Genomic DNA, 138,922 nt, shown 5'->3' on the forward strand with positions numbered 1-138,922 from the left:
TAGAGACCATCCATCTGTATCTCTGCTCTGTATTCAACTATAACCACGTGGACCCATGGTAGTGGCTCCTGCCCGGCTGCCCCTCTGGTCTTGGGATCTTGAGGAGATGTGCGTGGGGTAAACACAGCTGTGTCCCGAAAAGACCAAACCCACTCTGCATGTCTGTGTGCTTCAGTGATGCATGAAAAGCAACCGTCTGGCCTCCCTTATTTCCCTCTCTTCTCTTTTTCACACTTCCCTGGCTGTAGCAATCCCTGTTTTTCTCACCAGGGTCATATTCACTAGGCACAAATAGAAGCCATCAGACTGAAATCCGATGCAACACATTTAGCTATATTTTGCACTAATGTATATGACCCAGCTGTGGGAGCCTGAGATTGGAATATCTGTCTCTAAATGAACCTCAACCAAATACTGTCGTTGACAGCACTAGGCCTTTGTACATTTCTAAAATGATAGAGGCCTAGTGCCAAAAATTTGTTTTTTTACACTTGCCCTGGCACTAGGAAGTTAGCAGCAGTCATGGGGAGCAGGTCGATTCGCATTCCAGTGCTGGTTTTTGAGTTATATCCTGGGCTCCCCCCACGGCGTTGAGAGAGTAGCCTAGCTAGCCTATAGTGTGAGTAACCTAAACGGGCTACTAATGTGGCGTGACTTCGTAGGCTATACCTGACCCCTTTGAAATTTAAAGATGTACTCAATGTACTCATAGAGAGCAGAGAGAAGATGAGGAGTGAGAATAATTACTCTTCTTATTTTTTATTTTACCTTTATTTAACCAGGTAGACCAGTTGAGACCAAGTTCTCATTTACAACTGCAACCTGGCCAAGATAAAGCAAAGCAGTGAGACAAAAACAACAACACAGAGTTGGGATGGGATAAAGTGCAGTCAATAACACAATAGAAAATCTGTATACAGTGTGTGCAAATTAAGTAAGGAGGTAAGGCAAAAAAAAATAGGCGGGCGGGCGGGTGTGGGCAATGATAGGTTGAAGAGCATGCATTTAGTTTTACCAGCATTTAAGAGCAGTTGGAGGCCACGGAAGGAGTGTGGAGGTTTGTTAACACAGTGTCCAAAGAAGGGCCAGAAGTATACAGAATGGTGTTGTCTGCGTAGAGGTGGATCAAAGAATCACCCTCAGCAAGAGCGACATCATTGATATATACAGAGAAAAGAGTCAGCCCCGAGAATTGAACCCTGTGGCACCCACATAGAGACTGCCAGAGGTCCGGACAACAGGCCCTCCGATTTGACACACTGACCTCTATCTGATAAGTTCAGTGATTTATTCAGAAGTTCTCTTGAGGCATCAGAGAGAGAGGGAGAGAGAGAGCGAGGGAGATTGTGGCTTTCAGTCACCCGTGTCATAGAAACTCTCCTCTGTAGAACCCTGTGGCTTACTTTTTTCAGAGTTGATTTTCTCCCTCAGGACCTCACTGGAGTATCAAAAGCTCACTACACACAAGCAGATGAAGAAAACCATCAACTCTCTTTCCCTTACTCCTAATATACAATCACAATGAGTTCCTGAAACCATCAGGTTATTACTTCAGAAAACTTTTTGTGAATATTAATTGTTGATGGTGTGTGTGTAACCCTTAAAGGGGCATTTTACTCAAAATAAAAATATATATACAGTACCAGTCAAAGGTTTGGACACACCTACTCATTCCAAGATTTTTCTTTATTTTCACTATTTTCTACATTGTATAATATTAGTGAAGATATCAAAACTATGAAATAACACATATGGAATAAAAAAAAAGTGTTAAATAAATCAAAATATATTTTATATTTGAGATTCTTCAAAGTAGCCATTTGCCTTGATGACAGCTTTGCACACTCTTGCATTCTCTCAACCAGCTTCACGAGGAATGCTTTTCCAACAGTCATGACGGAGTTCCCACATATGCTGAGCATTTGTTGTCAGCTTTTCCTTCACTCTGCGGTCTAACTTATCCCAAACCATCTCAATTGGGTTGAGGTCAGATGATTTTGGAGGCCAGGTCATCTGATGCAGCACTCCATCCCCCTCATTGGCAAATAGCCCTTACACAGCCTGGAAGTGTGTTTTGGGTCATTGTCCTGTTGAAAAACAAATGATAGTCCCACTAAACGCAAACCAGATGGGATGGCGTATTGCTGCAGAATGCTGTGGTAGCCATGCTGATAAAGTGTGCCTTGAATTCAAAATAAATCACAGATAGTGTCACCAGCAAAGCACACCCACACCATCACACCTCCTCCTCCATGCTTCACAGTTGGAACCAACAACAACAACATGGTCCACCCACACAGATAGTGTGGTGAGGAAGGCGCAAGCTTCAGGAGGCTGAAGAAATTTGTCTTGGCACCTAAAACCCTCACAAAACGTCCACATTTGAGTGCATCCTGTCACCGCCTGGTACGGAAACTGCACCTCCCGCAACAGCAGGGCTCTCCAGAGGGTGGTGCGGTCTGCACAACGCATCACTGGGGACAAGCTACCTGCCCTCCAGGACACCTACATCACCCAATGTCACAGGAAGGCCAAAAAGATTATCAAGGACAACAACCACCCAAGCCACTGCCTGTTCACCCCGCTATCATCCAGTATAGGTGCATCAAAGCTGGGACCGAGAGACTGAAACACAGCTTCTATCTCAAGGCCATCAGACTGTTAAACTTGCACATTAGAGGCTGCTGCCTATATACATAGACTTGAAATCACTGGCCACTTTAATAAATGGAACACTAGTCACTTCAATAATGTTTATACATTTTGCATTACTAATCTCATATGTATATACTGTATTCTATTCTACTGTATCTTAGTCTATGCTGCTCTGACATTACTCATCCATATATTTATGTATTCTAAAATCAATTCCTTTTGTTAGATTTGTGTTACTTTGATATTACTGCACTTTCGGAGCTAGAAAGACAAGTATTCCGCTACACCTGCAATAACATCTGCTAAACACATGTATATGACCAATAAAATGTGATTTGGTTTGATTTGACGTGCGGAGATCATCCCGTTCACCTACTCTGCGTCTCACAAAGATAAGGCGGTTGGTACCAAAAATCTCCAATTTGGGCTCACCAGAGCAAAGGACAGATTTCCACCGGTCTAATGTCCATTAGTCGTGTTTCTTGGCCCAAGCAAGTCTCTTCTTATTATTGGTGTCCTTTAGTAGTGGTTTCTTTGCAGTAATTCGACCATGAAGGCCTGATTCACACAGTCTCCTCTGAACAGTTGATGTTGAGATGTGTTTGTTACTTGAACACTGTGAAGCATTTATTTGAGCTGCAATCTGAGATGAAGTTAACTCTAATGAACTTATCCTCTGCAGCAGAGGTAAATCTGGGTCTTCCTTTCCTGTGGAGGTTCTCAGGAGAGCTAGGTTCATCATAGCGCTTGATGGTTTTTGCGACTGCACTTGAAGAAACTTTCAAAGTTCTTGAAATTTTCCTGGATTGACTGACCATGTTTTAAAGAAATTATGGACTGTTATTTCTCTTTGCTTATTTGAGCTGTTCTTGAACTTGGTCTTTTACCATATAGGGCTATCTTCTGAATACCACCCCTACTTTGTCAGAACACAACTGATTGGCTCAAACGTATTAACAAGGAAAGAAATTCCACAAATTAACTTTTATCAAGGCACACCTGTTAATTGACTACCTCATGAAGCTGGTTGAGAAAATGCCAAGAGTGTGCAAAGCTGTCATCAAGGCAAAGGGTGGATACTTTGAAGAATCTCAAATTTAAATAGAAACACTTTTTTGGTTATCACATCATGTGTTATTAGTTTGGATGTCTTCACTATTATTCTGCAATGTAGGAAATAGTAAAAAAATAAAGAAAACCCCTCGAATGAGTAGGTGTGTCCAAACTTTTGACTGGTACTGTATATTTTTCATTAGTACACTTTTGATACAGTCCAACATGTCATCGTTCAAGTTTTTAAGATATTACTTTCATCCTACTGGACCCAGTTTTTTAAAACATTTAATCCATACCAAAAATAATTGTGTGTTGTCTAAATCCTGATCCCCCAATAAATTCACTTCCCCCGATTTTTTTGGACACAGAAATCAAAATATTTTGTCTACATGTCATGAGATTATACGACAGCCAAGCCAACACCTTACACCAAGAGGTCCAAACCTGAAAGAGGTTGCAAGGTTTTGGGTTAAGGTCGTTACATTACCCCCATTATTTCTGGAGCGCGTGTTCATACGCTCCTCTATAACAAGTTCCTCCTGTGTACATGCCTCTCTGCAGGGAAACTCAGGTCGCTGGCGTAAAAGGTAAACACCCTATGTTTTGCGCCGACAGGGTTAACCCACAGGGTTAACCCACTTGACAGGGTTAACGTGGATCATATAGCAAGGATCGCTACGATATCTAGAATATATAAAGACATTCTCAACCTTACCTTAAACATGGATTCTTCTTATTTTACACCCTATTGGCTTCTGCTAGTTTTTGTCAGCCCTTTGAACAGTCAGCTTAATCTTCACTGGCTGGAGGCAAAAACGCACCTGTGTCGTGACGTGACTATCTTTAATGTGACGACTTCAATTGATCAAATAATGACCTACAACGTTTAATTATTACTCGATTAAATTAATCATGTAACAATTAACTCATTTGGAATTTGGGGCACCACTGGAAGAGTTGTTTACAGAGTTACTATCTCCCGACTTAAACTCTAAAGATGATCTAAATATCTCTTACATCAATAACAGTCCATTATTAATTATTACCTCATCTGTTTCATTCTGAACGTCTCATAATTGTTGGGTATCTGCATGAACCCTAACCTAAGTGATGAAGGCCAGCCTCCTGGAGTCCCCTCTTCACTGTTGACGATTTAATAAAGTTGCCAGTTGAGGACTTGTGATGTGTCTGTTTCTCAAACTAGACACTCTAATGTACTTGTCATGTTGCTGAGTTGTGCACCAGGGCCTCCCACTCCTCTTTCTATTCTTGTTAGGGCCAGTTTACGCTGTTCTGTGAAGGGAGTAGTACACAGCGTTGTACAAGATCTTCAGTTTCTTGGCAATTTCTCGCATGGAATAGCCTTCATTTCTCAGAACAAAAATAGACTAACGAGATTCAGAAGAAAGGTATTTTCATCTGGCCATTTTGAGCCTGGAATCCAACCCACAAATGCTGATGCTCCAGATACTCAACTAGTCTAAAGAAGGCCCGTTTTATTGCTTTAAACAGAACAACAGTTTTCAGCTGTGCTAACATAATTACAAAAGGGTTTTCTAATGATCAATTAGCCTTTTAAAATGATAAACTTGGATTTTTATTTTTTATTTTTTTTATTTCACCTTTATTTAAACAGGTAGGCTAGTTGAGAACAAGTTCTCATTTGCAACTGTGACCTGGCCAAGATAAAGCGTAGCAATTCGACACATACAACAACACAGAGTTACACATGGAATAAACAAAACATACAGTCAATAATACAGTAGAACAAAAGAAAACAAAAAGTCTATATACAGTGAGTGCAAATGAGGTAAGTTAAGGAAATAAATAGGCCATGGTGGCGAAGTAATTACAATATAGCAATTAAACACTGGAATGGTAGATCGGCAGAAGATGAATGTGCAGGTAGAGATACTGGGGTGCAAAGGAGCAAAATAAATAAATAAATACCAGTATGGGGATGAGGTAGGTAGATAGATGGGCTGTTTACAGATAGGCTAAGTACAGGTGCAGTGATCTGTAAACTGCTCTGACAGAGATGTGAGTCTCCAGCTTCAGAGATTTTTGCAATTCGTTCTAGTCATGGGCAGCAGAGAACTGGAAGGAATGACGACCAAAGGAGGAATTGTCTTTGGGGGTGACCAGTGATATATACCTGCTGGAGTGCGTGCTACGAGTGGGTGCTGCTATGGTGACCAGTGAGCTGAGATAAGGCGGGGCTTTACCTAGCAGAGACTTGTAGATAACCTGTAGCCAGTGGGTTTGGCGACGAGTATGAAGCGAGGGCCAGCCAACGAGAGTGTACAATGGTGGGTAGTGTATGGGGCTTTGGTGACAAAACGGATGGCACTGTGATAGACTGCATCCAGTTTGTTGAGTAGAGTGTTGGAGGCTATTTTATAGATGACATCACCGAAGTCGAGGATCAATAGGATGGTCAGTTTTACGAGGGTATGTTTGGCAGCATGACGAAGGATGAAGGATGCGATATAGGAAGCCGATTCTAGATTTAATTTTGGATTGGAGATGCTTAATAATGTGAGTCTGGAAGGAGAGTTCACAGTCTAACCAGACACCCAGGTATTTGTAGTTGTCCACGTATTCTAAGTCAGAGCCGTCCAGAGTAGTGATCCTGGGCGGGCAGCGATCGATTGAAAAGCATGCATTTAGTTTTACTTGCGTTTAAGAGCAGTTGGAGGCCACGGAAGGAGAGTTGTATGGCATTGAAGCTAGTCTGGAGGTTAGTTAACAACGGTGTCCAAGGAGGGGCCAGAAGTATACAGAATGGTGTCGTCTGTGTAGAAGTGGATCAGAGAATCACCAGCAGCAAGAGCATTGATGTATACAGAAAAGAGAGTCGGTCCGAGAATTGAACCCTATAGCACACCCATAGACTGTCAGAGGTCCAGACAACAGGCCCTCCGATTTGACACACTGAACCCTATCAGAGAAGTAGTTGGTAAACCAGGCGAGGCAATCATTTGAGAAATGATGTCGAGTCTGCCAATAAGGCTGTCGAGTCTGCCAATAAGAATGTTGTGATTGACAGAGTCAAAAGCCTTGGCCAGGTCGATGAATACGGCTGCACAGTAATGTCTCTTATCGATGGCGGTTATGATGTCGTTTAGAACCTTGAGCGTGGCTGAGGTGCACCCATGACCAGCTCTGAAACCAGATTGCATAGCGGAGAAGGTATGGTGGGATTCAAAATGGTCAGTTTGGTCAATCTGTTTGTTAACTTGGCTTTCGAAGACCTTAGAAAGACAAGGTAGGATAGATATAGGTCTGTAGCAGTTTGGGTCTAGAGTGTCACCCCCTTTGAAGAGGGGGATGACCGCGGCAGCTTTCCAATCTTTGGGAATCTCAAACGATACGAAAGAGAGGTTGAACAGGCTAGTAATAGGGGTTGCAACAATTTCGGCAGATCATTTTAAAAAGAGAGGGTCTAGATTGTCTAGCCCGGCTGACTTGTAGGGGTTCTGGGGACTTTACAGTGTCCCAGAACTTTTTTGAGTTAGTACTACAGGATGCAAATTTCTGTTTGAAAAATCTTGCCTTAGCTTTTCTAACTGCCTGTGTATATTTGTTCCTAACTTCCCTGAAAAGTTGCATATCACGGGGGCTATTCGATGCTAATGCAGAAGGCCACAGGATGTTTTTGTGCTGGTCAAGGGCAGACAGGTCTGGCGTGAACCAAGGACTATATCTATTCCTAGTTCTACATTTTTTGAGAGGGGCATGCTTATTTAAGATGGTGAGGAAGGCACTTTTAAAGAATAGCCAGGCATCATCTACTGACGGGATGATGTCAATGTCATTCCAGGATACCCCGGCCAGGTCGATTAGAAAGGCCTGCTCGCAGAATTGTTTCAGGGAGCGTTTGACAGTGATGAGGGGTGGTCGTTTGGTCGCAGACCCATTATGGATGCAGGCAATGAGGCAGTGATCGCTGAGATCTTGATTGAAAACAGCAGAGGTGTATTTGGAGGGCAAATTAGTTAGGATGACATCTATGAGGGTGCCCGTGTTTACTGATTTGGGGTTGTACCTGGTAGGTTCATTGATAATTTGTGTGAGATTGAGGGCCTCAAGCTTAGTTTGTAGGATGGCCGGGGTGTTAAGCATGTCCCAGTTTAGGTCACCTAGTAGCACGAGCTCAGAAGATAGATGGGGGGCAAAAGGTGAATTTTTAGAAGTAGAAGCTAAAATTGTTTGGGTACAGACTTAGACTGCAGAGTTCTGTATTACTTTCTATCTTTGCAGTAGATTGCAACACCGCCCCCTTTGGCAGTTCTATCTTGGCGGAAAACGTTATAGTTAGCAATGGAGATTTCAGGGTTTTTGGTGGTTTTCCTAAGCCAGGATTCAGACACGGCTAAGACATCTGGATTGGCAGAGTGTGCTAAAGCAGTGAGTAAAACAAACTTAGGGAGTAGGCTTCTAACGTTAACATGCATGAAACCAAGGCTTTTACGTTTACAGAAGTCAACAAATGAGAGCACCTTGGGGGTGGGAGTGGAGCTATGCACTACAGGACCTGGATTAACCTCCACATCACCAGAGGAACAGAGGAGAAGTAGGATAAGGGTACGGCTAAAGACTTTACGAACTGGCCGTCTAGCACGTTCAGAACAGAGAGTAAAAGGAGCAGGTTTCTGGGCACGATAGCATAGATTCAAGGCATAGTGTACAGACAAAGGTAAGGTAGGATGTGAGTACATTGGGGGTAAACCTAGGCATTGAGTAATGAAGAGAGAGATATAGTCTCTAGAGATGTTTAAACCAGGTGATGTCATCGCATATGTAGGAGGTGGAACAACATGGTTGGTTAAGGCATATTGAGCAGGGCTAGAGGCTCTACAGTGAAATAAGACAGTAATCACTAACCAGGACAGTAAAGGACAAGGCATATTGATATTAGAGAGAGGCATGCGTAGCCAAGTGAACATATGGGTCCAGTGAGTGGTTGGGCTGGCTGGGGACACGGCGATTCAGACAGTTAGCAGGCTAACAAGCTAACAGTTAGTAGGTCGGAGCTAAACAAGCTAGCAGCTAATAGACCAGGGCAAGCTAGCAGTTAGTAGACCGGGTTAGCAAGCAAGCAGTTAGCAGACCGGGCAGGCAAGCTAGCAGTTAGTAGACCTGGTTAGCAAGCAAGCAGTTAGCAAGGGCTAGCAGTTAGCAGTCCGGGCAGGCAAGCTAGCAGTCAGCAGACCAGGGCCCGGCAGTTTAGCAGTTAGCAGACCGGGTTAGCAAGCAAGCAGATAGCAGGGGCTGAAAAGTTAGCCTTTGGGGGGGGGGGGCGTCACGATGGGGGTAAGTCTGTTTTTGCCTCTTCGTGCGGTGACGTCGATAGACCAGTCGTGGAATTAGTAGGGTTCCAAGTAGCTCTAGGTAGCTAGCAGGCCGATATTGTAGCCCAGGAGTATGCTTCGGTGGTAGCACAGGAGCCAGGCCGGGCTAGCTTCATGCTAAATTGGTGCTTGCTCTGGGATGGAAACGCTAGCCAGGAGTAGTCATCCGGGATTGCGGTTAGCTAATTGTGAAGATCCAGATGAAAATGTTCAGTTTGCGGTAGGAATCCGGGGATAAAAATAACAGGTCCGTTATGCTCTGGTTAGAGTCACGTTGTTCAAACTGGCGAGAGCTTTCCGAGCTGAAGGTTTGCTGATGACCGCTGGCAATGGTTTGCTAACTATCTGGTAGTTAGCTGGCTAGCTTCAGTTGAGGGATTCCAGATCCAAAGTAAATATAAATACTTTAGGAAAAAAAAGCATATCCACGCCACATTGGGTGAGGCGGGTTGCAGGAGAGTATTTAGATGATGAGGTTTAGCAAAATATTTTAAAGGATATGCGACGAAAAATATGTAAAACGATATATACAAGGGACACGACAGGACAAGGACGTCTGACTGCTACGCCATCTTGGTAGCCATCTTGGTAGCTAACACAACGTGCCATTGGAACACAGGAGTGATGGTTGCTGATAATGGGCCTCAGAAATTCCATAAACAATCCGCAGTTTCCAGCTACAATAGTCATGTACAACAATAACAATGTCTACACTGTATTTCTGATCATTTTGATGTTATTTTAATGGACAAAAAATGTGCTTTTCTTTCAAAAACAAGGACATTTCTAAGTGACCCCAAACTTTTGAACGGTAGTGTATATTGGGAGTAGTGCCTTTTCTTAGCCTACATTGTGTTATATGTGCAAAAGTAGTATCGCACAACTCAATGAAACCTTCACTCTTGTGCAGACATTTAGAAACAAAACATGCCAATTTGAAAAATAAGCAACGGGAGATTTTTGAGCAAGAATTAAGACGACTTTCGAGTAGTAAGACATGTATAAAAGCAACAGATACCATTACTAAGAAGGGGCTAGAAGCATCTTATATGGTGAGCTACCGAGTGGCTAGGACAGGCAAGCCCAATACTATTATGGAGGACTTAATTCTTCCTGCTGCCACGGATATGGCTGGGACAATGCTAGGGGAGAAGGCCAAAAAAACTATACAGACACTCTCTCCATCAAACATCACTGTTTCACGATGCATCAGTGACATGGCAGGAGATGTTTTGAAACAATTACTGCTTCGCATACAAGCCAGTCAATTCTATGCATTACAGTAGGATGAGTCAACAGACGTGGCACAGGCCTGGCACAGCTCCTGGTATATGTCCGTTAGGTTTTTGGGGGGGAAACTACTGGAAACCAGGACACCAGGAGAGGATATTTTTAACGTACTGGATAGCTTTGTGACATCAAATGGACTTTGGTGGTCAAGATGTGTTGGTATCTGTACTGATGACGCAAAAGCCATGACAGGGAGACTTAGTGGAGTGGTAACGTGCATGCAAGCAGTTGTTCCCGACGCCACTTGGGTACACTGCAGCATCCACCGAGAGACTCTTGCTGCCAAGGGAATGCCTGACAGCTTGAAAGATGCTTTGGACACAGTGAAAATGGTTAACTTTGTGCATGCACGCAGTCACCAGTTGTATGGTGTTTCTTCCGACACATTGGTGCGGCTGGCTTCCGGGTTAAGGGGGCAGTGTCAAAAAGCAGTGCGGCTTGGCAGGGTCGCGTTTCGGAGGACGCATGGCTCTCGACCTTCGCCTCTCCCGAGTCTGTACGGGAGTTGCAGCGATGGGACAAGACTGTACCTATTGGATATCATGAAAAAGGGGTAAAAAGTACAACAATATATGATTATGATTTATTTTCAGGGTCGTGGTCATTAGGCACCAAACAGAAGACAATGGACTGAAACAGGCAGGGAATAGCTGATGAGCACATCCCTGATGTCTTTTATCTTTGAGTCCCCCCTCCCCCACTTCAGGCAGTGGAGCAAGGACATTAATACTTGGGGTAAAACATACTCCTCTGACCTACTTCAGCCTACCCCAGGATAACTCGTAACTTGTGATCAGAGTGTTATCAGGCCATATCTCAACCCTGTCAAATGGCAGCATGCAGATTCGAAGCAGTCTTCTATGTCCTGCCAATGCCCCTGTAAATAAATAAACATGTGTCTTCACTGCAATGGAGAACGACTTCTCCTTCTTATTGAAGCCACAGAAGTGCAAGGCCGACCGTGGTACTGCAGGCATTGTTAGCAGATGACAGGATCCTCATTATAGTGAATGGAAAAATTGCAATATTCGTGTAAATAATATATTTTCTTAAGACAGTCATGGTACAATAGTTACCAATATTTGCTTCTGATACACCAGATGTATGTCCTTGAACCAATTATTTAAAAATAACACAGAAGACGTTAATTTATAATATATATAGTTGCTAATAGCAGGCTGCAGTACCCCGGTCGGCCTTCTACTTGAGTTACTCAAACTCCCTCTTCCTAGAGGCGTACGTAACATAGCCACACTTTACCCAATTCAATGTACAGTGAGCCATAGGAGTTGGCTCTTCAGCACAAACAGCAACTTGTGCTGATATCGGATCAGATCTCCCTTGTCATTGTAGTCTTATTATTTATAATCTAAAATGCAAAACTGATCCTAAATCAAAGCTCCTACTCTGAGACGCTTGTTTCATACCACCCCAGGCTCGTAGGCTGAGAAAAGGGGCTTAAAAAATTGTACTAACGACTAAGGTTTGAAGGCTGTACACCATGTCCCTGGAACCCTAACACCATGTCTTAGTTTTACACAGGTCCCTGCAGAGTTTTGCAGTATTGCTTAACGAGCTAACACCAGAGCCTCAGCCAGCTCTGAGGTCATTAGCCAAGCAAGATCAATAGGGAGCTACTGAAAATAAAAAATATATAACAGCAGGGAAAGTGTGGCTCTCCATGTTTGCCCTCATCACTTCAGCAGACCTGTGTGCATTCCAAATGTCACCCTGTTCCCTGCATAGTGCACTATTTTTGACCATAGACCTATGAACCCTGGTCAAAACTAGTGAAAAGGGTGCCATTTGGGACACAATGTTGGTATTGATCTCTTACTGGTCCGCTGTATATCACTCTCCTAATGAACTCACCCATGTACCAGAGGTCACAGATAAATACTAGGCCATGAGGACTACATTTTACATCCCCAGTCCATGTGACCAATCCTCTCAGAGGAAGACGGAAGATGTCTCTGTTATTGTGATAAATTGTGTTGGACTTCAGAGACGGGAGTCCAGAAAAAGTATGTTTGGCTGGCTGTAGTGTTTTAAACTTTAAAGGGTGTTCCACTTGTCTGAAGTCTTATCCCTGATGCAGATATATTTCACTTACTTAGGTATTTGATAATATTGTGTTTTGTCAGAATCATAGTATGACACTATGTATACTACAATATGTGCACTATAATCACACTATAATCACACTATGATGATACCCTATTCATTCTGAAAATATGTCTGAACCAGTGTTCACCCTAATCCAATTCATATGACAAAAATGATATTATGTTATATAACAACAAAATTAAACTGACCAAAATTAACTAACTTTTCATAAATCTAATCAAATATAATATACAGCAAATTACAGTAATCATAGACATGTTGTTGCAAATGATTGTCTAATAATGATGAGAATGGTTTCAAATATACAGCTACAGACATTTTGTGAATAATACTGCTATACATAAATGTTATCTACCCAGATTCATACAGCTGGGCAGTTTAATGCCTCAGAATGTGAAAATCAACTGTAATTTCATGAGATTAGATTTGATTAGTCACGTGCACAGGGTCGCAGATTTAGTTGCAAGGTACAGGGAAATTCTTAACCTCAGAGCTCTATGTGAATGAAACAATAAAGAAAAATATATAAAAATTAATAAATTGTATTTTTAAATACATATTTACAACTGTAACAATGATAAATGTCCATTGGGGTGGGGGCAGGATAAATGTCTGTTACTATTAGTAATAGCTGTAACATGAAAGTGGTGGCCATTAGAATGGTTCCCCCAGGTCTAATCGATTTTCCCTGTCCATAAATTTTATCTCAATGGCGTTTGAGGCCTCTGTTAGTAAGCCTTTGTGTGCTTACCTTGGTAAATGTGTGTGTGTGTGTGTGTGTGTGTGTGTGTGTGTGTGTGTGTGTGTGTGTGTGTGTGTGTGTGTGTGTGTGTGTGTGTGTGTGTGTGTGTGTGTGTGTGTGTGTGTGTGTGTTAGTCCTTCTGTGTGGGTGTGCGTGTGTATCAGGACAGCTCCGGGCCTTGACATTTCTCGGTATGATTCAATCATCCTCACTTGCCCAGGTCAGGCTCCTATCACATGACATGGGCACAGGGCTTCCTAGCGCCCCAGGCCACTCAGAGACAGGAAAACATGTGAACCGAGTCAGCACTGTGTGAAATGGCTTTCATTACAGTTCAAATCTGTATTTTCCACCACAGAATGGCCTGTGAAAACACCCTGTTCCTGGGTATGTTCCCTAGTCCAAGGAGGAAACTGACATCGGCGAAGGTCAACCAGAGGGCACTGATACTAGTTTTTTTTGCTTTGGACACATAATGTGATGTTACTGATGTGTTCCAAGGGTAGGATGATGGGGTATATTGATATGATCACTGATTGGTGTTTTTTGACAGTTGTGTTGCCGTGTGATCTTTGGGTGCAATGTTGAACTTGTTTATGACCATATATGGGCTTACAGTGCATTTTGTTACATTACAGCCTTATTCTGAAATGAATGGAGAAAAAAAATGTCCTCATCAATCTACACACAATAATCCATAATGACAAAGCAAAAACAGGCTTTTTGAAATGTATGCAAATTTGTAAAAAAAAATAAAAACCTGAAATATCACATTTACATAAGTATTCATACCCTTACTCAGTACTTTGTTGAAGCACCTTTGGAAGCAATTACAGCCTTGAGTCTCCTTGGGTGTGACGCTACAAGCTTGGCACAACTGTATTTGGGGAGTTTCTCCCATTCTTTTCTGCAGATCCTCTCAAGCTCTGTCAGGTTGGATGGGGAGCGTCGCTGCTCAGGTATTTTTAGGTCTCTCGCTCGGGTTCAAGTTCGGGCTCTGGTTGGTCCACTCAAGGACATTGTGACTTGTCCCGAAGCAACTCCTGCGTTGTCTTGGCTGTGTGCTTAGGGTTGTTGTCATATTGAAAGGTGAACCTTCGCCGCAGACTGAGATCCTGAGCGCTCTGGAGCAGGTTTTCATCAATGATCTCTCTGTACTTTGCTCCGTTCATCTTTCCCTTGACACTGACGAGTCTCCCAGTTCCTGCCTCTGAAAAACATCCCCACAGCATGCTTCACCGTAGGGATGGTTTTGGCCAGGTGATGAGCGGTGCCTAGTTTCCTCCAGACGTGACCCTTGGCCTTCTCCCATCTCCATAGAGGAACTCTGGAGCTCTGTCAGAGTGACCATCGGGTTCTTGGTCACCTCCCTGACCAAGGCCTTTCTCCCCCAATTGCTCAGTTTGGCCGGGCGGCCAGCTCTAGGAAGAGTATTCCATTTAAGAATGATGGAGGTGGTCTCCCGGGGGGCGCAGTGGTTAAGGTCGCTGTACTGTAGTGCCAGCTTTGCCATCAGAGACTCTGGGTTCGCGCCCAGGCTCTGTCGTAACCGGCCGTGCCCGGGAGGGCCGTGGGGCGACGCACAATTGGCCTAGCGTCGTCCGGGTTAGGGAGGGCTTGGCCGGTAGGGATGTCCTTGTCTCATCGCGCACCAGCGACTCCTGTGGCGGGCCGAGCACAGTGCGCGCTAACCACGGTGTTTCCTCTGACACATTGGTGCGGCTGGCTTCCGGGTTGGATGCGCGCTGTGTTAAGAAGCAGTGCGGCTTGGTTGGGTTGTATATCGGAGGACGCATGACTTTCAACCTTCGTCTCTCCCGAGCCCGTATGGGAGTTGTAGCGATGAGACAAGATAGTAGCTACTAAAAAACAATTGGATACCACGAAATTGGGGAGAAAAAGGGGTAAAAAAAAAGAATGATGGAGGTCACTGCAGATATTTTTTGGTACCCTTCCCAAGATCGGTGCCTCGACACCTTCCTGTCTCGGAGCTCTACGGACAATTCCCTCAACCTCATGACTTGGTTTTTGGTCTGACATGCACTGTCAACTGTGGGACCTTATATAGACAGGTGTGTGCCTTTCCAAATCATGTCCAATCAATTGAATGTACCACAGGTGGACTCCAATCAAGTTGGAGAAACATCTCAAGGATGATCAATTGAAACAGGACGCACCTAAGCTCAATTTCGAGTTTCATAGCAAAGGGTCTGAATACTTACATAAGTTAGGTATTTCTGTTTTTTCCCTTCACATTTGCACAACATGATGCTGCCTCCCCCGTGCTTCACGGTTGGGATGGTGTTTTTCGGCTTGCAAGCCTCCCCCTTTTTCCTCCAAACATAACGATGGTCATTATGGTCAAACAGTTCTATTTTTGTTTCATCAGACCAGAGGACATTTCTCAAAAAAGTATGATCTTTGTCCCCCTGTGCAGTTGCAAACTGTAGTCTGGCTTTTTTTAATGGCAGTTTTGGATATAACCTGAAAGGCTGCTCTTCCTTGCTGAGCGGCCTTTCAGGTTATGTCGATATAGGACTCATTTTACTGTGGATGTAGATACTTTTGTACCTGTTTCCTCCAGCATCTTCACAAGGTCCTTTGCTGTTGTTCTGGGATTGATTTGCACTTTTCACACCAAAGTACATTCATCTCTAGGAGACAGAACGCGTCTCCTTCCTGAGTGGTATGATGGCTGCGCGGTTCCATGGTGTTTATACTTGCGTACTATTGTTTGCACAGATGAACGTGGTACCTTCAGGTGTTTGGAAATTGCTCCCAAGGATGAACCAGACTTGTGACGGTCTACATTTTTTTTCTGGGGTCTTGGCTGATTTCTTTGATTTTCCCATGATGTCAAGCAAAGCGGCAGTGAGTTTGAAGGTAGGCCTTGAAATACATCCACAGGTACACCTCCAATTTGACTCAAATGATGTCAATTAGCCTATCGGAATCTTCTAATGCCATGGCATCATTTTCTTGAATATTCCAAGCTGTTTAAAGGCACAGTCAACTTAGTGTATGTAAACTTCTGACCCACTGGAATAGTGATACAGTGAATTATAAGTGAAATAATCTGTCTGTAAACAATTGTTGGAAAAATTACTTGTGTCGTGCAAAAAGTAGATGCCCTAACCGACTTGCCAAAACTATAGTTTGTTAACAATATAATTGCAGAGTGGTTGAAAAATTAGTTTTAATGACTCCAACCTAAGTGTATGTAAACTTCTGACTTCAATTCTTAAAGCTCTTTAACTATTTGTTATTTTTATTTATTTTGTGGGGGGGTATTTTTCTTAAAACTGCAATGTTGATTAAGGGCTTTTTTGTTATTATTTCACTGTAAGGTCTACTACACCTGTTATATTCAACGCATGTGACAAATACAATTTGATTTGATTTGAAGAGAGAGGCCAGAGTTGTGTAGCCGATGAACCAAAATATTTGCTAGATATCAAATCAAATTAATTTATATAGCCCTTTGTACATCAGCTGATATCTCAAAGTGCTGTACAGAAACCCAGCCTAAAAACCCAAACAGCAAGCAATGCAGGTGTAGAAGCACGGTGGCTAGGAAAAACTCCCTAGAAAGGTCAAAACCTAGGAAGAAACCTAGACAGGAACCAGGCTGTGTGGGGTGGCCAGTCCTCTTCTGGCTGTGCCGGGTGGAGATTATAACAGAACATGGCCAAGATATTCAAATGTTCATGAATGATCAGCATGTTCAAATAATAATAATCACAGGCAGAACAGTTGAAACTGGAGCAGCAGCACGGCCAGGTGGACTGGGGACAGCAAGGAGTCATCATGTCAGGTAGTCCTGAGGCATGGTCCTAGGGCTCAGGTCCTCCGAGAGAGAGAGAGAGAAAGAGAGAATTAGAGAGAGCATACTTAAATTCACACAGGACACCGGATAGGACAGGAGAAGTACTCCAGATATAACAAACTGACCCTAGCCCCCCGGCACATAAACTACTGCAGCATAAATACTGGAGGCTGAGAGAGGAGGGGTCAGGAGACACTGTGGCCCCATCCGATGACACCCCCGGACAGAGCCAAACAGGAAGGATATAACCCCACCCACTTTGCCAAAGCACAGCCCCCACACCACTAGAGGGATATCTTCAACCACAAACTTACCATCCTGAGACAAGCCTGAGTATAGCCCACAAAGATCTCCGCCACGGCACAACCCAAGAGGGGGCGCCAACCCAGACAGGAAGATCACATCAGTGACTCAACCCACTCAAGTGACACACCCCTCCTAGGGACGGTATGAAAGAGCCCTAGTAAGCCAGTGACTCAGCCCCTGTAATAGGGTTGGAGGCAGAGAATCCCAGTGGAAAGAGGGGCACCGGCCAGGCAGAGACAGCAAGGGCGGTTCGTTGCTCCAGAGCCTTTCCGTTCACCTTCACACTCCTGGACCAGACTACACTCAATCATATGACCCACTGAAGAGATGGGTCTTCAGTAAAGACTTAAAGGTTGAGACCGAGTTTGCGTCTCTCACATGGGTAGGCAGACCATTCCATAAAAATGGAGCTCAATAGGAGAAAGCCCTGCCTGCAGCTGTTTGCTTAGAAATTCTAGGGACAATTAGGAGGCCTGCGTCTTGTGACCATAGCGTACGTGTAGATATGTACGGCAGGAACAAATCAGAGAGATAGGTAGGAGCAAGCCCGTGTAATGCTTTGTAGGTTAGCAGTAAAACCTTGAAATCAGCCCTTGCCTTGACAGGAAGCCAGTGTAGGGAGGCTAGCACGGGAGTAATATGATCACATTTTTGGGGGGCTCTAGTTAGGATTCTAGCAGCCGTATTTAGCAATAACTGAAGTTTATTTAGTGCTTTATCCGGGTAGCCGGAAAGTAGAGCATTGCAGTAGTCTAACCTATAAGTGACAAAAGCATGGATTAATTTTTCTACATCATTTTTGGACAGAAAGTTTCTGATTTTTGCAATGTTACGTAGATGGAAAAAAGCTGTCCTTGAAACAGTCTTGATATGTTCTTCAAAAGAGAGATCAGGGTCCAGAGTAACGCCGAGGTCCTTCACAGTTTTATTTGAGACGACTGTACAACCATTAAGATTAATTGTCAGATTCAACAGAAGATCTCTTTGTTTCTTGGGACCTAGAACAAGCATCTCTGTTTTGTCCGAGTTTAAAAGTAGAAAGTTTGCAGCCATCCACTTCCTTATGTCTGAAACACATGCTTCTAGCGAAGACAATTTTGGGGCTTCACCATGTTTTATTGAAATGTACAGCTGTGTGTCATCCGCATAGCAGTGAAAGTTAACATTATGTTTTCGAATGACATCCCCAAGAGGTAATATATATAGTGAAAACAATAGTGGTCCTAAAACGGAACCTTGAGAAACACTGAAATTTACAGTTGATTTGTCAGAGGACAAACCATTCATAGAGACAAACTGATATATTAAGCCACTCATTAGCTAAATATTACAGGCTATAAATATTTACCTATCAAAGTGCAAGAAAAAAAGTTGGATCTGAGCAGTCCTCTAAGCTGCGCTCTGCTGCAGAAGGGCACGCAAAGCTCCACTATTGATTAGCCTACGTTTTTAGACAGTAACATTTTCTACCTAGGCTACAACAACACAGTGCAATGAGGAAAGTATTATTACTATCAAGTGAGTAATATATATATATATATATATATATTACATTTATAATGTATACTGTATATATTCAATTCTTTTACACTTTTTTTGCTGTCTCTTGGGCCCCCACGGGCCTGAGCCTAGGGGCTTCCTATATCACTTTTTTTTTTTTACTGCAACCGCCAACCACAGGAGGATTCAGGAGACAGCTTTTCGTCAGATGAAGGGAGCACAGGAGGTAGGGTGCACACGTGGGTAACTGGGGAGCCCTGCCTTGATTGGGTAACTGATTAATAAAAAAAGTACAAATAAAAACTGTATAATACATAAATTGTGTGAGTCAGGGGCTGGGCCCAAGCCCTCTGAGCAGTTGATGTTGAGATGTGTCTGTTACTTGAACTCTGTGAAGAATTTATTTGGGTGGCAATTTCTGAGGCTGATAACTCTGATGAACTTATCCTCTGCAGCAGAGGTAACTCTGGGTCTCCCTTTCCTGTGGTGGTCCTCATGAGAGCCTGTTTCAAATCAAATCAAATCAAATCAAATTTTATTTGTCACATACACATGGTTAGCAGATGTTAATGCGAGTGTAGCGAAATGCTTGTGCTTCTAGTTCCGACAATGCAGTAATAACGAGCAAGTAATCTAACTAACAATTCCAAAAAAACTACTGTCATACACAGTGTAAGGGGATAAAGAATATGTACATAAGGATATATGAATGAGTGATGGTACAGAGCAGCATAGGCAAGATACAGTAGATGATATCGAGTACAGTATATACATATGAGATAAGTATGTAAACCAAGTGGCATAGTTAAAGTGGCTAGTGATACATGTATTACATAAGGATGCAGTCGATGATATAGAGTACAGTATCAACGTATGCATATGAGATGAACAATGTAGGGTAAGTAACATTATATAAGGTAGCATTGTTTAAAGTGGCTAGTGATATATTTACATCATTTCCCATCGATTCCCATGATTAAAGTGGCTGGAGTAGAGTCAGTGTCATTGACAGTGTGTTGGCAGTAGCCACTCAATGTTAGTGGTGGCTGTTTAACAGTCTGATGGCCTTGAGATAGAAGCTGTTTTTCAGTCTCTCGGTCCCAGCTTTGATGCACCTGTACTGACCTCGCCTTCTGGATGGCAGCGGGGTGAACAGGCAGTGGCTCGGTGGTTGATGTCCTTGATGATCTTTATGGCCTTCCTGTAGCATCGGGTGGTGTAGGTGTCCTGGAGGGCAGGTAGTTTGCCCCGGTGATGCGTTGTGCAGACCTCACTACCCTCTGGAGAGCCTTACGGTTGAGGGCGGTGCAGTTGCCATACCAGGCGGTGATACAGCCCGCCAGGATGCTCTCGATTGTGCATCTGTAGAAGTTTGTGAGTGCTTTTGGTGACAAGCCGAATTTCTTCAGCCTCCTGAGGTTGAAGAGGCGCTGCTGCGCCTTCCTCACGATGCTGTCTGTGTGAGTGGACCAATTCAGTTTGTCTGTGATGTGTATGCCGAGGAACTTAAAACTTGCTACCCTCTCCACTACTGTTCCATCGATGTGGATGGGGGTGTTCCCTCTGCTGTTTCCTGAAGTCCACAATCATCTCCTTAGTTTTGTTGACGTTGAGTGTGAGGTTATTTTCCTGACACCACACTCCGAGGGCCCTCACCTCCTCCCTGTAGGCCGTCTCGTCGTTGTTGGTAATCAAGCCTACCACTGTTGTGTCGTCCGCAAACTTGATGATTGAGTTGGAGGCGTGCATGGCCACGCAGTCGTGGGTGAACAGGGAGTACAGGAGAGGGCTCAGAACGCACCCTTGTGGGGCCCCAGTGTTGAGGATCAGCGGGGAGGAGATGTTGTTGCCTACCCTCACCACCTGGGGCGGCCCGTCAGGAAGTCCAGCACCCAGTTGCACAGGGCGGGGTCGAGACCCAGGGTCTCGAGCTTGATGACGAGCTTGGAGGGTACTATGGTGTTGAATGCCGAGCTGTAGTCGATGAACAGCATTCTCACATAGGTATTCCTCTTGTCCAGATGGGTTAGGGCAGTGTGCAGTGTGGTTGAGATTGCATCGTCTGTGGACCTATTTGGGCGGTAAGCAAATTGGAGTGGGTCAAGGGTGTCAGGTAGGGTGGAGGTGATATGGTCCTTGACTAGTCTCTCAAAGCACTTCATGATGACGGATGTGAGTGCTACGGGCGGTAGTCGTTTAGCTCAGTTACCTTAGCTTTCTTGGGAACAGGAACAATGGTGGCCCTCTTGAAGCATGTGGGAACAGCAGACTGGTATAGGGATTGATTGAATATGTCCGTAAACACACCGGCCAGCTGGTCTGCGCATGCTCTGAGGGCGCGGCTGGGGATGCCGTCTGGGCCTGCAGCCTTGCGAGGGTTAACACGTTTAAATGTCTTACTCACTTCGGCTGCAGTGAAGGAGAGACCGCATGTTTCCGTTGCAGGCCGTGTCAGTGGCACTGTATTGTCCTCAAAGCGGGCAAAAAGTTATTTAGTCTGCCTGGGAGCAAGACATCCTGGTCCGTGACTGGGCTGGGTTTCTTCCTGTAGTCCGTGATTGACTGTAGACCCTGCCACATACCTCTTGTGTCTGAGCCGTTGAATTGAGATTCTACTTTGTCTCTGTACTGGCGCTTAGCTTGTTTGATAGCCTTGCGGAGGGAATAGCTGCACTGTTTGTATTCAGCCATGTTACCAGACACCTTGCCCTGATTAAAAGCAGTGGTTCGTCCCTTCAGTTTCACACGAATGCTGCCATCAATCCACGGTTTCTGGTTAGGGAATGTTTTAATCGTTGCTATGGGAACGACATCTTCAACGCACGTTCTAATGAACTCGCACACCGTATCAGCGTATTCGTCAATGTTGTTGTCTGACGCAATACGAAACATCTCCCAGTCCACGTGATGGAAGCAGTCTTGGAGTGTGGAGTCAGCTTGGTCGGACCAGCGTTGGACAGACCTCAGCGTGGGAGCTTCTTGTTTTAGTTTCTGTCTGTAGGCAGGGATCAACAAAATGGAGTCGTGGTCAGCTTTTCCGAAAGGGGGCGGGGCAGGGCCTTATATGCGTCGCGGAAGTTAGAGTAACAATGATCCAGGGTCTTTCCACCCCTGGTTGCGCAATCGATATGCTGATAAAATTTAGGGAGTCTTGTTTTCAGATTAGCCTTGTTAAAATCCCCAGCTACAATGAATGCAGCCTCCGGATAAATCGTTTCCAGTTTGCAGAGAGTTAAATAAAGTTCGTTCAGAGCCATCGATGTGTCTGCTTGGGGGGATATATACGGCTGTGATTATAATCGAAGAGAATTCTCTTGGTAGATAATGCGGTCTACATTTGATTGTGAGGAATTCTAAATCAGGTGAACAGAAGGATTTGAGTTCCTGTATGTTTCTTTCATCACACCATGTCACGTTGGCCATAAGACATACGCCCCCGCCCCTCTTCTTACCAGAAAGATGTTTGTTTCTGTCGGCGCGATGCGTGGAGAAACCCGCTGGCTGCACCGCTTCGGATTGCGTCTCTCCAGTTAGCCATGTTTCCGTGAAGCAGAGAACGTTACAGTCTCTGATGTCCCTCTGGAAAGCTACCCTTGCTCGGATTTCATCAACCTTGTTGTCAAGAGACTGGACATTGGCAAGAAGAATGCTAGGGAGTGGTGCACGATGTGCCCGTCTCCGGAGTCTGACCAGAAGACCGCTTCGTTTCCCTCTTTTTCTGAGTCGTTTTTTTTTTTTTTTGGTCGCTGCATGTGATCCACTCGGTTACACTGGTTGTAAGGCAGAACACAGGATCCGCGTCGCGAAAAACATATTCTTGGTCGTACTGATGGTGAGTTGACGCTGATCTTATATTCAGTAGTTCTTGTCGGCTGTATGTAAAGAAACCTAAGATGACCTGGGGTACTAGTGTAAGAAATAACACGTAAAAAAAAAAAAACTGCATAGTTTCCTAGGAACGCGAAGCGAGGCGGCCATCTCTGTCAGCGCCGGAATGCTCTTCACCATAGCGTTTGATGGTTTTTGCAACTGCACTTGAAGAAACTTGAAAAGTTTTCCGTATTGACTGACCTTCATGTCTAAAGTAATGATGGACTGTTGTTTCTCTTTGCTTATTTGAGCTGTTATTACTATAATATGGACTTGGTATTTTACCAAATAGGGCCATCTTCTGTATACCACCCCTGTATACCATCTTCTGTATACCACAACACAACTGATTGGCTCAAACGCATAAGAAGGCACACCTGTTAATTGAAATGAATTCCAGGTGACTACCTCATGAAACTGATTGAGAGAATGCCAAGAGTGTGCAAAGCTGTCATCATGGCAAAGGATGATAAAATATATTTTGATTCGTTTAACACTTTTTTGGTTACTACATGATATGTGTTATTTTATAGTTGCGATGTCTTCCCTATTATTCTACAATGTAGAAAATAGTAAAAATAAAACTTTTGACCGGTAGTATACACTGCTCAAAAAAATAAAGGGAACACTTAAACAACACAATGTAACTCCAAGTCAATCACACTTCTGTGAAATCAAATTGTCCACTTAGGAAGCAACACTGATTGACAATAAATTTCACATGCTGTTGTGCAAATGGAATAGACAACAGGTGGAAATTATAGGCAATTAGCAAGACACCCCCAATAAAGGAGTGGTTCTGCAGGTGGTGACCACAGACCACTTCTCAGTTCCTATGCTTCCTGGCTGATGTTTTGGTCACTTTTGAATGCTGGCGGTGCTTTCACTCTAGTGGTAGCATGAGACGGAGTCTACAACCCACACAAATGGCTCAGGTAGTGCAGCTCATCCAGGATGGCACATCAATGCGAGCTGTGGCAAGAAGGTTTGCTGTGTCTGTCAGCGTAGTGTCCAAAGCATGGAGGCGCTACCAGGAGACAGGTCAGTACATCAGGAGACGTGGAGGAGGCCGTAGGAGGGCAACAACCCAGCAGCAGGACCGCTACCTCCACCTTTGTGCAAGGAGGAGCAGGAGGAGCACTGCCAGAGCCCTGCAAAATGACCTCCAGCAGGCCACAAATGTGCATGTGTCTGCTCAAACGGTCAGAAACAGACTCCATGAGGGTGGTATGAGGGCCCGACGTCCACAGGTGGGGGTTGTGCTTACAGACCAACACCGTGCAGGATGTTTGGCATTTGCCAGAGAACACCAAGATTAGCAAATTCGCCACTGGCGTCCTGTGCTCTTCACAGATGAAAGCAGGTTCACACTGAGCACATGTGACAGACGTGACAGAGTCTGGAGACGCCGTGGAGAACGTTCTGCTGCCTGCAACATCCTCCAGCATGACCGGTTTGGCGGTGGGTCAGTCATGGTGTGGGGTGGCATTTCTTTGGGGGGCCGCACAGCCCTCCATGTGCTCGGCAGAGGTAGCCTGACTGCCATTAGGTACCGAGATGAGATCCTCAGACCCCTTGTGAGACCATGTGCTGGTGCGGTTGGCCCTGGGTTCCTCCTAATGCAAGACAATGCTAGGCCTCATGTGGCTGGAGTGTGTCAGCAGTTCCTGCAAGAGGAAGGCATTGATGCTATGGCCTGGCCCGCCTGTTCCCCAGACCTGAATCCAATTGAGCACATCTGGGACATCATGTCTCGCTCCATCCACCAACGCCACATTGCACCACAGACTGTCCAGGAGTTGGCGGATGCTTTAGTCCAGGTCTGGGAAGAGATCCCTCAGGAGACCATCCGCCTCTTCATCAGGAGCATGCCCAGGCGTTGTAGGGAGGTCATACAGGCATGTGGAGGCCACAGTCACTACTTGAGCCTCATTTAGACTTGTTTTAAGGACATTACATCAAAGTTGGATCAGCCTGTAGTGTGGTTTTCCACTTTAATTTTGAGTGTGACTCCAAATCCAGACCTACATGGGTTGATAAATTTGATTTCCATTGATAATTTTTGTGTGATTTTGTTGTCAGCACATTCAACTATGTAAAGAAAAAAGTATTTAATAAGAATATTTCATTCATTCAGATCTAGGATGTGTTATTTTAATGTTCCCTTTATTTTTGAGCAGTGTATATCCATTGATCTTTAAGAATATAACTTATAAATGATAAATGTCTCATGAGCTTAGTTCAACAGTCACTCCATGAGAACCCAAAATATAAGCTTGTTTTACTCCAATGTTTTACTCCAGAGACTGCAAGAAACCCTTTAATTATTGTGAAGATTATTGTTTCCTGAGTTCTTAGCTGTCTTGAAAGCACTGAAGTCGGAAGTCAGAGGTTTCAGAGTTCCCAGTTGTTTTGAACGCAGCATTTATGTTTTGCGCTAACTCCAGACTTCATCACAACAAGCGTTATTTTATTGCCAGATACTCTACATGCCCATGTGCTGGATAGGCCAAGTGCTAAGAGGGACTGTTCGAACAGCCAATGGAAATATGCACAATTGAAATACCCGCCCAGCCAGGCCCATCAAAGAGAAAGAATGAGCGAGAGAGCGAGGTTGTACACCACAGTTACACATAGTTAAATGCAATACGACATTCCAAAATGCTGACAAATGCTGACATTTTAATCGATTACAAATTGCACGACCCTCACATGGATGAAAAAAAAAATACTAAACCATTCCCCTGAGTGAAACTGAAAAAGAACGACCCTCCCCCATTTTCCTGTGACCATATTTTTACGAAGACCATTTGATTCTGAGCTCGTACATATACAGTGTGTATGTGAAAACTATTTATAAGATGCATACTTTCAGTTTTTCCGAACTTTCGCATACAGTGGGAAACTTGCGCTACCCGCTGTTGGCACATGCGCATATTAAACACCCCGCTGGAACACAGATTAAACTGTTTACATGTTCTAATAATTCGAAAGATTTCTCAGAAAACCAGGTGTTCCAAATATTAGTGTGTATGTAAATGTACTAATTGACTTCAATATAAAAGGTCTGAGTGCTTTGATAGTGAACTGGCCAGTGCATTTGCAAGGACTTTTCCTACCACCACTTATTTGCATCACGTGGCATGCTCCATTTAGCTCGTACCACAAACTAACAAGGGTCCAGGAAGATGCACGTTTGACTTTGTTTGGGACTGGAAAACATGTTTGTAGGCTTTAATCATTTAATCAATGACAAAAAAAAGGATAGAGAACATGTTGGATCAATATGGGAAGACCACTGAGTCAATCTTTACTTCATTGACTGTTTTAAGGTGTCCACTCAGTGAAGCGTGAAACATAATATTAAAATCTCCTGAATGCTTTGCTTTATGTACCACAGTTAAGGGGGTGAAGATGAATGTAGCCTAGTTATATAAATATGATGCTTTAGGTTGTTATATTGGTTCACATGTGCATTCACTTGTTTTGATGGCTAATAATGGATTATACTGAGCTGGGCCTATTTCTCTTTCAGTGCAACTGTGGAGTTGGTGATAACTGACGTGGAGTTGAAATATTTCAGTATATTTTTATTTTACGTTCGTAGTCTGCCCATATATTTTGTGGGGGAAAAAAATTGTCATCATTTTGTTCTAACCATTTACAAAAATTATACAATCTACATGGTTCAGTTTTTTATTTTATTTTATTTATTTCTCCTTTATTTAACCAGGTAGGCTAGTTGAGAACAAGTTCTCATTTACAACTGTGACCTGGCCAAGATAAAGCATAGCAGTGTGAACAGACAACACAGAGTTACACATGGAGTAAACAATTAACAAGTCAATAACACAGTAGGAAAAAAAAGAGTCTATATACATTGTGTGCAAAAGGCAGGAGAAGGTAGGCAAATAATTACAATTTGCAGATTAACACTGGAGTGATAAATGATCAGATGGTCATGTACAGGTAGAGATACTGGTGTGCAAAAGAGCAGAAAAGTAAATAAATATAAACAGTATGGGGATGAGGTAGGTAAATTGGGTGGGCTATTTACCGATAGACTATGTACAGCTGCAGCGATCGGTTAGCTGCTCAGATAGCAGATGTTTGAAGTTGGTGAGGGAGATAAAAGTCTCCAACTTCAGCGATTTTTGCAATTCGTTCCAGTCACAGGCAGCACAGAACTGGAACGAAAGGCGGCCAAATGAGGTGTTGGCTTTAGGGATGATCAGTGAGATACACCTGCTGGAGTGCATGCTACGGGTGGGTGTTGCCATCGTGACCAGTGAACTGCGATAAGGCTGAGCTTTACCTAGCATGGACTTGTAGATGACCTGGAGCCAGTGGGTCTGGCGACTAATATGTAGCGAGGGCCAACCCAGTAACTGGAACATCAACTGAAAAATGCATAAACTTCACATGGACAACTCAACCCTATATCTCTAACTATCAAATAGAACATACAATATGATGTTCATTAAAGATGTTGAATAAATTCAACGTATTTTCAGACAAAATATTATTTTGGTATTTGTGTGTGTGTATCTGCATGGCAAGAACAATGCCCAGTATCAGACCATAATAATCCAAACAAAAATCAGTCAGAAGGTTGAGGCTTTCAATCAAAGTACAAACAATGCTCCTACATCTGCCATTAATTCATGTAGGACCCTGCGGAAAATCCACATAGTCTGAACTCGATAGAGACAAGAGGAGGGGTTTGGGGTTTTTACGTCAGCTGAATTTGATTATTTTGAACGGGTCAAGATGGCGGAGAAGAGCGGGTTGAAGCATCGGAATCACTCTCAGCAAAATAGCGAAAACAGCATTTTCGACGAAGGTATTATTTACCCTTAGTTTGCAAATTATATCTAAACATAAATATAATTAGGTTGTTTTGTGGGATTGACGATAATATCCCTGTTTCATTCTGAGCTAACGTTATCACGGACGAGGGAACGCTATCGAGTTCCAGTGCAGAGCATCCATCCCATTATTCGTTTCCTACTCACTTTTCAATTTTGGGAAGAAAATGTTGAATTAAAATGAACGTCTTGATTGGGTCTGACTGAAACTAAATATTATGACAACCCAAATGTTTCAGTCCACAAAGTCAAAGCCTACCTAGCCGGGAATAATAAGTTAGCACTACACAAACTGGCTACTGACTGTTCCTTTTTGTAATTCTAGCTAGCTAATTTATGTTATCTGGCTGACATTTACGTCTTACTTGCTAGTTTTAGAAAATCCAGATAATCTTCGTTTTTTTTGCCATCTAGCGAACTACCAGTATGTCTTGCCCCATTAGCCAACGCTGGTACCGTATGTGAAGGCATGGACCACCTAATGTCAAAGCTAATGGTAATCTTCAAGTGTCAATGTCATTGTTCGGTAGCTAGCTAGCGTGAGCTTGTAAACTGCTAGCTAGCTAGTATTTTTGGCTAGTTTTAAATGAATGATCTGACTAAGTACATGATGACCTGAATGACATGTGTTTTGTGTAACTAGCTAGCTATTTTAGTTGGCTAGCTGTCTAAACAGTTAGAGGTTTGTTAGAAGGTAACGCTCTAACATTAGTCTACTGCAAACAGAATAGCTAACTAGCTAGTAGCCTTGCCTACTTGGAATTAATTTGGCCAGCTAGACGTTAGCTGCTGTAGTAGCTGGTCTTATCTACTCTCTTACACAACCTCTCAAAAGGATTAACTAGCTAGTTTGCCTAGGCAGTTGACCATTAATGTTGGAATACTGTGCATACTTGATACCTTAGCTTTACTATATCATTAACTGTTTCAATACTGACTGCATGAAAGTAGGCCATTGCACTTTAACTGCTTCCACTATAAGCCCTAGAGATCAAGTTTGTTTACTTGCAGCAGTTGTTCCTGTAACCTTACCTAGCCCTGCTGCATTGATGCACAAGTTTAGGGTAATCTCTCATGGTGTGTTTTTGAACATTGCCAGCATTGGGGTTTGTAGGAATGGCTTGAGTTGAAGGGGATGTGAGCTTGAGCTCATGTTTTAAATGGATACTTTGGGATTTTGGCAATGAGGCCCTTTATCTACTTCCGCAGAGTCCAATGACCTTCTGGATACCATTTTTATGTGTCCAGTACGAAGAAGTTAGAGGTTGTTTCCTTCAAACGAATATAAAATTGCATTAAAATATATGGTATCCACAAGTTTCTTACTCTGGGGAAGTAGATAAAGGGCCTCATTGCTGCAATCCTGAAGTATTCCTTTAAGTTGGTTCTGCTAATGTGGACATAATTTGGACTTCTTGAAATGAGGCAAGGTCAGAGGTGTAGGAATTAAAACTTCTTGGAATTGTTAGGAATAAAAAAAATGTTTCCATACAAGGAGAGAACTGCGTCTGACCATCCATCCAAGCATGGGAGATTAAGAGGATGGCACATTTGTAAAAGGAAAGCTATTATTGGGATAGGGCAGGAGGCCATCTCCTGTTTCTAAAGTGTGAGGCTACTGTCTGGCTATCCAATTAAATGTTTTCTTATCCAATTTTCTCCCCATTTCCACCCTTAAGACCTAGGCCAAGCTTTTGCACCTCTTGGCTAACATTTTATGTGCTAGCTAGCTTAGTTGGAGCAGCCATTTAGCATAGCTTGCTCTCTCAACCAACATGCATCCCCTGCAGTAATGACGACCTGAGTATGCTTTAATTTATACTTAGACTGCCTACTGACTAGCAATACACTGAGTTCCAGTGAGTCCAGGTATCATCCTAACATGGCATTATCTGTGACACAACTGTCTCAGTGGACAACTGCTGATGGAAGAGATCTCTGGCTATAGGATGGTGACTAGGATCAGCTTCCCCTCTCGCAATCCTGACCTTAACGATTAGTAGGAGAAATACCAAACTGACTCGAGAGCAATGTCTATGCAACTTCAGCCTACACTGATATCTGCGCATGCATCTGAACAGAGTGCTGATAAGTGAGCAAGAGAACATTGGCCTAAGTGAACAACATTGCAGGGCCTAGGTTATAAAAAGCCTAGGTTAGCTCTATTTGACCTATGGCATGATTTTAACAGATTAGCGTCCCTACCCCATTGACGTTTACATTTAAAAATGGTAAGGTTAGTGTTTAGGGATGTCCCAAGAATCCCGCATAGCACTAACCTATTAAGAATGGTTGATTCCTCTAGAGTCTAGACTGTAGGCAGGGAGGCATGCCAGCACGTCTGAAATGCCATTGAACTCTAGCCTCGATTATTATTATTTTTCTGATGTCATGCAGGTTATAGATCACATCTTGCCCAATATCTTGCTTCATATTCATGGCATTTCAGTATCGATTTCTCAGATTTGTCACGACTGCTGTTCACTTCACGCAGCAGCCTAGAGTTTACTGCCACCACTGTATCTCTCCTGTCATTTCTCCCTACCGTGACAACTCTCTCTGGTGTTGATGCTTTTTGATTGATGCCCTTTGGGTAAAGTGCTTGATGAGGTACACTTCCGAGGCTCAAAAAACAGTCCCCACTCTACACTAGGGATGTTATGATTCACTAATGGGCATCGGTCCCGATTCAAATCTTGAAGCTAAGACTGCATCAGTCCCAAACAGATACAAATGTATCGTGCATCGGTCAGAAAATAGTTTTGAAACATTACAAATCACAATTCACTTTTTGTTGCACATATGACTTGTATACCTTCCAAAAATACCGTGTTTTGTGACAACTGATGCGTCCTCTCCTTCAGTATCGAACTAAGTGTGTAACTGAGTCATTGATCTAAAAGGCATTTTGCATGCCAAACAACTTCCAGGGAATATCAGTAGCCTAGTCAAACTGTTCCCAGTGTTGCGCACTGACAAACGTGCGGTAGGCAGCCTGTTCCTGATCATGCACATTTTAAATGCTGAAATGGCTTGTGCAATATTAGGCTTTATTAGAGTGACAACCCTTGTAAGTTGCTATGTTATTGTTATCTATGCTGTGTTGAAATTGTTTTTTACCGGAATAAAAGTAAGCTACTGTAGACAACTCTAATCTGCTATAGGCTACCTGTAACATTTTAATTAATTTTTTGATTGTTCAGGTTCACAATCAGCAATAGTTTTGGTAGTTTTGCATTAGACAATCAGTGTATACAGGGTAAGGTATACAGGTTTTTAGATATACAGGGTAAGGTTGACAATTTCATAACTAAGACAGTAATCATTTTGCGAGGCAAACTGCATGGCCAAAGTAGGAGAAAAGAAGCTCCCTAAACTTCCAAACGGTCAAAACCATTTGATTTTGAGATGGTGTGAAATCCAAAGTTGTGCTATATATTCATTGGCTATGTCATAGCTAATTTGTAAATGTTAAATATTCATACATTACTAGCTCAAACACTTAATCTGCAACAATGACAAGTTAATTAGTGGGGGAGTGATTTCAGCTAAATTGCCCCCCTGCCCATATCTGATAGTGGTAGTGGGGTGGGAGATGCCTAATCTCCTTTATGGCTCAGATCAGGTGCCTACATGGTTCATACTCCATAATTAAGCAATAAACCCTGAGGTGGTGTGGTATACGGCCAATATACCACGGCTAAGGGCTGTTCTTATGCACAACGCAATACAGAGTGACTGGACACCGCCGCTGTGGTATATTGGCCATATACTGCAAACCTCTGAGGTGCCTTACTGTTATTATGAACTGGTTACCATCTTAATTAGATCAGTAAAACAAGATGTTTTGTCATACCTGTGTTATACGGTCTGTACCATGGCTTTCAGCCAAACAAAATTCAGGGTTCAAACCACCCAGTTTATAATTCACGACACACACACGCCATAGACCTACATCATTTATACACGCGTCAGCTCACAGATTCAGCTCATATGAGCTCCATTAGCAGCACATTTTTCTAACAATGGAACATTTGTTTATGCAACATGTTAGTGCATCAACCTTTTTTCTTTTTCTCTCCAATCAAACCGAATCGCACCGAATCATTTCAAACTTAAACGTCTCGTTCTTGTATCATATCGGATCCTATGTATCTAAAGTCAGCACAAAAAAAAGTCATTTTTTCAGGACCCTGTCTTTCAAAGATAATTTGTAAAAATCCAAAACGTCACATCTTCATTGTAAAGGGTTTAAACACTGTTTCCCATGCTTGTTCAATGAACCATAAACAATTAATGAACATGCACCTGTGGAACGGTCGTTAAGACACTAACAGCTTACAGACGGTAGGCAATTAAGGTCACAGTAATGAAAACCTAGGCCACTAAAGAGGCCTTCCTACTGACTCTGAAATACAACCAAAAGAAAGATGCCCAGGGTCCCTGCTCATCTGTGTGAACGTGCATTAGGCATGCTGCAAGGAGGCATAAGAACTGCAGATCTGGCCAGGGCAATAAATTGCAATGTCCGTACTGTGAGATGCTTAAGACCGTGCTACAGGGAGACAGGACAGACAGCTGATTGTCCTCGCAGTGGCAGACCACGTGTAACAACACCTGCACAGGATCGATACATCCAAACATCACACCTGCGGGACAGGTACAGGATGGCAACAACAACTGCCCGAGTTACACCAGTAATGCACATTCCCTCTGTCGGTGCTCAGACTGTCCACAGTAGGCTGAGGGGGGCTTGTAGGCCTGTTGTAAGGCAGGTCCTCACCAGACATCACCGGCAACAATGTCCTATGGGTACAAACCCACAGTCGCTGGACCAGACAGGACTGGCAAAAAGTGCTCTTCACTGACGAGTTGCGTGTTTGTCTCACCAGGTGTGATGGTCGGATTTGCGTTTTTCGTTGACGCAATGAGCGTTACACCGAGGCCTGTACTCTGGAGCGGGATCTACGTGAAGGGTCCGTCATGGTCTGGGGTGGTGTGTCACAGGTGCCGATACAGTATGTATTGCAATTTTATTGCAATGGCTGTTCCAAACAGGCTATTGATCACTATATGTCTGCTGCAGAGGGACCAGAGAACCATGAGAAAATCAGTCTTGGAAATAAGTGTTGGAAACATATTGGTTCACTATTTTAAAAATATGGAGAACAAGCTATGAAGGAAGAATACTGGAGTTTTGGTGCACGTACAGCCAAATAGCGCAAAAATAATACTGAAATATCAAAGCAATATGATGGTTTGTCAAAATTAATGTCCCTATAACTAGTTTTCTTTTTCTTGCCCCAGTCACTGCCTAATGCACGCATGACTCCTTTCTATGCACACTGAAATTGCAATACGCTTTCACAGGGCAATTCAGAGAAACCAAACAATAAGATTGTATTTTATAACTTGGCAATAGAACAAGCTATCAAATTATGCCCACTTGAACCAAATTGTGATTTATTATGAGCTGTTTTTGGATTGCATAAACAACAAATTGTGTGATGGTGGGGATGCTGGTGTTGTTCCAAACAAAACCAGTGTGCTTGCTGTAGTTCCTCAACGGCACTGCTAGGAGACCTCAAAAAGCATCTTATAGTTGGAAGACTCTTGAGATATTTGAGTCACTCGCATATTTGAGTCCTCTTGGCTGGTCCCCTGACGTTTGGCATGATAACATGTTGGTATATGAGCAAAGCGCTCAAAATAATGCAGCAAGTCTTCCTGAGCCATGAACTCGCTCTCATCCCGTACCTAGTCAGATCGTTCATCACTTGCTCCTCCCAGCAGCATTGGCTTCCAGCTGCTAATTTGGCCAAATAAGCTTCTATCCTCTTCACGTCTATCCTCATAGGCTGTTAGAACCAATGGGTTCACATGTTTTATGAAAAACTGGGTCGAATCAATCTTAAATCTTCCCTCTGCTAACCCTTTTTCAGTCCAACTCCCCCTGTAATCTGAAAGCCATATTGCCCAGCCAGATATGGTGTAGGCCTAAACCCATTCAGTCCTTTCAGGACTCTGAAGGTGGTGTAGACCGGGACGGAGGCTAGTGATTACGCTTTCAAGTTCGTAATGCAGCCTAGCCAAATGGAGACGTTGTGAATGGTCATCCTCTGGCTGTTACTCTAGATTAGGATTCCTTGAGGGGTGCAGTGTGTGTAGGCTTTTGTTCCATTCCAGCTGTAACAATGCGACTCGAGGTGCGTTTAGCTAGTGCTGGTCACGAAGAAAGGCCTGCACACACTTTGAACTCTCCAAGGCCGTGGATGCCCAATCCGGTGCTGCACTAGGTTTAGGCCTATGCGTACACGGACGTTTTCCGGCCACAGGATTCTACATTGAACATGCTTTTTAGTACAAGTTTAAGTTTGTCTAGGAGTTGTCCAGATGTTACCTGCTGTGCCCTAGTCTGAAACTTGAATTCAGTTTAACATTCTAATAGATGCCCATTGAGGTGCCCAATCAAGCATCCTTATTGCCCATATTTAAGTCCTATAAGACACAAGGCTGTTTCGGTACTGCAGCACAAGGCAGGATTATTTATACGAAGCATTCGGTCACGGTGGTCAGTCAAGGCCATGGCTATGATGAACAGTTGCTTGTTGTGTAGATGTTTATCAAGTTATTCAATTAGCATAGCAATTAGCACAAGACTGGTTGCTTTGCCCTTAAAACCCCTTAAATGTCACGCTCGTGTAATGCTGACCTAGTCTGAAATGACGGGGCTTTATTTGTCTTGCATTCTGACTGGCCAGTGATGACTGCAGTGTCGTCTTCTGTAATGTGGTGAGGGTGGCTGCGTGTGCCCCTCATTATGGTCCCCCTCTCCCAATGGGCTGACTGTCCTTGGGATGAGCCCTCAGTCTTTATTAATGAAAGAATTTGGCAGGGGAGGCCAACTGATGTAGCCCTGGCAGGGCTGCACAGTCTGCCTGCTAGGTGTGTGTGTGTGTGTGTGTGCGCGTTTTTGTTCTAACTGCTCTAACCACTGTTTGTTTCATACCCCTTCACAAACTGCAAACTTGGCAGCCCAGTTCCTGCCACTTTGTTTCCTGTTGTGCATTTCAGGGAGCGTATGGTACAGACTGTATTCTTTGCAGCTCAACTATTCAGAGAATATCAGCATATATTGTAGTTCTTCATTGAATTGCATCCATAAAAGGTTAATGATAGTCATTTAGGCCTCTACTCATGATTACTGCTCTCCTATCGTTTGACTTGAATGTTACTGTGGCATACTGACATGTCTGAAGTCAAGAACCTTTGACATCAAAGCTTGTGACTTATGACTGGGACCCATTATTGATATGACTGCAGTCTGCTGTTTCTGACGTTTGAAGGGACGGTTCCCACAAATTAAATTATTTTAATCTCTTCCAAGGACCTTACTGGTGTGATCAGAGCGGGCGTCTCTCAGACATAGACTACCGGTCTAAACCACACCGTAGAAAAACAGGAAGCAGAAAGGCAACCAGACACACCAACTTGCTGCTAGCTAACACTACATTTAGAAAACAAAAGAATCTTTGACATCCCGGAATCTGCAGAGTACCTTTTTGATATTTTTATAATGGATATTATAGTTCCAAGATTTGGCCTTGTTCCATTAACCCAAGGTTTAGACTAAATAGGTTTAACATGGCTACATATTAGTCTTAGCATCATTGAGTGGAAAACGATGGCGTAATGGGTTAATATGCCCCAAAAATTAAGTTAAAGTAACACAGTTGAATTTATATTGTTGATGAACTAGTTGGCATATGCAGGTATCTCTGTGTAATATCCACTTTGTATCTAACCAGTAACCACTTTTAGGTTTGAAATTGTTAAACTCTGATTTGGGAGGTGGACCTCTTTAAGTTATAAATTGAGGACCTTCCCTTTTAATGATCCTAAACATCTCTCCCAGGTGAGCATGGGGTGGAGGATGTGCCTCATAAGATGAGCCCTGAGGAAGAGAAGGCCCTGTTGTCGGAGGAAGATGCGTTGTCGGCCAGGCCGGTACAGATCGTTGTGGCTCACGAGGACGACCACGCCTTTGAGCTCGACGAGGCGGCGCTGGAGCGCATCCTGCTGCAGGAGCATGTGCGCGACCTTAACGTGGTGGTGGTGTCGGTGGCCGGTGCCTTCCGCAAGGGCAAGTCCTTCCTGCTGGATTTCATGCTGCGCTTCATGTACAACCAGGTGAGACTATACACAGGTGTTCCTTGTACAATCAGGGCCTAAAATGAACTCCACCAGCCACTGTTAAAATGTTTTTTTTTAAACTCAAATTACACCAACAAAACCCAGTAAAATAGATGTGCATGCGTTGTAATCTTTCTAAAACAACAAATGTATTACTAGTAATGTGGTACATGATTTAATGTTTGTGACCCTATCACAGGTTACCTTGGTAATGCAACGGTTTCTGCCTGTGAGATTGAGTCTGACTAGTAGCTGCGTTGTCTTGTCTTCCCTAGCAATTGAAACAAACCGAAAAGGTTGTGAACAAAACAATGTAAATAACACAAGGACAAAGTCTCACTTCGGTAGACTTTCATTCCAAGTAAATTAGACCTACTTTTATGCCTGTACCAGTGCTTCTAAAAATGTATCTTTCACTCAGCTCTTCACTGTGCACAGCCCCCAGCCAGGCAGTGTTGCAACACTAGTTGGGATAGGCTATAGGATTCGTAGCTCTGACTTTTGCGATTAATTTACCAGCTATGAAACGGTTTTGAAAACGGAAATATGCTACTGCAGCATTTATTTATCTATTTATTTATTTATCTATCGCAAAAGTTTTATACATGACTTACAACCAGGAGAGGGAACACACAGGCTTATGTACTAAATGTACATTGTACATATACTACATAAGAGAGACCACATAGGCATGCATTGTTACATGTAGAATTAGTTGTATTTAGGACACTTCCTGGGGTCAGCTACATTAAGGCCTATACAATTTAAAAACACTTAAGTGGCCGCATGTGTGTTAGTGTGCAGCCTATACGGACAACACACATGCTCTGACCCACCAGGTATGGAAATACACAGGAAAGCAATGCAAACACTGGCTCTCAACCCGCCAGTCTGGAACATAGTAGAATATGAGGCAGGGTTCAACGTTAACCTTTTTTTTTTTTTTTGAGACGACGTAAACTCATGCATTTGGCTAAGTAGATAGACGTCAGTCGATTTCCAAGTAGAAATTCACTTGGCGGCCAGTAGACTTCTGGTCTACTTGCCCCGACCGAAGAAATTGATGTCAAACCCCTGTGAGAACAGTAGCACGGCTCATGTCACATGTCTGGTGAACTTAATGTGGGTCTGAGTGCTTTGTGACCTGGTGGGATTTCGCTGCATTGAAGAGCTGCAGCTGTGCTGTGAAATGATCCAGTGGCACTTATTGAAAATGTTGCCTGTGTTGGGCTACTTGGCAGTGCTTTGGGACATCTGCTAACATGAGTGTCCTTTGAACAAGTAGAACTTTCAAGACACTCTATTGGCCCTGATAGAACATTTTACAAGGATGGACTTCAAACAAACTTGTTAGATGAAATCATACTTATCTTGAGTTGGAAAACATTGTCCTCATACTTTTCACTGAAAGTGAAACTGTTAAGAGCTGCGAGGAATTCATTCATGCGTCACATTGGACGCTTAGGGAGTAAACTTATCAGGATTTCTGCCACAACTTGCTGTACCCTTGTCAGTTAATTACATTTCGCTGTTCATAACTTGTTTAGGGGGATGACCATAATCCGTTTGAGCTGAGCTTAAAGCTGATTTTTGGGCAGCACAATGCTTGGGACTGTGGCCTGCTTTTGCAAGAACTCTGCCCTTTATTCCAGGAATAAAGGCTGCTTTTGTGTGTGGCCCTCGGTTTGAGCGGGGATCGCCATCAATATGCAACTCAAGTATAGAGACACTTCATGCATATCTGGAATACATCTGATGGGTATAAGTAGGTACTGTGGTATTTCTTGCCCTCTAATAGTCTTGGTAGGGACTGGACCATATTGCTCGCTTATACCTTTCAGGTTTACATGAATTGTCTAGGGGAAATGGCTAGAGGTTGTTTCTGGGCAAGGCCAGAGAGGACTGCTTCAGTCAACCAGAGGTGTGGCACTGTAGCTACATGGCTCATATGATCTTCAATCTCCTGCTTTGTCCTCTTTGTCCTTTCAGACATCCTGCTCCTGGCTGGGTGGGCACGAGGAGCCACTGACAGGCTTCACCTGGCGGGGGGGCTGCGAGAGGGAGACCACGGGCATCCTGGCATGGAGCGACGTGTTTGTGGTGGACAAGCCAGACGGGAGCAGGGTAAATACAAAGTTTCTTTTCCCTTGGATGGGCACACATTTTCTCCCAACTAATGTTGAATTGTTTTTAAGACCTTGCTCTCCAAAAGTAAAGTTTCTGATATTTTCAGACCACTAAAACGATCAAGATGAGTCCATATTAAACGGCATCAGTTGTGAAGCAAAATGTGGAAATGATCTGCCGTTTATCGTCTCCGTTCACTTTGGATTGCGGCATATAGCTGGATTTATAAAAGATTTACGAACTTTGTTTTTGGAGTGCAATGTCCCTTTTAAAGACACGATTTCAAATGTCCAGTTGTCCATTGGTTATTTCAACTGATTTAATACCCCTTGATTGGTGAAGAATATGACTTTGTAATTGATTTTATCCTTTCTCTGAAAGGTTGCGGTTCTTCTAATCGACACACAGGGGGCTTTCGACAGCCAATCAACCATCAAAGATTGTGCGACACTGTTTGCGTTGAGCACCATGACCAGCTCTGTACAGGTATGACACTCCCCCCTCAGTGTTGTGTACTGTTTATATTAAGGTATTCATTACTCGAAGTAGGGGAGTTCTACATGTGCGTATGTTTAATTGCCATTATTGAAAAAATCAATAATAGGGAACTGGGTGACTATAGGCTGTTTGGATGAGGAATGCCACTCTTGCTATACCCCTTTTGCCAGTAAGTTTGAGGAATTGAAAAATTTGACATTTTCCTGAGACTTGCGTGCATGTTAAATACAGTTTATGAAGTTGTGTTGTCATGTGCTAGTTCTAGACTGACTGAATACCAGACTTTCCTCCTCCCCATACCAACTTTTCAATTCATGCAAAACATTGATTGAAAGTGTGATCTCTGGACTTTAGTACAGGTTATTGATGTTTTGATGATTTGTCACCCGTTAGGTTTACAACTTGTCTCAGAATGTGCAAGAAGATGACCTTCAACATCTCCAGGTGTGTGTGTGCATGCGCGTGTTTGGATTGTTTTGGATGGTGGACTTACAATCTTCAACACTGCTTTGGCCATGAGCTTTGGACATTGAACTCCACGAACAGATGCTGTAACTTGAAAAGGATCTTTACTTTGTTATATCATAGCTCTCCAGGGGGAAATGTCTACATGATATTCCTTTGATTATCATCCATGCAATTGGAACTATTGTACTTAGTGGGTCATAAGTAGAGCACTTGTATGGAAGTGTATAGCTGCTTCCTCCCTTGTTAAAGATACACAATGATGTTTTTAATTGCTAAATGAACTTCAAATTGACTTGAAATGTGACTGTACGGGGTACCCCTTTTTGCTCAAGCACCCCTAGAAGCAAAGGTTATATATAGCCTCTTTAAAACCTACTCAACAGAAGACTCTTAAATGAGGCGTGTTATTGACATCACTGTCCTATTAGACGGCAAGTCAGCTGCAAGACTTCTCGTTGTTATTAATAGATTGTTTGACTGACTGTTGACCTTTGACGAGGACGTGGAGTGTTACTCTGATTTATAGCTGACTTTTGTTTTTCCCTACCTAGCTCTTTACTGAATATGGAAGGCTGGCCTTGGAGGAGATCTATGAGAAACCCTTTCAGGTATTGTCACATTTTTCTGCTGCCTTTCCTGAATGAATGGCCTGCAACACATTTCTCATTGGATAATAATGAAGAGGAGATTTGTAAGTAATTGTGATGGCGCTAATAGGCATCTCTAGTCTTATTTCAATATGGCTGCCATTACTTGACACTTTGTGAAAAGTCTATAGTCCTATAGTATCTTTAATATTTATTCCTTAATTGCCTTCCACAACAGACTTTAATGTTTCTTATAAGAGACTGGAGCTACCCTTACGAGCATCCCTATGGCTTGGACGGAGGGAAGAGTTTCCTGGAGAAGAGATTACAAGTACGCATTTTTTCACTTGCTCCATTTGTTTTAAGAAAATCAGAGCTTTAACTTCTCTGACATTTCAGGAACTAAAGCACTTATACACGTTCTAATTATGCATCCACTGTTCAAACAGCCTGGTTTGTTTGCGCAGTCGTGCCAACTCCTATGGACAATGGTATGACAACGACCAGTAGTAGGCTGTACAGCTCATGGAAAATAAAAGCTGCACACTTGGGTTCTGAAGGAATAAATGTAATGGAAGCCAACACTCCGACAGCTATGCTGCCTTCATCAGGGTTTTAGCACAAACCGATCTGAGACGGAGCTCATTCAAACACATATTTGTCCAACCATTTACTTGAATAAGCAAGAGTCTCTCCACTGTGTGCAGGTGAAACAGAACCAGCATGAGGAGCTGCAGAATGTCAGGAAGCACATCCACTCCTGCTTCTCTAACATTGGCTGCTTCCTCCTGCCCCACCCCGGCCTCAAGGTGGCCACCAACCCCAACTTTGATGGCAGACTCACAGGTACGCTATAGGAAAAGGTTGCTAAATTACTCTTGTGGAAAGATTGCACACCTATCTCTGAGAGCATGAGCAGTGCCATTGAGGGCCATCTCTCTATTTTAAAATAGCCAATTTCCTCTTTTTACTTCAGTGTATTGACAGTTCATGGCGCTGGCCATGCTAAAACAGGCTTTAGTCAAAGTACCCCTTAGCCAACTCTGTCAATTCCAAATAAACCAGCACCTACCCCAAGGCACTCCTGTAAATCTGAAGCGATTGGATAGGTCTAAGCATTATGGTCAAATTTCTAACCAGGCAATCAGAAGGTAAGGTTTAGCAATTACCATAACGCTATATGTATCCAATTATCTCATATCCAGGTGTGCATAGGGAACATGGTTCTCTGTAGACTTGTAATTCTTGGATTTTAGAAGAAAAGTGCTACATAAATGCGATCAATTACAATACAAAGGTCATCTTTCAAAGTTATAACGTGTTTGCCTTTATAGTTGCATTTAAGGTCAGATGGCGATTGGTAAATTTTTCACTGGTTTAAAAGGGAAATGTCAACAGACCTTTTTTAATAAAGAAATGCATTTCCCACTTGTTACTCCCTCTAGATATTGATGACGATTTCAAGACTGAGCTCGTCAACCTAGTGCCAATCTTGTTGTCCCCGAAGAACTTGGTGGAGAAAGAAATCGGAGGATCCAAAGTGACGTGCCGAGACCTTGTACAGTATTTCAAAGTAAGTCGATCGTTTCAAACATTCCTTCTGAGCTTATACCTTGCCATCATTAGCCGGCCTCCACCCAGTGCCCTGAACTTAGTCACTGTCACTAGCCGGCTACCACATGGTTACTCAACCCTGCACCTTCGAGGATGCTGCCCTATGTACATAGACATGGAATCACTGGTCACTTTAATGTTTACAAACTGTGTTACTTATTTTATATGTATATACTGTATTCTAGTCAATGCCACTTTGGTGTTGCTCGTTCTAATATTTATATCTTAATTTCGTTCTTTCCATTTGAGATTTATGTGTATTATTAGATATTACTGCACTGCTGGAGCTAGTAACACAAGCATTTCGCTACACCCGCAATAACATCTGCTAAATATGTGACCAATAAAATATGATTTACTATATACCTCTCCTTTTATATACCTTTTTTCCCTCCTATACCTTTCCTCTTTAATACCTTTTCTTCTTCTGAATTTTTTGTTGCTTGTTTTTCTTTTTTCGGCACAGGCATACATGAAAATATACCAAGGGGAGGAGCTGCCTCATCCCAAGTCAATGTTACAGGTAGTTAACTCTCCAGATAGTCAATGATACATTCCCCTAACAAATAACTGGATTGTGTTACGAAATGGAATAGAATAGTTTGATACTGGGGTAAAACTGGGAGGTACTGCCTGAATTTGTCCAATTCAAAATCTTGTTTTGTTTTCTGTTGCAAAATGTTCTTGTAAATACAACCCTGAAGCATGCTCATGCTTTCACTTGTCGTTGACCAAATGTATTGTGTAGCATGAACATTCGTGGCGTCCCAAAGCCTTTTAGACCTTATGATACCGTTTATGTCACCTGGTCAATGAGCGATTAGCAAACAATATATGCTTTTACACATGGGCGTGGGTAGGTTTGCCCCTTTCTGACCAAGATTCGTCTATTTAGAGGGCCCTTTGGGCTCGAACACCCCCAGAGGCGTGTTACCTCTGGGGTTGCTCGAGCCCAAAGGGCCCTCTAAACACGTATTCCATATAGCCTCTTTAAAACTTGAGTAGAATTTCATGCGTATGTTTAATGTTGATGCACCAAAGGGACCTAATCTCAGGACGGCTGTGTTTTCCCCTCTGCTTTCTTCCGCTGTCACCTAGGCAACGGCTGAAGCCAACAACCTTGCAGCTGTTGCAGGAGCAAAAGACATTTACAACAAAGGCATGGAACAGGTAATTGAACAATTAACTTTCAGTTTTAAGCATCCAATTTAGCATCTGACTAATAAAAGCAGTCGAAGCGTTTACACCTGTGCAGATGAGTTGTGGCATGTTACTAGCTACGTTATACTCGAGATTGATTCAGTTGTAAAACTTTTTTTGTTCATTTAAACAAACATCTTAATTAGACGGCTTAAAATAAACTCTGTAAATAGCTCTGTTTTTGCTCTCAGCAAAGTTGTGCCCACCTAGCGCCTACATCGAGATATGTGATGACTCCTTGTAGATCTGAAAGGATTTTGTTGATTTAGTCCCGTGTATAGCACCCCTTTGTAGTCTGGTGTGCAAGATGTACATACTTAAATTGTTTCTTCTGTATTGCTCTATACTGAACAAAAATATAAACGCAACATGCAACATTTTCAATGATTTTACTGAGTTACAGTTCATATAAGGTAATCGGTTAATTTAAATACATTTATTAAGCCCTACTCTGTGGATATCACATGACTGAGCAGGGGCGCAGTCATGGGTGGGCCTGTGAGGGCATAAGCCCCCCCCCCCACTGGGGAGCTAGGCACTGCCAATAAGAATGAGTTTTTCCCTACAAGGGCTTTATTACAGACAGAAATACTCCTCAGTTTCATCAGCTGTTTGGGTGGCTGGTCTCAGACGATCCCACAAGTGAAGAAGCCGGATGTGGAGGTCCTGGGCTGGCGTGGTTACACGTCGCCTGCGATTGTGAAGCTTGACCGTACTGCCAAATTCTCTAAAACGACAAGAGCCTGCTTATGGTGGAGAAATAAATATGACATTCTCTGTTAACAGCTCTGGTGGACATTCCTGCAGTCAGCATGCCAATTGCACGCTCCCTAAAACTTGAGACACATGTGGCACTGTTGTGACACAACTGCACAGTTTAATAGCCTTTTGTTGTTCCCAACACAAGTTCCACCTGTGTGTAATGAGCATGCTGTTTTTAATCAGCTTCTTGATATGCCACACCTGTCAGGTGGATGGATTATCTTGGTAATGGAGAAATGCTCACTAACAAGGATGTAAACAAATTTGAGTGAAATAAGCTTTGTATGGAACATTTCTTGGATCTTTTATTTCAGCTCCCGTAACCAAGACTTTACACGTTTTATATTTTGTTCAGTGTAGTTCTCAGAGATCTGAGGGGCAAAGAGATGTCTATACTTAGAGGCTAGGGGTTGATTTTCGATCGGAAATGTTCTTGCATCTGTCAGATGCCCAGCCCATATGGGCTTATAAGACACTGAATATTCAATAAGTAAATGAGTTGCAGTATGTGTGTGTCCCTCATAGCGAACTCCCCTTTCTCCCAGGTTTGCGGAGGCGACAAGCCCTACATGGCCCCCGATCAACTGGAGCGTGGCCACTCGAACCTGCGGCAGGTGGCGGTCAAACACTTTCGCTCGGTCAAGAAAATGGGCGGCGAGGACTTCTGCTGGTGCTACCAGGAGCAGCTTGAAGCAGAGCTGGATGAGGCCTTCACGAACTTCATCAAGCACAACGATGGCAAGAACATCTTCTACGCGGCGCGCACGCCAGCCACGCTCTTCGCCGTCATGTTCGCCATGTACGTGGCGTCGCTGGTCACGGGCTTTCTGGGTATCAACACAGTGGCCATGGTTTGTAATCTCATTATGGGCGTGGCACTGGCTGCACTCTGCCTATGGGCTTATGTGAAGTATTCCGGCGAGTTCCGCGAGGTGGGCAGCGTCATCGACCAGGTGGCCGAGACCCTGTGGGAGCAGGTGGGTGATCCGGGAGTGGAGGTTAGGGGGGGAAGAAATGCCTGCGGCACGTCTCTTGATCAGACTATTATGCATGTTCTGTTTCTCTTTTGCTTGGGCTCTTTCACTCACTTCTCTTTCTACGCCTCTCATCTCCCTTTTAATGTATACATTTTTTTCCCGCTCCCTTTCGCTCTTTTCCTTTCTACTCTCTTCCCTTTCTACTCTCTTCCCTTTTCTTTTCCTGTCTCACCCCATGTCCCCCTTCCTGCTTACTCTTTCAGAGTGTTTGCTCCCAAACTCTTTCTCCTGTTGTTTTCCTAACCTATCTGGATGTGACTGAATGTGATTTACCAAAACCTATTTTCTCTCTCAAACCAGAATTTCCTTATCAGCCCAAAATGTGGTTCCTTATCTGTCTTTGTCTCTCTGGTTGAACCCTGATTCTTTCCCCTTTCCCCAGAAGTGTGCACCCGCCACTTAAAATAAATGTATTAGTGTAAGCGTTGTTTCAACCACTTAGGGAGGGTGCAAGTGCACACTTTGGTAGAAGGGTAGAGAATTGGGACGCCTCTCTCACTACTATCCCCACTAATTAGTGTTCCATCTTTTTTTTTAAACTTTGTGCTTGCCACAGAGGACTCCACGAAAGGTGAGGTGGACGGAGGGGAAGAAAGGCTCCATCTTTTGTCATTTTGGAGGCAAAAATACGTCACTACTAATGTCATTAACATGGCCACAATACTTCCCTTGCCTTGTTTTCAGATATTTTCCAAACTCTTTGAGGTGGCGAGGAGTCGAGTCCAGTTGGATTCCTTGATAACGACCCAGAGAACGAGACTGGCCTCCAACAACAATGTCAAGAAGAAAAACTAGCCCCTGCCGGTTTTCCCCCTTCGCTTGGTTTCCAGTGTCCATTTTTAGGACTATATATAAATGTTTTCTTTTTTGATAGCTCATGGTCCCCATGCCATGCTGGTTTAGAATTTAAAAACTGAATTTTATACCTGGTTCTCACCACAAATGTAGAGTACAGGTTGGCACTTTCATGGTTGATTTGTTTTCTCATTACATGTTGAGGGGATTACGAGGGTAGGGTGGGTGACATTGGGTGCTTAAGTTTTATCACGTGTGTGTGTGTGTGCATGATTAGCTGTCACGATTTCCATTTTTGGTATGGATGAACGTACTAACGAACAAATTAAGCTTGCTTTCCTTGCTCCTTTCACTCCACCTCCAGTTGGTTTTATTCTATTTTTCCCCCACTTCCTTTCATCTGATGTCACCCCCTCTCCTCCTTTTGTCTTTCCCACCACTCTTGTCTCTCTCCCCAGGTGTTGAAGCCTCTGGGCGATCACTATATGGAGGATAACATTAGGCTGAGTGTGGTCAACAGTCTCTGCTTGTCTGAGCGAGCAGGTGTCGCAACACGCCAAGTTAGAGTAAATGAGTGACCGACGGTCCACTTCCCACACTAACATTGCCAACCTGCCCGTAGAACCAAAGTTTACAGCTTTACCCTCTGTAATTGGTCATAGCTGCTTGTCACCTAACTCGGGCACCCAATGAGAAGGCGGCATTACGAGCGGTTAGCAGTGCGGGGAATGATGAGCCCGCCTCATTTTCCTTGATCAGACTGCTGATTGGATGTCTTGTGAGATCCCCCCCCTCATGGAAACTGATTGTTATAGTGACAGGACATTTTGTGGCAATTTATTTAAGCAGGACATTTTTCAGCTCAGTAGTTTGTGGTTGTCTGGGACAGGCAGCGTTTAGAGGTCTGTTTAAACCACAATTTACTCGTCTTTTCTGTAAGAGCTTTCTTGTTTTCCTTCCCACTTGTCTGAGTGAAAGGATAACAATCAATGTAAGAACAACCACTGCCTGCTTATCAGTTCAGCATCACCCTCCCCTCACATCTCTCAACCAGTTGCTCTTAAGATGAATCATTTTGTATATTTCTATTCTAGTATTAGAATTGTTATTCTGTTGAAATTATTCCATCCAGACCATTACCACCAATGTGCTGTTTTGTACAGTTTTTCTTTTTTTTTTTACTCATCCAAAATGGGGCATGTGTACGAAATATACATATATAAATACATTTTCTATACCTTTTTTGTAGCTGGAAGAGCAATGGTTGTGGTAGGCCACTGTGCAGTTTACTGTATTTAAATGAATGATTTTGTGATTTGTGTATGTCCAATAAATTATTTTTTATATACATTTGTAAAGTAATCCACATTGAGCACTGCAATTCCACCCCTGCTGACAAATGTTTGTTAACTTAATTTGTCTTCTGTTGCAGTTTAAAGTTATTTCGTTAATTTATTTTTCAATACAAGATTAAAACAATACCACAGTATATGAAGTAATGCTTGCTTGGTCCGTTTGTACAGACCGAGGGCCCCCCCCCCGTACACATTCAGCAGTGTTGGGGTAGTGAACGACATGTAGTAATTTAACTAGAAGTACACTTTTTTTTTTTTTTTTGCAAAAAGGAAATAAAATATGGGTGACCTAGGTGATTACCTTTTTTGACATCAGACGTGCCTAATTCTAATTTGAAACAGTTTTAATAGGCTAAATTCCAGAATGACTCGTTCTTGCAATGTGTAGAAATGTCAGATTTAGATCAATACATCCAAACTACTGCTTGATAAATTAACTACTTTTTCAAGAAATGTATTGTTCATAATGGTAGCTTAACTTCTCCCAGTGTGAAGAAATTGGTAGCTTGTTAAGCTACATATTCAGAGTAGCTTCCACAACACTGACATTCAGGCTGTACAACTGAGCAAAGCATTTGACAATGGTTGTGACAACTGATATGCAATGTTTACATGGCCATTGATTGGTGTCTTCACAACACCTGTAATTTTTGTGCAGAAACTCCATTGTATCACAAGTTGTATGCACAGGAGGCTGGTGGGCGGCGCTATAGAGGGATGGGCTCATTGTCAGGGCTGGAATGGTGTCAAGTGTGGTTTCCATACGTTTGTGTTCGATACTGTTCTATTCCATTCCAGCCATTACAATATGCCCATCCTATAGCTCATCCCACCAGCTTCCATTGGTTGTATGCCATTTGTACAAATTTGCTGTACAGGGCAAGAATGTTGACCCAGGGATGGGTACAATTTGGGAAAGTAAATTCTTTAATTGTGGCTTCATGGTGTAATAGTGAGGAAGTTGATAATCTTCTCTCTTTCTCCACAATGAGATGGGGTGCTGTCCACCCTGCCAGCTTAGTGGAGTCTACCACTTGCACAGTCTGTGTAGTCAGCTCAGCTATCCCAATTGAGACCGTGTCTGCTTCGATCTAGGTTGGGCAAAACTAAACATGGCAGTGTTTTGCTTGAGCAATCTCACTGGAATAAAGACCTACTCCATTCCTGTCATTATTGAAAGAGATTTTGATATCTCACAATAGGGCTACTTCATGTTAGATCCCTCACTTTCAAGGCAGTCATAGTCAAGGAACTAATCACTGATCAACACCTTGATGTGATTGACCTGACTGAAACATGCCTAAACCTGATGAATTTACTGTGTTAAATGAGGCCTCACCTCCTGGTTACACTAGTGACCATGTCTCGCAAAGGCAGAGGTGTTGCTAACATTTATGACAAGTTATATCTACTGTTTACAGGCCTCCTGGGCTGTATATAGTGTTCCTCTCGGAGTTCCCTGAATTCCTATCGCACCTTGGTAGTCATGGCAGATAATCACATTTTTGGTGACTTCAATATTCACATGAAAAAGTCCTCAGACCCAAACCAAAGGGCTTTCGGAGCCATCATCGACTCAGTTGGTTTTGTCCAACATGTCTCTGGACCTTTGCATTGCCACAGTCATACCCTGGATTTAGTTTTGTCCTGTAGATCGAAATGTTTTTCCTCATAATCCTGGACTATCGGACCACCATTTTATTATGTTCACAATCGCAACAAATAAGCTGCTCAGACCCCAAACAAGGATTATCCAAAGCCGTGCTATACATTCTCAGACAACCCAAAGATTCATAGATGTCCTTCCTCCACCTACCCAAGGACGTTGGATTACAGAAGTTGGTTAACCACCTGAGGATCTAAATTTAACCTTGCGAAATACCCTCGATGCAGTCTCCACCTAAAAACAAAAAATGGCCTCCCGGGTGGCGCAGTTCTAGCTGTGCCACTAGAGAACCTGGTTCGAGTCCAGGCTCTCGCAGCTGGCCGTGACCTGGAGACCCATGGGGCGGCGCACAATTGGCCCAGCATCGTCCAGGTTAGGGGAGGGTTTGGCCAGCAGGGATATTTCTGTTCCATTGCACACTAGCGACTCCTGTGGCGGGCCGAGCGCAATGCATGCTGACACATTGGTGTGGCTGGTTTCTGGGTTAAGTTGTGTCAAGAAGCAGTGTGGCTTGGCTGGGTTGTGTTTCGACCTTCGCAGCACAGCGTCAGCTGTGCTACCAGAGACTCTGGGTTCGCGCCCAAGCTCTGTCGTAACCGGCCGCGACCTGGAGGTCCATGGGGCGACGCACAATTGGCCTAGCGTCGTCCGGGTTAGGGATATCCTTGTCTCATCGCGTACCAGCGACTCCTGTGCACGCTAACCAAGTTTTTTATTTTTTATTATTCATAATACAAAAATCAACTTACATTGATTGCTACATCAAACATGTGTAGCAAACCAAACACAGGTATTAACAATGCTCAAACATACAAAAATTATAAATAAAATACAAAAAATAAACAATTTAAGTGCAATTATATTCACTCTGAAAATATCTTATTATAATGAGTCATGAAGATGTTATTCTTTTTGTTATTCACTAGGGTTAGTGTTTTAATAAGATAATTCAATTCAATCAGAAAAATTGGTAATTTTGGAATTTTTGTTTGTGTGTAAAGTATTTGGCAACAAGAATAAAACAAATTAACAATCATTTCAGTGGTTTTGTTATCATTGCAATAGTAACATATATATTTTATGTTCAAATTATAGGCAATGTTCATAATGGTAAATAAGTACTTTGCAAGGTTCTCCCAAAATTCGGACACAAATTTACATTCAAAGAACAAGTGAGACAGATTCTCACCTTTTTCACAGAAAACGCAGATATCATCAATAGCCACACATTTGGACATCATAGAATTACATGGATATATCTTATGCAAAATGTTGAAGTGCACTTCCTTAACTTTGTTTGGTATACAGTATTTGTATGGTCTTAACCATGCATTTTTCCAGACAATGTCAGACAATGTTCCAGAAAAACTTTCCTCTCGGTGTAAGTTGGTTTTGTGAATGAAGAATTTGTCTTATATATTACAACAAGATTATTACAACAAGATTTCTCAAGTAAGCCCACGCCTTCCAATCTGAGTTCTGGATAAACTTTGTGATCATTCCCAAAATTAAGATGACTTTTCATAAGTGTAGTTAGACCACTGGGCTTTGATCACAGAAATAAACTCTCTGAAAGGTATTGGAAACTCTTTCAGTGTTATAAATTGTTCATATGTGAGAATATTACCCTTGTCAAAAATATCAAGGACAAAGTCAATATTCCTCTCATGCCAGCTGGGGTAGAACAATGACTTATTCCTTACAGTTATGTCTGAATTATTCCACAAAAGAGCTTTATGAGGGGGAAAATTGTGCAGGAAACATATTTTCCAGGCGAGATATGTAAACATGATTCATGTGAGAGATTAATGTGAGAGGTGCAGACTCGGTCTCAACCTTTAAGCCTATACTGAACATTCATCTCTTCAGTAGTTCCTATGATTGAGTGTCGTCTGGCCCAGGGGTGCGAAGGTGAACGGCAAGGCACTGGAGAGACAAACCACCCTTGCTGTCTGCCGGCTCCCCTCTCTCCACTGGGATTCTCTGCCTCTATTACGGGGTCTGAGTCCCAGGCTTACTAGTGCTCTTCCATGCCGTCCCTAGGAGCGGTGCATCACTTGAGGGGGTTGAGTCACTGACGTAATCTTCCTGTCCGGGTTTGTGTGGTGAAGGAGATCTTTGTGGGTGGTCTGTTGATATCCCTCTAGCGGTGTAGGGGCTGCACTTTGGGAAGGTGTGTGGGGTTATATCCTGCCTGGTTGGTCCTGTCCGGGGGTATTGTCAGACAGGGCCACAGTGCCTCCCGACCCACCCATCTCAGCCTCCAGTATCTATGCTGCAATAGTGTATGTTCCGGGGGGCTAGGGTCAGTCTGTTATAGCTGGTGTAATTATCCTGTGTTTTCTGGTGTCCTGTGTGAATTGAAGTATGCTCCCTGTAATTATCCCTCTCCTCCTGGAGGACCATTTCTCAGGACTACCTGGCTTGATGACTCCTGGCTGCCCACAGTCCACCTGTTTGAGCTGCAGCTCCAGTTTCAACTGTTCTGCCTGCGGCTATGGGACGCCTGTTCACCGGGCGTGTTACCATGTCACGGACCTGCTGTTTCGTCTCGACCTCTCAATCTCTGAATGATCAGCTATGAAAAAACAAACTTACATTTACTCCTGACACCCTCTACAACCACTGTGATTATTACTTGACCCTGCTGGTCATCTATGAACTTTTGAACATCTTGAAGAACAGTCTGGCCTTAATGGCCATGTACTCTTCCACCTGGCACAGCCAGAAGAGGACTGCCACCCTTCAGAGCCTGGTTCCTCGCTAGGTTTCTTCTGAGTCTCCTGCCTTTCTAGGGAGTTTTTCCTAGCCACCGTGCTTCTACATCTGTATTGCTTGCTGTTTGGGGTTTTAGGCTGGGTTTCTGTATAAGCTCTTTGTGACATCTGTTGATGGGAAAAGGGCTTTATAAATACATTTGAAATGAAAAAGAAAACTTTTCTCCACACCTTATTGGATTTTCAACACTGCAGAATTTTTGTTGTTATTGTAAACTTAAGTTTAGAATTTTAATTGAGAAAATAAAGACAAATAGCATGGACTAAATTATTGTCACCTTGGTACTTGTACTTGGATGCAGTCTTTGGCCAAGATAACTGCCAACAAATGTTTTTTTGTAGCCCTAAATGACCTTGCTGCACCTATTTACTTCCAATTTGGCCCACTATTCAGCAGAAAACTGCTCTAATTCTTCAATGTTTGAGGGGTGCCCTCCACCAACTGCTGTTTTCAGTTCTCACCGTAGATTATGGATATGATTCAGGTCTGGACTCTTCGCTGGCCACTCCAGAACAGTCCAGTGTTTCTTCAACCATTTCAAGTTTCTTTTGATGGTTGTTTGGGGTTGTTGTCCTTCTGGAAGATCCACTACCTTCAACAGAGACCGTTTTGGTTACTGGCCCAACTCACGTAACAGCTAGGCTACCTGCCGCCTCTAACGTTAATGGTGAATTGGAGTTGAACTCTGCTCAACTTAAATAACACATCACTTCAATAGCTACCTTCAAGACTGTCTGGAACATGAATGATTCCACAACCCTCCTTGGCCTAGGTCAAGTACTTTTTTAACCCCCGAGGGGATTACACCCTCTCCTGGCGAGGAATAGTAAGCCATTTCTATCGACTACCTACAGTGCATTCAGAAAGTATTCAGACCCCTTCCCTTTTTCCACATGTTACGTTACAGGCTTAAAAGATCCCAGAAATGTTCTATACACACAAAAAGTTTATTTCTTTACACATGTACATCCCTGTTAGTGAGCATTTCTCCTTAGCCAAGATAATCCACCCACTTGACAGGTCTGGCATATCAAGGAGCTGATTAAACAACATGATCATTACACAGGTACACCTTGTGCTGGGGATAATAAAAGACAACTCTAAAATGGGGTTGTCACACAACACAATGTACACCAGAGCTGTTGCTAGAATGTTAATTTCTCTACCATAAGCCGCATCCACATCGTTTTAGAAAATTTGGCAGTTACGTTCAACCGGCCTCACAACCGTGGACCACGTGTAACCACACCAGCCCAGGACCTCCCCCGGGTTCTTCACTTGCAGGGTCGGATAGCTGATTAAACTGGTTTTGCACAAACAAACAATTTCTGCACAAACTGTCAGAAACTGTCTCAGAGAATCTCATCTGCGTGCTATCCAGGGTCTTGATCTGACTACAGTTTGGCATCGTGACCGGCTTTAGTGGGCAAATGCTCACCTTCGATGGCCAATGGCACACTGGAGAAGTGTGCTCTTCACTGATGAATCCCGGTTTTAATTGTACGTCGTGTGGGTGAGCAGTTTGCTGATGTCAACGTTGTGAACAGAGTGCACCAAATCGGTGGGGTTACGGTATGGGCAGGCATAAGCTACGGACAGCAAACACAATTGCATTTTGTTGATGGCAATTTGAATGCACAGATATACCATGAAGAGATCCTGAGGCCCATAGTCATGCCATTCATCCGCCACTATCACCTCATGTTTCAGCATGATAATTCACAGCCCCATGTCACAAGGATCTGTATACAATTTCTGGAAACTGAATAAGATCCCAGTTCTTCTATGGCTTGCATACTCACCAGACATGTCAAGCTTTGAGGACGTTTGGGATGCTCTGGATCAGCGTGTACTACAGCGTGTTCCAGTTCCCGCCAATATCCACTAACTTCGCACAGAGTAGGACAACATTTCATAGGCCACAATCATCAGCCGGGTCAACTCTATGCGAAGGAGATGTGTCGTGCTGCATGAGGCAAATGGTGGTCATACTAACTGGTTTTCTGATCCACGCCCTTACCTTTTATTTTATGGTATCTGTGACCAACAGATGCATATCTGTATTCCCAGTCATGTGAAATCCATAGGTTAGGTCCTAATGCATTTATTTCAATTGACTTGATTTCCTTAAAATCTTTGAAATTGTTGAATGTTGCAGTTATATTTTTGTTCAGTATAGAATAAAAAATATCTAAAACAACTCCATAGCAATACATATTTTTTCCACATCCTGAAAGCCTTTATTTAGACTATTATTAATATGCTAAGGAATGACATTATAGAGTTGAGAGGATATTATTTGGTTTGTAGAAATGTCACAAACCAAATATTAGCCACCTCAAGTACGCCAAGTGTGTGCAACATCCTAAATTGTCAGAAAATCTTAAAATGTTGGTGGAAAATGTTTTATTAAGACCGGACAAATATTTTTCCTCTTTTTTGGTGGGGTCAGCCCACCTTTAAATTTAGTTTAGGAAGGAAATTATGCCTTTGCAGCCTGAAAGTGATGATGCTTTATGTACGAGCCAGTCCATGGGGACACGAGTGCATTACCAGCTAGGCACATCAAACCTAGATGATAGTGCAGATCAAGTGCCCTCTATCGGCTGCCTAGGCTATCAAGTAAGAAAGAGGACTTTGTCAAAATGTAAATGTAATATTCCCATCCCTTAAATTGCTCATAATATAAATTGATGTAGGGATTGTTGAATTCAAATTATTCACCACACCAAAATTATTCTTCATATGAAACTCATGAATCCTACCCAAAAGGTCAAATTCATATAGGCTACTTTACTTGCATAAAAAGGTTGAATGGAAATCTGGTTAATGTTAAGCCATTTTGAGGATGCTGGAATTATATTTTGGATGAACATGCTTCTGCCTACTTTTGAAGTAGCCTAATCAGATTTTTAAAAAAAACATGGTTACTGGTTCTGTTATGCCACATATCAAAGGTAATAAATAAATTGAAAAAGTAAAAGTATAAATATTTAGGCTATATTGAAAAGTTAGGTTCTAGATCCGCGAGGAATAGCCACTCGGATTGGAGAGGAGGCAAACCTGTGTTAAGCTTTTCTTGAACAACTGGGCCTGCCGGGAGCATACAGTTGAAATCTGAAGTTCACGTACACTTAGGTTGGAGTCATTAAAACTTGTTGTTCAACGACTCCATAAAATTCATGTTAACAAACTAAAGTTTTGGCAAGTAGGTTAGGACATCTACTTTGTGCATGACTCAATTCATTTTTCCAACAATTGTTTAAAGACAGATTATTTCACTTCTAATTCACTGTATCACTATTCCAGTGGGTCAGAAGTTTACATACACTAAGTTGACTGTGCCTTTAAACAGCTTGGAATATTCAAGAAAATTATGTCATGGCATTAGAAGATTCTGATAGGCTAATTGACATCATTTGAGTCAATTGGAGGTGTACCTGTGGATGTATTTCAAGGCCTACCTTCAAACTCACTGCCTCTTTGCTTGACATCATGGGAAAATCAAAAGAAATCAGCCAAAACCTCAGAAAATAAATTGTAGACCTTCACAAGTCTGGTTCATCCTTGGGGGCAATTTCCAAACACCTGAAGGTACCACGTTCATCTCTACAAACAATAGTACGCAAGTGTAAACACCATGGAACCACGCAGCCGTCATACCACTCAGGAAGGAGACGCATTCTGTCTCCTAGAGATGAACGTACTTTGGTGTGGAAAGTGCAAATCAATCCCAGAACAACAGCAAAGGACTTTGTGAAGATGCTGGAGGAATCAGGTACTAAAGTATCTACATCCACAGTAAAAACAAGTCCTATATCGACATAACCTGAAAGGCCGCTCAGCAAGGAAGAAGCCACTGCTCCAAAACTGCCATTAAAAAAAGCCAGACTATGATTTGCATATGTACATGGGGACAAAGATCATACTTTTTGGAGAAATGTCCTCTGGTCTGATGCAACAAAAATAGAACTGTTTGGCCATAATGACCATCATTATGTTTGGAGGAAAAAGGGTGATGCTTGCAAGCCGAAGAACACCATCCCAACCGTGAAACACGGGAGTGGCAGCATCATGATGTGGGGGTGATTTGCTGCAGGAGGGATTGGTGCATTTCACAAAATTGATGGCATCACGAGGAAGGAAAATTATGTGGATATATTGAAGCGAACATCTCAAGACATCAGTCAGGAAGTTAAAGCTTGGTCGCAAATGGGTCTTCCAAACGGACAATGACCCCAAGCATACTTCAAAAGTTGTGGCAAAATGGCTGAAGGACAACAAAGTCAAGGTATTGGAGTGGCCATCACAAAGCCCTGAACTCAATCCCATGGAAAATGTATTGGCAGAACTGAAAAAGCGTGCGTGAGCAAGGAGGCCTACAAACCTGACTCAGTTACACCAGCTCTGTCAGGAGGAATGGGCCAAAACTCATCCAACTTATTGTGGGAAGCTTGTGGAAGGCTACCAGAATCGTTTGACCCAAGTTAAACTATTTAAAGGCAATGCTACCAAATTGAACTTCCGACTTCAACTGTATGTGGCCACATTGTATTTTGGACAACATGGGAGAATGATGATCTGTAACAAGGGCCTTTCTGATTACAAGTGCCCCAGTATCCCAAGTATTAAGTGAAATCAAGCATAGAAAACAGTATTGGTATTAATAAAACAATTTTTCCCACGGATTAAGTGTCTTAATCCACGTAAATGTGTCTTTTCTCACAAATTCTGTTCAGCAAGTCTAAAACACTACATATAGGCATACAACTACACATTTTAAAACACAGTTAGATAAAGACAAAATGTCTGTATATTCATAACGTTGAATTAGACCTAAAGAGAGAACACAAGTTAAATATAGGCTATCGCATCTATGGTTGTTGTAAAGGCTTGTGCGTAACCAGCCTACTGGTTAAATGGGTATTTTCGAACGAATTAAGCAGCACATAAATGTGTCTGTTCCCATGAATTAAGTCACACAAAAACGCACAACATTTTCTGAAATGATGTACATACACGCACAAATTGCCTGCTACTCTGCCTTTCTAGACCTTCTAAACTGTCAAGAGTAGACCCACAGCTTATCCCAATTGAATGAAACATTCAAATTACAGGGCTTTGCGACGTTATTCAATTAAAATTCTCACTGCACTATTTTTAGTTGTTTTATTTAACGTTTATTTTACTAGGCAAGTCAGTTAAGAACAAATTCTTATTTACAATGACGGCCTACCCCGGACGATGCTGGACCAATTGTACGCCGCCCTATTGGACTCCCAATCACAGCCAGATGCGATACAGCCTGGAATCGAACCAGGGACTGTAGTGATGCCTCTTGCACTGAGATACAGTGCTTTAGACTGCTGTGCCACTTTGGAGCCCCAAGCCCCACAATGAATGGTGGATAGAGGGTTGGATAGACCGTTAGACTGGTAGACTATACTGACCTGTGGTATAAGGGAAGTACCAAAAGACCTTGATATTGGGGAGGCGATTGCAAGCAGACAAGGAAATTTGGCTAGGGTGGAAGAAATTAGAGTGTAAAACCTGCAAAAGAGCAAATGTAAACCTGGGGGGAAAAGTATTACCCTCCACTGTGTCCAATAAAAAAACACAACCCTCCTCAAATCAAAAAATATAGTTTAACAACCCTCCCCAGTAAATTGCGATCTGCCCCTAATTGAGTGGCATATAACAATAGGAAACTGCTGATGCACAACTAAGTTTCGAAATTGTACCCTGCGTTTTCTACTTTTCTAACTCAACTTTAAGTTGAAACGCCAAATGAGCCTCTACATTTTTTATTAAAACAAATTGCTGAGGTCCGGACCTCGGTGTGCTCATATGTGGTTACGGCCCTGCCTGGAACAAAAAGCTGAGGAGCTGTCCAGGTGATTTGTCTCGTACAATTTGTGAACTGTACAATACGACAAAATAAGCCTTACATCTAACGAAATCGAAATACTTGGCATATTTTGACAGGCACGTTTGCTGGTGTCGAACTTTTGTGACATTTTTGGCATTGAACTAAGCCAAGGAAATTAAGTTCACCAACGTGGTCAAACCTGGCTATCCTGGGAACATTGATGTTGTCCGGTAGGTTATAATACTCTGAATGTTTACTAGGAGCGTCATGCCAGACCCAGTTCATTACGTTTTTTCTGAAATCGCCCATAGAAACTATCAAAGTCTAGTCGCTGCCGTTCCAATGCTTTCATTGTGTTGCTGATACGGGTACGGAAGAAACCCATGTTCATCTGCTAACCATGTGTATGTGACAAATAAAATTTGATTTGTTCATCTCTTTGTTCTGCAGAAGACTGAAGAGCGCATCAGTTGAATTGAAAATTCAATCATAGGCCATGGGCAAAAAGCAAACATGGTGGCAGCCTCTAAATGGGTTGCTGTCTATTTTGTTCAGAAAAAGCATGTAATAGTTCCACATCATTGCCACGAAATGCCAACTCCCATTTACCTAGGTAGGCTACCCAAGGTATTAGCATGCAGTATTAATTACATAGACACGTAAAAATCTAACGGTTCTCTTTTACCAGGGAGCAAATGTAAACCAGGCATATGCAATCACTTCAGGTCCCTGGCCGCTAAAATCTATCCGTAAACTGGAAAATGTCTTAAAAGCGATCTGCCTTTGGATGTGAGACAAAGATTTCTCATGCTTGTTGGGTGCTATAGGCAAATTGTTCAAGTCTCAATAACCGTCTCTTGGTCACACGCTGTCGCTGGTGGAGAATAGCAGGCAGGGGAAGCAGCAGTGTCTACTGCTAGCAGCGCAGCCTCAGTCTTTCCATTGATACCACTCAGATTGAAATGGTCCCTTCCTTGATGTCGGTCCGTCCCTAATCTCAGTGGTGTTAAGTAAAAATAATGTAAAGTATTACTAAAGTAGTTTGGGGTAATCTGTACTTTATTTACATTTTTGACAACTTTTACTTCATTACATTCCTAAAGTAAATCATGTACTTTTTCATAGATTTTCCCTGACTCCCAAAAGTACTCGTTACATTTTGAATGCGTAGCAGGACAGGAAAATGGTCCAATTCACACACTTATCCATAGAACTTCCCTGGTCCTCCTACTGTATCAAATGTTTAGTTCATAAATTATCTGCATGTTGTAATGTGCCCCTGGCTTAATTTAGGCAATTTGAAATTATTTATACTTGCAATTACATTTACTTTTGATACTTAAGTATATTTAAAACCAAATACTTTGACTTTTACTCAACTAAGTATTTTACTGGGTGACTTTTACTTGTCATTTTCTATTAAGGTTTCTTTACTTTTACTCGAGTACAAAAATGTCATACTTTTCCCACCACTGCCTAAACCAAGGTGTTGGTCTTCCATCCCTTACCGCTTGGAAATCCAACTTTGAAAAAGGTTTCAGAAACAATGTTATCAGTAAAAGGAATGTGACATCAATAAGCTCTGCCCATCCTCCTGTCTTCACATTACGTAAAAAAATTAAGCCAACTGAAGCTCATTTACGGCATTTTTATACAACTGACAAACTCAAATGCTATTTGGAGAAGAAAAAAAAGAACCCAGTCATTGACTGCTGTAGCTTTATCCACTTCAGTCGGTCTACAAACATAGCCTATTAGCTATACAATTAGCCACTACACTAACTCCGCACCGGAATGAAAAAGTAAAATACGTAGAGGGATTCGATCACAGAACGTTTTTGCAGCTAATTTCCTGCAATTCTACACATTTTACCTTGACTAGTATATCTGAGGGAGAGTGACTAACAGAATCAAATGGGGGCTCCGAGACACGAGCATAGCCGCGGGAAATACAAAAAAAAAAAAAAATTGTTTCACAAAAGTCTTGCACTGGGCCTTTACTAGTCCTATACCAATATTGCCAGCCATCTGTAGTGCGGGCAGCGATTCTCAACCAAAATTGAGTGGTGGGAGGTTGAGCAGTATGGAATTATTGAAAAGGAAAAAAATGTTTCCAGTTAATATGGTGGCAGGTGACCTCAAGGTTAGTGTTAGGCCAGTAACCAAAAAATTGCTGGTTTGAATACCAGAGCTGACAAAGGTAAAACATCTGTAGTAGTGCCCTTCTGCAAAGCATTTGTTTTTTTTGTTACATTTATTAAATCAATAGAGCCTTATAGTTTCCCACATTGCATTTTGAAACAAATCCAAACTTTTGATGAATTTTCCACCTGCGCAAGTATTTGGTCACTACTGAGGTGACACACTGAAATATGGGTCCCGAGACCAAAATCACTTAAGAACCACTGCCCTATGGATTACTCAATTTATCATGCATATTTTCCAGTACATACAACAGTAAACTCAGCTTTACCAACTCCATCATCCCAGTCAGAGATGCCATCACATACACCCTCATTCATCATCACGGTCATCCATGTCACCATTATCAAACAACGTATCTGGTAAATAAAAAAAAGAAAGAAATCTTGGCCGTATTTCAATCCAAGGCACTTTATAGAGCAGCGCACAAGACAGTAGACACAGCGTCTTTTTTTAAAGGTAATTCACGCATGGGCCAAAATTAGCAGGGATCCATGAATGGAATCACTGCAAACACCTGGGAAATTGCATTTACATGAAACCTTGGTTGGCCGTCCAATTCACTATAACAAACATTGGATTGAATCCTGCCATAAGACTGAGTTGCACCTGGAGCCCTATAGAAGTCTAACAGAAGACGTGATTGTAAAGTAATAGATCTTAGTTAATCCATCTACCACATCACACAGAATGGAATTGTAAACAAATACTATAGCCTCATAACATGGTTAAAACTACACTTTTGATCTCAAGGATGTATGGTCAGTCCTTGCAACCATAGCCCTTTCTATGAATTTGAGAGTTGTTACATTTTTCCAGCCCAATCCTTTTGATGTTTATCAAAACAAAATGGTTGGGGTACCCATTTCGTTGTTTTTTCAAAATCCCGGATTGCCCCTTTAAAAACAGGGAAAAGAAATGAACCTGCATTCAAATGGGAAACAAAATGTTCTTTATTTACAAAACAACTGATGGTTGCAGTAGGCATTTCCCTAAGAATACAATAGTATTCGAAGGCTGTTCCAAAGCGACTATTAAAAACAAAACAAATGAGACAAGAATTCTAACAGTAAATAAAAAGGGGTCCAAAGTGTATTCAAAGCGGTCTCTCCACTTCCGTCACCTGTGCCTTAGATCAGGTCAGCCACTGAGGAGAACAAATGTAATGTTAATGACAGCCATCTAATGTCAATGCCTGTTTTTGTAAAAGAACCCCAGGTATATATGGCCATAAATCTGTAAACCCAGTATATGGTTGAAACAAAACTGAACACTTACATGTAGTTGCTTGAACCAAAACAGCAATACTAAACATAAACATTGTCAATTAAATACTCAGACAGAAGATTTACAAATGGTAATTTACCGTTCATTGGCATTTCATCGATCTGCGTGGAATAGTACTGCTCAATGTCACGGAGAATACGGATGTCGTCATTCTTCACAAAGTTAATGGCCACACCCTTGCGGCCGTAACGACCCGATCGGCCAATCCTATGAAGAGAGGAGGTTGAGGGACATAAACACCAGTAAATCTTTGCCCTGACATCCCGATTTTTGCTTAATCCGACTATGCGGGCCAGAAGCTCCTGGAAAGAGATCAGGGAGGTAAAAGAGATCAATGGAATGCAGACCATGGGGGAGCGAAGGGCACTGGATTGGCCTACATTCAACAAATCTGATCAAGTGGATGTCAAAACCGTCATGATTGATGTACTCTAACAGGACCCGAATGTGGTTACTAAAATCCGATTTGGATATATTTGGCTGTTTTCACTGCATAACATTTAGACATTTTTCCAAGTTTAGAACAAGTGACTGCTAAATGCTAACTCCTGTTTGTATAATCTGGTAGCATAGCTAGCATACAGAAATCGGTGGTGGTAGTCAGTCATTCTTAACTGTAATGCAGTTGATTGATGACACAAACATGTATTGGGGTTGACATTCAAACAAGCATTAGACTCATTTTTACCTTAACAGTGCGAAACACATTAACAGCCTAAATGTAGGCACATTTCGCTGGGGGCAATGTGGAGATTCAGGACAGATACAGGTGGGAAAACGGTGCAGCCTTTTTAATGCCATCTTGGCTGAGCTCCTATGTCAATCACCGGGAAACGGACGCCAACATCTGAAGAGGTAAGGTCTTGTCTTTTCGTTTAGCCAGTTGTTCACAACTAGCTGGATGGCTATAGCGATTAGTTTTGTATCACTACGAGTGGTGCGGCACAGACCAATTTATTGGATGCGTATGACAGCTCCCCAAAGAGCAAGTATGAATGCTCTGACTTCTGCGGAGTCTGCATCGCTGTAAACGCTGTACGACCACTACAGATGTCGGATTGACCATAAAAATAGGCTTTTAGTGTCCTGAAAGACTGAACAGAGAAAAAGGTACACAACGTACTTGACCTCTGCCACTCTCTGGGTTTTACTGTGGCACTGGAATGGAACCCACAGCTCAAACTGAGGACTGAGCCAGGTGATTTTGTCGACTTCACCGTTGTCCGAATAGCCACATTAGAAACTAAGCGATATTAGGTATGCATAGTAGTTCTCTGAGCTGGGCAGCCAGACATACCTGTGGATGTACAGCTCTCTGTTGTTGGGCAGGTCGTAGTTGATGATGAGGGACACCTGGGGCACGTCCAGACCTCGGGCCCACACATCAGTGGAGATAAGCACTCGGCTACGGGGTGGGGGGGAAGAGGAGATCCACGTTAGGCCAGACCAAGGTCGTATTCACTTGAAACTAAACGGGTTCAAACAGAGAGGGACTATCTGAACTTTGCTAAATGTTTTGCTACGGTGTACACCAATTAATACGACCCAAGTCCACCCCTGGGAATGCGTAGACATGTTTCCAGGGAGTGAACAGAGAAACAGTACAAGACGTACTGGACCACTGCCACTCTCTGGGTTTTACTGTGGCACAGGAATGGAACAAAGCTCTCACTGAGCCAGGTTACGAACAGTGCAATGAAGAATGTTAATTTAAGTGTTCAGTCCACTAGTACGCTTTATCTAGTGTGGGAAACTGTCCGGTATTGTATATGAAAGACAACATTCTCTATCAGGTGGACCAGAAAGAATCCAGGCGATACAGTACATTGTCATATAATAGGATATAAATGTTCTTCCTGCTAAGAGACTGTTCGACCAACTAAGCTAAGTTAACGTCTCTGGCCATCAAACAAGTCAGATATACATCTAGATGTGCAAATTATTGGTGATTGCACACGGAGAATAAAAAATAAATTAAAAAAGTTAAGTGTAAGACCAGCTTCAACTTTCTCATAGAAATATGACAAAGTAACTACTGACACGAGAGCACATTCACTATTGATAAATATTGACCCAGTGGTCACACACCCAAAATGAAAAAATGAATAAAAAGGTCAATTAACTTATTGAATAGCCTTCAAAGATTGATTGGGATGCTAAAACAGACTATTTCATCATTACCTGGCACCGGACCGGAACTCTTTCATGATGGACTCCCTCTCCTTCTGGGGCATGTCTCCGTGCATGGAGGAAACAGTGAAGTTGGCCTCCCTCATCTTCTCAGTCAGCCAGTCAACCTATCGCGAGCAGAGCGAGGACAGATAGAGGCTCAGGCCAAACGTATGACAATGCATTTCAGGGATCATGCCAAACATGCTCCCTGAAATACACAATGTAGGGAATAGCGCGCCATTTAGGACACATCCTTTGACGGGGCTTTATGTTCCTAGAGAGTGAACAGAGAAACAGTACAAGTCGTGCTGGATCCCTGCCACTCTCTGGGCTTTAGCGCGGCACTGCAATGAAACCCACAGCTCTCACTGAGGACGGAGCCAGGTTACTAACAGTGCAAACAAAGATTATCATGACATTCATCGGTGTTCAATGAGAGGTTGAGGAAACACTGGCATTCATTGGTCAAACTAACAATGTCAAAGCATGTTGGCCCTGGGGAGACGGAAGCACGACAAAATAGCTGGGACCACTTCATTTTTTTCCTAACAATGGTGGGCATTTCAAAGAATGCATTTGGTTCTGATACAAAACTGAAAACGATACGCAACATATCTTCACTGCACTTGACATATTCCACAAGCAAACATCTTGGTGTCGGGACATTGACAGTGCTTATAAATTGAACCTGCTAAATAGTTGCATTTAAAAATGTCAAGTACACATTACCGACCGAATACAAACTTTCAATGGAGTACTCCTGCCCATCCCTATTTTTTACCAGTACATATAGGCTAAGGGAGACAGTACTCACTAGGAGGAAAAACATACAACTGTCAACAGCTGCCAACAACCCAAGTAGTTTCAGTGAAGTTTCTCCTAAGGCACAGATTTAGGATCAGCTTCCCCTCCCTTAATCCCAACTAACTATTATTGGGGAAAATGCAAAACTGACCGAAGATCAGTGTTTAGGGACAACCTCGCAATAAATGTAACTTTGTTTTAGTTGTGTACAGACCTTCCGCTTGGTGTTGCAAAAGATGACAGCCTGTGTGATGGTGAGGGTGTCATACAGGTCACACAGGGTGTCAAACTTCCACTCCTCCCTCTCTACTGCCACGAAGAACTGCTTGATGCCCTCTAGAGTCAACTCATCACTGGGATAGGGAAAAGGAAGAGAGGGGTTAACTCAGTATTGGACCTCTTCTGCTGCTAAAGAAAAGGAACACATCTAAATACTTTTTCCAGTGAGTGCAGGTCTTCCTATTCCAGTCAACTCCTTTCTTTCCTTCCATATAATCTTTTCTAAGCAGGGCGCAAAGGCCCCAAAAAGTGTTTTTGTTTCATGTTCCCAGAGAGCGAACAGAGAAGCGGTACAAGACGTACCGGACCCCTGTCACTCTCTGGGCTTTACTGTGGCACTGGAATGGAACCCACAGCTCACACTGAGGACTGAGCCAGGTTACGAACAGTGCCAAAGGGAAGATTTCCTTGACTCGGCTAAATAATAAATCAGAAATAGTGGTATAGATAAGACGGAGCATTTCTCTTTTCTCTTCTGAAAGGTCCCACAGGAACGGTGGGGGCCTTTTCGATTTAAGCATGGCTGATTCTCTGATGACTATATGAGGTTTGTATTCAGACTAAGTACATGTATTCAGACTAAATCGGTCCCAAATCACTCCCAACCCCTCGCCCCTAACCCCTGGATGATTGCAGATGTATAGGGTCTGGATACGTATAAGCAGTTCAGTGGTGGAGCATCCACTATATTGCTTCCACCTTACAGACCTGCAGAAACAAAGGGTTAGGGCCATGGGGTAGGGAGTGATTTAGGACCGGCTGATTTACTTCCCTCCTTGTATACATTACACAATGCTGCCCCCTAGAGTTCACAACTTGAACGAGTCTTAGCACAGCGACCAGGTTGGTTCCACTAGAATAGAAACCAGGGTGGTACATCCTAATATACAGCCGAGTAACGCTTGACTCACCGTTTGACCAGGATGCGGATGGGGTCGGTCATGAACTTGTTGGTCATCTCCAGGATCTCATGGGGCAGCGTGGCGCTGATCAGACAGACCTGGGTGGCGGGGGGCAGGTACCGGTACACGTCGTAGATCTGCTCTTTGAATCCTGCCGGACGGGAAAGATATTCAGTTCCCCCTTCATATTACACTACACTTTCTGGGAAAAGTCGCGCAGACCGTCAAAACGACTTTCCTGTGCAAAAGTGTCTGAGACCAAGCATCCCTGCCTGCCGTGGGTTGCACAGGGATAGTTGGAAACTAGTTGATGTGTGCAGGGGGAACGACAAAGCAGCCCTGAAACTTATCCTGCTTTACCACCTGACCTCATGTTCTTGTTGTTTTTTGGGCAACAGGAGACCAGAAACACACAACTGGAAGAGGTCTTTCGTTTCATCTTTGTAATGCACAACAACGTGTCTGGCTTACCCTTGTTGAGCATTTCGTCTGCTTCGTCCAGCACCAGCATCTTGATGGCACGCGTCCTCAAACTCCTCCTGCGGATCATATCTAAAGAACAGAGAGAGCAGTGCCTGCATTATGGAGGGGAATCTTCTCAATTCATACTCTGACTTTGAAGACACAACCCTTGGTGACTACAGGGAGCCCATGTCATGATTGTCTACTCGTGCATATTTTCTGGTTATCTTCCTTTGAAATGTTCTGGTCTCAGGTAAATCATGTGAAAGATGTGATTGGGTGGCACCATAAGTCATTGATTTACTATCCTTCTTTCCCCTGTCTGTGTTACATGGAGGGGGGGGGTCATGTTCCCAGAGAGTGAACAGAGCAACGGTATAAGACGTACTGAACCTCTGCCAATCTCTGGGCTTTACTGTGGCACTGGAATGGAACCCATAGCTCACACTGGAGGACTGAGCCAGGTTACAAACAGTGCAAACACTGATTTTCTTGACTTTACTTTTGTCGTAAGTATGCCTCATTACATAAAGGTACAAACCGTTTCAATGAAGGCAGATCCAGAGGTCGACCGATTATGATTTTTCAACGCCGATACCGATTATTGGTGGGCCCCAAAAAGCCGATACCGATTAAATAGGCAGATTCCTTTTTAAAATGTATTTATAATAATGACAATTACAACAATACCGAATGAACACTTATTTTAAGTTAATATAATACATCAATCAAATCAATTTAGCCTCAAATAAATAATGAAACATGTTCAATTTGGTTTAAATAATGCAAAAAAAAGTGTTGAAGGAAGTAAAAGTGCAATATGTGCCATGTAAGAAAGCTAACGTTTAAGTTCCTTGCTCAGAACATGAGAACATATGAAAGCTGGTGGTTCCTTTTAACAAGAGTCTTCAATATTCCCAGGTAAGAAGTTTTAGGTTATTATAGGACTATTTCTCTCTATACGATTTGTATTTCATATACCTTTGACTGTTGATGTTCTTATAGGCACTTTAGTATTGCCAGTGTAACAGTATAGCTTCCGTCACTCTCCTCGGCCCTACGCGGGCTTGAAACAGGAACACATCAACAGCCACCCTTGAAGCATCGTTACCCATCGCTCCACAAAAGCCGTGGCTCCATGTCTCAGAGCGAGTAACGTTTGAAACGCTATTAGTGTGCACCCCGCTAACCAGCTAGCAATTTCACATCGGTTAAACCAACCTAATCTCGGGAGCTGATAGGCTTGAAGTCATAAACAGCTCAATGCTTGAAGCACAGCGAAGAGCTGCTGGCAAAACGCACGAAAGTGCTGTTTGAATGAATGCTTACAGCCTGCTGCTGCCTACCACTGCCCAGTCATACTGATAACACACAGAAACACAAGCTTTTGGTCATTAATATGGTCAAATCTGGAAACTATCATTACGAAAACAAAACGTTTATTATTTCAGTGAAATACGGAACCGTTCCGTATTTTATCTAATGGGTGGCATCCATAAGTCTAAATATTGCTGTTACATTGCACAACCTTCAATGTTATATCATAATTATGTACAATTCGGACAAATTAATTACGGTCTTTGTTAGGAATAAATGAACTTCACACAGTTCGCAACGAGCCAGGCGGCCCAAACTGCTGCAAATACCCTGACTCTGCTTGCATGGAACGCAAGAGAAGTGACACAATTTCAATAGTTATTAGAAATTCATGTTAGCAGGCAATATTAACTAAATATGCAGGTTTAAAAATACATACTTATGTATTGATTTTAAAGAAAGGCATTGATGTTTATGGTTTGGTACGCATTGGTGCAACGACAGTGCCTTTTTCACGAATGCGCTTGTTAAATCATTACCTGTTTGGCGAAGTAGGCTGTGATTCGATGAGAAATTAACAGGCACTGCATCGATTATATGCAACGCAGGACTCGCTAGATAAACTAGTAATGTCATCAACCATGTGTAGTTAACTCGTGATTATGCTAAGATTGATTGTTTTTTATTAGATAAGTTTAATGCTAGCTAGCAACTTACCTTTGCTTCTTGCTGCCCTCGCATAACAGGTAGTCAGCCTGCCACGTGCAATGTAAGGCAGGTGGTTAGAGCGTAGGACTAGTAACCGGAAGGTTGTAAAAACGAATCCCTGAGCTGACAAGGTACAAATCTGTCGTTCTGACCCTGAATAAGGCAGTTAACCCACCGTTCCTAGGCCGCCATTGAAAATAAGAATTTGTTCTTAACAGACTTGCCTAGTTAAATAAAGGTGTAAAAAAAATGAAAACTTGAAATCGGCCCTAATTAATCGGCCATTCCGATGAATCGGTCGACCTCTAATCCAGACTAAACCCACGAAGTGAAACAGCGAAATTCAGTTTTGATTCCTGTGACAGAATTCTAAGAGATAATAAATATCTAGTCTTCTTAGCTGGGCAGACACAGACATTCATACCTCTGGATACTAGAAGGTTAGGGTCCAGGGAACTCACCAAACACTCTCCCAGGGGTCCCTGCTACCACGTGCTGGCCATAGTCCAGTTTGCGGATGTCCTCACCCACGTTTGTCCCTCCGATGCAGGAATGACACTGGACGTTCATGTAGTCACCTAGGGCCAGGAGCACCTAGAAAGGGGTGAAGGGATTTTAACATCTGAATAATAGGAGACAATGGTTGCATCCAAATTGTCTACTCTTCTACCGGAATGTGCACTTGCACACTCCCCGTCACAGATTTAACAATGGTGGAAACTCCCTCCAGCCAAGGTTTTCACCAATTCAAACCTTTGCCAATGTTCCGATCTGGGCCGTGTTCAGTCGGCATACAACAGGAGAAAATGTTTTGAAACAAAAAGGTACAATCTAAACATATCAAATAAACACTTGTTCCCATTTTCTGTTGCACAGCGTTCTGATGAATGAACAGGACCCCGAACCTGCCCAATAGAAACACTTTACATTTTGTTACTGTGTGTCCTACTGAACACAAACAACCCTCATCTCCCAAAGCAGTTTTCCCCAGTCCATCAGAAGACACTTGATATTCAGTCACATACCTTCTGTATCTGTCCAGCTAACTCTCTGGTGGGAGCCAGGATCAGTGCTTGGGTTTCACGCACCTGTGACAAAACCAACAAAAAAATAACTTTGCTCACATTGACCAAACTCCACATATTCAAAGCGAGAGAAAATGTCACAAAATGTTAGATGATCCAAAACTGCTATGTGATGATAGTACCTACAACAGGGCTTGTATTCATGTAGCCTCTCAAAGTAAGAGTGCTGATCTAGTATCTCATCCTACACGTTGATATAAAATGATTAACTATGATCTAAAAGGAAAAACTGGTATTAGATCAGCACTCCTACTCTGAGACGCTGGATACGGGCCCTAGTCTGCACATAACCTTACTCAAATACCTGAATGTCAAGACACTGCAGCACTGATACGCAAAACGTGGCAGTCTTTCCTGTTCCTGACTGAGACCTAAAGAAAGGTGTTGAAGAACAGAGAAAGATGGTATTCAACAGCCATGATAAACATTTGAACAATGGCCTTGGGGAGTATTTATAATCATTAGGTTGGAAACTGTTTACTCCAAATTAGTGACGCACCGACATGAATTTTTTGACCGATACCGATATTTTTCCATGGCAAAAAAACAAACAATACCCGATATTTAACAGCCTTTTAAACATTCTATAGTACAGTTAAATAGTTAACACAGACACACAGCGGTCTAAGGCAATGCATCTCAGTGCAAGAGGCGTCACTACAGTCCCTGGGTCGAATCGAGGCGGTATCACATCCGGCCGTGATTGGGAGTCCCCATAGCGCAATTAGCCCAGTGTCGTCTGGGGTAGGCCGTCATTGTAAATAAGAATTTATTCTTAACTGACTTGCCTAGTTAACTAAAGGTTACACACACCACACTGACCAAAAAGTTATTTTGTTGGCATTTATGTTATGCCCCCATTATCAGCAAAACATAATCAAAAACCTATTTCGTTCACTTACTTGCTGTGCTGTTCCAATGTTCATTTGTTTAGTCGTTTCATTCTCAACCAGGATTTCTATGGAACGCCATTTGGGTCTTTGCGTGTCAAAAAAGATTCACCTGTCAATTAAGCTTGTTGACCAATCAGGACCTGAATGACTGCACGTTACATAATTTAACAAGTTAATATGTCACAACGATTAATCGATACGTTTGCTATAATGCTGGTAAAGTTGTCTCGCGCACCTACAATGCTGGTCATAAAAAAAACAGCTAGCTAGCTCATGGATGCAAACAATGTTCTTCCCCAAAATATAGCAAAACGACAATCTGTTTCTGTAGCTATATAGTTAGCTAGCTAACTATATAGCTAGGTGTCATCATCTAAAATAGCCCTGATTTATGAGACAGGTCTTATTTGATTAATGGTGGTCTGACCCATCTATGTGAAGCTAGCCACAATAAGGATTAGCCACAATGGTGGACTTTGCAGTTAGCCTTCAAAATAAAAGTGTGTCATTGACAGGGATTCAAATGCATACAAATAGTAGAATTATGCCATAATTGAATAGATCATGCTGAACGAATGAGGTTGGAATGTTATATAAAATCAACAAAATACAATAATTTATTAGTTTGACAAAAACCTTTGAAATTACACTGGATGTATTATACTTTAGAACTGCATTGGGGCATACTTATTTCACCGTACAGCCTTATCTATGGATTGTGGATCAATGACATGGGGTATCAGTCTTCTCAGTGACACCCAGAGAACATTAGCATCATAGCTCTTATTGCGGGACTCTGAAACAAATGAATTGAGACACATTTATTATTGTCTACCTATGTGTATTGACCACTATTCCAGAGGAAAAACAATACTGCCATGATGTTTTGGAGTCTGATAACTGAGGAGAACGTTGGGAAAAATATCTTAGGTATTGAGTAGACCGTTAGCCCATTTCATTGATCCCAAATCCTTAGGTAAAGCTGTACAGTGCAAAATGAATGTCAATACATACAATAGGCTGACTGGGGAGGTGACTTCACAGTCACAGTCCCGCGATAAGAGCTCTACAATGCTAATATTTGCGTAAACTCTTCACAGCTGTGTGAAGCTTGCATGTGCAAATTCAGAACACACAACATTCTATGATAGAACTGTTTTGACATATCAACTTAAAAGCTTATTTAACGTATGAAATAGTGCGATTGTCAAATAGTGTCATGTGACACGCAAAGACCAAAACGGCATTCCATAGTATATCGTGAAGCTAATAGCAGTTACGCTATTACTGTGCAACTCCGGTAGGGCAACAGCTGAACAATAGCGCACTTGGTAACAGTGTGTACAGGTGCTCGACTGCAAAAGCCAACATCACCCACGGCAAGAGAACGGTTGATTGTGAAGGGCAATGAATTCAATTATCTTGGCGTTAATGGATTTCGCCTTTGAATCGTTCTTACTTTTTCAAATGACTGCTCGATCCACTCAGCAGACATTGTGGGCTAGGTTAGGAATGCTGTGTTGCTGGTGTATCGCAACATTTTACGTGGCGTCATTACATCATGTACCTACGTTATTATAGGTATGCACGTCAGCTTTGACATCGGTTTTTTTACATCGCCGTTAAACTACACATCAGCAGATACCGTTGTTGACTTTTTTTTAGCTAATATTGGCAGATTCCGATAGGTTCACCAATATATTGTGCATCCCTACTCCAAAATGTATACATTTTGTTTCTACTGGACCAATTCAGGTAGCCCACATGCCGCCCCCCCATTGCAAAAGACAAAACAGAATCCGACTAATGAATACACCCCTGGTGAATAGCCAAAGTTCCAAACATTTAAGTATATTGTGTGGCTCTGGACATTGTATTTCTCCAGCGTAAACAGTCATTACTTACTGTGCAATGACATCTCTACCCTTGATGATCTGTTTAATTGCTCTTTGTTGGATTGCGGAAGGCTTCTCGAATCCTGAGAATAAGAAATAAAAGGTGGTTAATTATGTGGGCGGCAGGGTAGCCTAGTGGTTAGAGCGTTGGACTAGTAACCGGGAGGTTGCAAGTTCAAACCCCGAGCTGACAATGTACAAATCTGTCGTTCTGCCCCTGAACAGGCAGTTACCACTGTTCCTAGGCCGTCATTGAAAATAAGAATTTGTTCTTAACTGACTTGCCTAGTTAAATAAAAGGTAAAAATGTATTTTAAAAAATACTTTAAAAAAACATGTAGGCCCATGATCCTTTCCAGTGAAATAGTTCCATGAACACTACATACTATTCATGTAATCCTTTGAGCAACTGGAAAATATAGCTGGTAGTACTGAATACTTTTCCAGTTGTGCAGACTGTTCGTGTCAAATGTTATTATCAGTGGCTAGAACAGATGGCGGCACATGCAGAGCAAAATGCTCACACAAAAATATTAATCAACAAGTGAGGAAAATGCAACATGTACTAAATACTAAAGGAGGTGAGGCATGCTAGTTAGCTAACATTAGCTAGGTAGCGAGTTAGCTAGGTTCAATGAAACGAATTATTAACTAGGTAACGTTAGTTGGCTAACGCTAACTAATGAAAAACAAATACAACAGTCAGGCTTTTTTCATCCAACACTCGCAGTATGTGTTGGTTCTGAGTGTAAAACTGAATCATGAAGTACAGAAAATGTGTTCAAATAACTTACTTGGGTAACGTTAGCTGCCTATATGGGGCCCACTGTCCCAAACAAACCCCCGGCCCTACCGTATGCGTATATCCCACGGAGGAGATCCTCTCGTAGGCCCATCGTGTCGAAAGTAGGAGTAACATCGACCTCCTCGCTGGTCTCAAACTCGATCTTGGTCATGTCTTCCTCCTTCAACAGACGCCTCGTGCGCGGTACGGTGGCTACTTCCATGGTTTTTGTGCGTGTTTTCACAATATACGAATGAAATCGACAACTTCACCAGCTCGAGTTCTGCTGCGGTAGGTAGAAAAAAGACAGCCGCATGTGTCGCTCTAGTGACGCCAAAAGCAAGAGACGAGAATTTGCATGACGTATTCTGTGTCGTCACCATAGAGATCCGATTAAAGGTGTACCAAGGATAAACCACGATAGATCACAGCTTGTTGTTTCCAATGGAAACAATGAGTCATAGTGGGCAGAACAAACAAGGAGGTGGGCAGAGCCAAGCACGCGCTAGTGATATTCTATTGGCGTGTTCTAGTATCTGCATATTTCCGTTAAGGAAGGCCTACTCTGTGACGAGGGAATTCAGTTAAAGAACAAATTATTATTTAAAATGACGGACGACGCTTTGCCAGTTGTGCGTGCCCCATGGGACTCCCAATCACGGCCTGTTGTGATACAGCCTGGATTCGAACCAGGGTGTCTGTAGTGACACCTTCAATGCTGAGATGCAGTGTCTTTGCCACTCGGGAGCCCCAATTACTCATTCTAAACAGCACAACTTTATTATTTAGGATAAAGTCTACAAAACTTAGTCCATTCTGTTCATAACATATTGTAATGACCTGACTAGATCATAAAGGAACAATTGCCCAGACAGAGGGTTGAGTTTACGAATCGACGGTTTATTAACCCAACTTTACACAGGCTACTGTTTGGCCATAGCCCACGCCAAGTAAACGAAAGATACCCCACAAGCCAACCGTGACCTTCAACTGTGAAGGCCAGACGTAAGAGAGAGAACAAAGGCTAAACCTGGTCTTACCTTCCAATGCTCCATCCCCCCTCCACGCCACTCCGCCAACCGCCAGGATGCCCGGCATCAGAACATTCCAGACATTCCCGTGATTGGCAGATAGCAGGTTGATTGGCATGTCGGACCCCGCGAACACTGGGTACTGGTAAGTACAACACAACCACCTACTAGCCTAACACATAACACACAGCTGTCTGTGCGGGTCACTACAATATTCTGGTTTTGCAAACATAAAACTGTATTAAGATCAAATGTTTCATCGATGAGAAAATTTGCAGAATGTCGGCCAAAATACATATCCCACTTCCGGCCAGTGGGCGTCCTCTCACTACCAAATTTGGTGGTAAGTGGAAACGTCAACCGGATGCTTCACATTTATACAACCATTACATATCTGTCTCATTGAAATATATGTCTCATTGTTTTATATATGGGTGCACTACAGAAATCGCTCCGCCATTTCCTGGTTGCTAACTAGGAATATATATAATATACACTGCTCAAAAATATAAAGGGAACACTTAAACAACACAATGTAACTCCAAGTCAATCACACTTTTGTGAAATCAAACTGTGCACTTAGGAAGCAACACCGATTGACAATAAATTTCACATGCTGTTGTGCAAATGGAATAGACAACAGGTGGAAATTATAGGCAACTAGCAAGACACCCCCAATAAAGGAGTGGTTCTGCAGGTGGAGACCACTTCTCAGTTCCTATGCTTCCTGGCTGATGTTTTGGTCACTTTTGAATGCTGGCGGTGCTTTCACTCTAGTGGTAGCATGAGACGGAGTCTACAACCCACACAAGTGGCTCAGGTAGTGCAGCTCATCCAGGATGGCACATCAATGCGAGCTGTGGCAAGAAGGTTTGCTGTGTCTGTCAGCGTAGTGTCCAGAGCATGGAGGCCTACCAGGAGACAGGCCAGTACATCGGGAGACGTGGAGGAGGCCGTAGGAGGGCAACAACCCAGCAGCAGGACCGCTACCTCTGCCTTTGTGCAAGGAGGAGCACTGCCAGAGCCCTGCAAAATGACCTCCAGCAGGCCACAAATGTGCATGTGTCTGCTCAAACGGTCAGAAACAGACTCCATGAGGGTGGTATGAGGGCCCGACGTCCACAGGTGGGGGTTGTGCTTACAGCCCAACACCGTGCAGGACGTTTGGCATTTGCCAAAGAACACCAAGATTGGTAAATTCGCCACTGGCGCCCTGTGCTCTTCACAGATGAAAGCAGGTTCACACTGAGCACGTGACAGACGTGACAGAGTCTGGAGACGCCGTGGAGAACGTGCTGCTGCCTGCAACATCCTCCAGCATGACCGGTTTGGCGGTGGGTCAGTCATGGTGTGGGGTGGCATTTCTTTGGGGGGCCGCACAGCCCTCCATATGCTCGCCAGAGGTAGCCTGACTACCATTAGGTACCGAGATGAGATCCGCAGACCCCTTGTGAGACCATATGCTGGTGCGGTTGGCCCTGGGTTCCTCCTAATGCAAGACAATGCTAGACCTCATGTGGCTGGAGTGTGTCTGCAGTTCCTGCAAGAGGAAGGCATTGATGCTATGGACTGGCCAGCCCGTTCCCCAGACCTGAATCCAATTGAGCACATTTGGGACATCATGTCTCGCTCCATCCACCAACTTTGGGGTGACGTTGCACCACAGACTGTCCAGGAGTTGGCGGATACTTTAGTCCAGATCTGGGAGGAGATCCCTCAGGAGACCATCCGCCACCTCATCAGGTGCGTTGTAGGGAGGTCATACAGGCACGTGGAGGCCACACACACTACTGAGCCTCATTTTGACTTGTTTTAAGGACATTACATCAAAGTTGGATCAGCCTGTAGTGTGGTTTTCCACTTTAATTTTGAGTGCGACTCCAAATCCAGACCTCCATGGGTTGATAAATTTGATTTCCATTGATCATTTTTGTGTGATTTTGTTGTCAGCACATTCAACAATGTAAAGAAAAAAGTATTTAATAAGAATATTTAATTCATTCAGATCTAGGATGTGTTATTTTAGTGTTCCCTTTATTTTTTTGAGCAGTGTAATATAGGAATATATGCCGCGTTCACGTACTAGTAGGGGATAGAAAACTCAGAACATTTCTGACTTGCTTACTGGTTGAACACATTGCGTGTATAACTACTACCAGTTTCCTAGTTCTGACAAGCACAGGACCGTAGCAATACGTGCTAATAGCGCTCTAATAGCGTTTCAATCGGTGACGTCACTCGCTCTGAGACCTGAAGTAGTTGTTCTCCTTGCTCTGCAAGGGCCACGGCTTTCATTGCGCGATGGGTGACGATGCTTCGTGGGTGATTGTTGTGTGTGTGTGTGCAGAGGGTCCCTGGTTCGAGTCCGACGAGGGAGCGGACTAAAGTTATAGTGTTACGGTTACATATTTATACACCCCAAATAATAATTTCACCCCTTACTTGTACGTGTATTGGAGTTCCAATCCAAACACCCTGCATTTTTATCTTGGTTCAATTTAGCTCGAGTGACTTCTTTGTATAAATAAAAATGATTGTTTAATCTTTTCAACTCATCTTGATTTTTGATTATGACATCATTGGTATAAGCAAGTGCGACAACAGCCTGTCTAGAGCTGGTGATAGTACCTTGAATACTTGGATCTTCTTTCATTTGCTTTAGGAGAGGGCTAATAGCTATTACATACAAGGCTGTGCTAAGTGGGCCAAAAAAAATACATCAATGTATCTTTCATCTGTGTTTCATAATTTTGCAAGAGGCTGAATATATCTCACCAGGGAAAGTATCAGAGCTTGCAAAACAGTGCCCTTCTATCTCCGTATGTGTAGCCCATCTATCTGATGTTGTCTGGTCAAAAAGAGTATGACATTGTTGCTGCACATAGCGTTAAATGCAAGTGAAGCCAGTGAGCATCATTGAGCGAAACAGTGAGCTCAACTGTGAATGGGAAAAGAAGTGTGAAGGGAAGCCAATTTGGATTTGGCTTCACACCAATCACATCACATCAAAAGCCAAACATCATTGCAAGAAAAAGCTTGAATTGTTGCATCTCTTGTTGTTGTCCTCCAGTGACTAGCTAGCTAGCAATTTTTAAAAACTTAATTCCATTCTTTTACTTTGTGTGTATTGTTGTGTATTGTTAGATATTACTGCAATGTTGTAGCTAGGAACACAAGCATTTCGCTATAACACCTGCAATAACATCTGCTAAATGTGTATGCGACCAATAACATTTGATTTTATTTGATTCTCTGTACTGGCCAACGATTATAATGGTGATTCAGATTCATACATTGTTGACCCTGCCTTGAGAGGATGGAAGTTCAATATGACAGTACCATTCAAAGTTTGGACACACCTACTAATTCCAGGGTTTTTCTTTATTTTTACTATTTTCAACATTGTACAATAATAGTGAAGACATCAAAACATGAAGTAAAACAATGTAGTAACCAGAAAAGTGTTAAACAAATCAAAATATATTTTATATTTGCGATTCTTCAAAGTAGCCACTCTTTGCCTTAATGACAGCTTTGGACACTCTTGGCATTCTCTCAACCAGCTTCATGAGGTAGTCACCTGGAATACATTTCAATTAACAGGTGTGCCGTACTAAAAGTTCATTTGTGCAATTTCAGTCCTTCTTAATGCGTTTGAGCCAATCAGTTGTTTTGTGAAAAGGTAGGGGTGGTATACAGAAGATAGCCCTATTTGGTAAAAGACCAAGTCGAAATAATGGTAAGAACAACTCAAATTAGCAAAGAGAAATGACAGTCCATCATTACTGTAAGACATGAAGGTCAGTCAATACGAAACATTTCAATAACTTTGAACGTTTCTTCAAGTGCAGTCGCAAAAACCATCAAGGGCTATGATGAAACTGGCTCTCATGAGGACAGCCACAGGAAAGGAAGACCCAGAGTTACCTTTGCTGCAGAGGATAGGTTCACTAGAGTTAACTGCACTTCAGATTGCAGCCCAAATAAATGCTTCTCAGAGTTCAAGTAACACACATCTCAACATCAACTTTTACTCTCTGTTCTGATCGTGCTAGACGGCCAGTTCGTATAGTCTTTAGCCGTACCCTTATCCTACTTCTCCTCTGTTCCTCTGGTGATGTGGAGGTTAATCCAGGTCCTGCAGTGCCTAGCTCCACACCCACCCCCCAGGTGCTCTCATTTGTTGACTTCTGCAAACGTAAAAGCCTTGGTTTCATGCATGTTAATAACATTTAGAAGCCTACTCCCTAAGTTTGTTTTACTCACTGCTTTAGCACACTCTGCCAACCCAGATGTCTTAGCCATGTCTGAATCCTGGTTTAGGAAAACCACCAAAAACCCTGAAATCTCCATTGCTAACTATACAATTTTCCTCCAAGATAGTACTGCCAAAGGGGGCAGTGTTGCAATATACTGCAAATATAGTAATACAGAACTCTGCAGGCTAAGTCTGTACCCAAACAATTTGAGCTTCTACTTCTAAAAATTCACCTTTCCAGAAACAAGTCTCTCACTGTTGCCGCTTAGTATAGACCTCCTTCTGCCCCCAGCTGTGCCCTCGATACCATAAGTGAATTGATTGCCCCCCATCTATCTTCTGAGCTCGTGTTACTAGGTGACCTAAACTGGGATATGCTTAACACCCCGGCCATCCTACAAACTAAGCTTGATGCCCTCAATCTCACACAAATTATCAATGAACCTACCAGGTACAACTCCAAATCAGTAAACACGGGCACCGTCATAGATGTCATCCTAACTAATTCGCCCTCCAAATACACCTCTGCTGTTTTCAATCAAGATCTCAGTGATCACTGCCTCATTGCCTGCATCCGTAATGGGTCTGCGACCAAACGACCACCCCTCATCACTGTCAAACGCTCCCTGAAACACTTCTGTGAGCAGGCCTTTCTAATCGACCTGGCCGGGGTATCCTGGAATGACATTGACCTCATCCCGTCAGGAGAGCTATTTAACTAGGTAGGCTAGTTGAGAACAAGTTCTCATTTGCAACTGCGACCTGGCCAAGATAAAGCGTAGCAATTCGACACATACAACAACACAGAGTTACACATGGAATAAACAAAACATACAGTCAATAATACAGTAGAAAAAAAGAGAGAAAAAAAGTCTACATACAGTGAGTGCAAATGAGGTAAGTTAATTAAGGAAATAAATAGGTTATGGTGGCGAAGTAATTACAATATAGCAATTAAACACTGGAACGGTAGGTTGGCAGAAGATGAATGTGCAGGTAGAGATACTGGGGTGCAAAGGAGCAAAATAAATAAATACCAGTATGGGGTTGAGGTAGGTAGATAGATGGGCTGTTTACAGATGGACTATGTACAGGTGCAGTGATCTGTAAGCTGCTCTTACAGCTTACAGTGCTTAAAGCTAGTGAGGGAGATGTGAGTCTCCAGCTTCAGAGATTTTTGCAATTCGTTCCAGTCATGGGCAGCAGAGAACTGGAAGGAAAGACGACCAAAGGAGGAATTGGCTTTGGGGGTGACCAGTGAGATATACCTGCTGGAGTGTGTGCTACGAGTGGGTGCTGCTATGGTGACCAGTGAGCTGAGATAAGGCAGGGCTTTACCTAGCAAAGACTTGTAGATAACCTGTAGCCAGTGGGTTTGGCGACGAGTATGAAGCGAGGGCCAACCAACGAGAGCGTACAGGTCGCAATGGTGGGTAGTGTATGTGACAAAACGGATGGCACTGTGATAGACTGCATCCAGTTTGTTGAGTAGAGTGTTGGAGGCTATTTTGTAAATGACATCACCGAAGTCGAGGATCGGTAGGATGGTCAGTTTTACGAGGGTATGTTTGGCAGCATGACGAAGGATGCTTTGTTGCGATATAGGAAGCCGATTCTAGATTTAATTTTGGATTGGAGATGCTTAATAATGTGAGTCTGGAAGGAGAGTTTACAGTCTAACCAGACACCCAGGTATTTGTAGTTGTCCACGTATTCTAAGTCAGAGCCGTCCAGAGTAGTGATGCTGGACGGGCGAGCAGGTGCAGGCAGTGATCGATTGAATAGCATGCATTTAGTTTTACTTGCGTTTAAGAGCAGTTGGAGGCCACGGAAGGAGAGTTGTATGGCATTGAAGCTCGTCCGGAGGCCAGAAGTATACAGAATGGTGTCGTCTGTGTAGAGGTGGATCAGAGAATCACCAGCAGCAAGAGCAACATCATTGATGTATACAGAAAAGAGAGTCGGCCCGAGAATTGAACCCTGTGGCACACCCATAGAGACTGTCAGAGGTCCGGACAACAGGCCCTCCGATTTGACACACTGAACTCTATCAGAGAAGTAGTTGGTGAACCAGGCGAGGCAATCATTTGAGAAACCAACGCTATCAAGTCTGCCGATGAAGATGTGGTGATTGACAGAGTCAAAAGCCTTGGCCAGGTCAATGAATACGGCTGCACAGTATTGTTTCTTATCGATGGCGGTTAAGATATCCTTTAGGACGTTGAGCGTGGCTGAGGTGCACCCATGACCAGCTCTGAAACCAGATTGCACAGCGGAGAAGGTATGGTGGGATTTGAAATGGTCGGTAATCTGTTTGTTGACTTGGTTTTTGAAGACCTTAGAAAGACAGGGTAGGATAGATATAGGTCTGTAGCAGTTTGGGTCAAGAGTGTCCCCCCCTTTGAAGAGGGGGATGACCGCAGCTGCTTTCCAATCTTTGGGAATCTCAGACGACACGAATGAGAGTGTCACGTTCTGACCATAGTTCTGTTATTTTATTATTTGTTTTAGTATGGTCAGGGTGTGAGTTGGGGTGGCCAGTCTGTTTGTTTTTCTATGTTGGTTTTTGTGTTCAGCCTAGTATGGTTCTCAATCAGAGGCAGGTGTCGTTAGTTGCCTCTGATTGAAAATCATACTTAGGTAGCCTGGGTTTCACTTTTGGTTCCGTGTGAGTGTTTGGGCCACGCGGTACTGTTTCGGTTTTGTAAATTCACGTTGTCATTTATTGTTTAGTGTTCTGAGTTTTAATTAAAAATCATCATGAACACTTACAACACTGTGCTTTGGTCCTCGTCACTTTCTCCCGACGACATCCGTTACAGAAACATTCACCACAAAAGGACCAAGCAGCGTGGTAACGGGCAGCAGCGATCTCAGAACTCCTGGACATGGGAGGACGTTTTGGACGGCAAGGGTTGCTACACATGGGAGGAGATCCTGGCTGGAAAGGAACGCTCCCATGGGAACAGGTGGAGGCAGCCAGGAGAGTGGAGGCCAGGTGCCATGAAGCCTGCTCTACACATCTGGTCTCCAGTGCGTCTCCTCGGGCCGGCGTGCATGGCACCAGCCTTACGCATGGTGTCCCCGGTTCTCCAGCACAGCCCAGTGCGAGCTATTCCACCTCGCCGAACAGGCCTGGCTACGGGGAGCATTCAACCAGGTAAGGTTGGGCAGGCTCGGTACTCAAGAGCTCCAGTGCGCCTGCACGGTCCGGTCTATCCTGTGCCACCTCCTTGCACCAGCCCTCCGGTGGCAGCCCCCCGCACCAGGCTGTCTCTCCGTGTTCTCCCTACAGGTGCTCCCGCCTGTCCAGCGCTGCCAGAGCCTTCCTCCTGCCCAGCGCTGTCAGAGTCTCCCGTCTGTCCTGAGCGGCCAGAGTCTCCCGTCTGTCCTGAGCTGTCCTGAGTGTCCAACCAATCTGATTCCACGCTTCAAGACTGCTTCGATCACGTGGATTGGGATATGTTCCGCATTGCTTCCAACAACAACATTGACGAATACGCTGATTCGGTGAGCGAGTTCATTAGAAAGTGCATTGACGATGTTATACCCACAGCAACGATTAAAACATTCCCAAGCCAGAAACCGTGGATTGATGGCAGCATTTGCGCGAAACTGAAAGCGCGAACCACTGCTTTTAACCAGGGCAAGGTGACCGGAAACATGACCGAATACAAACAGTGTATCTATTACCTCTGCAAGGCAATCAAACAAGCTAAGCGTCAGTATAGAGACAAAGTAGAGTCGCAATTCAACGGCTCAGACAGAAGAGGTATGTGGCAGGGTCTACAGTCAATCACGGATTACAAAAGAAAACCAGCCCCGTCGCGGACCAGGATGTCTTGACTGACTAAATAACTTTTTTGCTTGCTTTGAGGACTATACAGTGCCACTGACACGTCCCAATACATAAACCTGCGGACCCTCCTTCACTGCAGCCGACGTGAGTAAAACATTTAAACGTGTTAACCCTCGCAAGGCTGCAGGCCCAGACGGCATCCCCAGCCGCGTCCTCAGAGCATGCGCAGACCAGCTGGCTGGTGTGTTTATGCACATATTCAATCAATCCTTATCCCAGTCTGCTGTTCCCACATGCTTCAAGAGGGCCACCATTGTTCCTGTTCCCAAGAAAGCTAAGGTAACTGAGCTAAATGACTACCGCCCTGTAGCACTCACTTCCGTCATCATGAAGTGCTTTGAGAGACTAGTCAAGGACCATATCACCTCCACCCTACCTGACACCCTAGACCCACTCCAATTTGCTTACCTCCCCAATAGGTCCACAGACGACGCAATCGCAACCACACTGCACACTGCCCTAACCCATCTGACTAGAGGAATACCTATGTGAGAATGCTGTTCATCGACTACAGCTCAGCATTTAACACCATAGTACCCTCCAAATTCGTCATCAAGCTTGAGACCCGGATTCTCGACCCCGCCCTGTGCAACTGGGTACTGGACTTCCTGATGGGCCGCCCCCAGGTGGTGAGGGTAGGTAACAACATCTCCACCCCGCTGATCCTCAACACTGGGGACCTGATCAATGACCTGAAGAGAGCTGGGACCACAGTCTCAAAGAAAACCATTAGTAACACACTACGCCGTCATGGATTAAAATCCTGCAGAGTACACAAGGTCCCCCTGATCAAGCCAGCACATGGCCAGGCCCGTCTGAAGTTTGCCGATGACCATCTGGATGATCCAGAGGAGGAATGGGAGAAGGTCATGTGGTCTGATGAGAAAAAAATAGAGCTTTTTGGTCTAAACTCCACTCGCCGTGTTTGGAGGAAGAAGAAGGATGAGTACAACCCCAAGATCACCATCCCAACCGTGAAGCATGGAGGTGGAAACATCATTCTTTGGGGATGCTTTTCTGCAAAGGGGACAGGACGACTGCACCGTATTGAGGGGAGGATGGATGGGGCCATGTATCGCGAGATCTTGGCCAACAACCTCCTTCCCTCAGTAAGAGCATTGAAGATGGGTCGTGGCTGGGTCTTCCAGCATGACAACGACCCGAAACACACAGCCAGGGCAACTAAGGAGTGGCTCCATAAGAAGAATCTCAAGGTCCTGGAGTGGCCTAGCCAGTCTCCAGACCTGAACCCAATAGAAAATCTTTGGAAGGAGCTGAAAGTCCCTATTGCCCAGCGACAGCCCCGAAAACTGAAGGATCTGGAGAAGGTCTGTATGGAGGAGTGGGCCAAAACCCCTGGTGCAGTGTGTGCAAACCTGGTGAAGAACTACAGGAAACGTATGATCTCTGTAATTGCAAAGGTTTCTGTACCAAATATTAAGTTCTGCTTTTCTGATGTATCAAATACTTATGTCATGCAATAAAATGCAAATTAATTACTTAAAAATCATGCAATGTGATTTTCTGGATTTTTGTTTTAGATTCCGTCTCTCACAGTTGAAGTGTACATATGATAAAAAATTACAGACCTCTACATGCTTTGTAAGTAGGAAAACCTGCAAAATCGGCAGTGTATCAAATACTTGTTCTGCCCACTGTATATACTGTACTCCATATCATCTACTGCATCTTTATGTAATACATGTATCACTAGCCACTTTAAACTATGCCACTTTGTTTACATACCCTACATTACTCATCTCATATGTATATACTGTACTCGATACCATCTACTGCATCTTGCCTATGCCGTTCTGTACCATCACTCATTCATATATCTTTATGTACATATTCTTTATCCCTTTACACTTGTGTGTATAAGGTAGTAGTTTTGGAATTGTTAGGTTAGATTACTGGTTGGTTATTACTGCATTGTTGGATCTAGAAGCACAAGCATTTCGCTACACTCGCATTAACATCTGCTAACCATTGTATGTGACAAATAAAATTTGATTTGAAGCTGTCTTCAAGGCAAAGGGTGGCTACTTTGAAGAATCTCAAATATATTTTGATTTGTTTAACACTATTTTGGTTACTACATGATTCCATATGTGTTAGTTCATAGTGTTGATGTCTTCACTATTATTCTACAATGTAGTAATACAACGTAAAAAACTTGAATGAGTAGGTGTGTCCAAACTTTTGATTAGTACTGTATGTATCTAGATGTAGTAGGCTAATGTTAACTAGCTGGCTCTTCGTTGCACATTAAAGAAAATTAGACTAGCGAGCAAGCATTTTATCCAGGTAGCATAGGACAACAAAAACTAAAAGCGTGTACTGTATGACAGTAACAGTTTCGGCAACATGAGAGAGAGGAGGATGGCATTGGCAATTCTCTACAAGTAGGGAGAGTCAACATGTTTTCTACTTAGGCTCGCACACAAACATCAGTACAATGGACACATGATATTTAGCTTACGTTGATTGGACTAAATTGTTTTTGGTATCATTTAGCTGTATTAGACTAAGCATAAGTGATTTGACAATGTTGAAATGGTGCTGAAATCGCGGAAACTGCTCGTGTTTTCTTGGAAACTTGCGGTAACTCTCTATGGAACGTCGTTTGGGTCTTAAAGCAGGTGGTTAAAACGCGATCTTTTTAATGCTAACCGCTTATAAAGCAAGCAAAGCAATTATCACAACACGTAGGTTGTAATATGGAGCTTTTTGGGGGGCGGGGGTACAGTTGATTAATGACAATCTCTGACCTGATGGTCCAGACCGTGATAGATGTAGCAGCGCGGGGTCTGACCTTTATAACTGATTTTCCCACTGTAGGGACTCAGCAAAAAAATAAACATCCTCTCACAGTCAATTGCGTTTATTTTCAGCAAACTTAACATGTGTAAATATTTGTTAATAAGATTTGTTAATAAGATTCAACAACTGAGACATAAACCAAACAAGTTCCACAGACATGTGACTAACAGAAATTGAATAATGTGTCCCTGAAAAAGGGGGGAGGTTCAAAATCAAAAGTAACAGTCAGTATCTGGTGTGGCCACCAGCTGCATTAAGTACTGCAGTGCATCTTCTCCTAATGGACTGCACCTGATTTGCCAGTTCTTGCTGTGAGATGTTCCCGGACATTTCTGGGGGTAATGGCCCTAGTCCTCACCCTCCGATCCAACATGTCCCTGACGTGCTCAATGGGATTGAGATCCGGGCTCTTTGCTGGCCGTGGCAGAACACTGACATTCTTGTCTTGCAGGAAATCACACACAGAACGAGCAGTATGGCTGGTGGCATTGTCATGCAGGATGGTCATGTCAGGATGAGCCTGCAGGAAGGGTACCACATGAGGGAGGAGGATGTCTTCCCTGTAATGCACAGCGTTGAGATTGCCTGCAATGACAACAAGCTCAGTCCGATGATGCTGTGACACACCGCCCCAGACCATGACGGACCCTCCACCTCCAAATCGATCCAGAGTACAGGCCTCGGTGTAATGCTCATTCCTTCAACGATAAACGCAAATCTGACCATCACCCCTGGCGAGACAAAACCGCAACTCGTCAGTGAAGAGCACTTTTTGCCAGTCCTGTCTGGTCCAGCGACGGTTGGTTTGTGCCCATAGGCGATGTTGTTGCCGGTGATGTCTGGTGAGGACCTGCCTTTACAACAGGCCTACAAGCCCTCAATCCAGCCTCTCTCAGCCTATTGCGGATGGAGGGATTGTGCGTTCCTGGTGTAACTCAGGCAGTTGTTGTTGCCATCCTGTACCTGTCCCGCAGGTGTGACGTTCAGATGTACCGATCTTGTGCAGGTGTTGTTACATGTGGTCTGTCACTGCAAGGACGATCAGCTGTCCGTCCCATCTCCCTGTAGCGCTGGCTTAGGCATCTCACAGTACAGACATGGCAATTTATTGCCTTGGCCACATCTGCAGTACTCATGCCTCCTTGCAGCATGCCTAAGGCACATTCACACAGATGAGCAGGGACCCTAGGCATCTTCCTTTGGTGTTTTTCAGTCAGGCCTCTTAAGGTCACAGTAATGAAAATGTAGACACTAAATTGCCTACCATCTATAAGCTGCTAGTGTCTTAACGACCGTTCCACGCATGTTCATTAATTGTTTATGGTTCATTGAACAAGCATGGGAAACAGTGTTTAAACCTTTTACAATGAAGATCTGTTTAGTTATTCGGATTTTTACAAATTATCTTTGAAAGACAGGGACATTTCTTTTTTTTGCTGAGTTTAGTTATAGATCTGTACTGGAGGTCCATGGATCTTACTCAGTCGTACTTTGTACCTTCTGACCCTGTACCAGACCCAGAACTTGTCTAGTGGCTTGGAAACAGGCTGTAGGATTTCACTTTCCTGCTTTATGCCTCGATCACACCTAGTGTTTCTGCGTTTTGGTACACCAGAATTACAATAACGCTTCGATCACACCAACAGTATTATTGAGCAAAATGGAACGCAGCATCATCTGCATATGTGTGCAACAAAAGTTCAACATTCACCTTCTGCGACCATTACGCATACATTGGATTAATAAATCCAACCCTAAGCACCACACAGAACACACTGAAACTACCGAGACAAGGCAAACATCACTTAACTAGGCAAGTCAGTTAAGAACAAATTATTATTTACAATGACGTCCTTCCCCGGCCAAACCCTAACGACTCTGGTCCAATTGTGCACTGCCCTATGGGACTCCCAATCACGGCCGGTTGTGATACAGCCTGGAATCTAACCAGGGTTTGTAGTGACACCTCTAGCACTGAGATGCCGTTCCTTAGATCGCTGTGCCACTTGGGAGCCCAATTACAGCCATTCTTTTTCAGTTTGTTTCATACAGGAAGTGGGGAAATATTGGTGACTGTCTACAAACATTTTTATTCATACATTTAAATTGAAGAATAGATATTTGACATAGGTGACAATGGTTAACTGTCAAAAACCATCTCAAAAGATGTTCACGTGGTAGAGAATGTGGGCATGAAGCTGTATGTGTGTGTGTGTGTGTCTTTTTTCAGGCAAGTTAAGTGATAGAAAGTGGTGCTTGCCCTTGAAGGATTAACACAAAAGTAAATTAACATTACTACCCATTAAACATTTTGATGTTGTTTTTCCCTCATGATGGCAACGGATGAGCTCAAGAGAACCATACCGATAAATACTGGCTTGATGATTTTCTCTTTAAAAACCACACTTGTGCAGTTATACTAACACCCAACATTGCAGAGCAGACTTCTAAAATATGGGCTAAACGGGCTTTGATATGGTAGTTTTCTTCCATTTGGTGCCTAATTTAATATATATTTTTTTACATTTAACCAGGCAAGTCAGTTAAGAACAAATTGTTATTTACAATGGCGGCCTACTCCGGCCAGAACCCGACAACGCTGGGCAATTGTGCACCGCCCGATGGGACTCCCAATCACGGCCGGTTGTGATACAACCTGGATTCGAACCAGGGACTGTAGTGACACCTCTTCCACTGAGATGCAGTGTCTTCGACCCCTGCACCACTTGGGAGCCCAGATGAACACAACCCAGATAGTTAAATCTTCAAAATCCTGTAATAGGTCTAGACTGGCATACTTGTATGTGTAAAAAAAATATATAAAAACATGGGTATTAGGTACTAAGACAATGTCCTTCAATATTGAAATCATAACCAGCATCCTGAAAACACCCCATTACAATTGGGGTAATAGTTCAGTAGTTGATGGGAAATACAGTACCATCTATGCAGCAGCAGATTCACACAGAAGAGAAAAAATGCCTGCGCCAGTCTTCCAGATTAACCTTGCGATGTTCTAAAGTAATTCCTTAACCTACAGAATGATAGGGCACGACCTAAACCAGCGGTGGTACCCAGCCCGAGTACAAGGGCAAGTCAGTGTATCAGCCCACTCTAGCACAGCATAGAAGCATAGCAGTCAAGCTACATGGCAGAGTCATAAGGTACAAATATGTCAATTTGACATTTGCTTGATTTTGAGGGGAATGCTTTGTTAATGATATATATATCTCATTATCAGCAAATAGATACTGGCATCAATGGTACATTTCCCCCCCAGAAATGAAATAAAAACAGGATTACCCTAATGACAGCAACTGGTAGTGTAGAGCCATCATTCATATGCCAACATAAGAAAAATAAGTAATCAACATTTGGATACCCAGGCGGCTTAAAAGAGAATACATTCGTAAGAAGAACAAAATATTAAAACCTCTTCAGTTCACATACGTATAACCAGTATGTGCACACACTACAAGTGTCTGATTGAAATGTGAAGCTGTAGCCCCAGCAATGTGTGGATATGTCAAGCCAAGCTACTCTTGCAGAGAAAGAAAATAAGACAAATATACAAAAATGTATACAAAGTAATGGCAGTACCACACCTCAATCCTTTGTAAGTGTGTGTGCATATTCTTACAAGGTCTTTTTTTTTTTTTAAAGAAGAAGAAAAAGATAATTGCTGTGAAAAGGCAGTAATAAATAGGGGGTGGCAGTCTGTTGGCAAGGCGTCAGTGATCCCCTGGTGTGTGTGCATTTAAATGTGTGTCTGGGTAAAGCAGTCTATTGATATGTGGGTGGGTCAATCATCCTTTGAGTGATGCTGGGCGTCCAGGTTGACCACTTGAAGCTCTGTGAGGTTGCTGCTTGACTGCTGACCAATCATCATCTACAGGTCAAAAGGAGAGGGGATTAGGTGACAGTATTGTTGAGCAATGAGGGTAGTGTTGAGGTAACAGAGTTGTGGTGACAGGGAACATGGGTGTCATTACCGGGTGGAGCTGCACTGCTGACACAGGGATCTGAACTGTCCCAGGATGTCCTGTGAGGAACACCTGCGATACAGCGCCTAGTTGGGATGGGAAAAACGAATCCAATAAATTAAATCGCACACATAAACGAGCCAGTAGGGTTGGCCGATATTACGATAGCATCGTCTATTGAGGATGATTGACAGCCACCGTCGATAGTGACATCATGATGATATGACATTGTAATGTAATTTCTAAACAGTTCAACCGATATGGATGAAAATACTCTCAAATTATTGACAGTCTGCATTTTAACCTCAGTCATTGTATCATTTCAAATCCAAATGCTGGAGTACATAGCCAAAACAACAACAAAAAAGTTGTCACTGTACCAATACTTTGAGCTCACTGTATATCAGTGCCCTGTTAGGCCAGTTGTGGTGTCTGGACTCTGATTGGCTCACCGGGGTCATGGGACTGTGTATGGGCTGTCTGTGGGAAGGTGTTGAGCACAGTCAGACTGCCGTCGCCCAACGAGGTTGTAGGTGTGGCGTACATAACAGTGTGGGCGCCGGGGTACATCATGTGACCACCCATCGATGAGGGCACTGAGGACGTGACGATGGTGGTGGGGAGGCTCACTGAATTAGGGAGACAATTAGGGAGACAGGACAACAAGGGCAATGAGGGATGCATATCAATATTCTACATGGTTCATTCATACAATGGTGACTTCAACATTAAATGTTACTTCTTCTACACAGTCATAGTGAAACAAAGACCGATGTTAATAAAGGCAAGTAAGATTAAAAACAGCCTGCATATTACTTGTACTGCAAGTACATGATATTTGACACTTCTCAATTTAACACTTCTCAATTTAACAAATGACCACATACCAATACTGCAATCAAGCATTTCATAAAATTAGTTACCTTTGGTTTTCGGATGGAATACTGTTGTTTGATCTCCCCACCTTAGTGACATTGACATTTCTCAGTTGTAGTGCCTTTCACCATTCTATATCCACCCTTCCAGTGGGATCAACAGCCACATTTATGGCATCAAAACGATCATAATCACTACCTTTGAGTTTGGAAAAACTGTTTCACAACCAAATCTCTATTATTGAAGGGGATCCAGACACCTTTGTGATTTGACATGTTTGAGAAACACACAAGGGAATATAACATTGCGGATAAAGTTTGGAATGACAATTTCATTTGTACAACAGCTAAAGACCTGCATCACTATACTGAGCGCTTTTCTCTTTTCTAAAATTATGTATCGAACATTTCATCCAATCCCATTGCCGAAATCAGAAAAGTTCTGAAAAACTGGGCCCAATAGCGAGAGGGTTTACTCCATCAAAATCAGTCAAGGATAAGCAGACCGCCTGCCTTCCCGCCATTGGGATGACTCCCATTGTTAGGGTGGAGACAAGACCAGCTCAAATCAAATACTATTTTATTGGTCACATACACATGGTTATCAGATAATGCGAGTGTAAACAGTATCTCAGCCTATGAGAAGGCAAGGAAAAGCAATTACCATATTGTCAATACCTGTCCAGTGCTTTCAGATCTATAGGAATGCCTAGTGAGGAAGAGCTAGAGCCTAGAGGTCAATTTCACTTGCCACTGAGAAGTAGCACTCAAGTCAGTCTCTCCATTTGCCCTCCAGATGGGGCTACTGCTCTGCTACACCAGTCATTCCAGACCCTCATCCTTGGGATTGGGTCCATCAAGGAGCCCATTTCATTATTACGTCAACAGACTGCTGCTTGTCACGTTTGAGAGTGGGGTAAAAAGCCTACTAGTCATCATATAGCAATTTAACACTTAACATTAACCCCCCTCAATACTAATAATCTCATCGCTGTTTACCCCCTCAAATCATATTGGCATTATAGTCAAATGGGCTCATAAGCAGACAGGCTGCTGTGAGTGTATGGTGGTTGTTGTTTACCTGTGGAGTTGCTTGTGATGTGGGAGAGGTCACTGTGGCTCACAGAGCTCTGCTGGCTGCTGGGGTGAACCTGAATGGCCTGCAGCTGCTGGCCCATCCCTCCGCCTGACAAAGACGCGCACACACACACGTAGAGTGAGAATATTACATTTGCCATTCAACTACTTTCGCACACTCATTAGAGGAAGCCACGTTTGCATGTTACCCTTGATAGGTACATAACTACATTTTGGTGGTAAATATGAATGGGTTAGTGAAGTGGTGTGTACCAGTTAAGTGGCTGAGCAAGGGTTAACAGACCTACAGAAAAGTAACACAGAATCCCCATCTATACAGCTGTCAGATATACTATTTAACACAAAGGTGTTCCATTTTCAGCAGTTGTGATTTTATAAATTAAGTACTTGGGCTATTACTACTGACAATTTTAAAGAATTTCCCCATTGTTAGCCTACATTCACTACAGTTCATGAAGATGATGTCCAAGTGAGAAAACTGACACAAGCAATGTTCCCTCTAAGCTGCGCGTGTCTACGCAGTAGCCCCGGGACTGCTGCGCAGAAGAAATATTAGCCCACTGAGAGAAGCACAAGATTAAACTACACTCAACTTTCTAGAGTTTTCCCTGTTAGTTAACACTATCAATGGTTTCCTTTTACTGTGGCGATTGTGATCGAATCAAAGCAATATTAGCCACTTTTCATGCAATATACAGAAACAAAACAAACTATGCAAGAGATTTTGTTGTAGGCAGAACGCATCATCATAGGATTCTATCCCATTGACACGCATGACTCAGCCCATACTCTACACAGACCAGTGCGTCATAACCTATCAAAGCTGCAGTAGGCCTATATGCAAATAGACCATTGTCTTACAGTATATGGATCTGTGCAGTTTACTTTGAATTGGACTGTGTTTACAGCGTGAGTAGATGTGCTTGTTTTGAGATCAAAGTGAGAGCTGCATGTAGCCATGTGTGTAATTTGCCTGAATCTCTGTAATAATGGTATGGGATTGATAATGCATTTTAATTTTGTAAAGTGGTTTATTGGATCACACACCACAACATTTTCAGTCACCTCCTTATCTGAAGGACAAGTGGATAAGCAGGTTAATGTCAAACCCTGCATGTTTTTCCCTCAAAAATCTAATGGAATGTAGGCCTACATTGTACATTGGCAGCTACTGTTGGCTGAATGATTGAACAGCTATTTCAGTGTTAATTTTATGGGATGCATTATCTCCATTGTTTTTGATGTTAGGTCACTCCGGTAGGCCTACATTATGATCAAGTAGCCAGTCGCCTAATTGGCCACTGTAAAAACTAACTTAGTGGCTACAGCCTCAGTGTTCACAGTAAACGCGTGCTGGAAGTTGCACAGAATTTTCACAACATTCAAGTGCAGAAAAAAAAGTGAGGGTACATTGGACACAAGTGTGGGACTTTCAACTCACTCTTTTTTCTGTCTCTGGGTGGGGGTTACTTTTAGCCCTGCTCAAAAATAACTTAGGGCTTCAACTTGCCTTTTCTTGTGATAAGAGGTTAGAGCTGGGCTACACACCATCAGTAACAGCTGTAATGTGACCCCCCCCACACACAACCATTCAGTAACAAACACTGACCAGTGAACAGACTAAAATATCCATTTCCCTATATTCCTGTCCCTATCTACACACTGACTTAGCTACCGTACTCCTCCCGCTCCTTGTCCCTAAAATATAGCTCCGGTTTACCCTTCCATGAGTCCTTATTATCCATCCTCATTGCCTATCTTTGTCCCATCAACAAATGAGCCCTCTCCTGTGACTGCTTGCAAGCAGAGCACCATATTTAAATATCATAAGGAGATAAAAAAACATGCTTCTCACTGCATTGTAAATGTTAGTATTCTTGCCTTTATCGCAATGTAAAGCGAGACTAAAGCCCAGGCTCAAGCAAACATACAGAGAGAGACTGAGATGCAGAGAGAGTAGAGGTCGACCGATTATGATTTTTCAACGCCGATACCGATTAAAATCGGCCAATTTTTATATATACATTTGTAATAATGACAATTACAACAATACTGAATGAACACTTACTTTAACTTAATATAATACATCAATAAAATTAATTTAGTCTCAAATAATGAAACATGTTCAATTTGGTTTAAATAATGCAAAAACAAAGTGTTGGAAAAGAAAGTAAAAGTGCAATATGTGCCATGTAAAAAAGCTAATGTTTAAGTTCCTTGCTCAGAACTTATGAAAGCTGGTGGTTCCTTTTAATAGTCTTCAATATTCCCAGGTAAGAAGTTTTAGGTTGTAGTTATTATAGGACTATTTCTCTCTATACCATTTGTATTTCATATTGACTATTTTTTTTTTCTTTGACTATTGGCATGTTCTTATAGGCACTATAGTATTGCCAGCCTAATTTCGGGAGTTGATAAGCTTGAAGTCATAAACAGCACTGTGCTTCAAGAAGAGCTGCTGGCAAATGCAGGAAAGTGCTGTTTGAATTAATGCTTACGGGCTTGCTGCTGCCTACCACCGCCCAGTCAGACTGCTCTATCAAATAATAGACATAACTATAATAAAACACAGAAATAGGTCATTAATATGGTCAAATCCGGAAACTATCATTTCAAAAACAAAATGTTTATTCTTTCAGTGAAATACGGAACCGTTCCGTATTTTATGTAACGGGTGGCATCCCCAAGTCTAAATATTGCTGTCCACAACCTTCAATGGTATGTCATAATTATGTACAATTCTGGCAAATTAATTAGTCTCTTTAAAAAAAAAATTGGGAAATTTTACCCCTTTTTCTCCCCAGTTTTGTGGTATCCAATTGTTTTTAGTAGCTACTAGCTTGTCTCATCGCTACAACTCCCGTACGGGCCCGGGAGAGACGAAGGTTGAAAGTCATGCGTCCTCCGATACACAACCCAACCAAGCCGCACTGCTTCTTAACACAGCGCGCATCCAACCCGGAAGCCAGCCGCACCAATGTGTCGGAGGAAACACTGTGCACCTGGCAACCTTGGTTAGCGCCCGGCCCGCCACAGGAGTCGCTGGTGCGCGATGAGACAAGGACATCCCTGCCGGCCAAGCCCTCCCTAACCCGGACGACGCTAGGCCAATTGTGCGTCGCCCCACGGACCTCCCGGTTGCGGCCAGTTGCGGCCGGTTAACGACAGAGCCTGGGCGCGAACCCAGAGTCTCTGATGGCACAGCTGGCGCTGCAGTACAGCGCCCTTAATCACTGCGCCCCCCGGGAGGCCCAATTACGGTCTTTGTTAAGAAGAAGTGGTCTTCACACAGTTCGCAACGAGCCAGGCGGCCCAAACTGCCTGACTCTGCTTGCACAGAACACAAGAGAAGTGACAATTTCCCTAGCTAAAAGAAATTCATGTTAGCAGGCAATATTAACTAAATGTGCAGGTTTAAAAATATATACTGTAATTTCCGGACTATAAGCCGCTACTTTTTTGAACCTTGCGGTTTATACAATGACGCGGCTAATTTATGGATTTTTCCCGCTTTCACAAGATCGATGCCGCCAAAAAAACTGAGCACCGTCACATAATGTGACGTAAATCGAGCGCGCTCAAACTTCCCATCATTCTGATTACGGTAGTCATTTTGTCACCCTCATCATGGCAAAGACACAGATAAATGCATATGATGCAGCTTTCAAGTTGAAGGCGATCGATCTGGCTGTTGGAAAATGAAATAGAGCTGCTGTATGTGAGCTTGGCCTTGATGAGTCGATGATAAGACGTTGGAAACAGCAGCGTGAGGAACTGACTCAACAAAAGCTTTCAGAGGGAAGAAAAGCAGATGGCCCGAACTAGAAAATGAGCTTGAAGACTGGTTCAACACACATAGAGCAGACGGCCGAGGTGTTTCAACTGAGGCTATTCAATTCCGACACCGAAGGAGATGACTTCAGTGGTTTCAGTGCACAGGAGGAGGAAGATCGTGACCAATGACTTTCTTGGTAGGCTACTGTTTACTGCCATTTTTATTACAAGCCATGTTTCGTTTAAAGGCTGTGTAAAGTTCATTTGTTTCAATGTACCGGTAGGCACCTGCGGCTTATAGACATGTGCGGCTTATTTATGTACAAAATACATATTTTTTTAAAATTCAGTGGGTACGGCTTATATTCAGGTGTGCCTAATAGTCCAGATATTACGGTAGTTGTGTATTGATGTTAAGAAAGGCATTGATGTTTATGGTTAGGTACACATTGGTGCAACGACAGTGCTTTTTTTTCACGAATGCGCTTGTTAAATCACCACCCGTTTGGTGAAGTAGGATGTGATTCGATGATAAATTAACAGGCACCGCATCGATTATATGCAACGCAGGACAAGCTAGATAAACGAGTAATATCAATCAATCACGTGTAGTTAATCACTAGTTATGTTAAGATTGATTGTTTATTTTTTTTACGTCCTTTTTTCTCCCCAATTTCGTGGTATCCAATTGGTAGTTGTTACAGTCTTGTCTCATAGCTGCAACTCCCGTACGGACTCGGGAGAGGCGAAGGTCGAGAGCCATGCGTCCTCGAAACACAACCCAACCAAGCCACACTACTTTTTGACACAATGCCCATCCAACCCGGAAGCCAGCCGCACCAATGTGTTGGAGGAAACACCGTACACCTGGCGACCTGGTCAGCGTGCCCTGCGCCCGGTCCACCACAGGAATCGCTAGAGCGCGATGAGACAAGGATATCCCTGCCGGACAAACCCTCCCTAAACCAGACCATGGACCTCCCGGTCGCGGCCGGCTGCTACAGAGCCTGGACTCGAACCCAGAATCTCTGGTGGCACAGCTAGCACTGCCTTAGACCGCTGCACCACCCGGGAGGCCCCAAGATTGATTGATTGATTGTTTTTTATAAGATACGTTTAATGCTAGCTAGCAACTTACCTTGGCTCCTTGCTGCACACGCTACCACACAGTCTCCCCGTGGAGTGCAATGTAATCGGCCATTATCGGTGTCCAAAAATGCAGATTGTTATGAAAACTTGGAATCGGCCCTAAGTAATTGGCCATTCCGATTAATCGGTTGACCTCTAATAGAGAGACAGTGAGGTAAAGACAAACCTCGAAAAGGACACTAACAGACAGGCATAGAGATATTGGGAGATACAGTTTTGAACAGCTAGATGCAAACAAACTGGGCTCAATTTGGAGACACTCGACACGAACATCAACAGAGTGAGAGATGCATGCAGACAGAGGGAGAAATCCCAAATCAACCCCATGGTTGATCGGAGAAGATTGGATGTATGTAACAAAATAGTGGTAGCTCCATCATGCCCTCTGATAGGTAAGGCAGAATCATCTAAAAAATATAACAAAATTGGTTAAGCTGTACACTAAAGGCGGCTGCGGTCATACAGAGAATAAATTAAATCATTGAAGATTATTTGTTGTGCAGACCATTTTTTCCCCCATTAAGTCAGAATTGTTGCCATATTGCCCAAAAGTCTAGGAGCTAGGGGTTGATTTGCAATACAGGGAGAGTTGATGCTCGGAAGTATCGTGGCAAGGAAACAAAACGTGGCGGGGTGAAGAAGCCCCTGACCTGTGAGCGAGACAGTTGCAGGTAGGCGGAGCAGGGTGGTCTGCTGGCCCTGCCCTGCGGTGGTGATGCTGGTCTGGGCCAAGGGGCCCTGGAGGGCCTGCAGCTGACTGAGTGGAATGGTGTGCGTGCCAAGGGGAAGCGGTGCGCCTAGAGGACGCGCAGAGAAGATTAGCGGTGCCCAGGTCTCACGCAGTGGAACCAGCAAATAGACCAAGAAAACACACAACACAGCGAGAAAGACAAAGAAAAGAGAGGGTAAACGGACATAGCCACACAAACAAAACAGCCACATAAAACACAGCATCACCGACAAAACATACTCAAACACAGACAGAACAAAGCCTCAGACAAAATACAGACAGTTTCACAGAAAAATGTACAGCCACAGACAACACAGACTCAAACAAAACACACTCAGTCAAAACAGTCACACAGACAAATCACATGCAAACACAGCCAAAAAGCCCCAGAGGATTTTTTGTTTTATTGGGATGCAATATTCTCAACCAAAAAAAAAAGGGCAATTCTGAAACAAGGGAACAATTCAGCAGGGTGAATAGAAGTAAATAAAGTTGGGTGCAACACAGATAAATCAAGTCAATAAGTTGGGTAATGATGAGGCAAAGAAAGTGAGACAAAAAAAACAAACAGGACGGACCCCCCCCCTCACTCACCGGACATGAGGGTGAACCCTCCAGGTAGCATGACGCTCGTTGACGTGGCCGAGGTCTTCAGCACCGTGCCGTTGGCACAGCTGGTGGCACTGTGAGTATTGATGCCCGCCGAGACCTGCCAGCAGGTGGCAGGGATGCTGTTCTGCAAGTGCATGGCCACGGAGGAGGTGGTGGAGGAAGAAGACGTCGACGTAGGTTGGGTGTCGACACCGGCAGGCAGATTGGCCATGGTGAACGGCGGCTTCATCATGTCCTAAGAAAAGGAGAAAGCAGGAGAGATATTTACTGATCTGTTATCAGTGCATTTGGAGAGAATATTTACTTATGTAGCTTATGATATGTAGATAATTTGATAGCCAAATATAAAAGGGGACGTACCAACCAAATATAAGGGGACGTACCAACCAAATGTATTTGCGTTCTCTCATGCCGAGAAACATTGCAGGTAAATAATGCACTCTGTCCATCAGTCAGCACACTGAGTGTTTTTAGATTTTACAAGTTGCTGATACATGTCAAGGATTCCATTGAAGGGCTAAGCTTCAACTCCTGGAGTAGTTTGTGAGCAAGCTGGTGTGCTAACTAGCTTTATGAAAATCAAGCAAAGCAGATTTGAGTCTGGGGATGCGAGATGAGAACATTTTCCAATTTGAACAAACAATGCTGGGAAATAATTGAGGCTTAGGACCCCTCGCTTGAATTGGCAAACTACCAAAGAAAATAGTTAAATATGCTTGTGTAGCTCGCCAAGAGCAAAGCCGCTTGCTTTGGTAGTCAATCAGTGTTGCTTCTTAAGTGGACAGTTTGATTTCACAGAAGTGTGATTGACTTGGAGTTACATTGTGTTGTTTAAGTGTTCCCTTTATTTTTTTGAGCAGTGTATATAGTATGTATAAGGTGAAGTATGTAGAAGCCTAAGTATTTTTGTCCATTAGTTTACTCCAATTAAGGGAGGGGTGTAAGGGTTAGTAAATAATAAAAGGAAAATATATTAAATATACATTTAAAATAATATACCTTGAAATGCATTCCAGATGACTACCTCATGAAGCTGGTTTTAGAGAATGCCAAGAGTGTGCAAAGATGTCATCAAGGCAAAGGGTTGCTACTTTGAAGAATCTCAAATATATTTTAACACTAGCGTTGGTCCCATGTTTCATGAGCTGAAATACAAGATTCCAGAAATGTTCCATATGCACAAAAAGTGCCTCTCTCTCTCAAATGTTGGGCACAAGTTTGTTTACATACCTGTTGGTGAGCATTTATTTTATGGGGGGGGACTCTGCCCAGTCATGTAAAAATCTGTAGATTAGGGCTTAATGAATGTATTTAAATTGACTGACTTCCTTCTATAAACTAACTCAGTAAATTCTTTGAAATTGTTGCATGTTGCTTTTATATTTTTGTTGAGTAGTGTAGATCAGGGTGATCAAACTCATTCCATGGAGGCCCTAGTGTCTGCAGGTTTTTGTTTTTTCCTTTCAATTAAGCCCTAGACCACCAGGTGGGGAGTTCCTTACTAATTAGTAGTGATGCACAGATGACATTTTTGGCCGATACAAATATCCAATATTTTCCTTAACCTCTTGGTGTTATGGGGCAGTATTTTCATTTTTGAAAAAAATTAATAAAATGTTCCCGTATTTTGTCAGGAAAATATGCTAGAATATGCATATAAATGACAGCTTTGGATAGAAAACACTAACTTTTCCAAAACTGTAAAGATGTTCTGTTATACTCACAGACTTGATGTTGCAGGCGAAAGCCTGAGAAAAATCCAATCCGGAAGTGCCCCAGGTTTTGAAAGCGCTGCGTTCCAATGACTCCCTATTCAGCTGTGAATGTACCATCAACGAGCTTACACTTTCTATGTATTCCCCAAGGTGTCTACATTGTGACTTAGTTTTACACATTTCTGTTGAAGAATAGCCGTAGGCGGCCACATTGCGTAAGTGGTCACACATGGTGGCTCCGAGAGAGATTCTTGCGTAAAATACAGAGGTAGCCATTACTCCAATCGGTCCAAGTGAAAAACGAATTGTCCCGACAGATATATTATCGAATAGATATTAGAAAAACACCTTGAGGATGGATTCTAAACAATGTTTGCCATGTTTCTGTCGATATTATGGAGCTAATTTTGAATATTTTTCGGCGTTGTGGTGACCGCAATTTCCGGGCGATTTCTCAGCCAAACGTGAAGAACAAACGGAGCTATTTCACCTACAAAAATAATATTTGGGGAAAAATGAACTTTGGCTGTCTACCTGGGAGTCTCATGAGTGAAAACATCCAATGTTCATCAAAGGTAAACAACTTAATTTGATTGCTTTTCTGATTTCCGTGACAAGGTTGCCTGCTGCTAGCAAGGCGCTATGCTATGATAAACTTACACAAATGCTTGTCTAGCGTTGGCTGTAAAGCATATTTTGAAAATCTGAGACGACAGGGTGATTAACAAAATATTTCACTTGTGATTTTCATGAATAGGAAGATTTCTGTTGCGTTATGCTAATTAGTGTCAGATGATGACAACGGTCCCGTTCATAGGATGGGGTGTCACTACAGGTTAATATTAGTGGACTTTGTGGTTAGCCTTCAAAATAAAAGTATGGCATAATTCTATTTGTATACATTTGCATCACTGTCAATTACATACTTTTATTTTGAAGGAAAATTGCAAATTCCACTATTGTGGCTAGCTTCACAACACTTCCCGGTCCGGTCGAGCCTCACTAGCCAGAGGAAGCTAGCCGGCTGCTTATAGCGTTAGCTTTGGGCAACAGGGTTAAGTTGACTATTTATTTTCATGAACTGAAGTTAAATTTCAATAGGCGAACAAAAATACTTACTCACAAGGATTCATAAATCATTGCTAAGAACGAAAATAACTGAGGTTTCTACTGGTCATTGTTTTCAGGCTGATTGTATTGGTGCTAGCTAGGTAAAGTTACCAAGCTGAAGCTAGCTACCCCAGAAGTTGCGGTCAAACAAATGCTTTATTACCAACGCGGTATTGTAAACACATTGTTTGGGGCCGGTGTTTGCAGACTTTTTATACAGCTTTGACAGTACTACTGTATCTTTGACACGCGAAGACCCAAACGCCATTCCATAGTATATCTGAAGCAGTGACACGATTACTGTGCAACTCCGATAGGGCAACATCTGAAAAATAGCGCACTTGGTAGTGTGTACCGGTGCTCGACCAGTCGGCGAAAGCCAACATCACCCACGACAGAACGGTTGATTGTCAAGGGCAATGAATTCCATTATCTTGGTTTTAATGGATTTCTCCTGAGTTGTCTCGCTGAAATGTTACTCTTTCAAATGACTGCTCGACTTGTTGACTGCTCGATTCACACAGCAGACATAGGGGGCTAGGTTAGGAATGCTGTGTTGCAGGTGTAGCGCTACATTTTACGTGGTGTCATTATGTTATGTATCTACGTTATATAGGTATGCACGTCAGCTTTGACATCATTTTTTCACATCGGCGTTACACTAGACATCCGATATGTTCACCAATATATTCTGCATCCCTACTAATTAGTGACCTTAATTCATAAATCAAGTACAAGAGAGGAGCGAAAACCCTTGGACACTCGGCCCTCTGTGGAATGAATTTTTTAATATATATATATATATATATATTTATTTTCCATAACCAAAAATCTTGTATTTTAAGCTGGTGTCCAAAACTTTAACCTCTACGGGATGGGTGTCCCTAAACCAGGACGGTTGTTGCTAATGTGCACTAATTTTACTAGAATGACATTGTATACAACAGCCAACTTTCCAGGACATAGACATGTCTTATATGGGCAGAAAGCTTAAATTATTGTTAATCTAACTGCAGTGTCCAATTAACAGTAGCTATTACTACAGTGAACAAAAATACCATGCTATTGTTTAAATGCACAACAACAAAAAATGTATCACGGCAACTGGTTGGATACATTCCCCTCTGAAGGTAAATAATGTACTTATTTTCAGTAATCTTGCTCCGATTTGTCATCCTCAGGGTTCCAGACATAAAATGTAGCATAGTTGTTTGATAAAATCCATTTTTATGTTACATACATTTATGTTACATACATCAATACATCAAATGTAGGAATTGGGGTCTACAGGTTGACCCCACTGCTGTCTCTGGCTCCACACCCACCCTACCCGGCCATCTAGATGTGTGAAAGTGTATAAGCTAATGAATCATCATCTATGACATTCCTGGGTGTATAAACTTAAATTGTTTTATTACCATAGCATTTTTGTATGTTCTCTATAGTTATGTACTTGAAAACGTATCATTTCGGCACACTTGGACAAACTCCTGGCAGACTTGATACATAATTGTGCAGTGATGTAATTCTTCCCTGGATCAGTCTGAAACTTTGCACACACACTGCTGCCATCTGATGGCCAAAATCTAAATGACAGCTATACTCCTATCTGAAAGTATGGCCTTTCTCGTGCATTTCATCTTTTACCAGATCTAATGTGTTATTCTCCTACATTAAATTAACATTCCCACAAACTTCAAAGTGTATCCTTTTAAATGGTATCAATAATATGCATATCCGTGCTTCAGGTCCTGAGCTACAGGCAGTTAGATTGGGTATGTCGTTTTAGGCGAAAATTGAAAAAAAGGGGGCTATCCCTATTAAGGGGTTTTTAAGTAAAAGATGCAAAAACGAAACTTAAGTACAGCAAGCATAGAAATAGTGCATATACAGTGCCTTGCGAAAGTATTCGGCCCCCTTGAACTTTGCGACCTTTTGCCACATTTCAGGCTTCAAACATAAAGATATAAAACTGTATTTTTTTGTGAAGAATCAACAACAAGTGGGACAGATAAGTGAAGTGGAACAACATTTATTGGATATTTCAAACTTTTTTAACAAATCAAAAACTGAAAAATTGGGCATGCAAAATTATTCAGCCCCTTTACTTTCAGTGCAGCAAACTCTCTCCAGAAGTTCAGTGAGGATCTCTGAATGATCCAATGTTGACCTAAATGACTAATGATGATAAATACAATCCACCTGTGTGTAATCAAGTCTCCGTATAAATGCACCTGCACTGTGATAGTCTCAGAGGTCCGTTAAAAGCGCAGAGAGCATCATGAAGAACAAGGAACACACCAGGCAGGTCCGAGATACTGTTGTGAAGAAGTTTAAAGCCGGATTTGGATACAAAAAGATTTCCCAAGCTTTAAACATCCCAAGGAGCACTGTGCAAGCGATAATATTGAAATGGAAGGAGTATCAGACCACTGCAAATCTACCAAGACCTGGCCGTCCCTCTAAACTTTCAGCTCATACAAGGAGAAGACTGATCAGAGATGCAGCCAAGAGGCCCATGATCACTCTGGATGAACTGCAGAGATCTACAGCTGAGGTGGGAGACTCTGTCCATAGGACAACAATCAGTCGTATATTGCACAAATCTGGCCTTTATGGAAGAGTGGCAAGAAGAAAGCCATTTCTTAAAGATATCCATAAAAAGTGTTGTTTAAAGTTTGCCACAAGCCACCTGTGAGACACACCAAACATGTGGAAGAAGGTGCTCTTGTCAGATGAAACCAAAATTGAACTTTTTGGCAACAATGCAAAATGTTATGTTTGGCGTAAAAGCAACACAGCTCATCACCCTGAACACACCATCCCCACTGTCAAACATGGTGGTGGCAGCATGATGGTTTGGGCCTGCTTTTCTTCAGCAGGGACAGGGAAGATGGTTAAAATTGATGGGAAGATGGATGGAGCCAAATACAGGACCATTCTGGAAGAAAACCTGATGGAGTCTGCAAAAGACCTGAGACTGGGACGGAGATTTGTCTTCCAACAAGACAATGATCCAAAACATAAAGCAAAATCTACAATGGAATGGTTCAAAAATAAACATATCCAGGTGTTAGAATGGCCAAGTCAAAGTCCAGACCTGAATCCAATCGAGAATCTGTGGAAAGAACTGAAAACTGCTGTTCACAAATGCTCTCCATCCAACCTCACTGAGCTCGAGCTGTTTTGCAAGGAGGAATGGGAAAAAATGTCAGTCTCTCGATGTGCAAAACTGATAGAGACATACCCCAAGCGACTTACAGCTGTAATCGCAGCAAAAGGTGGCGCTACAAAGTATTAACTTAAGGGGGCCGAATAATTCTGCACGCCCAATTTTTCAGTTTTTGATTTGTTAAAAAAGTTTGAAATATCCAATAAATGTCGTTCCACTTCATGATTGTGTCCCACTTGTTGTTGATTCTTCAAAAAAAATACAGTTTTATATCTTTATGTTTGAAGCCTGAAATGTGGCAAAAGGTCGCAAAGTTCAAGGGGGCCGAATACTTTCGCAAGGCACTGTAAAAACAGATATACTGTTTCATAGACTTGCGTTCAATGAGAATGACATACGTCTATGTGAATTTGGCCGGGTCGCCCAAAGGTGACATATTGCAGCTTTAAGTAAATCAGGTGTTAAATGAGATGAAAAGGAGACTGGAGTGCCACTTTAATAGTTGCCATGTACTTTCTGAGCTTGCATTGGGTGTATTCACCATCACCTGCATTGTTTACGTGTGTCCTGCTTATAGCGCAGCGGAGAGAAAATGCACAGATGTGTGCTGCAGTTCTACTAAGATGTAACAGTTTGACTTAGTTTAAAGCTAGTCAATGAACAAACTGCAAAGGGAAAACTTGAACAGAAACATTTTGGTAGTAGGCTGGCTGGCTACTACTCAACAGCAGGAAATGTCAAGTGTGCCGACAGCAATGCTGCATTCAGCCGCACCTTTGTTCCAGCAGCACTAAAAATTTACCTTTGAAGCGCTTATGAAAATGTAAATCAAATGTAAAAAACAACATTTGTTAGTGGTTATACTTATTTCCATTGAATATAGTCAGAAACCTAATTAAATGATCAATGATTCACACACAAAAACATCTTTGGAACCGGTATCGAATTGAAGGAACCGGGATCAAAGTGTCAACGATGGGACATTTTAACCCTAGCCTTTTTGGGGGCCCACAGGGAGGTACTACCTCAGGGGTATCGAACTAATTCCACGGAGGGCAGAGTGTAGGTTTTTTTCCTTTCAATAAAGACCTAGACAACCAGGTGAGGAGAGTTCTTTACTAATTAGTGACATTAATACATCAATCAAGTACGAGGTGGAGTGAAAACCCTCAGACACTCGGCCCATAAAGCGAAAATAAATCGACTCAACTGACCGCATTCAGTGTCTTGCATTCATTATAGTGCATTCTAGTCTAGGGCACTTGGTTTCCTTTTTTCTTTCTAGAGGACATCTACATTAGCCTATTTGAACAAGTTATCCCTCTGAGCACAAGTCCATTTCCTCCTCCATAAACATTTGCTGAACGAGTCTCTTCCAAAAGAGGGGACAAAACTAGTAAACAAACACCCCGGGGCTCACCTGTCAGGAAATGGCACCATGCAACGGGCTCACTCTCTTTACTGAGAGCAAAGCAAACAATGAAAAACTAGGTTATGCGTTGGATGGCCTGTTTCTTGTTATGACACTGACTGTGGGCGTCTGGCTGTGGTCTGATTGAGTCCAGAACCCAAGCCCAGCCCACTTTTGCTCCTGAACAGCGTCCCTGTCCATCTGTATTTCAGTGTTCCTGACAACTTACTTGCACCAGCATGCGGCTCTACCTTGTCATCTGCACTCTGTCTTTCTATCAGTGCTTTGCACAACACCACAGCAGAGGTGACTAGTCAGACAGAAACCCCTTTAAATAGAAACTTTCTCTCCACAGAGTGAGCAGTGAGGATTCCTCCCACCACGGCACCTGTGAGCTAAAGTAGTACCGTAGTTCATCACCAACAACCGCTTGTATTTCAAAGCAAGTCTGGCTTTTGGTTGAGTAAAGAAGCTTAATGAGCTGAAAAATCCAGAATCTTCACCAATCACTCATAATTAACACTACCGCATTTGTTTCCATTTCATTAAACTAACTGCACATCATGACATGATTTGTTGTCACTTATCATAAGCTTCTCTGCTTTAAAATGGGGGTCAATGGTCCTTCCATTAATAAAAATATTCATGTGAACTTGTGTAGCTCACGCTATATTTCCAAAGCGAAAAGTGTAGGCCTGTGCCTGGTGAATTAACCAGCAACATGACCATCCGAGGAAGCTACCGTTTATTCCCCTCGGTATTAAGCCAGGTGAGAGATGAAACTGAGAACAAGTGGTTGACAATAAAGCGCAAAACTAGCCCAACAAAGGCCCTTTTTATTTACTCAAGCAAAAGATTTAGCCTCAGGTTGGTGTACATCGCTGAACCTCCTCACATAGAGCTCACCACGTTTCCTTGAAAATCACGGTCTCCAACCAACGCTGAAAACAGCTGCAGCTTATATGGAATGCAATCAGCCCTCTGCCAAGAGAGAAACTAGAGGAAACCATCCCATATATGGACAAAGAGGCCAAATATTATTTTCTCAATCTACTGTGAAGCATTTTTTTGTTTTTCATTTGCCCATGAATAACAGTGAAGTCTAAGGAGACGTACCAGTTTAACCAAAGCTGACCGATGGGTTAAGGACCCATGTAGTGATGTCAACCGTTTAAGCAAAATGATGGTCCTGTGATGTTGTACTATGACTTTGATCCAGTTTTTGTTGTTGTTGCGTGAATACATTTTTTTGGTGGCTACAAAAGGTTTCTCAGGCTGGAAAGTTCTCCCACACACACACACTTTACCAGAATAAAGAGGTGAAACTACCACTGGCTAGTGCCTTTAATTCTAAGACCGCTAACACCTTTGCTTTTCAAGGGAATGCTACTACAAGTTAAGACATTCTACACTGGTTCTCTTTCCAGCACTGCATAGTAACCTAGCAAACCTCTTTGGTTCTGAAGCCTGTGCCCATTTCCCAACAGGATAAAGAATGAACAGAGCAACAATATACCTCTTCCACATACTGTATTATTATTATTATTATTATTATTATTATTACGCACAGTATGCAAAAAAAGTGACAACAGGTTTGTTGATCTAGGAGTTCGAAAAAACACCTCCATGCAACTGCTAGGCTAAAAGCACCATATAAGACAGCATTAGTTAACTTGATGCATGGTAACCCAGATGCTCTGAAGCAGCTATCGGTTGCGTTAACCCCAGGAGACTGTAACCACCTCACCTTGGTGGGCTCTGTGCAGCAGTCACCCTCCGACACCTGGTAGGTGAGGTCCGTCTCCTCGAAGCCTGTGGCGCTCATGCGCTGGTCGGTGGACGGGTCATTGCGGGGCGGCGAGTCAGGTGAGTTGAGGCACGTCTGGATGAGCGCCTTGCCCGTCTCGCTGGTAATCATGGGCTGGAGCTTGCGTGTGGCAAATGTATAGACGTGGCCTGTCTCGCTGGCCACCAGGAGGAGGACCTGGGTTCCCGTTAGAGTGGAGAGCTCGTAGGCCTGGGGGAGTGGGAAGAGGGATGAGAGAACATCAGGCATCAAATCAAACTTAATGTAGCCCTTTCCACCCACAGTCATGTCATCCCGTATACAGAACACACACTTGAATGCACTCATGACTCCATTCTATACGCACCAAAATTACAAAATCGGTTTCTCTGAAGTGATTTTAGGGTAGTTGTTTTACATATTTTGCTACTACTACCACCACCACCACCACTGATCGGTGGTCTAGTCACACGTCAGAGCCTTATATTAGCCTCACAGAATGGCATCTTCTAAATAAATGCCTTCAAACATCACACTTTCCCGACGACCACACAGTTGAAGCTATAGCAGAGGGGCTCATTGACGCTCTCGCCTTCTGGGGAAAAGGCTGCTCAAATCAACAAATGGAACCGACTGCAATGTTTTGGACATCTTCTGCACTTGGCCATTGATAAGTAACCTTGTCAATTGTGTATATTGAAGTGATTGGTTAGATGAAGCTAAATGTAACTAAATGTCTTTTTTCTCTCTCCATCAACTGATTAATAAATATTACATTTGTACATAACTAAAGGGATGGCTGTGATTAACATTTCATTAAAATCTCTTAATTTCTCTTAGAGAGAGTGGGTAGAGACAAAATGGGTGGATCGAGCAATTGGAGTGTGTAAGAAAGTGGTAGGTGCCTTTTCCTATTCGTGGAAAAAGAAGAGACATGTCAGTGTCTCAAAAAGAACAACCTACCCCAGCACAAGTTGGTGACAAGTTGGTGACAGAGTCGCTTACCAGGTGGTGATCACGTCAAAAGATGATGCAAAGAGTACTAGAGCCGGAGAAAGCCATTTCACAGGTCTTGTCCAGAGACAAGACCCGGGACTTACCTCCCACCTATACAGATATAGATGTTCTTGAGTCCATCAACCAGGCATTGACCCCACTCCTACAATTCACAGATGCTCTGTCTAGTGAGTCGTATGTCAGTGTGTCTTATCTGAAGCCAGTACTACACCTGTTCAATACAGAGGTCATGAAACCTGATGGTGAAACAGAGCTCACCCAAACCATCAAAACAATAGTCATGGACTATCTGAATGAGACATGTGATGACCTAGCCACAGATGACCTCCTGAACATCTCCTGATTCTGACAGTGAAACTAATCCACTGGACTGGTGGAAGATCCACCAAAAACTTTCCCAATGTCAGCCACCTGGCAAAGCGCTACCTGTGCATTCCTGCAACCAGCTCCCCCTCACAATGTGTTTTTAGCACAAGTGGCAACATAGTGACCTGCCATAGGGCAGCTTTAAAGCCAGAAACCGTAGACAGACTTGTTTTTCTTGCTTGTAAGACAACTACCCCAACAAACTGTGATGTGCTATTAGGCTAACAGTTATAATGCATATTGACTTGCACTATTTTAAAATTGTATTTCTTGCTCATGACTTAAGGGTTTACAGCTCTACTTCGGACAAATAAGAAACATTAAAGCCTTTGGTTTGTTCAGGCATTCTAGAGTCTGAAGCAGATTTTTAAACATTATTTGATTAATATCAGGATAATTATTGTTATCGAATGAAACATTTAACACACACACACACACACACACACACACACACACACACCTTGTGATAATTATTAGCCATATCGCCCAGCCCTAGCATCAATAGATAAACAGGCCCTTGCATGCATCTTTATCAATACATTGTTACAATTGTGATACGGTAATAGGTTCAGTATAGCCTACAGTTTCAGTGAATATTGTTGTATGACAAAATGGATGAATGACTACAATAATTTGCATTTAGGCCTAGTGGTTTTTTCACAAGTCATTTGAGACCTCATGAAAAGCTGTATCTAAATGCAAAACCATTCATATACAAACTCATGAGCAAAGATAAAGCAAAGCAGTGCGACAAAAACAAAGTTACACAAACAAACGTACAGTCAATAACACAATCCATGTACTGCCTAACGCAGTACATGGATATTCAATGAACACTTTCTACAAATGTGCTCAGCAAACACACACAATTCCTTAACACTGATGCAATGTGGTATGGCAGCAAGCACATCTAAACATTTATTTATTGATGTTGGAGAGAACAATCAATATGGTCTCTGGGCTGTAGTCCGACAAAGGCCAAGAGTGGAGAGTTAGGCTAAAGGTTATTGGGAGAGTAAGAGGTCAATATTTCTGAACAAGCGCATTAGTTGCTTAGAGCAGTGCATGGGCCACGTTCAGAAGGCAAACGTTGTGGAACATTGTAAATAGAAATGTCATGAATATAACTAACAGGATTCCTTACTCAGCATTTCAGAAGGTCATGTTTGTTCTACACAGGCTCATAGCACCTCAACCCAGTGCCCTACTTAATGCAGCCTAGACCAAGCTTCCTTCCACCATGCATAGCCATTTCTTAAAAGCTTTTAAACGGCATCTCGGTGAGCACAAGCTGTTGTTTCCAAGGGAACCCCGCAGCCAAGCATAACATTGTGCCTTAGGCAGCAGAGAGCATGGCTCTAACAAGCCCAGGGCTCTCAGGCACTATGGGATAGTAGTAGTAGTAGGGAAATGGGATCGTTTTGTCAGCAGCCATTGGCCAGTTGGCTGCGTATGCTATTCAATGTATTGATGCACTTTATGGTGCTTATAAAACAGGGACAACATCAGAAAGCAACCAGTGTTAATTAGAAAACAAGGCTACAAAGTCAGGAAGGGGCAAAGGATAGGAAGGAGAATATAGAGTTGAAGAGCTTGAGCGAGTTAGGACTAGCTCTCATGTGTCCTCTACTTTGCAGCAACACTTTCTGTAGGCTGTCATTTGTGCGGACCCACCCACACACCAACCCTGGGCCGGTATGTAACCTAGTGGTTAAGAGCATTGGGCCAATAACTGAAAGGTCGCTGGTTCGAATCCCCGAACCAGCTTGGTGGAAAGATCTGCCGTTCGCCCTTGAGCAACACCCAAACAACTACTCCCTGAGTGCCGATGATGTCGATTAAGGCTCCCTGCACCGCTCCGATTGAAGGGTTGGGTTAAATGTGGGAGACACATTTCAGATGGATGCATTCAGTTGCGCAACTGACTCAGTATCCCCTTTCCCACACTGTATATGCACAAGTGGTATTGCCTCATTGCAGAGTGGAAGGAACCCTGTGGTTGCCTAGGCACCCAGAGGGGGTGTGTGCTTTGGCAGTGCACTATGGAGGAGCAGTGATAGCTCAAAGCTCAGATTTTGTGGCACATCAAAGCAGTACCTTACTCTACCTTCCACATTGCAGTCTGATTTTACAAGCGAACCAGAGCCTCCTGGGGCTGCAGGTAGTCTAGTGGTTAAGAGAATTGGGCCAGTAAACGAAAGGTTGCTGGTTTGAATCCCAGAGCCGGCAAGGGGGAAGAATCTGCAAGGCAGTTAACCCACAAAAACACCTGCTCCCCGGGCACCGTGGATGTTGATTATAAGGCAGCCCCCCACACCTCTCTGAATCAGAGAGGTTGGGTTAAATGTGGAAGACACATTTCAGATGAATGCATTCAGTTGTGCAACTGACTATGCAGCCCCTTCCTTGCCTGTATTTTGTAAGAGAGGTTGACAAACTTTTTTTAGCCCCTCCCTGCTGCATACAGCACACCTGGGTACAAAAATCAGTAAAGTACCCTGCCCTGAGCGGGATTATTTAACTCCCAAAGGCCTTTGCAGACTATGTCGGAATCAGTTTTAAGATTATCACGTTATGATGTTACCAAATTAAAATCTTGATTTCGACTTGGCCAGATTGTACGATTTGCTTAAGTTCTGTCTCCACATACGGCTATTGGCTTGTGAGGCTACGTCAACTGCAGCAGTGTATTTGATCTGCACATGTGGCAGCAGCACAAGCCTCACTATGCTTATGCACAAGTTGAGAAAAAAACTGAAAGTATGCATCTTACAAAGAGTCCACATACAAACTTTATATGTCCAAACTCAGAATCAAATAGGCTTCCTCAAAATAACATGGTCGTTGTGGTAGAACATTGTGCATTTATCAAAATCCCATCAGGTGGCCTGATTTCATGCAGATGTGTCATGTAAACAAGATTAGGGAAATCATTATTTTGTCACAGTAAGTAGGATAAAGGTTTCAAATCAAACTGTTATTAAATCTGACTATTCACAACAATATCAAGTGGTGTGAAAGGAAGGCCCAGAAAATCCTTAAAGACTCCAGCGACCTAAGCCATAGACTTGTCTCTGCATCAAGTCTGACACCAACAGGCTCCTTAAACAGCTTTTATCCCCATGCCATAAGACTGCTAAATAGCTGACAGAATGGCTACACAGACTGAGTTGACCCTTGTATTTTATTTTTGCACCGACTCGACACTCACATGCCAACACGACCATGTCTATAAGTCTTTGCTAGGTAAAGCCCCGCCTTATCTCAGCTCACTGATCACCATAGCAGCACCCACCCGTGGCACGCACTCCAGCAGGTATATTTCACTGGTCACCCTGAAAGCCAACTCCTACTTTGGCCACCTTTCCTCCCAGTTCTCTGCTGCCAATGACTGGAACAAATTGCAAAAAAAAAAAAATCACTGAAGCTGGAGACTCATCTCCCTCACTAAATTTAAGCATCAACTGTCAGAGCAGCTTACAGATCATTGCACCTTACAGATCATTGCACCTGTACATAGCCCATCCAAATACCTCATCCCCATACTGTATTTATTTATTTTGCTCCTTTTGCACCCCAGTATCTCTACTTGCATTCATCTTCTGCACATCTATCACTCCAGTGTTTAATTGCTAAATTGTAATTATTTCACCACTATGCCCTATTTATTGCATTTACCGCCCTCTTACTTAATTTGCACACACTGTATATAGACTTGTCTATTGTGTTATTGACTGTACGTTTGTTTATTCCATGTGTAACTCTTTGTGTCTCACTGCTTTGCTTCATCTTGGCAAGGTCGCAGTGGTAAATGAGAACTTGTTCTCAACTGGCCTACCTGGTTAAATAAACGTGAAATAAAATCAATTTTTTATTTTAATTTTTTTAAACATGCACACACATTTATAATGACTCGACACACACTCACACACAATAATAATTTACGCCACTGCTACTCTATCATATCCTGATGCCTAGTCACCTTACCCCCTATACATATCACTCCAGTATCCCTGCACATTGTAAATATGGTATTGGACCTGACCCTGTATATAGCTTCTTACTTTTGCATGTTTTTGTTCTACCTTGTTATTTTGTGGCACTTGCAAGAAAGGCATTCCAGTGTACTTGTGCATGTGACATTAAAACTTGACACGTGACCACAGGCCTGAGGAACACATGCATGCTGCAGTCCCATTTGACAGACTTATCTAGGATGAGGTTATCAGCCTACACATGACCCAACCTAATTGCAAATAGTGTTATACCTAACCAAACAGGCCAGATCAAACAATATTGAGTTGCCTTGAAAAGAAAGTGGCTTTGGCAGCAAGAATTTGCATGCTCATGTTTTTACTTGGCTATAACTTGGGGAGGTGATTGCAGGAATGCATTAAAACGTTCTTCGCACCAGTCTCTTGATCCTCTGTAGAAGCCGAATAGCTATACACATTTAAAATCAGTCCTGCAACTTTATAGCAGCCCATGAAAAGTAGCTACCCTGGACAACCTAATCAAGAACCATTCATGAAAACATTGTGTTTTGAATAAAATCTAGAATAGGGCCTCAGACCATTGAACTCAAATTAGTTCGCTGTAAGTTACCACATAAAACACTTGACAGATAGAACTCAATATCTACTGATGGTGTAAAATCAAAGTTTCCTGGACATTATGAAAGGTGTACCGCAGGGGTTGATTCTGGGTCATGTACTTTTTAATGTTTACTAACAATAGACTTGTCTGCAAAAAATTGTAACCTGCACTTGTATGCCAATTATACTGTTGTGTATGCTATTGCCCCCACGGTTGATCAGGCTCTCTGAACTACAGTCTGCCTTTAATGTATTACAGAAAGGCTTTGACCTCAAATTAGTACTGAATGCAGCTAAAACTAAGTATGTGGTTTTCTAGAGTGCATAAAAAATGTCTGATTTAAATTAAGCATATGAACTTTGGATGATGGTGTTCATATTGATCATGTCAGTGCTTACAAATATTTGGTCATGTCCTATATTGGGGCGGCAGGGTGGTTAGGGTGGTGGACTAGTAACCGGAAGGTTGCAAGTTCAAATCCCCGAGCTGACATGGTACAAATCTGTCGTTCTGCCCCTGAACAGGCAGTTAACCCACTGTTCCTAGGCCGTCATTGAAAATAAGAATTTGTTCTTAACTGACTTGCCTAGTTAAATAAAGGTCAAATAAAAAATAAATAAATATATATATAGGTCCTGCCTCTCGCTAAATAGTAGAAAGCAGATTAGGACCGACTTCGACTGAACAGACTATGGCGACATCATCAACGCAGCTGCCACTTCATTAAAGTCGTTAGACGCAGGGGGCGACAATTTAAATACTCATCACTGCATTCTCTACCAGAAAGTTGGTTGGCCCTCTGATGTCACGTAAGATGACACATTCGTAAGTTTTCATTTATAAAGCACTTTTACATAAAGTATACCTAACATCATTACTACACTTGAGACATACAAGTTTCCACACTGGTCTCGGGGATGGCTAACTCCTGAAATTCCTTTGGTCTCCGAGCTACCTAAAAGCTGATTTTTACCTTTCGTGTACCTTATGTTTAAAACAATGTTCAAAATGTTCTTAATGTGATGTTTGTGCTTCTAGGGCAATTCGGAAAGCTGATTAAGGACCTTATTACTGATGTTTTTTTATGACCGTGTTTTTCTTTCTGCTTGCATTTATATTTTGATGTGCATTTCTGTGATTTATGTAATTCAGGGCTCATCTGTAAATGAGACCTTGGCCTCAGTATGACTGTCTGATAAAATAATCGGTTAAATCAATTAGTTAGCTATAAGTTACATCACATGAGAAAGGGTCATCACTAGTTAGCACAGTCACCGCCTATTTTAAAATGGATTGTAAGCCTAAGCACACCGTATTCCTAACCTTAAACGAAGACAAAAGAACATTTCTACCATAGCCCAACACGTGTGCCTGTGAAACTGAATGTCTGCGCAGGTGTGGGAGCACGAGCACAGGTCGGCAGCATGTCTGCAATGAAAACAAAGAGACCGAATACTGACAACTAACCTTCTTCATAATGCCAGTCTTCCTCTTGCTAAAAGTTGTGTACCGCCGAAGTTTGTTGTCTATAAATTCCATTTTGATCTTGACTCGTCCGCGGGTTTTCTTGCCTGGCTTTGCCCCTGTTGCACCGCCATAACCTCCCGGGGGTAGCCCCACAGACGTCGCCGATGCAGCGACTTCCATCTCAGCTCTCTCCCGTTTCACCCCTCTTTTGTCCCCGGCTGAACCCATGGTCTCATCATCATCCCCGGAGTCGGACTCTGGTTCAGAGCCGCTGTACACCACGTCGGCTGAGTACTGTCTGATTCGGTCGTCAAACCTTCCACCTTCGGCACCACTCATGTTCGTTCCTGGGTGATTAACCTGCAGAGCGGTCAACCCAGTCCCATTTCCAGGTCGTGCGCCCCCTGCTCTTGTACCTATTCCTGCCCCGTTTCCCCCCAACATTCCGAACCTATCCCCCAGGCCTTCAAACCTCTCGCCCCGTTGCGGTCGATGGACCCACTGGTCTATGAGTAAATGAGCGATGTTGTGATCGAACAGAAATTATTCAAAAACTGTCCATTCCTCAGCTTGTTGGTGCAAATTACCTTGGAATCCAGCTATTCGAGAGATATAGTTAGTTAGCTAGTTAGTTAAATTGCATTTAGCTAACGACTTTATCAACAAGTAAAGCCTAGCTAGCTAGATATATAGTGCTGCTGCGTGTTATCTGTGAGCTTTAGCAAAACACGATCAAATTAATAACCCGTGTAATAACTCGTGTAAACGATATAAATTGACCATGGTATATAATTTACGATAACTGTGCAAAGTTGTAACGTTAGTTAGAAGTTATGTTTCCTCCTACAACTAATCAATCAAGCCCAACCCCTACTCTTCTCCACTTAAGGACATTTCTATTTACACCCATTGGTATTACTCCGCGATCACATATCATTCACCACGAAAACGCTTGACAATTCCCAGTCTCTCTTCCAATATAGACCATTTATGTTATTAATATCTGGAAAATGTATTCATTTGAAAATACATTTTAGATGTACAAGAGTAACCAATTTAGCGCGCATGAATTCTATCCGGGGAAACGTTCTTTCGAGATCTACTTTCCACCATATACAGAGATACATTTCCTTTTATGGTGTTGTCGCTCCTTATTTGGTGAGTCATAGCTCCGAACCCTAGGCAGAGAGGAAGAGGGCGAAGCGAGAGCATTTACTCCACCTAGACAATGTTTGTGTGAGATCAGCCCTTTTTTGTATAAAGGTCTATGACAGAGTGTCGAATTTCGTGAGGTTTATTTGATCTAATAGAAGTTACGTCATGTTTAGGCTGTTACAAATGTACTGATATAAAACTACCTAGTTGCGTATGTTGTTATCACGCGTACCTGCCCTCTCATTGGCTAGAATGGTCCCACCGGATCTCGCCTGCCTTCAAAATCATTGATGACATGCATTTCCATTGTTAGAGCAGCCACTCGATTATCTTGTAAATATAAGAGATCACCTTTGCCCTTAACTTGGTTGTGATTGGACGAAAAGGCATCCACATAGTTTCGTAATTGAAAAGAGCCAAATGTGTCTTGGATAAAAGTGATTTTAAAATTTCAAACCACGTAACGTATTTTTTTTCCCAGTGATGTTTGAATATTTTTGCCTTATAAAACTGCCAACTTTACCTGTGTTCTAAAAGTAGGATGTCAAATACCCCCCATTGTAAATGTGATGATAAATTCTCTAGCATTTTTAATTACAGCATTACTTGATTTACTCATAATGGAACAGTATATAACAATACATACAGCATTTCGATTCTTATTCCATATTTGGGACTTTAGCGAATTAACCCTGTGTTAACCCTGAATTAACCCTGTGAATTAAAAGTAAAACAACCATGCAACACGAAGTAGACAATTATGTGGAATAAGATACATTTATTTCAATGCATGTATTCCAAATGTATCTTTATACGAGTTGTCTTGGAGATTCATCAAAAAATTTATGTTCGTTAAAGACTGTAGGCTTTGCTGTAGCCACAAGGTGGCGGTATAAGTATATGATTTCCACAGTCAGGGAAGTTGTAAGGCAAGCCACGTTTCCTTTTTGTTCAGGTTTATGCAAGGAAAACTTTGCATGTAACAAACATACAACTGTTCTAGCACTCATGCTGCATTTTGAAGCAACTTTGCAAACACTTTCTCCAGCACTGCTTCCAAACTAGATGTGCATTCCAGGAGGTTGGTGGCACCAAACACATGGTTTCCAGGTGTTTAATGACATTCCATTTGTTTGGTTCCAGAGATTATTATTAGCTGCCCTCCCCTCAGCAGCCTCCACTTGTGCATTGTCATTCTGCCATAAGACTTGCTGCCTAAAGAATGTGGTGTGACCTACAACCTCATGCACCAAGTTTAGAAAAACACTGTCTCGTAATTCAATTCGAACCTATTCTACCTGACAGACAATCATACACTACATGACCAAAGTATGTGGACACCTGCTCGTTGAATATCTCATTCCAAAATCATGGCCATTCATATGGAGTTGGTCCCCCTTTGCTGATATAATAGCCTGTACTCTTCTGGGAAGTCTTTCCACCAGATGTTGGAACATTGCTGCGGGGACTTGCTTCCATTCAGCCACAAGAGCATTAGTGAGGGCGGGAAATTCTGTTGGGCGATTAGCCCTGGCTCGCAGTTGGCATTTCAATTAATCCCGAAGGTGTTTGATGGGGTTGAGGTCAGGGCTCTGTGCAGGCCAGTCAAGTCATGCTGAAACAGGAAAGGGCCTTCCCCAAACTGTTGCCACAAAGTTGGACGCACAGAATTCTAGAATGTCATTGTATGCTGTGTGTGATTGCTTGGCCATGAAAACTCATTTCATGAAGCTCCCGATGAACTTCTTGTGCTGACGTTGCTTCCAGAGGCAGTTTGGAAAGACTTCGATGCTGAGCCGTTGATGCTCCTAGACGTTTCCACATCACAATAACAGCACTTACAGTTGACCGGGTCAGCTCTAGCAGGGCAGACATTTTATGAACTTACTTGTTGGAAAGGTGGCATCCTATGGAAAGGTGGCATCCTAGGTGGCCACGTTGAAAGTCACTGAGCTCTTGAGTACGGGCCATTCTAATGCCAGTGTTTGTCTATGGAGATTTCATGGCTTGGCTATGTGCTCAACTTTTTTTACACCTGTCAGCAACGGGTGTGGATGAAATAGCCGAATCCACTAACTTGAAGGGTTGTCCACATACATTTGTATATATAGTGTACCTGTTCACGCAATACGTTTCTATCTAAACTGCTGACATTCTGTAACAATGCACCCTACTGAACAGACCCCAGGTCAGGACAGGTTGCAGTAGGGTCTGTAACACTGAGCTGGATACTGGATTTTGCATCCAGTATAGCATCCAGCATCTGGCTAAGTTACATCTAGCATCCAGCATCCGGCTCAGAGTTACATCCAGCATCCGGCTCAGAGTTACATCCAACATCTGGCTCAGAGTTACATCCAGCATTCAGCTCAGAGTTACGTCCAGCATCTATCTCAGTTACATCCAGCATTGAGTTACATCCAGCATCCAACAGAGAGTTACATCCAGCATCCGGCTCAAAGTTACATCCAGCATGAAATTGTTCAAACGTACAGTATCAGTCAAAAGTTTGGACATACCTATTCATTCCAGGGTTTTTCTTTATTTTTTACATTGTAGAGTAATAGTGAAGACATCAAAACTATGAAATAACACATATGGAATTGTGTAGTCACAAAAAAAGTGTTAAACAAATCAAAATGTATTTTATATTTGAGATTCTTGAAATTAGCCACCCTTTACCTTTGAGAGCTTTACACACTCTTGATAAAAACCTGCTGCAGAGCCCTCAGGACCTCAGACTGGAGCGAAGGTTCACCTTCCAACAGGACAACGACTCTAAACACACAGCCAAGACGACGTAGGAGTGGCTTCGGGACAAGTCTCTGAATGTCATTGAGTGACCCAGCTAGAGCCCGGACTTGAACCCGATCAAACAACTCTGGAGAGACCTGAAAATAGCTGTGCAGAAACAATCCTCATCCAACCTGACAGAGTTTGAGAGGATCTGCAGAGAAGAATGGGAGAAACTCCCTAAATACAGGTGTGCCAAGCTTGTAGCATCATACCCAAGAAGACTCAAGGTTGGAATCGTTGCCAAAGGTGTTTCAACAAAGTATTGAGTAAAGGGTCTGAATACTTATGTAAATGTGATATTTCAGTTTTTTATTTTTAACACATTTGCAAAATTTCTAAAAACCTGTTTTTGCTTTGTCATTATGTGGTATTGTGTGTAGATTGATAAAGGGAACAAAAATGATTGAATCCTTTTTAGAATAAGGCTGTAAAGTAACAAAATGTGGAAAAAGTCAAGGGGTCTGAATACTTTCGGAATCCACTGTATCTGTGAAGTCCCTCAGTCGAGCAAGGAATTTTGAGCACAGATTCAACCAGAAAGACAATGGAAGTTTTCCAATGGTTCGCAAAGAAGGGCACCTATTGGTAGATGGGTAAAAAATAGAAGCAGACATTGAATATCCCTTTGAGCATAGTGCAGTTATTAATTACACTTTGGATGGTGTGTCAATACACAGAGTCACTACAAAGATAAAGGCGCCCTTCCTAACTCTGTTGCCAGAGAAAAAGGACACCGCTCAGGGATTTAACCACTACATAATTCAAATATTCAAAAACATACATCCTGTTTGCAACAAGGCACTAAATGAATACTGCAAAAAATGTGGCAAAGAAATGTACTTTTTGTCCTGAATACAAAGCGTTATGATCAGCGCAAATCCAACACAACACATAACTAAGTACCACTCTTCATATGTTCAAGCATGGTGGTGGCTGAATCATTTTATGGGTTTGCTTGTCATCAGATAAAAGTAAACAGAATAGTGCTGAGCATAGGCAAAATCTTAGAGGAACATTTGGTTCAGTTTGCTTTCAGCAGGACAATTGCCTAAAACACAAGGTCAAATATACACTGGAGTTGCTTACCAAGATGACATTGCATGTTCCTGAGTGGCCTAGCTACAGTTTTGACTTAAATCGGAATGAAAATATATGGCAAGACTTGAAAATGACTATCTAGCAATGATCAACAACCAACTTGAAGAATTGAAAAAATAATAATGCGCAAATATTGTACAATCCAGGTGTGCAAAGCTCTTAGAGACTTACCCAGAAAGACTCACAGCTGTAAATGCTGCCAAAGGCAATTTTAACATGTATTAACTCAGGTGGTTGAATACTTATCTAGTCAAGTGTTTTATTTAGTTTTACATTTTTTATTTGTTCGAATTTTTCATCCACTATGACATTTACAATATTTTGTGTAGATCGTTGTCAAAAAATGAGTATTAAATTAATTTGAATCCTACTTTGTAACACAATAAAATGTGGAAAAAGTCAAAGGGTATGAATACTTTCGGAAGTCACTGTACCTGCCATGATGTCAACCAGCATGTCTGTGACGATCTGTACGGGGAAGACCAGTATGAGTCTGTCGGGGGCCTGGGTGAGAAGGTCCAGTCCCAGGCCTGTCAACTGCTGCCCCAACATCTGCTGCTTGCTCACCATCAGCAGGTCAGGGATGGAGCTGTCAGGGTAATCTGCCATGCTCAAGTCTGAACTGCTGGGTGGCCAAGGTGCGAAGATAGTCTGCAGGGTAGGGGCTGCCCCGGGTCATCCTTCAGGCCTTCGGCCTTCATGTACTCTTTAGTTTACTGCTCCTTGAGGATCATCTTCTTATTCTGCAGCTGGGTCTTCTCTATGGCTGAGATTCTCTATGGCTGAGATCAGCTTGAACGCTGTCTCTTTCACAATGCACTCCAAGGGCTGGTACGGGTGGAAAGGGGGGCAGCATGACTGTCTGAACCGTCTGTAACGACAGGGTTATGCTGTAGGGGGCACAGCCTCTGCTTGGAGCCACCTGAGACAGCCACACAGGACAACACAACCAGTTAGTTACAAGGTTGTACCAACCAATATTACAGTAATCATTATAACGCGTCGATGCCTTGTGTAGTCAACTGGTGTCTAGTTGTCTTCTTGGTCAACTAATGTTAGACCTATATTTACTGTTGGACTGACCTTTTTGATGACGGATGAAGGTGTTGTAATGTTGGAGGGTACTCTGTCTGGCTCCACCATGGCCAGAGCTTGGAACTCATAAGATGTAAGGAGATATATGTATATTTGGTATCAATATTTGGTATCAAATTGGTGTCAATATAACTCCATTCAGACATGTTTGTAGAGGTACAGTAGTTGTTTGTCTATTAGTAAAATAGCGGTCAATCAATCAATCAACCAATCAAATGTATTTATAAAGCCCTTCTTACATCAGCTGATGTCAAAGTTCTGTACAGAAACCCAGCCTAAAACCCCAAACAGCAAGCAATGCAGGTGTAGAAGCACGGTGGCTAGGAAAAACTCCTTGGAAAGTCCGGAACCGAGGAAGGAAATAGAGAGGAACCAGGCTATGAGGGGTGGCCAGTCCTCTTCTGTCTGAGCCGGGTGGAGATTATAACAGAACATGGCCAAGATGTTCAAACGTTCATAGATGACCAGCAGGGTCAAATAATAATAATCACAGGGATTGTAGAGGGTGCAACAGGTCAGCACCTCAGGAGTAAATGACAGTTGGCTTTTCATAGCCGATCATTGAGAGTATCTCGACTGCTCCTGCTGTCTCTAGAGAGTTGAAATCAGCAGGTCTGGGACAAGGTAGCACATTTGGTGAACAGGTCAGGGTTCCATAGCCGCAGGCAGAACAGTTGAAACTGGAGTAGCAGCACGACCAGGTGGACTGGAGACAGCAAGGAGTCATCAGGCCAGGTAGTCCTGAGGCATGGTCGTAGGGATCAGGTCCTTAGAGAGAATTAGAGAGAGCATACTTAAATTCACACAGGACACTGGATAAGACAGGAGAAATACTCCAGATATAACAGACTGACCCTAGCCCCCTGACACAAACTATTGCAGCATAAATACTGCAGGCTGAGGTAGGAGGGGTCGGGTGACACTGTGTCCCCGTCCGACGATACCCCCGGACAGGTCCAAACAGGCAGGATATAAGCACAGCCCCCCACACCACAAGAGGGATATCTTCAACCACCAACTTACTATCCTGAGACAAGGCCGAGTATAGCCCACGAACATCTCCCCCACGGCACAAACCCAAGGGAGGGATCCCGGAAAGGAAGATCACTTCAGTGACTCAACCCACTCAAGTGATGCACCCCTCCTAGGGACGGCATGGAAGAGCACCAGTAAGCCAGTGACTAAGCCCCTGTAATAGGGTTTGAGGCAGAGAATCCCAGTGGAGAGAGGGGAACCGGCCAGGCAGAAACAGCAAGGGCGGCTCGTTGCTCCAGTGCCTTTCCGTTCACCTTCACACTCTTGGGCAAGACTACACTCAATCATAGGACCTACTGAAGAGATGAGTCTTCAATAAAGACTTAAAGGTTGAGACCGAGTCTGCGTCTCTAATGAATAGGCAGACCATTCCATAGAAATGGAGCTCTATAGGAGAAAGTCCTGCCCCCAGCTGTTTCCTTAGAAATTCTAGGAACAGTAAGGAGGCCTGTGTCTTGTGACTGTAGCGTACGTGTAGGTATGTACGGCAGGACCAAATCGGAAAGATAGGTAGGAGCAAGCCCATGTAATGCTTTGTAGGTTAGCAGTTAAACCTTGAAAGCAGCCCTAGCCTTAACAGGAAGCCAGTGTAGAGAGGCTAGCACTGGAGTAATATGATCAAATTTTGGGGTTCTAGTCAAGACACTAGCAGCCGTGTTTAGCACTAACTGAAGTTTATTTAGTGCTTTATCCGGGTAGCTGGAAAGTAGAGCATTGCAGTAGTCTAACCTAGAAGTGACAAAAGCATGGATACATTTTTCTGCATCATTTATGTTTGTCAAAAGAGAGATCAGGGTCCAGGGTAATGTCCTTCACAGTTTTATTTGAGAGGTGTCATAGGAGAGGGGTGTGCGCTGAGATAGGTCTTGTGCGGGGACCGATAGGATATTGTTGGGGTAGTTGAGGAGGTAGGACACCACAATGGTGTGACCACCCTTACCACCTCCTTCTCCTCTCCTTTCCTTCCATGTCCTCCTCGTCGCTGCTGGACGATTCTAAGATCTTGTTCATGTCCGTCTTCCAGCTGTCAGGAACCACCTTGATTTTGAGGAAATGCACTGCCCTATTCAACACTGGGAGTAGCCAGAGCAAGTCAAGAGTTACAGATCAATTTAATCTCAATTCAGTTGAATTGATTTCTCCATAAGAATGGCCATTCAGTCCCTGAACTAAAGAGAATTGTGAGTATAGAGCTCCATAGGTGAGCCCTCCTTAGCTTTACTTGACAGGAACTCAGGCTTAGCGATGCTGTCCATGTTAACTTCATGGACCTTCTTGCAACTGTAAAAACAACACACAAAACCATCTAAATCCATGTGCATTCAGCTAAAACTATTACCAATTGTAAGACTGTATTAGCAAAAATACATGCATATTTACATTGGCCTTGGCTAGAACAGGGCAAAAATCAAACAAGGCATAATATTTGTTAACTGACCACAATTTCCTTATAGCCATTTGACACAAAAGTAGGATGCACAATGCTTACAATTTGGACTCTGCAAATGGCCTCACTAAACTTTGGTCTTTCTTGACTTTCATTAGAGTGGTTCTGTCCCGCTCCGCAAGACAAAGAGAAAAACAGGAGTAAAACAGACACATGGAAACACATGAGCGTATTCAAGCAGTCATGCATCTAAACAACACCCAGGCTGCGTCCTAAATGGTACCCTATTCCCTATAACAGGGGTATCAAACTCAATCAGCGCATGGGGGGGGGCATATTGAAAAAACACAACAAATTTGCGGGCCACACATAGCCTATTTTGTTTGTTTTTACAAAACAACATGCGTACAGCCGCGACCCAAACTGGCCAATGTTTTTTAGAAAAAAAAAATAGCCCCTTGCATGTACATAGGATGCTGAATATAGCAATTTAACATATTAAAACAAAAACAAAAGAAGAAGAAGATATAAATAATGTGTCCAGACTTTGCTGGACCCTAATCAAAACTCCAAATAACAAAAACGTAGCTAGGTTGTTGAAACATTTAAACATGTTTATTATTTTTTTGGATTGCATGGATGTCAGAGCATTTCGTATGATTCTGTATGTAAATCTGGAATACTTATTCACAGATGCAAGCGCATCAGGCTGTAATTTAATAAAGTAGAAGACTCAACTGTTGACTCATTTACCTTTTATTTAACTAGGCAAGTCAGTTAAGATCAAATTCTTATTTTCAATGACAGCGGGTTAACTGCCCGTTCAGGGGCAGAACAACAGATTTGTACATTGTCAGGTCGGGGATTTGAACATGAAACCTTTCGGTTACTAGTCCAACACTCTAACCACTCGGCTACCCTGCCTCCCCGTGTCCTACCTGCAGTGTCCTATTGTCCTTTAGTAGTAATTTATACCCATGTGTGAATCCTTTATCTTATAATTTGTTGACGAGCAAGATGACATTTTCTGTAGGCTAAAGCAATGACCCTTTAAGTGTGAAACCTGGCATGGACATTAAGCCTTCAACACTTTAAACTTTCGATCCGGTAGAAAATTTAGTCAGTGCCATTAGTGATTATATGATACACCACACTGGCTGGCTCTTGTGTGTGTGGGTCTGGCGAGGAGGGGTGTGTGGCAATGCACTGCTGTTTGGCATGCATCACGTTGGCAGTGCTTGCTGTGACTTGTAGTGCAGCGCATCGCGGGGCGGTATGGAACAGGGCCAAAATGGATTGACAAGCCAAATCATTGTGCGGGCCGGATAGAAATCTGTCACAGGCGGATTTGGCCCGCAGGCCTTGTGTTTGACACGTGTCCTATAAAGTGCACTACTTTTGACCAGTGCCCTGGTAAAAATTAGTGCACTATGAAGGGAATATGGTGCCATTCGGGAAGCACACCCACAGTTATGCAAACATGTGAACACCTAATGCAAAAACACTGTGTATTGACATGAACTGTGTTTCCTCGGCCTCACCAGGTCAGCCTCCATCTGCAGCAGCAACTCAGTCACATCTGTTATCACAGGCGTACGTCAGAGCCGTTTTCCTGTCGCCATTGTGGCATGGACATTGGCTCTTGAGGACAAGAGCACAGGTTTATAATTACATATTATAGAAGGTTGTGTGTGAGATCAGGATACCAAAGCAAAACTTTGGAGGAAATGTTGGTTTTGGTGATATCCCAGTGAATTTCGATAATGGCTGAAATGAGGATTTAAAAATATATATATATTTCACCTTTATTTAACCAAGTAGGCCAGTTGAGAACAAGTTCTCATTTACAACTGCGACCTGGCCAAGATAAAGCAAAGCAGTGTGACAAAAACAACAACACAGAGTTACACATGGGATAAACAACCGTAAGTCAATAACAAAATAGAAAAATCTGTATACAGTGTGCAAATGAAGTAAGGAGGTAAGGCAATAAATAGGCCAACAGTGGCGAAGTAATTACAATTGAGCAATTAACACTGGAGTGATAGATGTGCAGATGAGGATGTGCAAGTAGAAATACTGGTGTTCAAAAGAGCAGCAAAACAAATATGGGGATGAGGTAGGTAGGTGGTTGGATGGGCTATTTACAGATGGGCTATGTACAGCTGCAGCGATCGGTAAGCTGCTCTGACAGCTGACGCTTAAAGTTAGTGATGAGAGAATCTCAAATAGAGATTGGTAGTTTGGTTTGAGAGAGCCAAACAGAGAGGCAGTCCAGTTAGGAGAGGTTCTGCTCACCTGCATCCAGCAGGTATTCAGCTCAAGGCGTTGAGCAGCCCAGCTCGATGTCGGCCCCAGCAGTTGATGTTGGCAGCTGCAGAAAACAGACACAACAGAGGGAGGATTCAAGATTGTTTTGCTGGGAACACACTTTTAAGGAGTACTAATCTATTCCAACTGTTGGCTACAGAAAAATGATTTCAATTTGTTTTGGAAAAGCCAGCTTGTCTCTTTTGCATCAACTCAATAAGATCATGAGCTTAAAAACTGTATCTGAATATAACCATATCACTTGAGAATTTTGTTTCCGAATGAGGGGTTTTGTATTTTGCCTCAACACTGAGCTTGGACATGGTACAGTAGGTAAAATCTCTAAACAGAAGCACTGGCTTAATCCCCAGAGAGAAAGAGAGGGAGAGAGAGAGAAGCCCATAACTTGTGCCAAAAGCAGCGCCACCATCTCCTCATGGCCCTCTCGTGCAGCCTCTATGAGTGGAATATATCCCTCATCGTTGACCTCCTCCAGTTTGGTGCCCCTTTTGATCAGCAGGGCAGCCAGCTCTAAGTGTCCTCCACAGGGAGCCAGCAGAGACTCATACGAGTCAGCAGGCATGTTGACCTGCAGAGACTCAAACTAGTCAGCAGGCATGTAGACCTGCGCCCTGCTGTCCAATAGCAACTGCGCAACCTTCTCATACAGTCCTGAAAAGGGGCAGATGAACATGCACAACAGGGGTCACCATTACTGCAGCTTGTTCAATTTAAAGGGATACTTCAGGATTTTGGCAATGCAAATCACTATGGAATCTGGTTACACTTCCACATCCCTTCTAGCCATGACCCTGCAAGATAGACCGTATAGCGCACCTGGACAGCCTCGCCAGGTGGAGCCCTTGAGAGTAATGTTGAACTGGATGCGGAAGTTGAACGAGAATGTTACGTCCCAGGGCTCCAAGATGGACGGGATGGCCCCGCCAGGGGAAGCCCTCGAGTGGATGTTGAATGAGTGAGACATCCGCATCTACCTCAGAGTTACAGCTGCCTCTCACATATTGCTAGCAATGCCTAAATTATGATTTGGTCAAATAGAAAACATGTTAGTTGTTATAGCAATTGGATTTGTGTTATTGAAATGTGCATAGGGAAGTTTAGGCCTCCTTTCAAGTGAACAAACTACTCACACTGACAAATTTCTCACACTGATCAGACATACATTAATTGTCTTGTAACGAGAGTGCTGAGAGTCGGGAAGCAAGTGTTTTAATTAATAAATACAACATAATACAAACTAAGAAACACGAACAACGCACAGCTATAACACAGGAACAGAAACAATAACGCATGGGGAAGGAACCAAAGAGAGTGACATATATAGTGATGGTAATCAGGGAGGTGATGGTGTCCAGGTGAGTCTGATGAATCACGTGTACCGATGGTGACAGGTGTGCGCCATAACGAGCAGTCTGGTGACCTAGAGACGAGGAGGAGAGGGAGCACACGTTACATGTCTACATTTGTTTTTGACGAGTATATTTGATTACTGTCTCCTTCATGCATACTTTTAAATTATATTAATTGAACTGAACATTATTACATTTTTTTATATATAAACTCAGCAAAAAAAGGAACGTCCTCTCACTGTCAACTGCGTTCATTTTCAGCAAACTTAACATGTGTAAATATGTGTATGAACATAAGATTCAACAACTGAGACATAAACTGAACAAGTTCCACAGACATGTGACTAACAGAAATTGAATAATGTATTCCTGAACAAAAGGGGGGAATCAAAATCAAAAGTAACAGTCAGTATCTGGTGTGGCCACCAGCTGCATTAAGTACTGCAGTGCATCTCCTCCTCATGGACTGCACAAGATTTGCCAGTTCTTGCTGTGAGATGTTACCCCACTCTTCCACCAAGGCACCTGCAAGTTCCCGGACATTTCTGGGGGGAATGACCCTAGCCCTCACCCTCCGATCCAACAGGTGCCAGACGTGCTCAAGGGGTTTGAGATCCGGGCTTTTTGCTGGCCATGACAGAACACTGACATTCCAGTCTTACAGGAAATCACACACAGAACGAGTAGTATGGCTGGTGGCATTGTCATGCTGGAGGGTCATGTCAGGATGAGCCTGCAGGAAGGGAGGAGGATGTCTTCCTTGTAATGCACAGCATTGAGATTGCCTGCAATGACAACAAGCTCAGTCCAATGATGCTGTGACACACCACCCCAGACCAATACGGACCCTCCACCTCCAAATCGATCCAGAGTAATGCTCATTCCTTCTACGATAAACGGGAATCTGACCATCACACCTGGTGAGACAAAACCGCAACTCGTCAGTGAAGAGTACTTTTGACCAGTCCTGTCTGGTACAGCGATAGTGGGTTTGTGCCCATAGGCAACGTTGTTGCCGGTGACGTCTAGTGAGGACCTGCCTTACAACAGGCCTACAAGCCCTCAGTCCAGCCGCTCTCAGCCTATTGCGGACAGTCTGAGCACTGATGGAGGGATTGTGCATTCCTGGTGTAACTCGGGCAGTTGTTGTTGCCATCCTGTACCTGTCCCGCAAGTGTGATGTTCGGATGTACCGATCCTGTGCAAGTGTTGTTACACGTGGTCTGCCACTGTGAGGACGATCAGCTGTCCATCCTGTCTCCCTGTAGTGCTGTCTTAGGCGTCTCACAATACGGACATTGTAATATATTGGCCACATCTGCAGTCCTCATGCCTCCTGGCAGCATGCCTAAGTCACGTTCACGCAGATGAGCAGGGACCCTGGACATCTTTCTTTTTGTGTTTTTCAGTCAGTAGAAAGTCCTCTTTAGTGTTTCACAACTGTGACCTTACTTGCCTAACGTCTGTAAATCAAATCAAATGTATTTATTTAGCCCTTCTTACATCAGCGGATATCTCAAAGTGTCACGTTCGTCATAATGATTGGACCAAGGCGCAGCGTGTGTAGAATTCCACATGTTTAATAAACTCACCAAACAAAACAGAAGAAAAACGAAACGTGATGCTAACAATAGTCAAGATCCCACAAAGCACAATGGGAAAATGGCTACTTAAATATGATCCCCAATCAGAGACAACGATAAATAGCTGCCTCTGATTGGGAACCATTCTAGGCCAACAGTAATATAATTCACCTAGATAACCCACCCTTAAATCACACCCTGACCTAACCAACATAGAGAAGAAAAGCTCTCTATGGTCAGGGCGTGACACAAAGTGCTGTACAGTAACCCAGCCTAAAACCCCAAACAGCAAGCAATGCAGGTGTAGAAGCACGGTGGCTAGGAAAAACTCCCTAGAAAGGCCAAAACCTAGGAAGAAACCTAGAGAGGAACCAGGCTATGAGGGGTGGCCAGTCCTCTTCTGGCTGTGCCGGGTGGAGATTATAACAGAACATGGCCAAGATGTTGAAATGTTCATAAATGACCAGCATGGTCAAATAATAATAACCACAGTAGTTGTCGAGAGTGTAACAAGTCAGCACCTCAGGACTAAAAGTCAGCACCTCAGGACTAAATTGACTAAATGTCAGTTGGCTTTTCATAGCCGATTAATTGACTCCAGTTTCAGTGATTTTTGCAATTTGTTCCAGTCATTGGCAGCAGAGAACTGGAAGGAAAGGCGGCCAAAGGAAGTGTTGGCTTTGGGGATGACCAGTGTAATATACCTGCTGGAGCACGTGCTACGGGTGGGGGTTGCTATGGTGACCAGTGAGCTGAGATAAGGAGGGGCTTTACCTAGCAAATACTTATAGATGACTTGGAGCCAGTGTGTTTGGCGTCGAATCTCTAGCGAGGGCCATCCAACAAGAGCATACAGGTCGCAGTGGTGGTAGTATATGGGGCTTTGGTGACAAAACTGATGGCACTGTGATAGACTACATCCAGTTTGCTGAGTAGAGTGTTGGAGGCTATTTTGTAAATGACATCGCACGAAGTTAAGGATCGGTAGGATAGTCCGTGTCCACGGAAGGAGTGCTGTATGGCGTTGAAGCTCATTTGGAGGTTTGTTAGCACAGTGTCCAAAGAAAGGCCAGATGTATACAGAATGGTGTTGTCTGCGTAGAGGTGGATCAGAGAATCACCAGCAGCAAGAGCATCAATACATAAATCACAGAACTTGAGCATGCTTAAAGATATATTCAATATCTGATTTGTTATTGTTACCCATCTACCAATCATTGCCCTTCTTTATGAGGCTCTCGAAAAGCTCCATATTCTTTGTAGTTGAATATGTGCTTAAAATTCAATACTTGACTGAGAGACCTTACAGATGTTGTATGTATGCGGGACAGAGGAAGGGGTAGTCATTCAAAAATCATGTCAACCCCTGTTATTTCACACAGAGTGAGTCCATATAACTTATGTGATTTGTTAAGCCAACATTTCTTCAGAACTAATTTAGGCTTTCCTAAACAATGGGGACGAATACTTATGGAACAACTAGATTTCAGTTGTACAATTTTTATTCATTTGTCCAAAAAAATGTAATTTTCTTTTCACTTTGACATTATAGAGTATTTTGTGTAGATCAATGACAAACAATTACAATTAAATCTATTTAAATCTGACTTTGTAACTCAACAAAATGATTTAAACAAGAGGGTGTAGACTTTCTATAGGTACTGTAACTGGCTAACCACACACACAACAGTGCAGTCGTGAATTTTGTATTTTTTTAAAGGTTTGGGGTTTCTTTGATCCATTAGTTGGTTGAAAATGACCCTTGGTTTACTACAAACCATAAAAAGATACTGTGTGTCTTCCTGGTTTAGGAATATAATGAGTGGATCGTCGGGAAAAGGATCAGATGTTTCGGGTTATGGGATAAACTTTGTATTTATACTGAATAAAAATATGAACGCAACATGTAAAGTGTTTGTCCTATGTTTCATGAGCTGAAATAAAATATTCCATAAATGTTCCATATGCACAAACAGTTTAGGTCTCTCAAAATTTGTGTACAAATTTCTTTACATTCCTGTTAGTGAGCATTTCATCTTTGTCAAGATAATCCATCGACCTGACAGTTGTGGCATATCAAGAAGTTAATTAAACACCATGATCCTTACACAGGTTCAACTGGTTCTGGGGACAATAAAAGGCCACTCTAAAATGTGCAGTTTTATCACACAATGCCACAGATGACACAAGTTTTGAAGGAGTGTGTAATTGGCATGCTGACTGCAGGACTGTCCACTAGAGCTGTTGCCAGATATTTGAATGTTAATGTCTCTACCATAAGCCGCCTCCAATGTCATTTTAGAGAATTTGGCAGTGCGTCCAACCGGACTCACAACCAAAGACCATGTTTAACCACGCCAGGCCAGGACCTCCACATCCGGGTTTTTCACCTGCGGGATCATCAGAGACCAGCCACCCGGGCAGCTGATAAAACTGTGGGTTTGCACGAAAACTGTCAGAAATCGTCTCAGGGAAGCTCATCTGTGTGCTCCTCGTCCTCACCAGGGTGTTGATCTGACTGCAGTTTGGCTTCGTAACCGACTTCAGTGGGCAAATGCTCACCTTCGATGGCCACTGGCACGTTGGAAGAGTGTGCTCTTCACAGGAAGAATCACGGTTTCAACTGTATCGGGTAGATGGCAGGCAGCGTGTATGGCGTTGTGTTTGGCGAGCAGTTTGCTGATGTAAACGTTGTGAAAAGAGTGCCCCATGGTGGCAGGAGGGTTATGGTATGGTCAGGCATAAGCTAAGGACAACAAACACATTAGCATTTTATCAATGGCAAGATTCTGAGGACCATCGTCTTACCATTCATCCGCCGACATCACCTCATGTTTCATTATGATAATGCAAGATCCCCATGTCGCAAGGATCTGTACACATTTCCTGTAATCTGAAAATGTCCAAGTTCTTCCATGGCCTGCACACTCACCAGACATGTCACCCATTGAGCATGTTTGCGATGCTTTAGATCGACGTGTACGACAGTGTGTTCCAATTCCCACCAATATCCATCAACTTTGCACAGCCATTGAAGAGGAGTGGGACAACATTCCACAGGCCACAATCAACAGCCTGATCAACTCTATGCGAATGAGATGTGTTGCGCTGCATGATGCAAATGGTGGTCACACCAGATACTGACTAGTTTTAAATAACACATTTGGAAACATGTAGTAACCAAAAAAGTGTTAAACAAATCAAAATATATTTATATTTGAGATTCTTCAAAGTAGCCACCCTTGGCCTTGATGACAGCTTTGCACACTCTTGACATGCTCTCAACCAGCTTCATGAGGTAGTCACCTGGAATTCATTTCAATTAACAGGTGTGTTTAAATTAAAAGTTAATTTGTGCAATTTATTTCCTTGTTAATGCGTTTGAGCCAATCAGTTGTGTTGTGACAAGGTAGGGTTGGTATAGAGAAGATAGCCCTATTTGGTGAAAGACCAAGTCCATATTAAGGCAAAAACAGCTCAAATAAGCAAAGAGACACGGTAGTCCATCATTACTTTAAGACATGAAGGTCGGTCAATGCGGAGATTTTCATGATCTTTGAAAGTTTCTTCAAGTGCAGTCGCAAAAACCAGCAAGCGCTATGATAAAACTGGCTCTCATGAGGACCGCCACAGGAAAGGAAGACCCAGAGTTACCTCTGCTGCAGAGGATCAGTTCCTTAGAGTCAACTGCACCTCAGAAATTGCAGCCCAAATAAATGTTTCACAGGATCCAATTAATAGACACATCTCAACGTCAACTGTTCAGAGGAGACTGCATGAATCAGGCCTTTATGGTTGAATTTCTGCAAAGAAACCACAACTAAAGGACACCAATAATAAGAAGAGACTTGCTTGGACCAAGAAACACGAGAAATGGACATTAGAGCGGTGGAAATCTGTCCTTTGGTCTGAGTCCAAATTAGAGATTTTTAGTTCCAACCACCGTGTCTTTGTGAGATGCAGAGTAGGTAAACGGTTGATCTCTGCATGTGTGGTTCCCACCGTGAAGCATGGAGGAAGTGGTGTGGTGGTGTGGGGGTGCTATGCTGGTGACACTGTCAGTGATTTATTTAGAATTCAAGGAACACTTAACCAGCATTGCTACCACAGCATTCTACAGCGATATGCCATCCCATCTGATTTGCGCTTAGTGGGACTATCATTTGTTTTTCAACAGGACAATGACCCAACACACCTCCAGGCTGTGTAAGGGCTATTTCACCAAGAGGAGAGTGATGGAGTGCTGCATCAGATGGCCTGGCTTCCACAATCACCTGACCTCAACCCAATTGAGATGTTTTGGGATGAGTTGGACCACAGAGTGAAAGAAAAGCAGTGCCCAGCATATGTGGGAACACCTTCAAGACTGTTGGAAAAGCATTCCAGGTAAAGTTGGTTGAGAGAATGCCAAGATTGTGCAAAGCTGTCATCAAGGCAAAGGCTGGCTAATTTGAAGAATCTCAAATATAAAATATATTTTGATTTATTTAACACTTTTTTGGTTACTACATGATTCCATATGTAATCCTTCTGTTCACCTGATTTAGAATTCCTCACAATCAAATGTAGACCGCATTATCTACCAAGAGAATTCTCTTCGATTATAATCACAGCCGTATATATCCCCCCAAGCAGACACATCGATGGCTCTGAACGAACTTTATTTAACTCTCTGCAAACTGGAAACGATTTATCCGGAGGCTGCATTCATTGTAGCTGGGGATTTTAACAAGGCTAATCTGAAAACAAGACTCCCTAAATTTTATCAGCATATCGATTGCGCAACCAGGGGTGGAAAGACCTTGGATCATTGTTACTCTAACTTCCGCGACGCATATAAGGCCCTGCCCCGCCCCCCTTTCGGAAAAGCTGACCACGACTCCATTTTGTTGATCCCTGCCTACAGACAGAAACTAAAACAAGAGGCTCCCACGCTGAGGACTGTTCAACGCTGGTCTGACCAAGCTGACTCCACACTCCAAGACTGCTTCCATCACGTGGACTGGGAGATGTTTCGTATTGCGTCAGACAACAACATTGACGAATACGCTGATTCGGTGTGCGAGTTCATTAGAACGTGCATTGAAGATGTCGTTCCCATAGCAACGATTAAAACATTCCCTAACCAGAAACTGTGGATTGATGGCAGCATTCGTGTGAAACTGAAAGCGCGAACCACTGCTTTTAATCAGGGCAAGGTGTCTGGTGACATGACTGAATACAAACAGTGCAGCTATTCCCTCCGCAAGGCTATTAAACAAGCTAAGCGTCAGTACAGAGACAAAGTAGAATCTCAATTCAACGGCTCAGACACAAGAGGCATGTGGCAGGGTCTACAGTCAATCACGGACTACAGGAAGAAATCCAGCCCAGTCACGGACCAGGATGTCTTGCTCCCAGGCAGACTAAATAACTTTTTGCCCGCTTTGAGGACAATACAGTGCCACTGACACGGCCTGCAATGAAAACATGCGGTCTCTCCTTCACTGCAGCCGAGGTGAGTAAGACATTTAAACGTGTTAACCCTCGCAAGGCTGCAGGCCCAGATGGCATCCCCAGCCGCGCCCTCAGAGCATGCGCAGACCAGCTGGCCGGTGTGTTTACGGACATATTCAATCAATCCCTATACTAGTCTGCTGTTCCCACATGCTTCAAGAGGGCCACCATTGTTCCTGTTCCCAAGAAAGCTAAGGTAACTGAGCTAAACGACTACCGCCCCGTAGCACTCACATCCGTCATCATGAAGTGCTTTGAGAGACTAGTCAAGGACCATATCACCTCCACCCTACCTGACACCCTAGACCCACTCCAATTTGCTTACCGCCCAAATAGGTCCACAGACGATGCAATCTCAACCACACTGCACACTGCCCTAACCCATCTGGACAAGAGGAATACCTATGTGAGAATGCTGTTCATCGACTACAGCTCGGCTTTTAACACCATAGTGCCCTCCAAGCTCGTCATCAAGCTCGAGACCCTGGGTCTCGACCCCACCCTGTGCAACTGGGTACTGGACTTCCTGACGGGCCGCCCCCAGGTGGTGAGGGTAGGCAACAACATTTCCACCCCGCTCCCTGTTCACCCACGACTGCGTGGCCACGCACGCCTCCAACTCAATCATCAAGTTTGCGGACGACACAACAGTGGTAGGCTTGATTACCAACAACGACGAGACGGCCTACAGGGAGGAGGTGAGGGCCCTCGGAGTGTGGTGTCAGGAAAATAACCTCACACTCAACGTCAACAAAACTAAGGAGATGATTGTGGACTTCAGGAAACAGCAGAGGGAACACCCCCCTATCCACATCGATGGAACAGTAGTGGAGAGGGTAGCAAGTTTTAAGTTCCTCGGCATACACATCACAGACAAACTGAATTGGTCCACTCACACAGACAGCATCGTGAAGAAGGCGCAGCAGCGCCTCTTCAACCTCAGGAGGCTGAAGAAATTCGGCTTGTCACCAAAAGCACTCACAAACTTCTACAGATGCACAATCGAGAGCATCCTGGCGGGCTGTATCACCGCCTGATACGGCAACTGCTCCGCCCTCAACCGTAAGGCTCTCCAGAGGGTAGTGAGGTCTGCACAACGCATCACCGGGGGCAAACTACCTGCCCTCCAGGACACCTACACCACCCGATGTTACAGGAAGGCCATAAAGATCATCAAGGACATCAACCACCCGAGCCACTGCCTGTGCACCCCGCTATCATCCAGAAGGCGAGGTCAGTACAGGTGCATCAAAGCTGGGACCGAGAGACTGAAAAACAGCTTCTATCTCAAGGCCTTCAGACTGTTAAACAGCCACCACTAACATTGAGTGGCTGCTGCCAACACACTGACACTGACTCAACTCCAGCCACTTTAAGAATGGGAATTGATGGGAAATGATTTAAATATATCACTAGCCACTTTAAACAATGCTACCTTATATAATGTTTACATACCCTACATTATTAATCTCATATGCATACGTATATACTGTACTCTATATCATCGACTGCATCCTTATGTAATACATGTATCACTAGCCACTTTAACTATGCCACTTTGTTTACATACTCATCTCATATGTATATACTGTACTCGATATCAGCTACTGTATCTTGCCTATGCTGCTCTGTACCATCACTCATTCATATATCCTTATGTACATATTCTTGAATGAGCAGGTGTGTTCAAACTTTTGACTTGTACTCTATATGTATTATTTTGAATGCAAAAGTATTGAATATATTGTATAGATCAATAAAAACACATAAGGCTATTGAATTAAATAAATATTTTATGTGTTTATAATGTATTATGTATTTATTTATTTATAATGTGTCCCTCAGGTTTATGTCATTGGTGTTTCCGCCTTGAAAATCACTCATTACGAAGATATTCAAGGACCTTACATATTCTCTACAGTGGCAAACTGTTATCGGGGGAGGGGTCTATATTAAATACAATTATTAGCTAATCACACCCTTTTAGTATGTCATACATTTGAAAAGTCCACTAATAATGTGATGTGTCTAAATCCAAAGTGTCACTTAATGTTACTCAATTTAAATGAAGGGAAATAACATTGTGATCAAAATTATTAATCATATCACTTCAGTAAATCATTTTTGATGACCTCAGATTTGAGCATTTGAGGCCTCCATTTCATTTGTGTTACCTACTCCTACTAGTGACACAATGTTATTATGATGGTAAAAATCATTTAAAGTCATTGAGCTACCATATTATTTGATTAAGATTGGGAAGATGTCCCCAAAAACATTTCATAAAGAAAAATAATACATTTTACCAAAATGCCATGCCCAAATGCCACCGTAATTGAAGAATCATCCTGCCCACACACTTTTTAATTGATTCTGCTTAATGTAAAGTGTCTAGTTAGTACGTCATTTCTAAAATGTGGCATGGGGACAAAAATTATGAAATTATGTGTTAATTATACTCTAGTCCAAGAGAAAACAGGAGAGCAGTTCAGTGGGTAATGCAGATAGAAATGTCATAGTAAATTAAGGCTATTGTATGACTCACAGATATTTAATTAAATTTATTTAAATAGGCAAGTCAGTTAAGAACAAATTCTTATTTTCAATGACAGCCTAGGAACAGTGGGTTAACTGCCTCGTTCAGGGGCAGAACAACATATTTTTACCTTGCCAGCTCGAGGATTCGATCATGCAACCTTTAGGTTACTAGGCCAACACTGTAACCACTAGGCTACCTGCCACCCCAGTTATGGATTATTGTTGTTGTCCATTTGTAATCTGACAATAATAAAACTATCTTTTCCTTCTTGATTTTGAATAAATAACAGAACCTGACGAAGACAAAGTAAAATGTAGCTCTTTTTTTAAGAAGCAAATATTCTCAAAAGCCGTGACAAACTTGTGCTTGGTGGAAATACACTACCGCTCAAAAGTTTGGGGTCAGTTAGAAATGTCCTTGTTCTTGAAAGAAAAGCACATTTTTGTCTGCTCTCTCTCTGGCTTCGAGGTAACCTGGCTGCTCGTTATGGCTCATACCTGTCACCATCGTTACGCGCGCCTGCGTGTCATCAGACTCACCTGGACCCTATCACCTCCCTGATTACCTTCCCTATACATGTCACTCCCTTTGGTTCCTTCCCCAGGCGTTATTGTTTCTGTTCCAGTGTTGAGTCTGTGCGTTGTTCGTGTTTCTTATTTAGTTTCGTGTTGCGTTTATTTTATAAAACACTCCCTTAACTTGCTTCCCGACTCTCAGCGCACATCGTTACACCATTAAAATAACAGCAAATTGATCAGAAATACCGTGTAGACATGGTTAAAGTTGTAAATGACTGTTGTAGCTGGAAACGGATGATTTTTAATGGAATATCTACATAGGTCTACAGAGGCCCATAATCAGCAAGCATCACTCCTGTGTTCCAATGGCACGTTGTGTTCGCTAATCCAAGTTTATAATTTTAAAAGGTTAATTGATCATTAAAAAAAACTTTTGCAATTATGTTAGCACAGCTGAAAACGATTGTTCTGATTAAAGAAGCAATAACAGTGGCCTTCTTTAGACTCCCTAGCTGCTGGATTTATCCGTCCCTCTTCCTCTCCCGCCGGCGCAGGGTTCTTCGTGAAGAAAAAGGACAAGACCCTTCGCTCGTGCATTGACTACCGGGGACTCACTCATCTTCTCTACCTTCGAGCCGCTCCAGGGGGCTACTGTGTTTTCCAAGCTGGATTTATGGAATGCCTACCACCTGGCGCGGATACGAGAGGGGGACGAGTGGAGAACCATCTTCAACACAGCCGGTGGCCTCTACGAGTATCTGGTCATGCCCTTTGGCCTCACCAACGCTCTGCTGTGTTTCAGGCTCTGGAGAATGATGTCATCTGCGACATGTTGAACCGGTTCGTCTTCATCTACATTGACATCCTTGTCTTCTCCCGCTCCCCTCAAGAACACATGTGCCACGTCCGGCAGGTCCTTCAACGCCTTCTGGAGAATCAGCTGTTTGTGAAGGCGGAGAAGTGCGAGTTCTATCACACCACCATCCTTTTTCTGGGTTACATCATCTCTGCTGGGAGTGTCCAGATGGATCCTGGGAAGGTGAGAGCAGTGATGGATTGGCCTCAGCCTACATCCAAGGTGCAGCTGCAACGTTACCTGGGGTTCGCCAACTTCTATCGGCACTTTATCCAGGGTTATCTGGGGTTACAGCACCCTGGCTTCCCCCCTGTCAGCACTCACCTCGCCCAAGGTTCCGTTCACGTGGTCTCCAGCTGCTGAACGGGCGTTCCGGGACCTCAGACATCGCTTCACCACAGCTCCCATTCTGGTTGATCCTGACCCATCTCGTCAGTTCCTGGTGGAGGCTGATGCTTCAGATGTCGGAGTGGGGGCTGTCCTGTCCCAGCGTTCTGCCCTTGACCTCAAGCTACATCCCTGCACCTTCTTCTCCCATCGTCCTCTCCCCAAACTACCCTCTGCCAAAGAGACGGCCCAGCTCATGGACTGCCCGTGGACATGGTCTCCGACCAGGGTCTTCAGTTCTCGTCCCAGTTCTGGAAGGCATTCTGCACCCTCATTGGGTTGTCGGCCAGCCTGTCCTCCAGGTTCCACCCCCAGTCCAATGGCCAGTCGGAGTGAGCCAACCAGGACCTCAAAACTACCCTGCGCTGCCTGGTCTCCCCCAACCCCACCACCTGGAGCCAGCAGCTTGTGTGGGTCGAATACGCCCGCAACACCCTTCCCTGCTCTGCCATGGGCCTATCTCCATTTCAGTGTTCCCTGGGCTTTCAGCCCCCACTCTTCCCTGAGCAGGAAGAGGAGGTTGGCATACTTTCCGCCCAGATGTTTGTCCGCCGCTGTCATCATACCTAGAGGAGAGCCCGGTCGGCCCTCAAGACCATCTCCAGGTATCGTCGACAAGCGGTTCGCCATCGGACCCTGGCTCCCCGGTATTGTCTCGGGCAGAAGGTATGGCTATCCACCCGGGATCTGCCCCTCTCCTTTCCCCATCTCCAAGATCATTAACCCCTCTGCTGTCCACCTTCTGTTGCCACGTACCATTCGTATTCATCCTACATTCCATGTGTCTATAATTAAGCCCGTGTCTCACAGCCCTTTGTCTTCTATTTCTAGGCCCACCCCTCGTCCCCATGTCGTCGATGGCCATCCGGCGTACACGGTGAGACGCCTCCTGAGGGTTCCACCATGGGGCAGGGGTTTCCAGTACCTGGTTGACTTGTCCCCGCTAGAGACATCCTGGACCTAGCCCTCATCGCCAACTTCTACCGCCGGCACCCCGGTCAACCAGGTATGCGCCCAGGTAGGACGGCAGGTGGCGCCCCTAGAGGGGAGGGGGGGTGTACTGTCACACCCTGATCTGTTTCACCTGTCTTTGTGATTGTCTCCATCCCCCTCCAGGTATCGCCCATATTCCCCTTTATCCCCTGTGCATTTATACCTGTGTTCCCTGTTTGTCTGTTGCCAGTTCATCTTGTTTGTCAAGCCAACCAGCGTTTTTGTGTCAGCTTCTGATTTTTCCCAGTCTCTCTTTTCTCGTCCTCCTGGTTTTTGACCCTTGCCTGTCCTGACCCTGTACCCACTCACTTGACCACTCTGCCTGCCCCTGACCCTGCCTGCCATCCTGTACCTTTGCCCCACCTCTGCCTGACCTGACCCTGAGCCTGCCTGCCGTTCTGTACCTTTGCCCCTGTTGCTGTAATTAACATTGTTAATTAATGTTGTTAACAACCTGATAGGATTAGCTAACACAACGTGCCATTGGAACACAGGAGTGATGGTTGTTGATAATAGGCCTCTGTACGCCTATGTAGATATTCCATTAAAAATCAGCCGTTTCCAGCTCCAATAGTCATTTACAACATTAACAATGTCTACACTGTATTTCTGATCAATTTGATGTTATTTTAATGGGCATTCTGTCAAAAACAAGGTCATTTCTAAGTGACCCAAAACTTTAGAACGGTAGTGTATGTTAACTCGCAAAAATGTTTTATATACACTGCTCAAAAAAATAAAGGGAACACTAAAATAACACATCCTAGATCTGAATGAATGAAATATTCTTATTAAATACTTTTTTCTTTACATAGTTGAATGTGCTGACGACAAAATCACACAAAAATTATCAATGGAAATCAAATTTATCAACCCATGGAGGTCTGGATTTGGAGTCACACTCAAAATTAAAGTGGAAAACCACACTACAGGCTGATCCAACTTTGATTTAATGTCCTTAAAACAAGTCAAAATGAGGCTCAGTAGTGTGTGTGGCCTCTACGTGCCTGCATGACCTCCTTACAATGCCTGGGCATGCTCCTGATGAGGTGGCAGATGGTCTCCTGAGGGATCTCCTCCCAGACCTGGACTAAAGCATCCGCCAACTCCTGGACAGTCTGTGGTGCAACGTGGCGTTGGTGGATGGAGCGAGACATGATGTCCCAGATGTGCTCAATTGGATTCAGGTCTGGGGAACAGACGGGCCAGTCCATAGCATCAATGCCTTCCTCTTGCAGGAACTGCTGACACACTCCAGCCACATGATATCTAGCATTGTCTTGCATTAGGTGGAACCCAGGGCCAACCGCACCAGCATATGGTCTCACAAGGGGTCTGAGGATCTCATCTCGGTACCTAATGGCAGTCAGGCTACCTTTGGCGAGCACATGGAGGGCTGTGCGGCCCCCCCAGAGAAATGCCACCCCACACCATGACTGACCCACCGCCAAACCGGTCATGCTGGAGGATGTTGCAGGCAGCAGAACATTCTCCACGGCGTCTCCAGACTGTCACGTCTGTCACATGTGCTCAGTGTGAACCTGCTTTCATCTGTGAAGAGCACAGGGCGCCAGTGGCGAATTTGCCAATCTTGGTGTTCTCTGGCAAATGCCAAACGTCCTGCACGGTGTTGGGCTGTAAGCACAACCCCCACCTGTGGACGTCCGGCCCTCATACCACCCTCATGGAGTCTGTTTCTGACCGTTTGAGCAGACACATGCACATTTGTGGCCTGCTGGAGGTCATTTGAAAGGGCTCTGGCAGTGCTCCTCCTGCTCCTCCTTGCACAAAGGCGGAGGTAGCGGTCCTGCTGCTGGGTTGTTGCCCTCCTACGGCCTCCTCCACGTCTCCTGATGTACTGACCTGTCTCCTGGTAGCGCCTCCATGCTCTGGACACTACGCTGACAGACACAGCAAACCTTCTTGCCACAGCTCGCATTGATGTGCCATCCTGGATGAGCTGCACTACCTACTTTATTTTTTTGAGCAGTGTATTAGAGCTACAAGTTTACTTCCTGCCTATAAAATAAGACATTTGTATTGGCAATTTTCAGTCTTTAATTACATTTTATTATCACCCCAAGAAATAATTTTCATATTGATATGTAGCCACATGTGGTTCCACATAATATTGTTGCC

At 43.2% G+C, this 138,922-nt stretch overlaps 3 protein-coding genes and 2 non-coding genes across 8 annotated transcripts; 1 reads left to right on the plus strand and 4 right to left on the minus strand.

Annotated features, from left to right (window-relative positions):
• Window positions 1–27,432: 27,432 nt before the first annotated feature.
• LOC112230417 (atlastin-2) lies at window positions 27,433–46,221 on the plus strand. 3 transcript variants are annotated; one of them, XM_024396714.2, is made up of 14 exons: window positions 27,433–27,569; window positions 35,510–35,784; window positions 37,777–37,911; window positions 38,296–38,400; window positions 38,806–38,856; window positions 39,432–39,488; window positions 39,706–39,798; window positions 40,175–40,313; window positions 40,913–41,040; window positions 41,548–41,604; window positions 42,180–42,251; window positions 43,589–44,020; window positions 44,637–44,651; window positions 44,765–46,221. In XM_024396714.2, exons 1-14 carry the CDS (start codon window positions 27,497–27,499, stop codon window positions 44,873–44,875), a joined length of 1,743 nt encoding a protein of 580 aa, XP_024252482.1. In that variant the 5' UTR covers window positions 27,433–27,496; the 3' UTR covers window positions 44,876–46,221. The 3 variants fall into 3 exon arrangements, with proteins under 3 accessions (XP_024252482.1, XP_024252481.1, XP_024252483.1); XM_024396713.2 differs by having other exon boundaries at window positions 44,637–46,221; XM_024396715.2 differs by lacking the exon at window positions 44,637–44,651.
• Window positions 46,222–59,674: 13,453 nt separating this feature from the next.
• On the minus strand, window positions 59,675–71,701 carry LOC112230416 (eukaryotic initiation factor 4A-III). The gene is made up of 12 exons (XM_024396711.2): window positions 71,403–71,701; window positions 70,560–70,632; window positions 68,066–68,132; window positions 67,702–67,764; window positions 67,138–67,270; window positions 64,661–64,741; window positions 64,199–64,340; window positions 63,223–63,361; window positions 62,214–62,329; window positions 61,330–61,437; window positions 60,112–60,239; window positions 59,675–59,892 (listed from the first exon to the last, which is right to left on the minus strand). The coding sequence occupies exons 1-12, from the start codon at window positions 71,554–71,556 to the stop codon at window positions 59,876–59,878; spliced, it is 1,221 nt and encodes a 406-aa protein (XP_024252479.1). The 5' UTR covers window positions 71,557–71,701; the 3' UTR covers window positions 59,675–59,875.
• LOC112230474 lies at window positions 63,548–63,681 on the minus strand. The gene has a single exon (XR_002950336.1). It is a non-coding gene; the product is annotated as a small nucleolar RNA SNORA54 (small nucleolar RNA).
• On the minus strand, window positions 64,997–65,131 carry LOC112230475. Its single transcript, XR_002950337.1, has one exon. It is a non-coding gene; the product is annotated as a small nucleolar RNA SNORA54 (small nucleolar RNA).
• A 13,673-nt stretch (window positions 71,702–85,374) lies between the features above and the next one.
• LOC112230415 (serum response factor) lies at window positions 85,375–113,064 on the minus strand. Of its 2 annotated transcripts, XM_024396709.2 has the most exons (8): window positions 112,166–113,064; window positions 104,681–104,950; window positions 95,508–95,760; window positions 94,834–94,980; window positions 89,244–89,348; window positions 87,740–87,916; window positions 87,297–87,373; window positions 85,375–87,193 (listed from the first exon to the last, which is right to left on the minus strand). In XM_024396709.2, the coding sequence occupies exons 1-8, from the start codon at window positions 112,607–112,609 to the stop codon at window positions 87,107–87,109; spliced, it is 1,560 nt and encodes a 519-aa protein (XP_024252477.1). In that variant the 5' UTR covers window positions 112,610–113,064; the 3' UTR covers window positions 85,375–87,106. The 2 variants fall into 2 exon arrangements, with proteins under 2 accessions (XP_024252477.1, XP_024252478.1); XM_024396710.2 differs by lacking the exon at window positions 94,834–94,980 and having other exon boundaries at window positions 112,166–113,060.
• Between the last annotated feature and the right edge of the window lie 25,858 nt (window positions 113,065–138,922).

Source organism: Oncorhynchus tshawytscha, linkage group LG32, assembly GCF_018296145.1.
Source record: "Oncorhynchus tshawytscha isolate Ot180627B linkage group LG32, Otsh_v2.0, whole genome shotgun sequence".
Taxonomy (NCBI): domain Eukaryota; kingdom Metazoa; phylum Chordata; class Actinopteri; order Salmoniformes; family Salmonidae; genus Oncorhynchus; species Oncorhynchus tshawytscha.

What these genes read in the sequence shown, in the direction of transcription:
- LOC112230417 (XM_024396713.2), top strand. Translation starts at nt 27,497, where the DNA reads ATGGCGGAGAAGAGCGGGTTGAAGCATCGGAATCACTCTCAGCAAAAT. An exon ending in CCATGACCAGCTCTGTACAG is followed by an intron (nt 38,401 to 38,805) that starts GTATGACACTCC and finishes GTCACCCGTTAG; the next exon opens with GTTTACAACTTGTCTCAGAA. An exon ending in ACCTTGTACAGTATTTCAAA is followed by an intron (nt 41,041 to 41,547) that starts GTAAGTCGATCG and finishes TTTTCGGCACAG; the next exon opens with GCATACATGAAAATATACCA.
- LOC112230416 (XM_024396711.2), bottom strand. Translation starts at nt 71,556, where the DNA reads ATGGAAGTAGCCACCGTACCGCGCACGAGGCGTCTGTTGAAGGAGGAA. An exon ending in TGCAGTGTCTTGACATTCAG is followed by an intron (nt 67,765 to 68,065) that starts GTATTTGAGTAA and finishes GTTTTGTCACAG; the next exon opens with GTGCGTGAAACCCAAGCACT. An exon ending in ATCCGCATCCTGGTCAAACG is followed by an intron (nt 63,362 to 64,198) that starts GTGAGTCAAGCG and finishes TCCCTATCCCAG; the next exon opens with TGATGAGTTGACTCTAGAGG.
- LOC112230415 (XM_024396709.2), bottom strand. Translation starts at nt 112,609, where the DNA reads ATGTTGGGGGGAAACGGGGCAGGAATAGGTACAAGAGCAGGGGGCGCA. An exon ending in TGCAACTGTCTCGCTCACAG is followed by an intron (nt 89,349 to 94,833) that starts GTCAGGGGCTTC and finishes CGTCTTTGTCAG; the next exon opens with GCGGAGGGATGGGCCAGCAG. An exon ending in TACACAGTCCCATGACCCCG is followed by an intron (nt 87,374 to 87,739) that starts GTGAGCCAATCA and finishes CATCCCAACTAG; the next exon opens with GCGCTGTATCGCAGGTGTTC.